The sequence below is a fragment of the Macaca fascicularis genome, chromosome 4 (assembly GCF_037993035.2).
Source record: "Macaca fascicularis isolate 582-1 chromosome 4, T2T-MFA8v1.1".
Lineage (NCBI taxonomy): Eukaryota > Metazoa > Chordata > Mammalia > Primates > Cercopithecidae > Macaca > Macaca fascicularis.
Genome location: NC_088378.1, coordinates 95,431,318 through 95,575,496, shown reverse-complemented (window position 1 = coordinate 95,575,496; position 144,179 = coordinate 95,431,318). Strand labels below are relative to the sequence as shown.

Sequence of the window (144,179 nt, the reverse complement as noted above, 5' to 3'; positions counted from 1 at the left end):
TAGGCAAGAAAATAAAATAAAAGGCATCCAGTTGGAAAAGGAAGAAGTAAACCTAGCTCTATTTGCAGATGACATAATCTTGTATTTAGAAAATCCTATGGGTTCCACTAAAAAACTATTAGAACTAATAATAAGTGAGTTCAGCTAGGTTGCAGGACATAGATCAACATACAAAAATCAACTATATTTATATATGGTAATAATAAACAAACAAAATAAAATTAAGTGAACAATTCCATTTAAAATAGCATCAAAAGAACAAAATATTTAAGATGAAAATACTTGTACATTAATAGAAGTACAAAATTTATACTCTGATATTACAAAACCTTGGGGAGTTTTTTGGTGGAAAGGTGGCCAAGATCTCGCTCTGTCACCCAGGCTAGAGTGCAGTGGTGTGATCACAGATTACTGCAGCTTCGACTTGCTGGGCTCAAACGATCCTCCCACCTCAGCACCTCCAAGTAGCTGGGACTACAGGCACGTGCCACTATGCTGATGTGTTAAAAAAATTTTTTGTAGAGATGGGTTCTCACTATATTGCCCAGGCTGGTCTTGAACCCCTGGGCTCAAGCAATCCTCCCACCTTGAACTCCCAAAGGCATGGACCATTGCAATGTGCCACAAAACCTTATTGAAAAACATTAAAGAATATCTAAATAAAAGAAAAGACATTCTGTGTTCACAGAATGGAAGACTTAATATTGTAAAGGTGGCAGACTGTATTCCCAAATTGATTTACAGATTCAGTGCAATCGTTATCAAAATTCCAGCTGGTTTCTTTACAGAAATTGACAAGCTGAACCTAAAATTCATATGGAAATTCAAAGGACCTTGGATAGTCAAAACAATCTTGAAAAAGAAGATTCCAGATGAAAATGGAAATCTGGAAAATTCATACCTCCCAATTACAAAACTTACTACAATGCTGCAGTAGTCAAAACAGTTTGGTACTGGCATAAAGAAAAACATATAGGCCAGGCGCAGTGCCTCATGTGTGTAATCCCAGAACTTTGCGAGGCCAAGGCAAGTGGATCATCTGAGGTCAGGAATTTGAGACCAGCCTAGCCAACATGGCGAAACCCCGTCTTTACTAAAAATACAAAAATTAGCCAAGTGTGGTGGTGGGTGCCTATAATCCCAGCTTCTCAGAAAGCTGAGGCACAAGAATTGCTTGAACCAGGTAAGTGGAGGTTGCAGTGAGCCAAGATCACACCACTGTGATCCAGCCTGGGCACAGAGCAAGACTCTGTGAAAAAAGAAAGAAGAGGAAGGAAGGAAGGAAGGAAGGAAGGAAGGAAGGAAGGAAGGAAGGAAGGAAGGAAGGAAGGAAGGAAGGAAGGAAGGAAGGAAGGAAGGAAAGAAAGAGGAAGGAAGGGAGGGACGGAGGGAAGGAAGGGAGGGAAGGAAGGAAGGAAAGAGGGAAGGAGGGAAGGAGGGAGGGAAGGAAGGGAAGGAAGGAGGGAGAGAAGGAAGGAAGGAAGGGAGGAAGGGAGGGAGGGAGGGAGGGAGGGAAAAGAAAGACATATAGATCAGTAGAATGGAATTGAGAGTCCAGAAATAAGTCCTCAAGTTTAGGGTCAATTGATTTTCAACAAATGTGCTAAGATAATTCAACAAGAAAAAAATAGTCTTTTCAAGAAATGGTGCTGGGACAACTGGAGATCCATATGCAGAAGAATGAAGTTCATACCTAATACTATATACAAAATTTAAGTCAAAATAAATCTAACCTGAGAGCTGAAATTATAAAATTCTAGAAAGAAAACATAAGCAAAAATCTTCATGACTTTGAAGATGGCAATGATTTCTTAGATATGACACCAAAACGACAAGCACCAGAAGAGAAGAGATAAATTGGACATCCTGGAAATTTAAAACTTTTGTCTTTCAAAGAATACCATCAAGAAAGTGTAAAGACAACCCACCAAATGGCAGAAAATGTTTGCAAATTCTGTATCTGATGAGACATGTATGTAGGACATATTACAAACTTTTACTATTTGACAATAAAGAGACAACCCAATTTAAAAATGGGCAAAGGATCTGAATAGGCATATTTCCAAAGAAGATGTATAAATGGCCCATAATCACATAAAAGGATGCTCAACATCACTAGCCATAAAGGAAATGTAAATCAAAACCAAACTGAGCTATCACTTCACATGGAATTACTATAATCAAAAGACAGATAAATTGGTAAAGATATGGAGAAACTGAAGCCCTCATATACCACTGGTGGGTATATGAAGTGGTGCAGAGACTTTGGAAAATAGTCTGGCAGTTCCCCGAAAGGTTAAACATAGAGTCATGACATGACTCAGCAATTCCATTCCTAAGTATATAGCCAGAAGGAATAAAAATATATATCCACACAAAAATATGTACATGAGTGTTCATGGCAACATTATTCATTATAGCTAAAAGAAGAAACAATCTATATGTTGTATTTCTTTACAACATTCAAATGATGAATGGATAAATAAAATGTGACATATCTGTACAATGGAAGATTATTCAGCAGTAAAGAGGAAGGAAGTAATGGTATGTGCTAAAACACGAATAAACTTTAAAAACTTTATAGTAAGTTGAAGGAGCCATTTACAAACAATCATATCTGATATGATTCCAGTTATAGGAATTGTCCACAGTAAGTAATCTATAGAGACATAAAGTCATCAGGGCAGAGGAACTTGAGGGGGACTGAGAAATAACTGCTAATGGGTACAGTGTTGCTTTTGGGCATGACAAAAATATTCTAAAATTGTTTGTGATGGTTGCACAGCTCTGCATAAACTAAAAGTCATTGAACTGTATGCTTGAAATGAGTGAATTATAAGGTAGATTAATTATATCTTAATGAAGTTATAAAAATAAAAAATAAAAAGTGCTCAACCTCATTCAATACCAGATAAATGCAAATTAAAAACAACGACGTATTATTTTACTGTAGACAGGTGGAAACAATTAAGATTTTGGAAAATACTAAGTGTTAGCATGATCACAGAACAATGAGAACTCTCATCCACTTCTTAGGGAAGTGCAAATTAGAAACACCACTATGGAAAATACTTTAGTAACAACTTGTATACTCTGTGACCCAGCAAATACCCTCTCTTGCACTAAACATGAAGAGACATGTAATAATATTTATAACAGATCTGTGGGGTTTTTTTTTTTGAGATGGAGTCTCGCTCTTGTCACCCAGGCTGGAGTGCAGTGGCGCAATATCAGCTCACTGAAACCTCCACCTCCCAGGTCAAGGGATTCTCCTGCCTCCCCAGTAGCTGGGATTACAGGCGCCTGCTGCCATGCCTGGCTAATTTTTGTATTTTTAGTAGAGATATAGTTTCACCATGTTGGCCAGGCTGGTCTCAAACTCCTGGCCTCAGGTGATCGGCCCTATAGCAGCTCTTTTAATGACAGCAAAACACTGAGTACAACCCAAATGTCTGTCAGCTGTGGAAGGGATCCAATTGGCTAGGACAGGGAAGACATCTCATTAATTGTTCCATCAAAACTGCCTACAACAGGGGAGAGGACATTCTGCAAATAGAAATTGAATGCTATTCACGCAGGGCAATGGCTGGAAAGAAACAACACCACAACAAACCAAATACTCTTTACACACCAGCTTTTGTTTTCACTTAGTTGGTTCAGAATCCGCAGGAAATATGGGTATATTATATACTTAGTATGGAGTCCTAATTAGGGAAAAGGAGTTAGGCTGGTGGGACTGAGGAGAAAGCAAAAAGAGAAAGCAGATAAGCTATGTCCGCCTTTCTTCACGGCCCAGGACACATGGCCCTCCTCAGCAAATAACTCACTGTCGTCCTGCACCCATCTTATCACCAGACACCTGCAAGTTAGCTCACTGCAACCTTGGCACTAACAGTACTGCTGAAAGCTCTCCTCAGCACAAGCACTGTTCTATAAAATCACCAGCAAGCCTTGGTTTCTTTGCAGTCTGCTCCTCTTGTGCTGATTCTGCCCATTGCAACCTTGCAACATATTTTCTTACTTTCACTAATGAATCTGCCTTTCTTTACCTACAATTGTCTTGTAATTTTTTTTTTTTTTTTTTTTTTTTTTTTTGAGATGGAGTCTCGCTCTGTCGCCCGGGCTGGAGTGCAGTGGCCAGATCTCAGCTCACTGCAAGCTCCGCCTCCCGGGTTCACACCATTCTCCTGCCTCAGCCTCCCGAGTAGCTGGGACTACAGGCGCCCGCCACCTCGCCCGGCTAGTTTTTTGTATTTTTTAGTAGAGACGGGGTTTCACCGGGTTAGTTAGGATGGTCTCGATCTCCTGACCTCGTGATCCTCCCGCCTCGGCCTCCCAAAGTGCTGGGATTACAGGCTTGAGCCACCGCGCCCGGCCTTTTTAAAATTTTTTAACTCTCTTGCCACTGGCCCAGATAATTGCCATTCACCCGCAATATTTAACTCCTGAAAAACAATGCACCCTGGCCGGGCACGGTGGCTCACGCCTGTAATCCCAGCACTTTGGGAGGCCGAGGCGGGCGGATCACGAAATCAGGAGATTGAGACCACGGTGAAACCCCGTCTCTACTAAAAATGCAAAAAATTAGCCGAGCGCCTGTAGTCCCAGCTACTCGGAGGCTGAGGCAGGAGAATGGCGTGAACCCGGGAGGCGGAGCTTGCAGTTAGCCGAGATCGCTCCACTGCACTCCAGCCTGGGCGACAGAGTGAGACTCTGTCTCAAAACAAAAACAAAAACAAAAAACCAATGCACCCTATTATTAGCTTAGCCATGAGCCCAGATTCACAGAAAGAAAGTGAAGGTAGGGCAAAATAGGGGCTTGACAGTTGAGTGTTTTCCAGGTACAGCATGTGACTCTGTGTGGTGAACACTCTGCCCCTTGCTCTGCAGAGAGGAAAACGTCACAGTAGGCAGAAGGCAGATCAGTCTCCACTTGCCCCTCACTACAGTCTCCTGCCCCACAGAACCAGGCATAGGGACAGAGGAAGCCACTGGACGCTCCATTCTCAATCTGGTTCAGAACCTGCATTATCCACATTAACCAGCCCCCACCAGCTTACCTGGAAGTTGGGAGAAAACCAAACTGATTCTTCTCATTTTCATTCCCGTCCCTTTAGGCACAGAATATAGACACTGTCTATCTTCCTTACTGCTGAGAAAAGCACTTCTTTCCTTCACCTGAAGTAGGTTCCCAGCTTCTTTTGCCACTAAATCATTTATTTTTTAAGTGTGACATTTACCCAGTTGCCCTTTCTATTAATAAATCCTCACTGTGGCACCATCTTCCCAGGTGACACTGATGTCATTGATTTGCTCCCTCACTACAGCTTCCTCTTCTAGCCGTGATACTTAAAATCGTCTCAGGCGTCCCCCCTCAAGCTCTCTCTCTTTTCTCACCATCAACTCTAAACAACTCTCACTGTCAGTTGAAGGATTTCATGTCCTCAGTCTGCAAACCAGGATCATCTGGCAGCACTGTTTACCTAAAGTGGTTAAACCCATGAATCATGATTTTTATACAAGTTTTTCTTCCTTATAAAAAGGCAGCAGGGAACGCTACAGACCACAGATGGAAGGAGTTTTTTGTTTTTGGAAACTAAATCTTATTCTGTGCCCTAGGCTGGAGGGCAGTGGCACAATCATGGCTCACTGCAGCCTTGACGTCCCCAGGCCCAGGTGATCCTCCTGCCTCAGCCTCCCAAGTAGCTGGGACTATGGGCATGCACCACCACACCCAGCTAATATTTTTTTAAAAAATGTTTTTGTAGAGACAGGGTTTCACCATGCTGCCCTGGCTGGTCTCCCACTCCTGGGCTCAAGTGATCCACCTGCCTTGGCCTCCCAAAGTGCTGGGATTATAGGCATGAGCAACCTTGCCTGGTGAGAAGGACTTTTAAGTGTGTCTGCAGAAATATGTATTTTTAATCTAGTAAAGTAATGCTTCAGCAATTCAAGTGGATTTCACTCTTTAAAACAAAGTTAAACCATTTTGTTGGTAAATGTGATCAGTTTAATGTATAATACATACTTATTCTCACTTGATACATTCTTCAGTTGGTTCAGCTAAAGAGGAAAAAACCCTTTTAATTTCCTACCACTTAAAGTTTATTTGGTCACCATTCATGTCCGTATTTAACAGAGTTAACCTCTCGTAATATACATCATTCTCTCAGGGGGAATCCCTGAAAATTCATTTTTACTATGAAGGTTATTATATTTATTTTATTTATTATGCATTGCTTGCTTTTAAGAAGTAGTTTAGATGGCTTAAAAAATGCAACTACAATAGTAAAGAAAAAAATCAAGTTCCCCACCCCCCACCAAAAAAAAACAGGAAACAAATATGCTAGCTTAGTAGCTACACTGAGCAATAGCTTTAGCTCTGAGCTTCCTAGCCTCCAAAGTAAAAAGGGAAACAGAAACCATACCAACACTTCGAATTTAAAAAACCAATTCGGTTTTATTTTGCAACAAAATTCTAAAATGAGTTTATTAAAAAGGAAACATTCATTCATTTGAAAATCTCTTTAATGCTTACAATGAGCCAAATTGTTTATAAAGTACTAGGAACACAATATTAAACATTTCAAAAATGGTCTGTGCCCTCATAGACCTTAGAGTCTACTGGATGAGACAGGGAATAAACAAGTCACCAAATAAAAAATAAATAATTTACAATTATAGGAGTGTACAGGGAGCTAAGAGAATAACCAGGGTCCAGGAAGACCTCCCTGAGGGGGTGACATTCTGAAAACAACAGATAAAATGTAGTTTCTGCCCATAGATAAGATTCAGGGAGAACAAAAGATCTGATTTTCAAGTGCAGAAATCCAAAGTGCGCTTGTGAGATAATCTGCTTAGGAATGTTACAGAGGGGCAAATTGGAATGCAGGCTCCAGATTTGTAATTACTGTGCTTAAGTAAGAGCCCACCGAGATAGAGTCAAGGAAGGCACTTAATGTGAGAGTGGCTAAAGTTAGTTTTACCTAAAGAAGTATCAGAATCTGTTCCAGGAGTCCTTAAGGATACATGCCTACCTATTTGGGCTTATGTGATCTTGTCTCAATTCAAAGGTTAAGAAAAATGGTCTCATTTTGGTAACTTTCAGCCTTATAATTGCCTCATCCTCCTATATAAGTAAAGGAGAGACATATAAGTAATGCAGTTTTATGTTGGAAACATAGTTTATTCAGAGCCATATTTAAACTTTGAATAATTTAAAGACTGAAAACCCAGAAGAAAGTTTTCTGAAATGTCTTTATTCTTTTCTAGTCTTCTGAGACAGACTGCTTAGAAGAGGAGATTGCAAGAGGAGAGGCAGAAAAGGAGGAAAAATGGGAGAGGGAGAAGGGTGAGAGACAGAGAGCTTCTGCTTAAAAGGAATATGATGTTGAAAAAAACTGACAGGCAGAAAACAAGTCTAAGTGCTGTTGCTATGGAAACACTGTACCATCTGTGTTCTTGCCTACCCTACACCAAAGGGTTATATAACCTAGTAACCAGCTAAAAATTAAAATGGACCTTACAGTGAAACCAGTTATTTTTATTATTTTTTAAAAGGGTGACTCTAAGTAAAAATAAAACACTGCACAACTGTTCTTTATATCTACTTCCAGGAGAAGCTTTCTAGGATGCAAGAACAATTTCCTTTGAGGGTATCAAGAAATATCTGAAGAACTGCAATTGCCCTGATTTTTAATCCTCGAGAGGCTATTGTTTTTATTTAATTTATAACTAGGCAGTGTCACAGCAGTTGATATATGCTTTCAATTGCAATCGATTTACAATTAAACCAAAGGTAGACTAAAACACAAGGTCTGTCCTTCACAGAGACTTTTCACTTACCAAAAATAAATCTAATTTTTCTCAAGTGTAGGCCTTTGCAATCTCCCTCGCACAGAGGTGAGAATATTCTAAACTCATATCACTCACCAGAAGTAGAGTTTTCTTGTGTAACGTCACGGGATCTGGCATAAGAATTGTGGTATCGCAACTGGCAGAAAAATCAGCCCTGAATCATCCCACCTACCTGTGGGCCACAATGATACATTAGAAATGCCAGGTCATAGATAAGCAACTTTGAACTACGACAAGCAAGAATTAGGCAGGTACTGGGTTTTGCCAGCATTTCATTCCCAAACCACTTTTGGTTTTTCTTTTTCTTTTTTTGAGACAGAGTCTTGCTCTGTTGCCCAGGCGGGAGTGCAACCTCCACCTCCTGGGTTCAAGCGATTCTCCTGCCTCACCTTCCCGAGTAGTCGGGATTACAGGTGCGCATCACCACATCTGGCCAATTTTTGTATTTTTAGTAGAGATGGATTATCGCCATGTTGGTCAGGCTGGTCTGAACTCCTGACCTCAGGTGTTCCACCTGCCTCAGCCTCCCAAAGTGCTGGGATTACAGGTGTGAGCCACCATGCCTGGCCTGACCACTTTTCAATGTTTGTAGAGAAATACTGTTAGAGTCCCCTGAATGCCAATCTAAGTCTGTATTTTCAGTTCTTCTCTGTAAATAGCCTGCAGGCACCTCAAAATCCACATGGACAAAGATTAATTCACCTTTCCCACATTCTATTACATGTTCTGCTTTCCCTACTACAGTTAAAACCCAAGCTAGGAAGTTCAAAGCCACCTTCCACTTTCTCACCTCCAAACATTTTAGCCATGTAGCTTATGTGAGTTGTCTAACTTTAGCTTGCTTTTCTGTCAATTATCAGGTAGGTACCTTTCTTTAAATTTGTGGTGAAGGTCAAATGAGAAAGCATGTGGCGAGTGTTCCAAACCAGGGCCTTGACAGGAGCAAACGCTCAGGAAATGGTGGCGATTTCATGATGATCCCTTGCCGGAAGCTTGCATGAACTCCTAATCCATCTTTCTGAGGGCGGTACCTCCCCATTCTTTCCCCATGGTTATTTTCTTCTCTCTTCAGGGCCCCAGTTGTGCACAGTATATAATCACTTGTCTGCAGAAGTTTTCCTGTCCTTGCCCCATCATTGTGTGTTGAGTGTGGGGGGGTGGGCAGATAACTTGTCTTTTTAGTTCACTGGTTTCCAGATGGAGAGAAGGCACATCTGAGCACACACAGGAACACAGGGAACCGCATCCCGCTACACTAGCAGCTGACTGAGATGACTAGACCTTGGACTTTGAGTAGACGCCATAATAGGATGTACCCGTGGAGGCAGGTGATGATTAGTACAATTTACATGTGAGAGGAATGCAAATTATTTTAGGTAGGAGGTGGAGTGTACTAGATGGTTTCCAAAAATGGCTGCATCAGTATCTCCCATCCCACAACTCTTTGCAAGGTGATTTTGCCACTTCTGTCCTTAAGAGGTGGAGTCTAATTCCTCTCCCCTTGAATTTGGGGTGACCTTGTTACTTGTTTTGACCAATAAAATATGGCAGGTCTTATAGCTTCTGCTTAAAGGTTTTAAAGTTCTGTTTTCACACTCTTGAAATGCTGCCTCTAAGAATGCTGCCTTGAGACTACCACACTGTAAGAAAGCCCAAGCTGGCTATGCGGAGTAGCCACAGGCTGTAAGACCAATGTGCTATGGTTGACAGCTCCAGGTGAACCCAGCCCGCAGCCCATCTGCTCTAGGTGTGTAGCCACTTGAGTGATGTCAGAAGAGATCACAGAAGAACCACCCAGGCAACCCACACAATTGTGAGGAAAAAAAATAAATTATTGAACTATTAATCATATAAATGAATACCTTCATAATTGGGTTTTATTGCAGTTTAGTTTCCCACTCCCTGTTCTTGAAGTTGCTTCAGGAACTATTTAGACAAAGATTAAGATCATAAGTTTCTTCAGAGTATTATCCAAAACTATCTTGAATTTTTAAAGTTGTGGTAAATTTATAGTACATTTTTAAATGTGGAGAATGAATTCAATGAATGAGTAGAATTCAAATTTTAAGTGCCAATATGAAATCTGTAGCATGGGAATTCAAGAAGTTGGACAAACATTTTTATTATCAATTGACTGCTAGTGCAGTATTCCATATGTGAGAGTCAAAATGTGAGTTTTGCAAAGAAAACTTTGAACATGTGCTGTCGCTCTAGTCAGTTTGATTAAACGCATTCAAAAGAGAAATTATCCCTGCTGAGTGTATCAGGAAACAAACACAAGCGACTGAAGGCATTATGGCAGAGTTAGATACCAGGAAGCAAATTTTGTCTGGAAAATAACAATCTTGGTAGGAATTTTTACTTTGCTCATTTCTTTCTGAGCATTCAATTGTCAACTTAATTACATTTTAATTTCCAGTGAAAATAATCCAGAGGTTTCTAACTTAAAATAATATAATGAAATTGTCATGCACGTCCGTGTGAAGAGACCATCAAATAGGCTTTGTGTGAGCAATAAAGCTTTTTAATCACCTGGGTGCAGGCGGGCTGAGTCCGAAAAGAGAGTCAGCAAAGGGAGATAAGGGTGGGGCCGTTTTATAGGATTGGGTAGGCAAAGGAAAATTACAGTCAAAGGGCGGTTGTTCTCTGGCGGGCAGGAGTAGGGGTCACAAGGTGCTCGGTGGGGGAGCTTTCTGAGCCAGAATGAGCCAGGAAAAGGAATTTCACAAGATAATATCGTCGCTTAAGGCAAGGACCGGCCATTTTCACTTCTTTTGTGGTGGAATGTCATCGGTTAAGGCGGGGCAGGGCATTTGCACTTCTTTTGTGATTCTTCAGTTACTTCAGGCCATCTGGGCGTATACGTGCAAGTCACAGGGGATGCGATGGCTTGGCTTGGGCTCAGAGGCCTGACATTCCTACCTTCTTATATTAATAAGAAAAATAAAACAAAATAGTGTGAAGTGTTGGGGCGGCGAAAATTTTCTGGGGGGTGGTGTGGAGAGAGAATGGGCGATGTTTCTCAGGGCTGCTTCAAGCGGGATTAGGGGCAGTGTGGGAACCTAGAGTGGGACAGATTAAGCTGAAGGAAGATTTTGTGGTAAGGGGTGATATTGTGGGGTTGTTAGAAGAAATGTTTGTCGTATAGAATGATTGGTGATGGCCTGGATACGGTTTTGGATGAATTGAGAAACTAAATGGAAGATACAAGGTCCGAATAAAACAGTTAAGGCGGGGCAGGGCATTTGCACTTCTTTTGTGATTCTTCAGTTTCTTCAGGCCATCTGGGCATATACGTGCAAGTCACAGGGGATGCGATGGCTTGGCTTGGGCTCAGAGGCCTGACAGAAATTTTACAGTACTAGTAGATTAGTCATCTAAACCTGGCTCTGCAAGTTGGGAAACTACACTAAGGGGCAAAAGGGCTCTTTCCAGAGGTGGGACATGGCCAGATGAAGTGACTGATTAAGGAAGCGCTCCCAAGCCACCTGGCACCCTGTTGATCTCTGGTGGGAATTGCAAGGCATCCAGCGGAAAAGGACTAGTTGGCCCTGCTTAGGCTTTGTGAATGCCTGAAGTCTTAGGGCAATACTTACATGAGATTTTTAGGTTTGGGTGGTGGGACATGCATAGGTTTGGGGTGGTGGGGCATGCATGACTAACTCTTCTTAGTCATAAACACACCTATAGCTACCTTCTTTTGTATTCTCATGCCTCTGAAAAATGTATTTTCTCCCTATTGAGAGTTAGATACCCTTCCTGGAAGAATTTAGATTATTCAACTATGCTTACATTAAATTTCTCGTACTATGGTGAACACTGCTGGGTAGTTACAACTGGGACTAACACAGGGACCTCAGAAAAACTGTTGAGCCCTTGGTGCCTGCCTGGCTGGCTGGCACACGCTTTAGAAGCCGTGTGCTTTTTGGTTAAAATGTCACAGGTTACTGTGCCAAGGAAATTTGATCTTTGGCATTTTAGAAATCAAAAACCCACATTCGTACTTGACACAGTATTTTTTGTCATGTAAATTCAGGATAATTTCCTTTTTCAGGTGAGTTTATATAAATTCACAACTTTTGTGATTTATTCATACACTAAGATCTGGATGGAAAGTCCTGCTAATAATATACATTGTATGAGTAATGCTATTACTTACCAGTGCATTCTTTTTTTTTTTTTTTTTTTTTTTTAGAAGACAATTTCAGCTTTAGACATTCATTATTTTCAAAACTAAACTTTGGGCTCCAATTTTGAGATAGGCATAAATATTTTTCTCCTGGTTGTTTAAAAGGAAAACACATTTTGCTTCTTTATTAGAATAGAAACACTCCTCCCAGTACATTTTTAGAATTCTTCAGACCTTTTAAGGGATGTTACTGCTGACTTTACTACCAGAACCCCATTCGCCTTTTCCCCCAGCAATGGTTTTATGAGAATATAAATAACCTGTTTCACAACGTACCCTTTCCCACATAAGCCTTGGTTGCTTCCCAGGTCATTGTGATTTCAGTAAATGTAGTTTGGTTCAGCTGGTCCTACAATTTTCTGCAGTTTGGAGCTTCCTATCTCCCACTGATTCCCTGTAGCTTCAAAACCGCAGCCTTGCAATAGAGAATGAACAAATAAGAAAACTAGCAGTGTAGTGGCCAGATCCAGGGATGGATAGCAGAGCCCTGGACTATTACACTCAAAACGCACAGCTGGGGAAACCACACATGCTGAGCTCCCAATGTACCAGGCAGAAGGCAGAATTCTGGGCTCTTGTTACTTCCTTTTCTTCTATTTTCATTATCACCATCTCCCTCCCTTCTTTTAACCTACAGTCCTATTGCGTACTTACCCCATAGATCTATGGCCTTCTTAGATGTTCCAGTCTTTCTTCAATTCTTCCCTTCCATGCTGCCACATCCTAATCTTATGGGGACAGCCGTACCCACTGCAGATGCACTGCGCCTGTATTAGTCTGTTCTCATGTTGCTATAACTACTTGAGACGGGGTAATTTATAAAGAAAAGAGGCCAGATGCAGTGACTCATGACTGTAATCCCAGCACTTTGGGAGGCTGAGGAGGGCAGATCACCTGAGGTCAGGAGTTCAAGACCAGCCTTGCTGACATGGGGAAACCCCATCTCTACCAAATATACAAAAATTAGTCACGCATGGTGGTGGGCATCTGTAATCCCAGCTACTCCAGAGACTGAGGTAGGAGAATTGCTTGAACCTCAGGAGATGGAGGTTGCAGTGAGCCGAGATCGTGCCATTGCACTCCAGCCTGGACGACAGAGCAAGACTCCATCTCAAAATAAGAAAAAGAAAAGAGGTTTAATCAGCTCATGGTTCCTCAGGCTGTACAGGAAGCATGGCTGGTGAGGCCTCAGGAAACACAATCATGGAGGAAGGTGAAGGGGAAGCAGGCACGTCTTACATGGCAGGAACAGGAGGAAGAGAGCTAAGGGGAAAGTGCTACACACTTTTAGACAACTAGGTCTTGTGAGAACTCACTCACTATCATGAAAACTGCAGGTGGTAGTCAGCCCCCATGATCCACTCCCCTCCTCCAACATTTAGGATTACAATTTAACATGAGACTTGGGTGGGGACACAGAGCCAAACCATATCAGCACCCTCAGGTGTTTCTTCAATTGGGAGGAAGAGAAGTAGCAGGAGAGGCCTCCCTGGCCTCCTAGAGGGACAGTCCCCAACAGCACCTGGACCAAGATGTACCAGGATCATCCCTTCAGTACATCTTGCTCCTTTAATCTAGATTCCTATCTAATTGTTCATATATGAAAGTGGTATTTTCCACAGTGTAGATTCAGCATTAGCTTTCTGTAGACAAGAAACATGTTTAACCCACTGTGTTGTACAAAGGGCTTGGCACATGGTAACTGTTCCAAGAAGTTCTGACTTAATAGGATGCAGAACTTCCTCCAAAAAGATTACAATTCAACTGAGGGCAGTAACATGGGGCATTATAGTTTTATAAAGATTCTTAGAATGCCTCAGCGATTATTATTCAGAGGCAAAAGTGACATATGAAATCTTTGTTGCATGTTTTTCAGACTTCAACCCAGGAAGCTGGCTTCTCATCCTGCCTGTAGATGAGAACCCCCTGGCATGTTTTCTGAAACTACATGTGTCCCACCTGCTTCATTCCCCTTACCACCAATTTTGATTCATTAGATACAGGACACAGTTGGAAACTATGCAATTAAGTTGCCCAAGTGACTGTCTAATGCCTAGCAAGAGTACTCTGGATACACTGCCCCCACAGAATGCTGAAATGCAGAGCTCTATACTAAGAGTGTGGCAAAACCAATCCTTCCACACCCTGCAAAATTGCTGGGGAGGCTGTGGGTGTAGCACTCCATGGTCTTAACACATTGCCTCACAGCAGAACTGGAACTAGGCAGGGTGGAGATTAAAGTTGATCATTTACACTAAACATACATTGACTGTTGGTGTTAGAGGTGCCTCCTCATTGGTAAGCAACATAATTTTCCCTTGTGTGATAAGCTCCTTTTCCATGCATGACATTGGACACTGAGATATGTATTTGAGGCTGGCGTGCTGATAGTCAAAGTAATTAGGTATCATTGGCTGCAAAATGAATTTTTCTTAAGAGGAAAATGTATGTAAAGGGAAGTAAGAATGTACTATTTGAAAGATCTATGTTTGCCTATCTATTAGACAAACATCCAGATGAATTTGACTGGAAAAGGAGGGATGATCATGCCTGATGTTGGCTTTGATGCAAGAATGTACCCTATCTTTCCAGACTCAGGGTCCTGACCTGCACCAGCCCTGCCCTCTTCCCTGCTCACGGGGGGCTCTCTCAATTAGAGAAGTGTCTTTCTTTCATTCCTCAGCTCCTTGTGTGTCTGGCCTCACTCATCCCCAGCCCCACAGCATGTGTAAGTCAATAGAACTATCTGAGTTCTGTTGAGCTCAGACAGTTTTGAGTTCAAAAGAAGTACTGCCATAGTTCTTATCCAGTAGCAATTTTTATTTATTCATACACAGTAGATACAATAGCCATACTGATCCAAGCAATACATAGCTATATTCCCATTAGTTGTCAGGATTCTAAAACACCGAATCAGTCCTGTTTCAGCCTGGTTACCTTTATTATAAAGACAGTCATATTTTTTGTTTTTTTGTTTTTTTTTGAGACGGAGTCTCGCTCTGTCGCCCAGGCTGGAGTGCAGTGGCCGGATCTCAGCTCACTGCAAGCTCCGCCTCCTGGGTTCACGCCATTCTCCTGCCTCAGCCTCCCGAGTAGCTGGGACTACAGGCGCCCGCCACCTCGCCCGGCTACTTTTTTGTATTTTTTTTAGTAGAGACGGGGTTTCACCGTGTTAGCCAGGATGGTCTCGATCTCCTGACCTCGTGATCCGCCCGTCTCGGCCTCCCAAAGTGCTGGGATTACAGGCTTGAGCCACCGCGCCCGGCCAAGACAGTCATATTTTTAACTAATGCAGAAAATAGGCTTGTGAACACAGAGTTAGATGAGGCTGGCTAAGAGCCACTGCGTTTAACTGACCAAAGAAGGCAGGCCATTCAAATCTCATTTTTCATGTATCCTAACAAATAGATTTATTATGGCATTTTTGCATATGGAAGGCATATTTCTAATGTCAAATTGAAAAATTTTAGAAATATCATTCTTCAACCTGTTATAGTTTTAGAGATATGCTGCTTGAGATAATGCCTGCTTTTCCACACACTGACTTTACATTTGCTTCTTCAAATATTACAAGACATTTTGCTGACATTCTTATCTGGAGAAAAGGAAGGCACACTATTACTATCCTATTTGATAGTGGTGAAAGATTCCAAAAAGGCAAATTGGGAGAATGAAATAGAAATTAGATGGAGGCCTCAAGTCCGTGGTTCCCACTAATTAGTCATATAACCTTGCATAGCCTCTGAACTCATTGAGCTCACTTTTTCTCAGTCATACTTTTTTTTTTGTTCAACATAATTTTTGGAATTATGTGCCAATGTTTAAAGTAGAGTCAAAAGAGTCTCCTAAACAAATTGCTTCAGGAGCTCATGCTTTCGGCTTGGAAAGACAGAGAGGTCTCATACCCTTGAAGCCAAAAGGAAGCTGCACATGTGCCTGCGTTACGCACAACATGGCCTGCTCTTATCTTCATAAATACTCATAGCAGTTCATAAGTCACTAACATGATGAATATGGCCCTTTGTTATAGAAACAGATGTTTCTCATTATTCTTATTAGCTGCATTAAAATAAATCACCCTAGGGTTCAGTGAGGATCAAATCAAAAAGCTTGGACTTCACTTCATGGAAGACAAGCCACTCCAAAAGTAATTCAAAACGGTAGTTTCAACATTCACATTTAGGATCAAGTTATACCTGACGCTCCGGCTCTGGCTCCTCCCCTCTTGCCGCAGAGCAGGTTGAACATTTTGGTCCATAACTGTGGTCAGTCCCATAACTTACGTTGAACGTCCTGGCTGCGCAGTCCCCATCCTTGTCCTTCCTGTTGCACAACCTCTGACAGAAAAAAAGCCCTGCGTTTGGTAGATAGAGACACGGTCATGTATGGCACATAGTAGGAACTCAAGACAAAATTGATTCATTGAATTGAGCCTGTATTCCAGTCTTGGATTTGGTGTGTGGTTTGGGGGAGGCAGGGGTCTAAACCTAAGTTTTGCCACATATAAAAGTAAGAAAGTTAGACTTTATCATTTTGACTATCCCTTTTGGCTCTAAAATTCTATGATTTTATTATTTTTATACACCAGCTTTACCCTAAACTTGGATCCATACTCTAATCTTCCTATGTGGGACCCAGTATACCCTGAACTGCTCCATAAAAGTGAAACTCTTGGAGTTTTGTTGTCATTTATAAACATGTATAGTATATAGGGATGTTTTGTGGCTTAAATGAAATAAGAACGTAGGTGCCTAGCAATATTTCTGACACGAGGAAGGTACCCAAAAAATGATAGTTGTTGCTATTTTCAGTGTTAATGACAGCTTTTCCTTTTAGCTAATGAAGGTTAAATCAATTGGTCTTAAGTTAACTACAGTATATAACTTTTTTTTTTTTTTTTGAGGTGGGGTCTCACTCTGTTGCCCAGGCTGGAGTGCAATGGCGCAATCTCAGCTCACTGCAGCAACCTCCGCCTCCTGGGTTCAAGCAATTCTCCCTGCCTCAGCCTCCTGAGTAGCTGGGATTACAGGAGCCCACCACCATGCACAGCTAATTTCTGTATTTTTTAGTAGAGGTGGGGTTTCGCCATGTTGGCCAGGCTGGTCTTGAACTCTTGACCTCAAGTGATCCGCCTGCCTCAGCCTCCCAAAGTGCTGGGATTACAGGCGTGAGCCACCACGCCTGACCCTACGTATATAACTGAAGTCTCTAGTTTGAAAATTTTCAGTCATAGACTCCAGTGTTGGGCAAATCCAGATTCCAGTAGCAGCTCAGCCATTAACTAGCTGTGTTACCTTGGATGGGTCACTTAATCACTTAGAACCTCAGTCTTCTTGTCTGTAAAACAGGTAACACTAAGCCTCTCTTACTGGTTTTCTATGAGGATTAATTGTATGTAAAGAGCCTGGTTTAGGAATGGCTTGATAAATACCAGCTATAATGGCAAGTCCGTGATGTTAGACAAGGCTGGACCCAGACTTTTAAAACTTCACTGCCAGGCGCAGTGGCTCACATCTGTAATCTCAGCACTTTGGGAGGCCAAGGCGGGATAATCATGAGGTCAGGAGTTCGAGACCAGCCTGGCCAACATGGTGAAACCCTGTCTCTACTAAAAATACTAAAAATTAGCTGGGTGCAGTGGGAGGTGCCTGTAATCCCAGCTACTTGGGAAGCTAAGGCAGAAGAATCGCTTGAACCCGGGAGGCGGAGGTTGCAGTGAGCTGAGACGGCACCACCGCACTCCAGCCCAGGTAACGGCGTGAGACTCCATCTCAAAACAAAAAACAAAAACCAAAAAACTTCACCATGCATGGGAGAGAACAAACATGTGCAGTCTATTAAATTCTATTATCTCAATTATAGCCTACACTGATTTCTGCCAGCATTCCCCATGATGGTTTTATTTTCCCTACCTTACCTTTATCTGGGAACTTCCAGATTATTATCACAGATCTGACAATACGTGGATAAGAAAATTTTAACGGATTCCAAAGATAAGAATAGTTAAGGCTACCTACTTTCTGATACAGTGCTGCTAAAATACAAACCTGGAGCATCTATGCAATCCGAACTAGTGACTAATACAAAAATCATTTTGATTTGACTTTGAAATGAAGCTTGGGGTGTTTTGGCAACAATCTTCCTCTCTAATTAAGTTCTGCCTAGGATTAAAATCAATTCCCATTTCCTGAGCTCACATCAACTGAAAGCAGAAAGAGGCAGCTCAAAAACCTACTTGGTTTCAGAGAAGCCCACTTTGCTCAATGTTTAGTATTTGCCACAAAAATCCTTCAGCTATCCACAAAATGCACAGAACCAGACTATGTCTACTGATTAAGTGGGATGTGCACAGAATATTGATTTAATGAATTCAGCAGGCACTGCCCAATCTCATTCACATGCATCTGCATCCTTCCTGGCCGCATAAAGGTCAGGGAGCAGCCCTCAGAGACACTCGACTGCTGACCCTGCCTCCAGCAGCTTGTGGAAGGAGGCTTTCCCCAGGGCTCCTCGGGTTGTCCACTGTGGAAGGCTAGTCTTCCTAGGACTTTCATTCCCTGAGGGCGGGTGTGGGGACACCTCTATAGGCTGGTTAGACCCAAAGACAAGCAACATTCTGTTTAGATCACAGCTGATAAACAACTTTACCAGGCTGTCCTTTTTAGAATCAGAAATGAAAAGAATCTGCAGCTCAAAAGGAGAGAAATTTTGAAGGGCATCTCTTCATTCTTATTCAAGCATCAAAACCTGCATCAAAATCCAACTGTTCAAGTGCCTGAAGCAGGCCTTTGTGCCTCAAATGTCTGAAATAGGGAGGTCATGACCAAGTGAAGAAAGAGCTACATTTATTTTAGTGAAACGGACTCACTTTTCAATATTATAGGTTAGAGTATGTACTATCTTATAGTCCATAGTTTCTGGGGACATTTTAGGGAAATGAGTAGAGTTATACCCTTTCTCAACACCTGATAGTGTTCATACTCTAGAGATAAGGCTTTTGTATAAACTTCAGAAACAATGTTTGTGTGAACTTTGAAAACCCCACCTGTCAGATAATTCGACTTCAGTTACTCCTGAAAAGGAACTTTTTTCTTTTTCTTTTTTTTTTTTTTTGAGACAGAGTCTCACTTTGTCACCAAGGCTGGAGTGCAATGGCGCCATTCGGCTCACTGCAACCTCCATCTCCTGCATCAAAGCAATTCTCCCTGCCTCAGCCTCCCAAGTAGCTGGGATTACAGGTGCCCACCACCATGCCTGGCTAATTTTTGTATTTTTTAGTAGAGATGGGGTTTCACCATGTTAGCCAGGCTGGTCTTGAACTCTTAAACTCAGGAGATCCACCTGCCTAGGCCTCCCAAAGGGCTGGGATTACAGGCGTTAGTCACCATGCCCGGCCTGAAAAGCAACATTTTTTGACCTGATTCTTTTAAAGACATTCCGTATTTTCCCTGAAGGAAGGTGAGTTTGGGGTATTAAGTGGTGTGCAGCAGGGGCGACTTTGACCTGAGTTTCTGGCCCCAGTCCCAGTGCCCCTGCCATGGGGCAGTGAGAGAGGAGGAGCCCCCTGCTGTACTGTGTATTGAGCAGATATTCTTTGCATAATGTTGTGGCTGAGTGATAGTCTGAACCATCCGCTTATGTTTTTTTCCAAAACGTTTTCTGTTCTCTATCCCTGCCCACTTCTCATTCTTGTTTCACTGCCTCAGGAGAGGTCCAGGGCATGATGGGTAGCAGAAGAGTTTTTAGATTCTCCTGGGTTTGGTTGTCCAAGAACCAAACCCAAGGAAGAGGACACAGTTTGAGGAAGAGGCAGAGGCCTGGGGGAGAGGAGAAGGAGAGCAAGCCTCCCTCTGGATTACAAAAGGGATTTCCCCAGGGCAGTGTCCAGGAGGAGAGAGTACACTGTGGACCCTGCTGGGATCTCTACAAGACTGGGCCCTGCTCTGAGGAGGGACTAGACTTCAGACTTTAGCTTCAGGGTGCTCCTAAGGAGGACACCCTTGGGCCTTGAGTACACAGCTTGGGAGGCAGATATGGCAGATGCAGAATCATTAGACTTCCCCGATGTGGTGCCGGCACAGTATTATAGACTAAAGGTGTCCTCCCAAATTCCTATGTTGAAGCCCTCACTCCTAATTGCTAGTATTAGGAGCCTCTGATTCAAGCTGAGACAAACTCTGAGTCAGGCTTATTGGTGGAAAAAAGTGTATGTTTTGTGGGTCATGGAGGCCAGTGGCCACAGCAGAGGAAAGGGGTAGTTTCAGAAAGGACTGAGACTGAAACCCAGGACAGACAGAAGCCAGGTACACAGAGAAGAGGAGGGCCAAAAGCCACTTTCTGATTTGGTGAGACCCGGGGAGTAGAAACAGAAAGAGCTGTGGAATTGGCCCAAGGTGACCTAGAAGTTTACTCCCTTGGAGGGGGTTCTGCTGCAGATAAGCACATCTGAGTTCCTTCTCAGGACTCAGCCCAAAGGTTGCTTGAGTAAGTGACTGATACAGGCACTAAGCAGAGGCAGCCGGAGGACTCACGGTCAACATCCTGCAATGGACAATAACCTTGACACCAGCACTCACGCAGTCTTGGATTGATTGGTTGGAAGCATCCCACTGCTTGGGAGGCCATAAGGTCCCTTGGTTATTTTAAGTTTGGGAGACTCACAACAGATCACACTTCTGAGGGTGGGAGTGATCAAAAGGAGATTCTGTTTCAGCCAATCAGTGAGTGGGGCCGGACTACACCATAAGTTTACAGCCTTGACTGAACTTCCAGGCTGATATTGTTTGAAAAAAATAACAAGAGTTCAGCTGGACCATTGTCACCACAGTGATTTCTGTGAAGCCTCTTCTGCTCAGGGTAACTCTATAGCTTGATGCACCTTACTGGTTAATAAACATGCAAGCTTTGGAGGGGCACCCAGATGCAAATGTGGTTCTACACCGTACAAGATAAAGCACTTACTAGACAAACCTCTCTAAGCTTCAGTGTTCTCATGTATAAAAGGGGAATACCTCCCTCACAGATTTGCTATAAGGATTGATTTCAGCACACCTATGAAGTGCCTAGTGTACTACTTCATAGGTATTAAATACTCCACAAATTATTGCTTTTACTTTAAGGGTCTTTGGTTCTTTCTGTATATGAGTTGTAGCACACAGTACACTATACCCATCTAAATGACAAATAGTTTCTAGTTTTATATATTTTTTCTAACATTGTGTATTTGTTTATTTTAAAAATCTGCTTTTAAACCACTCCTGTTTTTTTTTTTTTTTTTTTTTTTAGACAGAGTTTTGCTATTGTTGCCCAGGCTGTAGTGCAATGGCGCAACCTCCGCCTCCCACCAGGTTCAAGCGATTCTCCTGCTTCAGCCTCCCGAGTGGCTGGGATTACAGGCATGTGCCATCATGCCCAGCTAATTTTCTACTTTTAGTGGAGACAGTGTTTCTCCATGTTGGTCAGGCTTGGTCTCAAACTCCCAACCTCAGGTGATCCGCCCACCTTGACCTCCCAAAGTGCTGGGATTACAGGCGTGAGCCACCGCGCCCGGCCTAAACCACTCCTGCTTTCTTAAGGGTCTTATTTTGTAATAATGTGGGCTGAAGTCACCTTCTTCTGTTGTGTTCAGGAGGCAGTGAGGCCTTGAACAGCTATTAATGACACTTCCTCAGCAGAGTGGCACAGCATGACTCACATCAGATGGCAGGGCAAGAACACCCACAAGGAGAAACAGGAACCCATTTGCATTATAATCCTGCATGTGGCATTTTAAATACATGCCCATATGAAGTGGATGCTGAAAGGGGTGACTGTAGGAAAGGCAGAAAAATAAAGGGAGGCGAGGATCTGGAGGCAGGAGTAATAAGAATCAGTATTCATTGAGATTCTTGGTTATGTGGCGGCTCTGTTCCCGGCCCTTTGTACACATTTTTCTCACTTCATCCTAATAATGACTATGTGAGAGGTGGCTTATTATCCTTGTTCACTGATTAGGAAGATACATTTCAGAGATGTCAAGTGACTTGCCTGAGGTCACACAGGCAGGCTCTGCATCCAGATTTTTCTGACTTCAGAGCTCATTCTCTTACTGGGAAGAATAACAATGCCTCAAGGAGGCTGGTCCGGAGTCAGCACTCACCAAGTTAGGACCATACCTCTTGTTCTTTATGGTTCCATTCAGGGGTAGGACAAGATGACCTCCACGGTCCCTCAACCTGTCACATACTGCCCTTTTTGTTTTGGGAAGCTCTGCTCAGGGGTTCAGGGAAGCAAAAAGAAAGTGCATGGAGTGGTTAGTAATTCATATACAAATTTCCACTCAACTTTTGATTATGAAAAAAACAGGGCTGGTCACGGTGGCTCACGCCTGTAATCCCAGCACTTTGGGAGGCCGAGGCAGGCAGATCACCTGAGGTTGGCAGTTCGAGACCAGCCACGACAATGGAGAAACCCTATCTCTACTAAAAATACAAAATTAGCCAGGTGTGGTGGCGCATGCCCGTAATCCCAGCTACTCAGGAGGCTGAGGGAGGAGAATCGCTTGAACCCAGGAGGCAGAGGTTGCAGTGAGCTGAGATCGCATCACTGCACTCCAGCCTGGGCAACAAGAGCAAAACTCCATCTCAAAAAAAAAAAAAAAAAAAAAGAAAAGAAAAGAAAAAAGAAAACACTTTCATTCAACGATTATTAACATTTTATCATATTTGATTACTCTGCATTTATCTATATGTACTTCTATCTGGATTTTTGAAATTAAGTAGTAGATACCTTGAAACTTTATCCCTAAATATTTTATTCTGCATCTCCTAAGAATATGGACATTTTCTTACATAATCACAATATTATTATCACACCTAAGAGAATGAACAATCGCTCCCTATTTATATTGAAGTTTAATATCCTGTTCAGGTTAGCATTTTCTTCTCTTCAAAAGGTCCTTTATACTTTTGTTTTTTGAATCAAAACCCAATCAAGTTTTACCTGTTGTGTTTGGTGAAGCAAGTTAAACAAGATCGGTCCCTCAAACTTTGGTGTGTTTGTTTTGTTTCATGACATTGACTTTTAGAAGAGTCCAAACCAAAGTTTGGTAGATTAAGCCATATTCTGGATTTGTCTGATTGTTTTCTTGTAATGTTAGTTCTCCCCACTCTCTCCCAATTTCTCCTGTAAACTGGAAGCTCAATCTAGAGGCTGAATTGGAATTAGGTTAGCTATTTTGGCAGGGATACTTCATAGGTGATTTGTACTTCAAATTGCAACAATCAGGAGGCACTTAACACCAGACTGTCCCACAGTGGTGACATGAAATATGATCACTTGGCTACAGTGATGACACACAGGTCCTTCCATTGTAAAAGTATGGAATTTCCTGGAAAGCAGCCAGCAATTGGTAAATAATCGGTTCCATAGGAACCTTATATTTGATGGTATTAGCACTCATTGATATTTATGTAATTATGTAGATTATTTAATTAATAAATGTAACATGCTAATTTTCTAAATTATTATTTCTCCTTTATTTATCTGCAAGCATATCTGTGTAAAGAAGAGCTTCTTACCTATTGGGGATGAATTATATTTCCTTTTAAAAAGGCAGGCTAAGTGCTTAATTCTTTCTCTTTGCTAATTTTCAGAATAAGGACTTGCTGCAACAGTCACTTTCAATGGTTGCAAATTAGTTTTTTTGTCTCTCTTTCAACAGTTCTATGAACTATGTCGATTTTTACTTATTCAATTTTTATAATCAGTTGCAGTCACTGATCTTGGTATTCAAATTGACCCAAATTTGGCCAGAGGGAGCTCTTCAAACTGGCTTCCTCCTATGTCCTTTTGAGATATCCCCATCATTCTCTGGGCTTTTCTTGGCACAAGAAAATGGCCAGGCTGGGCCAGGCGCGGTGGCTCACGTCTGTAATTCCTGCACTTTGGGAGGCCAAGGCGGGCGGATCACGAGGTCAGGAGTTTGAGACCAGCCTGGCCAACATGGTGAAACCCCATCTCTACTAAAAGTACAAAAATTAGTCGGGCATAATGGCATGCGCCAGTAGTCCCAGCTACTCAGGAGGCTGAGGAGAATCGTTTGAACCTCCTTCAGGGAGGCAGAGCTTGCAGTGAGCCGAGATCACGCCATTGCACTGCAGCCTGGGCAACAGGGAGAGACTCCGACTCAAAAAAAAAAAAAAAAAAAAGGATAAATAGTAAGACCAGGCACCATGGTTCACGCCTGTAATTCCACCACTTTGGGAGGCTGAGGCGGGTGCATCACTTGAAGTCAAGAGTTTGAGACCAGCCTGACCAACATGGAGAAACCCTGTCTCTACTACAAATACAAAAATGAGCCATGCATGGTGGTATGTGCCTATAGTCCCAGCTACCTGGGAGGCTGAGGCAGGAGAATTGCGTGAACCTGGAAGACAGGTTGCAGTGATCTGAGAATGCCCCACTGGACTCCAGCCTGGGTGACAGAGTGAGACTCTGTCTCAAAAAAAAAAAAAAAAAAGATAAACAGTAAAAGTGCTGTGTTGCAAAGTCACTTGAAAGTCACCCATGTGTAATGCAGTTAAGATAACTTGCTTCAGTTTGATTTCAAATTTAGTTTGCTTTAATTTTTCCCTGTAATAACTTTTAATTTTTAACAGGTAAAACATGTTTGAGCCATTATATGAATTTGGGCTATATAGCTCAAATTCGAAACTATATAAAAAACATGAGGCCGGGCGCGGTGGCTCAAGCCTGTAATCCCAGCACTTTGGGAGGCCGAGACGGGCGGATCACGAGGTCAGGAGATCGAGACCATCCTGGCTAACACGGTGAAACCCCGTCTCTACTAAAAATACAAAAAAAATTAGCCGGGCGAGGTGGCGGGCGCCTGTACTCCCAGCTACTCGGGAGGCTGAGGCAGGAGAATGGCGTGAACCCGGGAGGCGGGGCTTGCAGTGAGCTGAGATCCGGCCACTGCACTCCAGCCTGGGCAACAGAGCCAGACTCTGTCTCAAAAAAAAAAAAAAAAAAAAAAAAAAAAAAACATGATTAGGAAAATCTACCATATCCATTCATATCCCCTCCACCTTGTCTCCCTACCTCTCCACCTCCTGACCCCTCTAGGTAACCACTTATTTTGTCTTTTTGTTTGATGTTTTATTACATATCTGTGTGTATAATTTCCTTCCCTTCTTACACAAAAGACATCAAACTGTCTTCCCTGCTCTGTGCTTTGTTATTTTCCTCCCTAACAATATTAGCAATCTATCCTGGAAAATCCATGTAGTACACACATACCTTCCTTATTCTTTATTGTCACTGTATACTTCAGTCAGCAGTCCTATGCTGCTGTTGTTGCTATTTAGCCTCAAAACAAGTGGTTTAGTTTATATTTTCTTACTTGCCTTTGTTGCCTTTGTTTATACCCTCCTGGTCCTCATCAGCATTTGAGGTTTCTGCTAAGGCTTTCCAGATGGGCAGAGGCAGAGAATGCCAGGTACAGCTGACTCCTAGAGAATTCATCGCATTAACTCCACTTGTCTTTGGAGGAGATGAGGATAAGCAGGACCCTCATTGCTGCTGTTTCCCCCATTTCCAGTCCCATCACTCTGAGCTTTTTCAACTTTAGGTGAAAAGATGGAGAGGGATGAATGAGGGGAGGTGTGTGGCTTTAATACACCTTGGTTTTAGCTTCCACATCTATTCCTTTTCCTTTCTATAGTAGACATAAGTGGGAATCACTTCCCTCTTGTGCTAATTTAAAGGCAATTTTAAAAAAGAGACCTGAGATTTTACTAACACTTAGAAGTCACACCATTTGTTTTTAATGGGAAGCAAAGAAAAATATTGCACAATGAAGCTAGAGCCTCCCTTTTCAAAAACAAATGTGTCTGATCTCTCAGAATAGCTTTAAATGTGTGTATGCGAATTCTCTTTACATTGATTTTTCTCCTTGCTCATCTCCAAAGGTCATACCACACATATTCTCCAGTTGTTGTTGTTTTTCTTTCCTGCTGTGTTCCATTTACCATTCTCATAGAAGCCTGGTTCTGCCCTTTTTCCCCCCTGGAATAATAAACTAATGTTCTTTCTTGCTGGATAATTATTTTGCAAATCTCTTTTACAAAGCTCATTTTTAGGTTGGTTGTCCTATTTCTGTCTTACTCTTTTAAAAAATGGTGGATAGGCCGGGCGCGGTGGCTCAAGCCTGTAATCCCAGCACTTTGGGAGGCCGAGACGGATCACGAGGTCAGGAGATCGAGACCATCCTGGCTAACACGGTGAAACCCCGTCTCTACTCAAAAATACAAAAAAAAACTAGCCGGGCGAGGTGGCAGGCGCCTGTAGTCCCAGCTACTCGGGAGGCTGAGGCAGGAGAACGGCGTAAACCCGGGAGGCGGAGCTTGCAGTGAGCTGAGATCTGGCCACTGCACTCCAGCTCGGGTGACAGAGCGAGACTCCGTCTCAAAAAAAAAAAAAAAAAAAAAAAATTAAAAATGGTGGATAAATTCATTGGGCTAAATTTAAAGATTTTTTTTTTTTTTGGCCTGATTTCCTTCCGACCTTTATGGGTGAAATGGCAAAAAGAAAATAATGCAATGAGGCGTGTGTATCAGACAATTGATGCATGTTAGGTGCATTATTATTGCCTGGCTTGTGAATTACTTATGCTTTAGCACATGCGGAATAAATTAACCATGCTCTCAATATATCACCCATTGGTCCTCGGAGGATAACTGTTTCATGGGACTTTGGAGAGTCCTGTGTGAGGGTTGGCATCCTTTTTAGCCTTTAAGTCAAGCAGAAGGTGAAGCAATGATAATTTCCCAGCCTGAAAAAACGGGGAAGGGGTCCTTAGAGAGAAAAAGAACCTGTATGGGGAAAGGAGATAAAAGAGTAGTTGTGAAAGAAAAGTGGGGAAGAGGGAAAGAAGAGAATGGGAGAAAGGGAGAGGATTGGGGGATAGCACAGAGGAGAATAAAAAGGATCTAAACTATGTTAGAGACACAAGTCTGATGAAAAGAATTATCTGCTGAGAGTTGGAAGTCACGTTTTCCAATTTTGTTTCTGCACATCTTGCTATCCAGGGAATCTAAGGAATTTGGTGTAAATCAAGCACTTTGGGAAATATAGTGACTTTTAAAACTTTTTAAAAATTTTTAGAGTTGGAGTCTCGCTACGTTGGCCAGGCTGGTCTTGAACTTCTGGTCTCAAATGATTCTCCCATCTTAGCCTCCCAAAATGCTGGGATTACAGGTGTGAGCTACTGAGCCCAGCCATGTCTCTTTTTATTAGTAACTAATAGTTGTGAGTGTTGACCTTGTACCTGGCACTTACTCAAACACTTGGCATGGATTATGTCATTTAATTCTCATCCCAAGCCTAGGAGTTAGGTGTCATCACTATCTCAATTTTGCTGATATGGAAATCAAGGCACAGATACTGCTATGGTCTGAATGTTTGTGTCTTCCCCACCCCAAAATTATATATTGACACCTAATCACTAATGTGATAGTGTTAAGAGGTGGGGGCTTCTGGATGATTAGGTCATGAAGGTATAGCTCTCATGAATGAGATTAGTGCCCATATAAAAGAGACCTGGAGAGCTAGCTAGCCCCTTCTACCATGTGAGGACACAGCAAGAAGGTGCCATCTATGAACCAGGAAAGAAGCCCTCACTAGACACTGAATCTGCCTTGATCTTGGACTTCCCAGCTTTCAGCACTGTTAGAAATAAGCTCATGTTGTTTGTAAGTTACCCAACTTATGGTATTTCATTATACCAGCCCAAGCTGACCAAGACAGATGCTGAGTAATTCACCCAAGACTGCACCAAGCAAATAATTGTGGCAGTCACCATTCGTTGCCACTCATCCCCTGTTGTCTTTCTTGCTAGCAGAACCCCAGTAGTTTCAGTCCCAGGGGATGAATGATAACAGACCTTAACCCGTCCTGGCTCTCTCATTCTCCTTTTTGATATGCACTTTCCCAGCCTCAACTTGCAGATGGCCATGTGACCCAGATCTGACCAGTGAGGTATAAGAAGTCTGCTGGAGTACTTCTGGGGAAGCTCTTCCTCCCTAATAAAAGGAAATCATATTTTCTGCTTGTCGTCTTCTTTCTTCCTATTTGGGATGATGGTATGAAGATGCCATATTTGAGGTTGTGGCAATCACCTTGCAACCATGAGGTGGTAAGAAGCCCAAGGAAGAGCATCATGCTGAAGATGGCAGAATGGAAAGTGGAGTGTTGTGGGCTTTGAGGACATTGTTAGACTGATGTAATAAACCTGGTTTAACCTCCCTGTACACATCTTGTTATGTGAAAGAATCAAATGTCACTATTGCTGTTGGAAATTTGTCAGATTTGACCAAACTGGCAGCTGCATATATATCAATTAATGTGGGAACTGAAGCAGATTTTGGAAACAGGAAGCCTGTCTTCATTTTAGGTTGATAGGCTGCTATTTAGTGCTGCAGAATTCATTTCCTCCAGCACCTCCCCCACCCACAACCTTGACTACAAAGACAATTGTTACTCTTAACTGAGGAACAGTGGCAAAATGTAGCAAATTATAAGAAAATAGGCACTGATGAGATTTTAATTTCCTAAACTATTACTTATTCTACTTTACTATCTAAAACTAGAACAATAATGATACGTATTGCAAGTAAACTTTAGATCATACCTCAAAGATTCCTTTCAAAGGCCCCGGATTCTGTGTCTCTTTGCATGGTTCTCACACAACCACTCACTCATGACCTTTGTGCTTCTACCCAGGATTCCAGTTTGTGCTAGCTAAAACTGTTTCACTCCATCCCCCAACACACACCTCTCTGCTTTATTAATCTTCATATTTCCAGCACCTAATACAGTGTCTAGATATATTAGCAACTTGGTGAATGAAATTAAAATTGTCTGATACCTTCTGTATTGAATAGCTACTTGAGTCATTGGGTTTTTAGGAATTACCAGGGCATATTAACATTTTTTCTGGTTTTGAGAGATGATTTTTTAAAACTAATTATTTCCAATTTAAAGAATTGCAAATTGCTGAAGAGAGGAAGTTTGATAAGTTACCGATAAAGAGCAAGTGTTCAACAAATAAACTGAATTGAGCAGCATGCTCTTTTAAAAAGCTATGTGTTCTGGGCAAATGTAAACTGGTTAAAGTAAGGCATTTCACTACATTGTTCTTTGGGCATAAAAAACTTAATGAGCTTTAAAAATATGCCTGATTGCCGGACATGGTGGCTCACGCCTGTAATCCCAGCACTTTGGGAGGCTGAGGCGGGCGGATCACTTGAGGTCAGGAGTTCAAGATCAGCCTGGCCAACATAATGAAACCTCATTTCTACTAAAAATACAAAAATTAGGCGGGCATGGTAGTGCGCACCTGTAATCCCAGCTACTCAAAAACCTGAGGTGGGAAAACTGTTTGAACCTGAGGGGCGGAGGTTGCAGTGAGCCGAGATCGTGCCACTGCACTCTGGCCTGGGCAATACAGTGAGACTCCGCCTCAAAAAAAAAGTCTGATTTACAATCGGGGGCAATTAACATGGGAAAGACTAAATGCTGTCATTGAGTGCTTCGTTTTGTCCCAAACTTCATGATACCTGGGTCGGATAAGGGCTTCTGAGTAGGCTGAATTTATAGGAAAGTGTTCCCTGACATCAGTGTTAAATCTATTTCCATTTAATGCAAAAATGCTTTCCCCTTGAAAGCTGCTATTTAAACACAAAGACTCTCATTGCAGTACAGACCAGAGTGATATCTGCAGTTTGAGTTGCCTTAGAATATATTAGATGGAGATGGACACAAAGAACTGAGGAAAAGAAGTGGTAAGCTAATGTTAAAGTGTCTGGTTTTTCTCATCTCTGATTTTACTTTCAGGAAAAATTAGAGAAATTTGAAGGTGAAGACTTAATTGTTCTTTTTAAACTTTTTATGGCTTAAGGTGTTAAAAAGCACTAAAGGCAAATGTTCTTAATTTCCATTCAGTAGGCCCTTCAAAATCACAGGAAAAAGAATAATAAAAATATGTATGCTACACAAACAATAACACTTTATGTTTGTTTAACCTGACTTTTCTATTTTCTCTAATTGTATCTATATGTAAACATTTTCTTACACTTCTTCTATTGCAATTATTTTAAATGGCCTTTATGCCTAGCATAATGAGAAATTATAATGAATTATAAAAACTCATTAGCAGTGTATTTATGAGAAATCAAAATAGTTTCTGAATTCAACAATAACCTAAATGCAAATTTTATGTTTATTATAACATGGTAATCATTTAAAAGTGGTGAACTAATAAAACCAAATACAGAGTATTGGAAATCCCTGTAACTTGTGTTGCCTAGAACTATTTCAGCAATAATCAACATTGAACCTTTATTTTGTTATAGTGTTGTCATCTCCTGACCTGGAATGCAATCTGGGAAAAACATAAATATATCGTCTATACTATATATAGTATATCATATATATATCATCTATACTATATATAATATCATATATATCATCTATATATTATTATAATGGTTAATATATAACATCTATATATTAATCAAAAACATAAAAATATCTATAGTTAATATTTTTGATTAACATATAGATGATATATTAACCAGAAAAAGATGACTAGGAGAGTCCTACAAGATTAAAAAATGAAATAAAAACAAAGAACACAAAACAGTATCTGATCTTTTCCTTTAAGCACAAAGCATACTTGTAATATGTTCAGTATCATCTTCCCCAATTAGGCCATAATTTCCATGAAGGTAGGGACTGTGTTTAATTTACTGCTGAATCCCCAGCATCTAGTATAGCATCTGGCAGAAACTGAGTGAATATAGCTGCAAGAAATGAACTGCACACAAGGGCTTCCGTTTATCCAGCGGTTACCCTACCAGCAGATCTCAAAGCTTCCTTGTTATTGCTGCAGGATGGCAGCTGTACAAGTCATCACCCTTCCATCTCTTCTCTTTTTCAGTTTGCTGAGTTTTCAGTAGGAATAAGGTGCTAAGGGAATGAAAGTGCTTTTTGGTTTTTGGGTATTTTTTCCTGTCAGATAGGATAAAGAACCCTATTGGTTGAGGGGAATGTGAACTGATTCAAGAATATGTCCTGGGTGGGCTCCATGGCTCATGCCTGTAATCCCAGCACTTTGGGAAGCCAAGACGGGAGGACTGCTTAAGCCCAGGGTTCCAAACCAGCCTGGGCAACGCAGACTCTGTCTACAAGAAAATTAAATGAATAAACTAGCCAGGTGTGCTGGCGCATGCTTGTATTTCCAGCCACTCAGGGAGCTGAGGTGGGAGGATCTCTTGAGCCCTGAAGGTCAAGGCTGTAGTGATCTGTGTTCGCACCGCTACACTCCAAACTGAGCAACAGAGCAAGACCCTGTCTCTATTAAAATACATATATGCGCACACACACACACGCACATATATACACACACACATATACACACATATACATACACACACCCACGCACACACACACATAATTTACCTCCATTCCTTAATCATGAATGTTGAAAGTTCCATTTAATTCAGGAATTGGTTAGTATGGTTCCTGATAATTAAAATTTTATTTGATCAAGAATAGACAGAATTGGCCTGATGAAACAACATAAAACAGTAGATAAGTTCTCTTTTTATGAAATTCAAGCTGCATTATTTGACTTTATTGCTGCTTCATTTCACAAATATTCTTTTTATCTTAATTATGGCCTCTAAACTTCAATAACATCAAAAAGACTTTGTTAAGTACTTTAATTGAACATAGCACTGTATAAAGAGGCTTATACAAAACCAGATACTTGTTATTTAGAAAGTTAAAATCACACACATGAAACGAATATTTATAGGATTTATATGCTTTGTGCAAATGCAGGCCCTTTCCTGATTTACTTTGCATGATTAATAATAGATAACATTTATGGAGTCCTAACTATGTGCCAGGCATGGTGTCAAAAAGCACTGTACATACATCATCTCTATTAAGCCCTGCAACAACCAGGAAGGTAAGGAAGATGAGGTATTGGCAAGTTAAACCAGCTGCCTAATGTCATATAGCTGTGACATTAACGCAGGTATAGCTTCCCATTCTTTAACCCCTCTGGCCTACCCCTTCCCTTAACCTCCTCTCCCACAAATCTGTCACCCACTGACAGCCAAAGGTGCTGACTCAGTTTTTGTAGGAACAACCACGTTGAATTGGAAAGTGATTGTGACAAGCATGGTGTGGGCACTGTGAAGTCCCTTAAAAAGTTAAATCCTTGGGGAGCCAGGTAATATTAGTTTAAGAGCTGTTAAGAACGGGGCAGCCCTAACAGAACAAAATTATTGGTCAGATTCAATTCTATTCTAAAATTAAAATCTGGGCCAGATGTGCTGGCTGACACCTGTAATCCTAGCACTTTGGGAGGCTGAGGCAGGAGGATTGCTTGAGGCCAGGAGTTCAAGAACAGCCTGGGCAACATAGCAACACTCTGTCTCTAAATAAGTAAATAAATAAAAATAGAATTGGGATGGTTGAGACTTCAAACTGTTTAAAAGAACTCTTTATTTAATTTGTAGATAAACCTTAATGAAGGATACTTATGTTACCTGATTTCCTTTATAGCTTCTGCCCTTGCTCTCTCCCTCTACCATCAAATTTCCAAAGAGGAGAGATGAAAGATGTATCATTGCCTCTATTACCTCATCAGGTTCCAGTCCTCAGGACACTGCAATCTGGCTTCTGTCTCCACTTCTCTAATGGAAGTGCTCTCACAAAGGTCAGCAATGATAATAAACTATTACCATGATAACAGCTAGTGCTTCTTGTGGATTTATTGGGTGCCAAACTCTGGGCTCAGTGCTTTACAATGGAGAGAGAAACCTGGAGGACCACAGGGCTGTGCCTGTAGATGGTGAGTTTAGTGAGCAAACCTGAGTTTACTGGGCTCAGTTTTTAAAAATCAAGCCAGCATTCAAAAACCAGAATACTTCAGCTCATGGTGCCCACCCTTTGCATGAAGTGAATATATTTGCACTTGGATCTTCCTCACCTCCCTAATCAGTGTCACCTGCCTGACCCCTAAAGAAGCATGATTTACTACCCATGCTTTACATAGGTATTCTGGTCAGGATTTAATAGTTGAAAGAAAATAGACCCACTTAAAGTAGCTCAAGATAAAGGAGGGGGATTATGAAACAGCAACTCAAGGGCAGGAACCACGGCGGACTTGAATTCATGAAAACTAAGACTGGAAGCAAGACAACTGTGATCCTCCTTGTTAGTGTCTCAGCTTCTCACCACATAATGACTCCATTTCCCTGGGCCACAGACTAGCTTCCTCTTTTTACTCATTCCAGTCCCTTAATTGCCTTAACTTGCTCAAAGCTTCTCATCCCAACCCTATCCCAGCCTCACACCATCTCCCTTTGTTCTATTGCTAACTGCCTTAGTCTTTAAATTTTCTAACTATAAATTCCTAAAAGAGGAATTTGAAGGACCTGCATGTATTTTCCAACCTGGTCACATATGTTGCAAATTACAAGCTGCAATAGGTCATGCCGGGGGAAGTACACAAATATGGTCCAAATATTCCAAATATCTGTGACCAGGTAGCCTGAGACTTCCCTCTAGAAGGGCTGTGGGTTGACAGGCACTATACAGCATAACTTAAATAATATCCCAAGGGTAGTTAATTCTCATTAGAATATTGATTGATAGCCATTATTTATACCCAGTTTATAGACAAGAAACTTGAGGCTTATGGAGGTGATGAAATTTGCCCAAGGAAAGTCTCTATTTTCAATATAATCTTTCTTGACTTTCAGGCTAACATTCTTAGATAGTCTCTACATTTTGAAACTTAAAATTCTTCTCTTGGTTTCTGTGACAGTATACTCTTTCAGTTTTGTACTGTTCTGGTTGCTCCTCTACTATTTTTAATTCCTTGTTCTTCTTCCAATTCTTAAATGTAGGAGATCTCCAAGGGACTCTTCATGGCTCCTTCTTGTCTCTTTCCATATTTTCTTCTTAGGCAAAATAATAGGCTTCTGTACATTTAGATATAGTCAGACATCATGATTTCTTTTTTTTTTTTTTTTTTTTGAGACGGAGTCTTGCTCTGTCGCCCAGGCTGGAGTGCAGTGGCCAGATCTCAGCTCACTGCAAGCTCCGCCTCCCGGGTTCACGCCATTCTCCTGCCTCAGCCTCCGGAGTAGCTGGGACTACAGGCGCCCGCCACCTCGCCCGGCTAGTTTTTTGTATTTTTTTAGTAGAGACGGGGTTTCACCATGTTAGCTAGGATGGTCTTGATCTTGTGACCTCGTGATCCGCCCGTCTCGGCCTCCCAAAGTGCTGGGATTACAGGCTTGAGCCACCGTGCCCGGCCGACATCATGATTTCTTTTTTTTTTTTTTTTTTTTTGAGACGGAGTCTCGCTCTGTCGCCCAGGCTAGAGTGCAGTGGCCTGATCTCAGCTCACTGCAAGCTCCGCCTCCCGGGTTTACGCCATTCTCCTGCCTCGGCCTCCCGAGTAGCTGGGACTACAGGCGTCCGCCAGCTCGCCCGGCTAGTTTTTTGTATTTTTTAGTAGAGATGGGGTTTCACCGTGTTAGCCAGGCTGGTCTCAATCTCCTGACCTCGTGATCCGCCCGTCTCGGCCTCCCAAAGTGCTGGGATTACAGGCTTGAGCCATCGCGCCCGGCCTCATGATTTCTTAACTTGGGGTTCTTGGATCTCCCCTCACCCCCAGCCTAAAGGGACTTGATAGAATTTAGGGGGTTCATGGACTTGAATGAGAAAAAAAATTCACATCTTTATCTTTTCACTAAACTCTAACTGAAATTTACCAATTCCTTCAATTATGAATGTAGTTAATAAGCCTTTGTAAGAGCAGTAACACTGTGACTTTGCTACCAATAGAAATCATAGGCATTTTCATATTTTCCAATTATTGCAAATATCTCAAAATTTTATCTTTTCCCTTTACTACTTCAAAATCACGACGGCCATTTGATCCACCACTCAATCTTAATATTTAATACATTAATAAAGAATCATACACATTATCATGTCAAAATTTTAACATTTTGGTAATTGTTTTGCAATACAGTTCCTTTGTAATCTTATACTTTCAAATTTTCTATATTTAGAAACTTTTTTTTTGAGAAACCACCGATAGATTTCATCAGACTACTAAAGGGTCCTTGGCACTCCTCTTACTCCCACACAAAAAAATGGTCAAGAACCCCTACTTTAAAACATTCTAGCCATGTGGTCTATCAGGACTTGGAAAGGCGATAAAGTCCTAGGCAACGTAGGAGCCACTTTCTTCAAGCCTAATGACCTGCTCGATTTTCTTAGTCTTATCTTTCAGTTTTGACTAACCGCTTCTATCTGTAGACCTTATGTGTAAGATTGGCATCTGATACTCTCTGTGGTCTGATAACCTGGTGTTGATCTTGGACCTCTAGCCTACATCCTAGATTGCGTTCTGCTCTCAGTTACTCTTCCACTTTGTTTACTGACTCTGGGTCTCACCTCCATAATGGCCTTGCTGTTTTACTGGATTGCTAACACATTTTCTCCTGCATACAAGGTCGAAAGGTGAACCTTTTCATTCAGGGTGGAAAAAATAGAGGATTCTTCTTGAAGTATAGTTCCGACAATATCCTTCTGTTCCTCAGAATACATTTGGACACAGACTGCTTATGAACTTCTCAGGGCACTTTTCGTTCCATGAAACAAAACCTATTTCAGGTGGCTTAAGCAAGATGAGGAACTTACAGATACAGAGATATTACACAGCCCTCAAGAGCAGGGATATAGGAACAGGTTGAACAGGATCAGAGATTGGCAAACTTTTTCTGTAAAGGCCAGATGTAAATGTATTAGGCTTTGTGGGCCATATGACCTCTGTCAGTCTACCATAGACAATACCAAGAGGAACGTGTTTCAGTAAAACTTTATTTACAAAACAGGCAGCCATGTGCATTTGATACGCAGGTCATAGTTTGCGGACCCTTAGATGACAGTATTGTCAGGACTCTTTCTAAAACTTAGAGCTATTATCTCCAACTCTTTTTTACAAATTTTCTGTTGTTCTCTTTCTACCGACTAGCTTCTTCAGCTTCTCTGATTCTCATGTTGGAAGCTCTGAGCTTCCATGTCACAAATTCAAGCTCTCTTGTTTTCCCAGTTCCAATTCTGAATCTTTAGGGTAGAAATGTTGCTTGGCCTTGCTTGGCTCAGGTGCTCACTCCCAGATCAATAAGCTGTGGTCAGAGGGTTAGGTCCTGCTGTATGTCCAGGGCTTTGGGGACCCTTACAACTTCTAGGATCAGAGGAAAGGAGCAGAAATCCCAAGGAGCTGAGCAGATAACCCAGTGAAAGTCCTTTGTTGGTATTCATTCAAACCTACTTTTTCACATTGTCCTCTACTAGTCCCCTCATATTCCTTTCTGAAGTAAAACCAACTCCTTGCTGTTCTCCTCACACACCCTGAATAGTCTCACCCTGCATCCTCACAATCTGCAGACAGAAATTCCATTCATCTTTAAAGTACCTTCTACAATGGCCACCTTTTTCCTTTACATCCACACAACACTGTATTGGTGCAGTGTGTCTTGTTCTGTCCCTATTTCTGTATCTGCCTTTTTCTTTCCCAGACAATAGGTGCTCTGCTGACAGAGAAATGACTTGTTCAACTTTTATCCATTCTTGTACCTTTCACGGAGTAGGTTCTGAGTTCCAATTATTTGAGTTTAACAATATCTTCATAGCTGAATAATTCCAAACTGAAGAAAATGTTGACTTTTATAAAGACTTGCATTTATACAGGAATTATGGTATCTACTTTTAAGAAGATTACTTTCTATTTTATAAACACGCATTTCCACATTTATGGTAGCAAAATCAAAGTACATTTGCCAAGAGATACTAAAGACAGCAAAGCTTCTATTTAAAATTTTAAACACGAAGAAGAAATAAAGTCCCATTAGGATTGTCTCTTCTATTATTGAAGGAAATTTAAAAAGATTCCTACTACAGAAATGGCTTTAAGAAAAGCAACAGAAAAGGTTACAAACTTGAAATATTCATAACTGCTCTAAAAAGTACTTCATAATGATTGCTCTTTGTGCAAGAAATTTATCAAAGAGCCACAGACCTCATCATCTAATTTCTTACTTTTTCTTAATTAACATTGTTCCCAGACCTCTGCTAAACTCCCGTGTTGAAAGGAAAGAAGTAAATACAGTACAGCAGGGAAAACTGGTTCCTTTCAACAAAACTGTGAGAGAGGCTTTAGCTTTTGTCAAACAGAAAGCACTTGATAAAAAACTATTCCTAAACTATTAGCAACTATCTAAAAGCTTTTTATTTAACAGCATCCTCCTGGGAAACTGCGCTGGAATGTGCAGCAGTTCTGAAAAAGGCACAGATTTGGCTGAACTGTAAATATTAGGTGCACAGAGGCGAAGCCATTGTGTAGGGTAGGGGTGGGGCGGGTGAGGTCCTGATTTCCAATGTTGATAGAAGGATTCCAATTTCGTTTGGTATTTTTTTTTCTACTACAATTACAGTTTTGCTAAGAAAAATAAAATATTGGTTGTGCTCCCATGTGGGTTTCTAATTTTCAGTGTGTACAGACAAGAGAACACCTCTCATTTACCCCAAATAATCACCTTTCTGCAATCTCCAGTGCTACTGGACAAACAAGCGAGCCCTACCGTCCACACCTCCCGAGCACCCGGCTCGCTGATCCCGCCTGCTTCAGGTAGCTGGGGTTAGCCTGGTACTCCAGCGGCCCTCAGACGATGTGTGCCCGCAGCACGATCGTGTCTGTTGGCATTTCTGGGTGTGGATGCTCCAAACCAGTAAACCACAATACAGAACCCAAGCTTGGACTTTGAACCAAGCCCTTTTGCCTAGTTTGCTTTTTCCTCGTCAAGCTAGGATCCTTGCCAACCCAACTCACAGCTTCTCCCCAGGTTGCAGCTCCCCTCCAGCCACCTGCGCGTGTTCGGGATCGAAGCGCAGTCAGGAGGGGAGCTCAGTCCACCAGCCACTCCAGGGAGAGACGGAAACTACAACTCCCATCACGCCCCGCAGCCGGCTCCCTCCTCCTCCCTCTCCTTCCCCTTCAGCCTGCGGCCGGGCGGCGCTGGGCTTTTATCTGCGGACCCGGTGGGAGGGAGCCAGATCCCAGCGATCTTCCCCGACGGCAGTTCTTTAACCGGAGGCGACCGGCGGCTCGTAGCAGAGTTCAGCTCTGCGTCCACGCCAGCCCGGAGCCCGGGGGCAAGGGGTCTATCCCGGGCGCACCGAGAGGATGGTCATCCGCGTGTTCATCGCCTCTTCTTCGGGCTTCGTGGCGGTGAGCACGGTGGGGGCGGGCAGCAGGTTGGGGTCGCGGGGCGCGGGTCCTGCGGGAGGCGCGCGGCGCTAGTCACTGCGCGTCCTTGCGCTCTGCGCGTCCGCCCGCGGGAGCCCGCGCCCGGCAGGTGATCCATCACGCTCCGGCAACAATGAAGAGGGCGGGGAGGAAAGGTGGGTGGGGGACCCCGGCCTCACCCAAATGCCCACCCTGCGTGGCCTGAAAGGCAGACAACGCGGCCTGAAAATGGAGTCCGAGGGAAGCCCCCAGCTCCTGTTGTGTGGCGTGGAAATTTGGGGAACGGGTTGTTCAAGAGCTTCGGGGGTCCCCCCTTCCTCTAGTTTAGTTCTTCCCGATTTGGGACCTTCAACTGGTTATGTTTTGCACGGGAGCCTTTTTGGCTGCTTTGGTTTGTTAACCTGGCTCCTGAATGAAACAAGTTTAAGTGGGGATTGCTCTCTGCCCTCCCTTCCTCCGCCAGCAAATGCATTTGTTTAGTTTTATACCTGCCCCAAGAGAATGGTACACCAGGTTTGTCCTGTTGTGCTAGGATTGTTTGCTTTCACTGTCATGTTTTTCTTAGGGTGCCATAAATATTTTTGCATCTTTATGTAAATGTGTGTGTATGCACGCATTTTCTTTCCACCTGTAATGCTTTGGAAATTTTATCCTGGGGATCTATGAATTGTGGTTTTTTTATTTAATTATTTTTAACTATTCTGTTTGGTGGATGTTCTTGAATTTTTTTAGAAAGAATTTTTTTTTTTTTTTTTTTTTTTTTTTTTTTTTTTAAAGGGAGGAAAATTAAATAGCTAGAGATGTCAGACTTTAAGGAAAAATTCAGTAGTTAGTATATTTGACAGCCCACTGAGGGACATAGCACATGTGTTTTACATGATTATTGAGACTTGTTTTCCTTAACCAAGAGTTCAACTATAGATTTAAGAACCTCCTTGGTGACATATATAATCAAGTAACATCAAAAAGTGCATTGTAGATTGCTTAAATTTGGTCTGGCCAATTGTCTGCCCAGTAGCTTAGTCAGATTGTTCCAAAATTTGTTTCTTAAGCGGGTGGAGTGGAGGATGGAATAAAATATTGTTTAAAAATCCTTGTAAACTAACTGAAGTTTTTTATTTAAAAAGAAACCAACACGATCATACAAAGTCCCTCCACCCCCATTTGCACTAGAAACAATAGATGGGAAAATGCAACTTATCCTTATGTGCAGGCATGTTGGAGTCATCAGACTTCTGACAGTTTCTGGTGTTTCTAGCTATTTGGGTTGGTTAGTCATCCCTGCCTTTTGTAGGTTTCCCTACTGAAGCCACACTTCATGTGTTTACAAACTGGCACCGTTTCAAGGGTAGATTTGTTCAAATGCACTCCTTACTAAGAATGCTACAAAGCTCTTGGTTTCACCACCGACTTGCATGCTTCTATAATTGTCCCAATAGCATTGTATTGACTATGGAAGAAATGGTTTTTATCCCTTCCACAAGAGATAAAGCCTAGGCTACTTTGAGCAAGTCAGACAAAGTCAAGGTAATGACTTGGCTTATTCTATTAGTAGGTAGTATATTGAGATAGTTTTGGTACTCCACATCTTTGTTTCTTCAGTTCCATTAGCAAATATTTATTGCCTGCCTGCTGTGTGCCTTTTTAACTTTTAAATTTAATGTTTTGTGTTTTGCACATGGAGCTAAAATTAAGAGACTAAAGTTTTAGTGTGGGCCCTGACTAGTGCAGTATAAGCTTGGATAAGGTGCCTCATCTCTGCCTGAGTTTCTCTTCTGTAAAATGAAGGATTTTCATGAATAACTCAGAATTGCACGCTAGCTTTAAAGTCTTTTGACTTCACCAGGTGAGTAAATGTGGATGAATCATTATAACAGCTTCTTTTGCTTGAACAATATACCTGCCTATTAGTCTCAAGGTGAATTTCTTTCCTTGGGCATTTTACTGTGAAGGCTCAGATCCCCTCAATGCCCTGCCTGATAGCATGTGTTCTGACATGGTTTCGTTTGAGCTAGAAGACATACGCAGTTACCACATGCTTACAGACCATAAACACTAATTATCTATTTTAATGTTCTGCTGTTTGACGACGCAGTCTTTTCAGGTTTTAGAAAATACTTGTTCATTGAGTCTCCTCAATGATATCTTGTATCAATACACAGTTATTCATTGAGGCTCCCCAATTGGACTTTTATTTCCTATATCAGTACACAGTTTATCTGTAATATCTATACTTTTAGTGATGTTAAGGTTATGTTAATATGTAAGAATAATAATTTCTAAGAACTAATGAGGATATTTAGGTCAATTCTTGGGCTGGCGAGGCTAATGGGGCCAGTAGCATTAAGCTGTATTAAGCTTTAGTGGCATAGCCATGATGTGTTCCCTCCAGCAGTGTTGGGTTGACTGCTGTTAGTGTTTCATTTGGTGCCTAGCTGTGGCCAGCAAGTGCATAGGAGAACAAATAATTTGATTCTTTAGTCAGTTTGGTTTTAGCTGAAGTTTATTAAACCACAAGGAAGGGATGTGACCAGAATTCGACTTAGCCAAGTAAGTCCCAGGATTTCTAAAAAGATGCTCTGCTTCAATCATCAATAGATTTAAACCATCTATTTAGAGAAAATCATCCTATTTTCTTCTGATTCCCCTAAGCTCTCCACTTTAGCAGTTGGAATAACTAACACCAAGGGATGATTCCTCTTTTGTCTTACCTGGCTCTAGGAGAAGTCAGCTTTTACTAGGAAACAAAAGCAATGCCACATTATTATGCTATAGATACCTGAAAATCAGATTTCTTACTCAACTGACCATGTTGCTATTCATTCACATTATATTGTAGGGAAATTTTTTGTTCTCAGTTCTAAGAAAATAGTATATTCATAGAAATGTCATTTTAAAATTTAATTTATTCTTGATGTATTACTGAAAGAGGAAGTCTTAGTAACTTTGTCCAGGAAATATGTGAATATGACTTTTTACTTTAAAAACATCGAAATCGGTCAATTATTTCATTTACTCATTCAACAAGTATTTTCTAAGAGTCTGCTGCTTGCCCAGCTCTGTCCTTGGTCTTGTGGGAAGCCAGAGAATAGAAGGTGTGGTCTGTGTCTCCAAGGAATTCACAGATGGGAGATGAGTTAGGAAAGGTAGTAAAGTACAACCTAAGGACACATGCTTCTTGCAGGAACATTCTTACCAGAGCTAGAAATAATATAGGAGGCAGAGAGATGCATTGCAGGATGTCAGATAAAGAGGAAATGTGCCAGAAATCATAAAATATGCATGTGGGAGCCTTAGGCAGATGGCAGGGAGAGGAATTGAGTTAGATTTGGAGCCTGGGAGAGAGTTCTTGAGCCCATCCTGCTCAAGCTGGAAAGGGGGAGCTTTGGGTGGGACAGGGTAGACTCCTGAAAGAAGGCTGAAAGAAACCGACGATGACAAACTCTGTAGTGCTTAGCATCTCAGAGATGTCTTTAGTTTCTGCAGCTTGTCTGCTGCCTGGAGCCTTTTGTTTCTCAGGGAACATGGAGCTGCTTGGCAGTGGGGGAGCCCTGGTTGTGTGATTTTGGAAGAATCTTTACCTTCCTACTTGCCTTGACTAACATTTCTCAAAAAGTAAATAAAATCTTTTACTCCTCATTAAAGTTCCTGGGCTCTGTTAGAGTTGGAGGGAAACCTAAAGATATTTTTAGTGAAGCCCAACCACCTCATTTTTTAGAAAAGGAAATTTAGGCATAGAGATTAAGTGGCTTTCAGGCCGGGCGCGGTGGCTCAAGCCTGTAATCCCAGCACTTTGGGAGGCCGAGATGGGCGGATCACAAGGTCAGGAGATCGAGACCATCCTGGCTAAAACGGTGAAACCCCGTCTCTACTAAAAAATACAAAAAACTAGCCGGGTGAGGCGGCGGGCGCCTGTAGTCCCAGCTACTCGGGAGGCTGAGGCAGGAGAATGGCCTGAACCCGGGAGGCAGAGCTTGCAGTGAGCTGAGATCCGGCCACTGCACTCCAGCCTGGGCAACAGAGCAAGACACCGTCTCAAAAAAAAAAAAAAAAGAGATTAAGTGGCTTTCCCGGAAGCCATTTATGTCCAGTCAGTGCAGAGCTGAGATTTCATAGGAAGCCAGATTCTTGATGCCTGAATGCATTCATTCATGCATTGAATGATTCATGTATTCATCAGACAATCACTGAAAACTTACTTACCCAGGCTCTGTATTAGGTGATGTTAGGTACTAGGCATATGCGATGGTCAGAATAGACATAGATTCTGCCCTCATGGCATAAATCAGTTCTCTCTCTCTCCCCGGTTCAGAGACTTGGGATGCAAACTGTTTAATGAAGGAAGAGTGAAGGACTGATGCTGGCTTGGGAGATGTTTCCATGGGGCGGGGTGAAATGAGCTAGACATCAGTATATCCCTGGATGTTGGAGAGCCACCATCACTGGGAGCAAAAGATACAAAGGTATTGGAAGCAAAGTAGGAAATCACAGATAGAACCTCAAGTGAGGGTGGGTGTGGAAGGGGAACACATGGAAACTATGCTCAGAGTTGTCTTGCTGTTTGCAACTTGAAAAAGTGCATACCTACTGCTTTGGGTGATTTATAACTTTTTTATACACACAATTACCAGGTAAGGTGTTACATCCCCATGAATGTATTCAGTGAGGCCTCCCTGTGTAAGGACACCTCAGAAAAGAGTTCTAAGGCAGTTAGTCAGGATGTGATCATGTAGAATAGAGTGGGTATTAATTCCTGAGTTACTCTAATAACGCAAATGAGAGTATAACTGGCCACTTTAGGATCTTTAGTTCATTGGATCCTCACTGACACACGGCAGGGTAATTATTAATATTTATTTCCATTTTCCAGAGGAAGAGACTGAAGCAAGCTGACCAGACTGAGATCCTACTCAGTAGGTGGGGAAACCTTTAATCAAACCCTGGTGGGCAGGAGGCTTTAGAGCTGCTAGAGTAGATGTTCTCCTTGTGGGCTCTGTAGCATCCTGGGGGAATGAGAGTCTCAGGGGTACTTGACATCCTACAGTGTGTGGGACAGCCCCATACAGAGAACTGCCCTATCCAAAATGCAAGTGGTACCCAGTGAACAGAAACAGGGCTGGAGGACATAGGCAGAGGAGGGTGTGGAGTGAGGTTAGGGAAGAGTTGGGAGCATACAAGTGATCAGAAGAAGCAGGAGTAAGTTGGGGTCCCAAGGAGTGGATGTGGTGGTGATGGAAGGTCAGGGTGAGCAAGTTTGTATATTAGTTCTCTAGGGCTGTCATTAACACAATACCAAAAACTGGGGTGCTTAAATAACAGAAATTTGTCTCAACATTCTGGAAGCTAGAAGCCTGAGATCAGAGAGTTGGTGGGGTTGCTTCCTTCTGAGGGGTGTGAGGGAGAGTCCTTTCTGTGTCTTTCTCGTAGTTTCTGATGGTTTGCTGGCGATCTTTGGCATCCCTTTGTTTGTAGATGTATCACCCTCATCTCTGCCTTCACATTCGTATGGCATTCTTCCTCTGTGCATGTATCTTTGTGCCCAAATGTTGTGTTTTTATAAGGACACAGCCATACTGAGTAGAGCCTACCCTAATGATGTCATCTTACCTTGATAATCTGCAAGCATCCTATTTCCAAATAAGGTCACATTCATAGGTACTGGGGGTTAGGACCTCAGTATATTCTGGGGAAGACACAACTCAACCCATAATAGCGTGCAACATGAGGATTGAAATAAAAAGACCAATATATGGAGTTTTTCTCATTTGGTTGGAAAGACTGGGCCACATTTCTTGATACTTAAAGGCAGCAGCGGGATATTGAAGTATATGGAACTATAGTCTATGTGTGAGGTCTTTTGCTAGAAAATGGGATTTTTTAATATCCCAAGTGAAGATCTAACCTCAGTTTTTCTAGTACATTTTAGTATTTCCCAGATTTGATGTGCTTTTAATCCATTCTTCAGTAACATTTAAACTTAAAAATATAACAAAGGGTATGGATTCCTTTATGAAATTAGGAGCTGTTTACCCATTTGTATATTAATATTTTAAGCATTTCAATCTACTTGAAGAAACTAATTGTTTTTTAGCAAGATAAAATAATTTATTTGAAAATCAAAATGTGGCTGGGCACAGTGGCTCATGCCTGTAATCCCAGCACTTTGGGAGGCTGAGGCAGGTGGATTGCGAGGTCAGGAGTTCGAGTCAGCCTGGCCAACAGCGTGAAAACCCGTCTCTACTAAAAATACAAAAATTAGCCTGGTGTGATGGCGGGTGCCTATAATTCCAACTTCTTGGGAGGCTGAAGCAGGAGAATTACTTGAACCCAGGAGGTGGAGATTGCAGTGAGCTGAGATTGTGCCATTGCACTCCAGCCTGAGTGACAAGAGTGAAACTCCCATCTAAAAAAACAAAAAGAAAAGAAAAGAAAATCGAAAATCAAAATGTATTTCACTTACAATTACAGAAGAAAACAAATCGAGTTGATCAAGAACTATGTCTTTGAGTGCAGAGAAATTGATAGTATTTTATTTCCCTGAAATTCTCATTGACCCAGTTATTCAAAGAAAAACATATATGATAATGTGTCAAAATTATATACTATTAGAAGGAAACTTTAAGATAAGCTTTAGATTCTGGAATGCAACTTCAAATTCTGCAGATGTTCTTTTGCCCGTTATAAGTAGCATACAAACTATTTTTATTAAGAAAATAGAAGAATTGGCCGGGCGCGGTGGCTCAAGCCTGTAATCCCAGCACTTTGGGAGGCCGAGACGGGCGGATCACGAGGTCAGGAGATCGAGACCATCCTGGGTAACACAGTGAAACCCCGTCTCTACTAAAAATACAAAAACTTAGCCGGGCGAGGTGGCAGGCACCTGTAGTCCCAGCTACTCGGGAGGCTGAGGCAGGAGAATGGCGTGAACCCGGGAGGCGGAGCTTGCAGTGAGCTGAGATCCGGCCACTGCACTCCAGCCTGGGTGACAGAGCGAGACTCCGTCTCAAAAAAAAAAAAAAAAAAAAAAAAAGAAAATAGAAGAATTAGAAGTTTTTTTAATTGATACATAATTATACACATTTATGGGATATCTAGTGATATTTTTGTATGTATAATGTATAGTGGTCAAATCAGGGTAATTGACTTATCAGTCCCCTGAAATATTATTTCTTTGTGTTGGGAACATTCAAAATCTCTCCTAGCTATCTGGAAATATCTTACAATTCTATAGAATGCTAGAACTTACTCCTCCTATCTAGTTGAGAACATGTATTTATTTTTCTGTCTCTGGCTTATTTCCCTTAATGTAATGTCCTCGGGTGCATTCATGTTGCTATAAGTACAGGATTTTATTCTTTTTATGGTTGAATAATATTCCACTGTGTATATATACCATATTATCCGTTCGTACGTTCAATACTTAGATTGATTCCATGTCTTGGCTATTGTGAATAGTGCTGCAGCAAACATGGGACTGCAGATACCTTTTTAATACACTGATTTCCTTTCTTTTGGATAAATTCCCAGTAGTGGGATTGCAGAATCAAATTGTAGTTCCATTTGTAGTTTTTTGAGAAACTTCCATACTGTTCACTAGAATGGCTGTACTCATATACTGCTTCCCACCAGCAGTATATGAGTTCCCCTTTCTCTGCATCCTCATCAGCATTTGTTACTTTTTGTCTTTTTGATAGTAGTCTTTCTAACTGGGGTGAGATGCAATCTCATTATGGTTTTGATTTGCATTTACCTGATGATTACTGATGTTAAGAATTTTTAAAATGTATTTGTTGGCCATTTGTGTGTCTTCTTTTGAGAGCTATCTATTTAGATCACTTATCCAATTTTAATTGGATTTTTTTTTTTTTCTGTTGTTTGGGTTCCTTGTATATTCTCAATATTAGTCTCCTGTTGACGCATAGTTTTCACCTTTTCTCCCATTCTGTAGGTTGTCTTTTCACTCTGTTGATTGTTGAGGAAACTAAATTTTGACATATATTTATAATATGAAAAACAAGGTGGTTTGCACATTGCAGGAAGTCTCATGTAAGATGGTGTGAGTGTTGTTTTTTTTCTGTTTTTTGACTTTTAAAAATCAAAAATTGAAAAGGAAAAGAGCTATTGATGGTGAAAAACTCAGCAGGCAACAGGAAGCAGTGTGAGATGTTAACTAAACAATATTTCTTCCTTAGTTATTTTTCATCTTTGATTTATAAAAAGTTCTTAAATGAATTGTTTTTTTCTATCAAATTAGAAATGGGTGACAGAATAGAAAAAAGTCTAGATTCATAGTGAATGTTTCACTTTCTAAAGTAGAAATTAGCGTGACTTACTGATCATTATATATGAAAGTTTAAAATATTTTGTGTCAGATGCCTATAATCTTTGCACTTTGCTCATGCCTATAATCTTTGCACTTTGGGAGACTGAGGCAGGCAGATCTCTTGAACTCAGGAACTCGAGACCAGCCTGGGCATCATGGCAAAACCCATCTCTACAAAAAATATAAAAAATTAGCGGGGCATGGTGGCATGCACCTGTAGTCCCAGTTACTTGGGGGGCTCAGGCAGGAGGAGTGCTTGAACCTCGGGAGGTCAAACCTGCAGTGAGCCGAGATTGTGCTACTGCACTCCAGCCTGGGTGAGAAAATGAGACCCTGTCTCAAACAAATAAAACCCCCAAACCATCACCACCAACAACAAAAATACTTTAGTTTGAAATGCATATTTAAGAATGGGGTCTAGAAATTATTATTTCACCTGCTAAATGTCAGTTTTTTAAAAAAGTCACCCTCGAAGCTCCAAACTCAGGAGACCCTTTTAGGCTTCAGGAGTTTTTCAGCAGGAATTGCTTTAAATGGGTATTATTTTAGCTGGAGAGTTAGTTAGACGTTTAAGTTCTGATTTAAACCACACTCCTGTATTCATTTTTTTCTGTGATTAATTTTATTTTATACTGTTTATCCATGATGCAAAAAAAGAGGTTAGCCTTAAAAATTTAGTGAACATTTTCTTTCTTCTGTGAAATGGCAAATGCTTGTTAACTTTTGTGGGGACTGTTCTACCTCAGGTTATATACAGTCTTTTGAGGGTCCTCGTTCTAGTTTTAGCTTAAGAACATATCAACAAGCCTTCTGTTTAGTGTTTTTTAGACAGTGATAAGTATGTGCCATGGCTTAGATTTTGGGGGGCACTGGGGTGGCTGGGAGGAGTAGGGCAGGAGGGGAGGAACTGGAGATCTGGAGATTGGAAACCTGTACCAGCTAGAAACTGCACAACCCAATTTAAGGCAGTGCAGTTTCACTTCTGTCTCTCTCTCTCTTTTTTTTTTTTTTTTTTTTTGAGACGGAGTCTTGCTCTGTCACCCAGGCTGGAGGGCAGTGGCCGGATCTCAGCTCACTGCAAGCTCCGCCTCCCGGGTTTACGCCGTTCTCCTGCCTCAGCCTCCCGAGTAGCTGGGACTACAGGCGCCCGCCACCTCGCCCGGCTAGTTTTTTTGTATTTTTTAGTAGAGACGGGGTTTCACCGTGTTAGCCGGGATCGTCTCTCGATCTCCTGGCCTCGTGATCCGCTCGTCTCGGCCTCCCAAAGTGCTGGGATTACAGGCTTGAGCCACCGCGCCCGGCCTCTGTCTCTCTCTCTTAATAGGCTTATCTGACTTCATCTGTCAGCACTGGCTAGTTTCTCAGGAACTGGACTGTGGTAATTTAAAGGGTTAGTATTGCTATCTCTTTTATATTTGATTGGTTTTATTTTCTAACTCTAAAAAAGAAATAAAGCTCGGAGAAGCACTTAATTGAATGTTTCCCTTCTGGCTCATGACAGCTTTGCGGTGGGATGCTGAACTCAGGTGCCAGCATGTAGGTGGTTGGGGCCCCACCTCCCTACAAACTTAGGCACTTTTAGGCTGGCACAGCCCCTGGGACAATTTGGGAACAATTTTGTTGGTCACCTTTGTTACTATTGACAGCTTATTCCCAAGGGGATCTGACTCTTTTTGAGCTGGTGCAGTATTTGGCAGCACTCCAAGGGGTTGTTTCTTGGAGCTGACTCCCGAAGTGGAAGGTAACCTAGCAGGTTGTGCCTGCTTTGCTGTGGGGTCCTGGTGGGCCCTCTACCAGCATTGCTTCTCAGCTCCTTTAGCAGACAGAGAACACTGGGTGTGACTGAGGGCAGGGGGTTCTAACTACTTCAGGATGTGTTTTCCAATTCCTACTGGGTCATGGCTCACATCTGAAATGGCTTTTGTCATCTTCAGTCTAGTGGCTTTGAGAGTGGAGGACTGAGAGTAAGAGACACACAATTAGGTGACTTGATTGACAGGTCAGTTCAGTGGTATTTGGTAAATGCAAATATAGTTAAAGTCAGCAGCTATTGCTACATACCGATCTAATATTAAAAGCAAAACAAAGCAAAACAAAAAACCCAAAGAGCAACAAGCATAGCTTTTGAGTTAACTTGTTTTCCTTCTGCATGTTCCACAAGGCGTGGGAGTGTGGTCTTCTTTATTCATGACATTCCCATGTGAATTAAAGCTCAGTGGTTCTCTCTCTTGCTCTTTTTTTTTTTTTTTTTGTGGTTTGTTTTAAATCACAGTCTCTGCTTATCTGTCACTGGTTCTCTTTTAATAATTATGTTCATTGGCGCAGTTTCTTCGAATGGGAATTGGCCACCTTTATAGACCTGAGCGCTCCATTGATGGGAGTTTAGATTTCACTGTTCTTTTATGATAAACAAACTGCTTACTAGCCAAAATAAATGTTTGGGTTGAATATGTGCTGATTTCTTTAATTTTGGAGTCAGTTTATATTCAACCCATGCACCTACCTCTCTGTCCTGGCTATGGGAATCCATCATTAGAGAACAGTGTTATGGTTAAGGCAGGGGCTGAGTCCAAATCCTAGCTGTGCCACTGATGAAACGCATGACATTGGACAAGTAACCTTAGCCTCTTCATTTGTAAAGGTGGGATAGGAATGGTATTTTATGCATAGAAAAGCTCTTAAGAGCTTTGAATGAATGAATGATTCTGCATTCGGCATTTAACTGAGTGCCATGACATAGTGAGTACTCAGTGCATGTTACCTACTTTTTCTATGTCATAATCATCTTCAGTAGTAGTAGTGATAACAGTATAACGATAAAAAAAATCACGATGACCTTGAACTGTGTAAGTTCTTTAATCATCCAAAAATTATAAATAGTACAAGCTACTTACTGGGCTGGGGATGCATGCAGGTATAATTTTAGGAGAGATTTTAGTAAGTTTAGGTGTAAAGGGTTTTCTACTTAAATATGTGAAAACATTATGATTTGAGCAAGCCATTCCCCAAACATACCATTTAGTTAGAGTTCTGCTGTAATGTTTGGATGTTTTATAGGTACATGGCATGTTGTACATGAGTCATTCAGATCATATTTTCACTCCCCAAAAAGTGCTTACTACTATGCACATGGTCACTATTCTTTGCTATACATAATACAGTCAGCCCTTGGTATCTGTGGGTTCCATATTTGTGGATTCACCCACGTGTGGATCAAAAATAATGAGAAAAAAAGTGGACAGTTGCATCTGTACTGAACATGTACAGACTTTTTCTAGTCCTGATTCCCTAAATAATACAGTATTACAACTATTTACATAGCATTTACATTATATTAGATATTATAAATAATCTATAGATGATTTAAATTATACCATGCTTTACATAGGTTATATGTAAATACTATATGACTTGATATAAGGGACTTGAGCATCCAAAGATTTTGGTGTCTAAGGGACACTGTTTTCCTGCTGATCCCAGTCAAGGCTCTCCAGAGAGCCGGGTTTTGGAGCCTTGACTGGGATCAGCAGGAAAACAGTGTGATTGATTGTCGATGCCTGCCTTGGTACCAGAGGGAGGATTAGGGCTTATGCCATGTGTTTGCCATCCCTGCCTTAGACCTCATGTGTTTAGACTCTGTCTTTCAGATTCTTGTAACTGATAAAGAATATGTTGAGTCTGTGAGTAACAGGGAGAAGGAATATGAAACACCAAGTTGAATTGATGGATATCCTCTGCAAACATCATGCCTTGTCTGTCACCCCAAATTTGGTGGGGGTTGGGGGCAGTGAGGGGCCAGGATTTCTGTGTTTAATGAAGATGAATGGAATTTCCTAGAATCCTGACTGTGAATCTGAACACTGTGAATTTTGAATACCTGTGAAACATAAGTTGGGCACTTTCAGATCTGGCAGATGGGCAGGTTGATGATGGTAAAAGCAGTAAGGGGGCTTTGTGGAAAATTGTGGGAGACAGGAGAAGGAAAAAGACAGCTGGAAGAGGGGACCCATTGTACTGAGCCTTGGAACACTGAAAGGGCAGCTAACAGTTACTCTTTACCTGTGTCCAGCAATGTGGTACAATATTTACTTTATGTTATTTCATCTTTACAATTGTCCTACAAACTATGATTTTTTTTTTTTTTTTTTTGAGACGGAGTCTCGCTCTGTCGACCAGACTGGAGTGCAGTGGCGCAATCTCAACTCACTGCAAGCTCCGCCTCCCGGGTTCATGCCATTCTCCTGCCTCAGCCTCCCAAGTAGCTGGGACTACAGGTGCCTGCCACCACGCCCGGCTAATTTTTTGTATTTTTAGTAGAGACGGGGTTTCACCGTGTTAGCCAGGATGGTCTCGATCTCCTGACCTTGTGATCCACTCGCCTCGGCCTCCCAAAGTGCTGGGATTACAGGCGTGAGCCACCGCGCCTGGCCAAACTATGATTTATTATACTCATTTTACAGATGAGAGTGTTGAGACACAGGGTAATTAAGTAGCATGTCTAGGATTATTCAGCTCAGTGATAAAGCCTAGATTCAAACCCTTTTCTTCTGATTTTGTGCCTGGTACTTTTTATATTGCACCACATTGCCCACCAGAAGAGCCCCTGACCAAGAGACTGATGAGAACCTGGGTTGTGCTATCGCAGCAAGCATGCTAGAATAACAGTGTCTGAACTCAAGCTGTAATAAACAGAGGGAATTGTGCAGGACTCCTGAGGAGTGGTTCCGGGGTCTCCACTCAGCTGCTGAGCTGATAATTGTAGGCATGTTGTCCTTAGAGCATGTGAAAGTAATAGTTTTGCTTCTTCAGAGACTGATGGAAGCTAAAAGGAGTATGATTTAAAATTGAAAACGAGTATTTTGTGATAATAACAATGAGTACCATTCACATGTGCAGGCAGTACTAGGGGGCTTGTGTATGTTATTTGTATTCCTTAAAGTAACTTGGTATAGTAGCTGTTTATAATTACCCTGCCCCCTCTCAGAAGAGTAAGAAGCCCAAACTTTAAATAACTTGTCTTGTCATAGAACCCAGAAGGTTCAGATAACCAGATCGGTACCATCTTCTTCCTATAGGCCATGTCTCAGAGGAAGACTTCAGAAGTTAAAGGAAATGAGAACAGGCACTGCTCCGAAGAGACTGTTTAATGTTTTGTTGGATGTCCTGAAACTAAATATATGATTTCCTTCGAATGTGGTTCTTTTGCTGTGTGTGATAAAGTTGAATAGAACCAACTTGATGGGTTGAACTGGAGGGAGCAGGATTGGATGGGAGGGCAATAGGTAATATGGGGAAAGAAAGGTTGGCCAGGATGGCTGTAACCCAGAGATGGGGTCATAGGCAGAGATATTTAATATATTGGGGCCTTTTGGGCAACAGATCCATGGGGACAAATGGTTGCTGTGGAGGTGTGTGCCCTCATCCTTTACATCTTGAATCCTAGGTTACTAGGAGAAATGTTCTCTATGGGCTGATTATTCCCCGTTGTATGCTCTGCACAAAAGTGTTCTTGTTAGTGGAAGGAGTTTATCAATGTATTGCAGCCTACTGAGGGAGATGAATGCAAGAGAGGGAGTAGAAAGTAGGAGGCCAGAGTTGGGGCTGTTGGTGGCAGGGAGGGAATTGAGGGTCTGGGGGAGTGTAGACAGCCTTCATCTGTAAAGGGAAAGATTCAGTCAGCACACATGGGTAGGGAGGAGGCCTGCAGGAGTGGTCAGTGAAGCTGCTGTTTACACACTTCATCTGTCCAGTTTAATTGCTCCGAGATCATTATGCTTTGTTTATTGTCAGCCATCTCTCTAATATTAGATTATTTATACGCAAGTTATTGAGAGAGCCTCATAAGCTTGGTAGATAGAGTAAATTTGTGTGATACAAGGGCAGTGATGAGTAAAAAAAATGTAGACTCTAGGGGCAGAAAGACCTGGGTTTGAATTATGGATCTGATACTCTAATGGGCAAGGTGGCGGAGCGTGCCTTTTTACTTCTCTGGATCTCGGAAAATCTACTTGTAAAGTTGTTGAAGCTTAATGAAATAGCAGCCATTATTATTATTGAGTGTCATTTAAATTTAAGTTGACAATAATTTTCTGATTTTTTTCAACTTTAAATGAGCTATATAGATTTAATTAAGAAAAAATAATGTTCAAATAATCAGATAATAGGTCCTGAGTTGGCCGGGCGCGGTGGCTCACACCTGTAATCCCAGAAGTTTGGGAGCAGAGGCGGGTGGATCACCTGAGGTCAGGAGTTGGAGACCAGCCTGGCCAAAGTGGTGAAACCCCGTCTCTACTAAAAATGCAAAAATTAGCTGGGTGTGCTGGTGGGTGCCTGTAATCCCAGCTCCTTGGGAGGCTGAGGTAGGAGAATTGCTTGAACCCAGGCTCGGAGTAGGTTACAGTGAGATGAGATCGCGCCCTTTCACTCCAGCCTGGGCGACAGAGTGAGACTCCATCTCAAAAAAAAAAAAAAAAAGGTCCTGAGTTAGATGGAACATAGCCTTAGGAACACCCCAAACTGTCATTGTTTATTAATGTTAGTGTAGGCTGGAAGTCACAATCTGGTTTCAAGTCTGAAACACCCTCTTGGCCGGGCGCGGTGGCTCAAGCCTGTAATCCCAGCACTTTGGGAGGCCGAGGCGGGTGGATCACGAGGTCAGGAGATCGAGACCATCCTGGCTAACATGGTGAAACCCCGTCTCTACTAAAAATACAAAAAACTAGCCGGGCGTGGTGGCGGGCGCCTGTAGTTCCAGCTACTCGGAGGCTGAGGCAGGAGAATGGCGTGAACCTGGGAGGCGGAGCTTGCAGTGAGCCGAGATCGCGCCACTGCACTCCAGCCTGGGTGACACAGCGCGAGACTCCGTCTCAAAAAAAAAAAAAAAAAAAAAAAAAAAAAGAAGCACCCTCTTTTGAGTTAACACATCATTTTAAATTCTTTTGAGCAAATATTTTACATACTGGGAGATATCTTTCTTAGACACAAACATAACCTGGATTTCCCATTCTTCTGAAGACATCTGAAGATTACTTGATCCTGGCACCTCACTCCATCATGGCATCATGGCATCTTGGCATGGATCCACTGGAACTGAGTAGTGATACCCCCTTGCCTTGGGGCCTGTATCCTTGGTGTCTACACAGCCCCTCATCATTCTTTCCATTTTCCCAACTCTGAGCCATTTGTTGCTGAGCTTGTATATTCTTTTGTCTTATAATAGAAAGTACTTCTTGGCATCTATGTCTATCAAAAGTGGGAAACCATAAGATTATATTGAGAAGGCTATATATATGTTTCAAGAAGAATGGGAGCCAGCAAAAGTTTGTGCGTGTGTGTGAAAGGAAGGAAATACTAGTTTTAAATGGTTATTAGTTGTTTGCTGTCTTCATTATTTTACATTATTAACTGTCTGACTTCTGTTGGCATTTGAATATTTGACTCTTTAGGGAGGTTGACTGCAGTGGGGTTAAAAAGTTCCTGTCTGTTTGCTATATGCTTGGTGCTAGCATGGTGTCAGCCTCTAGTCACTGTAATCTCAAAATTGCCACTCTGAAGTTATTAACTCTAGGGTGGAACTGCCTTGAAAAGCTTGAAAATAGTTGGTCATACCCTAAACCAGGGTTTGTCAACAGTGGCATTATTGACATTTTGGGCTGGACAACTCTTTGTTGTGGGGGATTGTCTTGTGTATCGTAGATATAGAGCAATTTGCCTGATTTCTACCCACTGGGTGCTAGTAGCACCCTTCCTCCTGGTTGTGACAACCAAAAATGTCTCCAGACATTCTCCAATGCCCCCTAGGGGGCAAAATCGCCCCTGTTTGAGAACCACCACTCTATAGCATCAGAGAGGAAATGGTTTCAACCTGAGAGGACTCCAATAGCTTTAAAACTGGAAGGAACTGAAGAGATCATTTAATTCCATTTCCTCTTTTTTTTTTTTTTTTTTTTTTTTGAGACGGAGTCTTGCTGTGCCCCAGGCTGGAGTGCAGTGGCGCGATCTCGGCTCACTGCAAGCTCCGCCCCGCCGGTTTCACGCCATTCTCCTGCCTCAGCCTCCCAAGTAGCTGGGACTACAGGCGCCCGCCACCTCACCCGGCTAATTTTCTTGTATTTTTAGTAGAGACGGGGTTTCACCGGGTTAGCCAGGATGGTCTCGATCTCCTGACCTCGTGATCCGCCCATCTCGGCCTCCCAAAGTGCTGGGATTACAGGCTTGAGCCACCGCGCCCGGCCCATTTCCTCTTTTGATAAGGTATGACTGTTAAATGACTAGTTCAAGTCTACATTGCTTCCAAGCTCAGGATCCATTGTCTAATACTTCTAGAGCAGTGTATTCTGGAGCTAGAATACTGCATTGGAAGTTGGGAGGCTTGGAATCTGGATCTGGCGGTGCTGTTTAATCAACTTTTTGTCTTTGGACAAGAAACTTGGCTTCTCTGGGCTTCAGGTTTTTTGTTATGTTGTTATTGTTGTTTCCTAATTGAGATATAATTCACATGCCATAAAATTAACTTTTAAAAATTGTATGTCCCAGTGTTTTTTTTTTGTTGTTTTTTGGTGTGTGTGTGTGTTTACTATGTTGTGCAATAATCTAATTCCAGAATATTTTATCACCCCTATTCATGCCCATTAGTAGTCACTCCCCATTCTCACCTCCCTCTAGCTCCTGGCAAGCACTAATCTGCTTTCTGGCTCAATGGATTTGCCTCTTCTGGACATTTCATGTAAATAGAATCATAAATGAAACCCTTGATGTCTGGCTTCTTTCACTTGGCGTAATGTTTTTAAGGTTCATTCATGTTGTAGAATGTATTAGCACTTCATTTCTTTTTATGGCTGAATAATATTCTGTGGTATGAATATACCAGAGTTTGTTTATCCATTTATCAGTTGATGGATATTTGAGTTGCTTCCACTTTTTGGCTGTGATTAATAATGCTGCTCTGAACGTTTGTGTATAAGTTTTTGTATGAACATATGTTTTCAGTTCTCTTGGGTATATACCTAGGAGTGGAATTGGTGGTTTGTGTGATAATGCGATATTTTGCATTTTTGAGGAACTGCCAAACTGTTTTCCACAGTGGCCATTTCATTTTACATTCCCACTAGCAGTGTATGAGGGTTCCAGTCTCTCTGCATCCTCTCCTACATTTGTGATTATTTGTCTTTTTCATTATAGCACTTTTAGAGAATGCAGTGGTACCTCAGTGTGGTTTTGATTTGCATTTTCCTAATGACTAATAATGTTGATTTTTTTTTTTTTTAAGAAGTGGTTGTGGTTATCTTTTTTTAAAGATTTCTTCTAGCTCTGAATTTCAAATTTTTCTTCTATTCCTTGCACAGACCATATGAATAACAGAATTGAGTCTTTAGGGAATATATATTTTGGAAATTAATTGGGTTAATCAACTCCTATGTATTTATGAATATCTTCTGTTGTCCAGTGTTCAGCCATGTTCAGGATTCAGAATGAGTATATGGCATGATCCTTCCCCCCAAACAACTCTTAATCTTGGGGAGCAAAGATGAACATAGAAAATTGGGACAACACAGGCTCATATGGAATATAATCCTAAATGTACTCATCCTGTAGCTAAGTCAGGAGGGCAGGTATATCTATTTGGATGAGGGCAAAGAAAGTCATCAGAACTAGATAGAAAAATAGCAAATCTCGAGTTGGGAAGGTGGCTGTTTTCAAGATTCTAAAAAATTTTACTTATTTAAAAGAGGCCAGTGGAAAGTTAAAAGACCTAAATATTTTGTATTTATTGTGAATTGGAACAGATGTCGCTTTCCCTGTTCTTTTTTGTCAAATAAATGAATTTGATTTGTATATCCATGCTGCCCTTTGTTTTAGACTTAATGACCCCTTTTTTCCTTTTGTATGTATTTCCTGTAGCATGAGAGCAGGACAAGTGGCCACCCTGTAGTTAATTCCACAGCAATGTTTTAATAGCGAGCTTGGTTCTAAGAGATAATTAACACGGATGAAATGATTAATAATTCACCTTTGAATTCTTTTTCCATTAAAGGAAAAAAAAATCATCCTGTTAACAAGATTAAATCTTGTGTGTTAGATTCAGAAAAACTTCACTGACCTTTCAGAGCTTACAGCTTCAAGGCCTAACTTTTTGGTCTGGCATTTTGGGCCCTATGTGATCGGATTCTGACCTACCTTTGCAGCATTTTCTCTCTCTAGTCTTTTGACTAATATATATATATATATATTACATATATATATATTACACATATGTAATATATATATTTTGACTAATATATATTTTATATATGTATAATATATATATATCAGACTTCTTTTTGCTTTTTCTCTAAACTTCCTATCCCTTTCTCATGCTATTTGCCTTATTGTGCTCACTTTGCATTGCGTCTGGTAAGATTGCCTCATTTCTTCAAAGCCAGTGGCATTCCTATTTCCTGATGAAGGTTATCCTCTCCCCTTCCTTCCACCTTTGCCCTCCAAACTGAGAGCCTTTTTCTTCCACCTCCCTCCATGCTGTAGATTGTGGAATGTTTTCTCCTGGCCTCAATGCAGTCAAGGTTCTTTGAGTTCTTAGTTCTTCAGGGTCAGGGACCTGTTCTGTTTATCTTTTAATTTCCCCACGTTTCCTTTTAGAGCACTTATCACATAGTATTTTATTAAATGAATGTTTCTGTGTTTTCCACATCAGAGTAAAGCTAATCAAGAGTTTATGACCATGCCAAAGAGGAACGGGATTAGAGTGTAGCTAGAAGTCTACTTTGGAAAACATAAAGGCTGTGAAGGACACGATTTATTTTATTGCTGTTAAATAAGTGGCAGGAAGAATCTTTTGTTATTAAAGATAATTTTATTGTAGAATTCTATTTCGATATCAGAATTCTAGAACCATGTAGAATGAAGCAAGAGACCTGGAAGGAAGCAGAAAAGCCACTGAGAGGTGATTGGCTCTTCATTCTACATTCTTCATGGCAGAGGGCCACCCTGTAGGACCACCTCACCCAGAGGACTGTTAATGAAACAGGCAGAAGTCGTCAAAGCCCAAGTGATGGAAGTCATAATGGGAAGCTCTGAGAAGTGACACTCCCTTCTTAAGGCAGAATTGGAGAATTCCAGAAGCATAGTTTTAGACTGTGTTTGGCATAGAGTGAAACAGCAGACTTTTACATTTGAATGGACTCTGGGAATGTCAGTACACCACATCAAAGTACAAAAATGGACCATCATGAAGATTCTGACTAGAACAGGTTAAATCAGGTTTGGCATATTTTGGTTTGATGTCTCTGCTTTACAATGCAGACACATATTTGGTATATTTTAGAAAGATTTCTAAACAGAAGTAGTTTAAAATAAAATATAATAACAAATTTATGTTTGGCAGGGTGAGCTTCAAGTATACAGAAAACCTTAATTTCCAATTCCAGGAGAAAGTAGGTTATTTGCTCCTAACTCTGGCCCCCACATTTGCAACTCCTTTTTTGCCTTTCATCATCTCTTCTTTCTACCTTTTGTTATAATACTTACAGACTTTCTGTTCCCATCATCCTAGGAGCTGTGCTTTTTGTGTTTCTCCTTTTTATGTTTCTGGTGCTGTGCTTCTCTTCTTTGTCTACACATAGGTGTAGCATTTTAGCCCTCCCCATGCACTTTCCCCTTTGATTGCCCTGGCTCTGTAGGCATGCCTCTGTTAATGCCAATTTCAAATCGAAGTTACTTGTAAGCAAGCTCTGTCTCTTCCCTTTAGACTTTGCACTGCATCAAATTAGAGGCTTTGTTTTGTCACCTGTGTTTCTCTAGTTCCTCAGGAAGTGTCTAGCACATTGAAAGTTCTTGTAAACGTCTGAGTGAACCTCTTGACCTTTTTAAAGGGTTTTGGTTTGTTATTTTTAATGCTAATTCTTATGTACTCTCTCTCATACAGACACACAAACACACAAACACACACACACGCACATGCACACACACACAGAGTTACCCTAATTCTCCTTTGTTAATTTCTTTACTTTTTCTTTGGAGTCAAGATGGAATGGAGAATTATATGGCTGAACATATAGAGAAATTTGAGGTAGAGAGACCAGAATTTGGAGGCACACTCCAAGTTGGACATTCTTCTATCTGGAATGCAGGAATTAGTATCATCTGAGGGAAGGGCAAGTGCCTGTAGAGATTTCAGAAAGATACGAAAGTTCCCAGTGGCAGTTATGTAGGACAGAAATAGCATTGAGTCTTCAGCCAAAGTTAGATAGTTGGAGTTTTCAGTAGACAAGGAAGCTAACGTTACTCAGTAACCCAAGGAGGGAGGAAAGTGCCAATGAGATGACCAACTCAAGACAATAGTTGAGTCCATAGAATGCAGGTGTCTTAGTCCATTTGGTTGCCATAAAGGAATACCTGAGGCTGGGTAATTTATAAAGAAAAGAGGTTTATTTGTCTCACAGTTCTGCAGGTTGTACAAGAAACATGGCACCAGCATCTGCTTCTGGTGAGGGCTTCAGAAAGCATCTATTCATGCCAGGCATCACAAGGAGAGAGGAAGACATGAGAGAGAGAAGGGAAGAAGGTGTCAGGCTCCTTTTAACAGTCAGTTCTCAATGGGGAGACAAGAGTGAGAGCTCATGCACTCTGGTCAGAATGGCATCAAGACATCCTAGAGGTATCTGCCCCCATGACCCAAAAACTCCCTGCCAGACCCCACCTCCAACATTGGCAATCAGATTTCAATGTGGGATTTGAAAGACTAGTATCCAGATTATCAGCAGGTGAGGGCATCCAGACTTTCCCTTAAGTATATCAATTTATGCCTACTATGGAAATGTGAACTGATTATATAAGTATAAATAATTATATAAATATATATAAATGTATAAATATATAAATAATTATGTAAATATATAATTATAATTATGGAAATCATCCTGTTCTTTATTATTTTTCAAATGTAAATAGATGTAGTTTATAGATAATCTGTTAGGATAACTTTTCACACAATTGAGGACTGACTGATACAGAAATTAGAACAACGTATTACAATACAGAGTGTGTTGCAGAGTGGCGTCTACGCACATTGATAAAGGCATGGCCTTTGGCTGGAGTCCTGCAATTCTTGTCTATAGAAAATACTATCCTCAGCAGGATTTCCTTCTTACTGCAGAGGGTTTTGACTATTACAGCAATTTTTGCTGTAGCTGCTCTTCTACAGAGTATCCTCTAATTAACAGGAAGCACGTGTATGAAGAGTTGTTTATAATTTTCAGAGAGAATCTCATCAAATAGTGGCATTGTAAATTCATATTTTATGCTTCGCTGACTTTTTTCTTTAGATAATAAACATACAATCTTGACAGGAAATGTAAAAACAGTAAAATCCAACCACCTGCATCTTTTATTCCATGGTTCTGCTAATGTTTTAAGGCTTTACATCACTAAGTACTACACTTTTTTTTTTTTTTTAATGCAGACTAAAAGTAGTTTGTTATACACATGTTGATGGAGAAAGTAGTTAGAGCCACTTTCATCACATCAAACGGGAATAAATCAGCTGCTGGGTATAAGCAGCCCCTCTGAAGCTACCCGACTGAGACCCATGGGGGTGCAGATGTGATGTGCACATTGTCTTCATCCTCCAGAGGGGTTGATGGTTAAGTCAGGGAAAGAGGCACAGACACATGCAGCTGTTATTAAACAGTGCCAGGCTGTATGTTATTAAATGCTAGATTGTGGTGAGCGTGGGCATAAATGGGAGTTTGGTGAAGGAGATGATTTCGGAGGGCAGTGGTTAGCGTAAATCAGGGTTTCCCAGCCTTGGCACTGCTGGCATTTTGGGCTAGATAATTCATTACTGTGAGGGCTGTTCTGTGCATTTTAGGATATTTTAGCAGCATCCCTGGCTTCTACTCATAGGTGCCAATAGTATCCTTCCCCCAAATTCCCTCAGCTGTGACCACCAAAAATGTCTTCAGATATTGCCAAATGTCCTCTAGGAGGTCAAAATAACCCCCAGTTAAGAACCACAGGGTAGGCTTAGTTGAGTGCAGTGTGGATTTGAGGCTGAGCTGTGAAGAATAAATAGAACTTGGATAGGAAGTATGGACAATATGGAGGGGATTTTAGTGGAGAAGAACCTTTCAAGTGAAGGCTCAGAAGTTTGTCTGCAGCAGGGCTACTCAAAGTCTGGTCCGTGAACTTAACTGTTACCAGTGTAAGTACTGCAAATGAGGGTAATCATTTAGAAACTTGTATAGCGACTTTACTGAATAATATTATCAACTATAGTAATGAAAACTTCAGGTTTATAGCTTGTCTTTGTTGTTTAATTTTTCTAGAAATTAGTTTCTTGTTTTATAAAAGTATCATTCTGCAACAGATTAGAACATTAATATAAGAATGACAGCAAACTGGTCCTTGGCCACGAGACTTTGAGAGAGGCTGTGACCAGATTGGGTTTCAGGTGCACAGTAGGACATAAGGTAGGCTAGGTATGGCCCAGATGGAGCATGGAGTCAGAGTGGTTTCTGAGATCTCTCACGGTGCCTGACATCTTAGGCCTGGTACTCAATAAATGTTTTTCAGGATGAATCAATGCTTAGAAAACCTCCAAGCAGAGGAGAATGGACCTAGCAGTAAGGAGGGGGGACCCAGTGGATATTTTGGGCTGGGGGTGACTTTTAGAAATGTATTTTTTTTTAACAGCAGGAACTATAATTTAATCACATCATATAACACTATGTAACATTCTACATTTTTGCCTGCTGATATGTAACATAGTTAAGTTTATTACAAACATTATTTCCTAAGGCTTATGGTATAAGTGTTCCTTTTCAAGTATTACCACTTAATATTTAGTGTTTAATCTACAATGTAACATTAGGTAAGTCAATGATAAATGTATATAATACAATACACTGTGCCACATCTCCCTACCCTGTGTTAAGGTATTATTAACAAAATCAACTGAGAAAAAAACAAGACAACTATTATAACTGAAACAAGGCTATGAACATCGCAGATGCATGTCTGAGGAGATAAACAGCATTTCCCCTTAACATGAAGGTCATTTTGTCAAAGAGACTCCTATATTTTTAGGCTAGCTTTGGTTTAGCAGCAGCTAGTCTTCAGGACAAGATAAAAATTTCAAGCGAGAAAGACAATGAGTTACTCTGAGAAAACATCAATCCACATTACTAATAAAAGAAGCAATCTGCTGGTTTCACCTTAGCATACAATTGGGTGTGTTCCCTTTCACTTGTGATTCATATTAATATCATTTTGTCTGTCTCTGTGGTTTCAGTCTTTCAGTCATCTGATTATCTCCATTTAGGAACCTTTCTAATTGCTTACCCTGGAACCATCATAATTCAAAGCTGTAACTTACATATTTTAGAACTTACTGTCAAATTATGTGTGTCCTGGCTATTGGACAGTCTAATGTCTGGCATAAAGTAACTTTTGTGATTATTTGGCAATATTTATAGCTGTCCCTTAAAGAAATAAAGGAGAGTACATTTTGGTTCATTAACGTTTTCTGTGAGTAGAAAAAGGTCTGTGCCCTTGGCACTGTTTTCATAGTGAAGTTAGTGGGTCTGTGCCTGAATTAGCAGTGAAGTGAGGAAAGAGATGGCATATGGAAAAGAGTAATTGAAAGGAGCTTAAGAAAGAGTGAGCATAAACACATGAAACCGACAAAGATTTGGAAAGCGCCCCAGAGGTGGCGGCAGCAGGTTTTGGGGTGGAGAATGGTCTGGGTGTTGGCCAGGATGACTGAGCCATGTATGTCACATTGTCCTGCTGGCTAGCTCAAGCTTCTTCACTTGGTGGTGATTTCAGGATTCTAATAGCGGTAAGAAGGAAAGCCCCAAGTACTTTTCAGGATTCTGTTTGTATCAGTCTTGCTAATCCATCAAGGTTCAAGGGATGGAGAAGTAAACTCCATCTCTTGGTGAGAATAGTTGCATTGTCACAGTGTCAGGGTATTTATGAACCCTTTTATAAGTTGCCGTAGTGTGTGAAAGAAGAAATAATTTTTTCATTAATACTCCAAATCTTAAAAAAAATTCTCCAAATCAATTGCTACTTATTTTTAACATAGCTGATGTGAAGTACTGTGGCTTACAGTCCTATTTTATTCATTTATTTATGAGATATGATTGTATTCACTGAAGTTTTGAGAAGGAAAGGTAAGACTATTTGGTGTGGCATTACCACACTGTGATTTATTTTTGCTAAAGATCAAGTGAATTTTCCAGTGAGCAAATGGATGGAATTTGTGTGGGATTTTGTTTGACAATATGTGCATTGTAGCTCAGAGTTCAGAATCTTTGTTTTGATTTTTACAAATGCTATTTTAGTCCCTGTTCTGTTTTCTTTTCTCATAGTTTCTACTCCTTTACGGATAAACACCGATGGTGAACCCCCTAACTTGATATGCTTTTGTTGTTCCATCTTGGTCATGATTTTGTTGGGTTTGTTAAGCCAAAGTTGAGCTGAATTAGACCCACCGAATAAATTTATGCTTCATCTTGGTTGTTCTTCTTGGCTGTATTATTGTTTTACTCTCCCTACAAGCTTCAAGAGGTCAAGGAGAAATGTTTTGATAGATGTTTCTTTGTCTTCCTCTTAGAGAACTTGATGCACACCTGGTCAAAGGACGAAAGAGCAGGCGGGATTGGAAGTGTCATGTACCTGCTTGAGGGGGGTGGTGTTAAGATTTGATCCCTTTTACTTTTATTCCTCTCCAGTGCAGATATCTGATTCTATTATGGCTTGCCTCGAGGATCTATCTGAGAACACTGTTTCAGTTCTTCCTTGTCTTACATGGTTTACATCCTAGCAGGAAGGTACACTTTAAGTAACCTATTACTTAATTCATTAAAACTGTAATTAATCTTACAAAGGAGGAATTATTGACACAGTGAAAATGTTTACAAGCCAAGATCTTACCTAACCTGGGTGTTTTTTTTTTTGGCGGGGGGGTCGGGGATGTGGTCTCACTTTGCCACCCAGTCTAGAATGCAGTAGTATAATACCTGGGTGCTTTTGTCAGGGAAGATTTACTTGAGAGGGTGACCTTAAAGCTGAGGGCATAAGAGGGAGCATATGAGTCAGCTAGGTGAAGCTGGAAAGAGGTTTCATGGGCTGCTGACTACCTCATGGGAAGTTTTGATTTAGGAAGGATGGTACAATTGAGCAGATGAAGGGAGACTGCATAGGGTTAGTGTAGAGCAGTGGCCCCTTAAGCTTGATCCATGCATTACTTGGGAACTTGTTATATTTGTAAATTCATTTTTTTAAAAATAGTACTATTGAGAAATGATTAGCATACCATTTAAACTATTTAAACTATACAATTATGTGGCTTTCAGGATATTTGCAGAATTATCAGCTATTACCACAATTTAAGAACATTTTTATTACCCCATAAAGAAATCTCACACCCCTTTAGCCATGGGTCCCCAAGCCCCCCACCTTTCTCACTCCAGCCCTAGGCTACTACTAATCTGCTTTCTGTCTACAGGGTCACCTATTCTAGACATCGCATACAAATGGAATCATATGATATGTGATCCTTTATGACTGACTTCTTTCTCTTAGCATGATCTCAAAGTTCATCCATGTTGTACATGTATCAGTACTTCATTTTTATGACTGGATAATGTTCCATTGTTTAAAGGTATGAAATGCAGATTCTTGAGCCCCATTCCAATCTTCCTGAATCTGAAACTCTGGGGGCTATTCATCCTTCCATAATGTGTGCTTTAACAAGCCCTCCAGGTGACCCAGATTCACCCAAAGGTAGAGAGCCACCCGCAGAGGGAGTGGGAGAGGGCAAGGAGTTGGAGAGTTGGGCACTTCTTATCACTGCCTGGGCCTGGTTATAGACTTTTTCCTTCATCTTAAGGATACCGAGAAGTTACTGAAAGGTTTTTAAAGCAGAGGCGTGAAACCATCTAATTATGTTTTTTAAAGAAATTCATTTTAGCTTTTCAGTGTATAGTGGTTTAGGGGAAATCTAGCTAGAAGAAAATGTAGGAAGCTCTAGAGGAGACATGAGGGTTTGGGATGGGCCAGTGGCAGTGAAAATGGAGAAATGTGGATGGGTTCAGGAAAAAATTTGAAAGCAGGGAGGTCATGACTTGGTGGTTAATTGCATCATCAAGGTGAGTCAATGATGATGTCCAGGTTTCTAGATTAAGCTAGAATGGATGGTGGTGCTATCACTAAGATCTTCTAAATTTCCTAGTTTTCTGATACATAAGTAATTCTTAGTCACCCATTCTTCCTTCTAGAATCCACTCTTCCAGGCAATTCCTAGAGGAAACAATGGATAGCATTTGAATATATACATGTGAAAAATACTGTTGGGAAGATGTATCACAACACATCAAGGACCATAAGTACAGTTGGCCCTTCTGTATTTGCAGGTTCCACATCCTTGGATTCAACCAGCCATGGATGAAAAATATTCAGAAAAAAAAAGAACAGTTCAACAATAAAAAAAATACACATTTAAAAAACAATACAGTGTAACCACTATTTACATAGCATTCACATTGTATAAGGTATTATAAATAACCTAGAGGTGATTTAAAGTAGAAGGGAGGATGTGTGTAGGCTATATGCAAATACTACACCATTTTATATCAAGGACTTGAGCATCCTTGGATTTTTGTATGGGGGTGGGGGAAAGCTGAAACTAATTCCCTTCAGATACTGAGGGACAACTGTAACATAAATATGAATGTGTGTGTACACACACTGAACCTGCAGTAACTATATATTAAAATAAAGAATATACATGAGAAGGTGGGAAATAAAGGTGTCACCAAATTGTTTAGACTTAGGGGTGTGTGTACAAGGCTTTTGAAGCCTGATGAATTTGCATACTTTAGAAAAAAGGGATGGAGTGTTTTGATGAAAGGAGCGAGAGGTTTGAGGTTGTAGTCAATTCTGAAAGGAATGCACAGCAAGATTAGATTCCACGGTTCTGAAGATGAGATAAACATGGAAATGGCTGATGAGAGTAGGACCAGGAGACTGTGGAACTTTTTCTTTTTTTTTAATCAAGAGCCAAGGAGCAATATAAAATTCTGAAAAGGCAGTGATAAGCACTTGAGAAGAACACGCTTGTCTGCTTTTAGATGGGAGAGAGTAGGACAGTAAAGAAATTCTTGGAGGTGTTGGCATCAGTGGGATAGGAAAGGGACTGAAGCAATGGGGGAAATAGGCAAGATAAAAGGAATAGTAGAATTTCCAGTATTTGATAGCTGAAGGGAGACAGTGAAGAAGAAAGAAAAGGGAGATGACTTTGTGGTTACTAGGAAACCAGAAGAGGACATGGCTCTTGTAGCTGGTGGTGGAGGAGTTGTAGGGAGAGATGGCTGTGGAAGACACTGATTTTAGTTTTTTAACATGAACAGGTAATTACATGGAATTAAAACTGAAACATAGTTTTGAGAAATGAAGTTATTAAATTTGAGGGACTTGCTAATTTTTTAAAATTTTCTTTTCTTTTTTTTTTTTTTTTGAGGTAGAGTTTCGCTCTTGTTGCCCAGACTGGAGTAGGATGGCACGATCTCCACTCACTGCAGCCTCCACCTCCCGGGTTCAAGCCATTCTCCTGCCTCAGCCTGCTGAGTAGCTGGGATTACAGGCACCCGCCACCGTGCCTGGCTAATTAATTTTTTAAATTTTAATTCAGTTCTAGTATTATCCTACTTAGTGATTTTAAAATTATACAAATAGTTAAAAGCAAACTTTGTTTCATTAATATATGATCTGGAATGTGAAGGAAATTGAGTAACCTATTCTGAAAATACAGTTGCCAGTTGGAAAATATGTACAGATAATAATTTGTTAGTGGTGGATTAGATTTGATTCAAGTTAATAGGAAGAAGCATCCAGCTACGGGCAGGGCAGTAGTAAACTCTCTTTGATCTGTTCTAAAATATTCCTTTATACTCAAGAACAGTAGACTGTAAATTCTGACACCTGCCCAAGTTTCAGTTAAGGAACTAAATGAAATGATTGGATTTATTTAATTAAATTGTATTTATTTCTTTATTTTTTATTATACTTTAAGTTCTAGGGTACATGTACGCAATGTGCAGGTTTGTTACATAGGTATACATGTGCAATGTTGGTTTGCTGCACCACCAACTCATCATTTACATTACATATTCCTCCTAATGCTATTCCTCCCCCAGTGCCCCCACCCCCCGACAGGCCCCGGTGTGTGATGTTCCCCTTCCTGTGTCCAAGTGTTCTCATTGTTCAATTCCCACCTATGAGTGAGAATGTACGGTGTTTGGTTTTCTGTCCTTGTGATAGTTTGCTGAGAATGATGGTTTCCAGCTTCATCCATGTCCCTGCAAAGGACATGAACTCATCCTTGTTTTGGCTGCATAGTATTCCATGGTGTATATGTGCCACATATTCTTAATCCAGTCTATCATTGATGGACATTTGGGTTGGTTCCAAGTCTTTGCTATTGTGAATAGTGCTGCAATAAACATATGCGTGCATATGTCTTTATAGTAGCATGATTTATACTCTTTTGGGTATATACCCAGTAATGAGATCACTGGGTCAAATGGTATTTCTAGTTCTAGATTCTTGAGGAGTCGCCACACTGTCTTCCACAATGGTTGAACTAATTTACACTCCCACCAACAGTGTAAAAGCATTCCTATTTCTCCACATCCTCTCCAGCATCTGTTGTTTCCTGACTTTTTAATGATTGCCATTCTAACTGGTGTGAGATGGTGTCTCATTGTGGTTTTGATTTGCATTTCTCTGATGACCAGTGATGATGAGCATTTTTTCACGTGTCTGTTGGCTGCATAAATGTCTTCTTTTGAGAAGACATATCCTTTGCTTACTTTTTGATGGGTTTTTTTTTCTTGTAAATTTGTTTGAGTTCTTTGTAGATTCTGGATATTAGCCCTTTGTCAGATGAATAGATTGCAAAACTTTTCTCCCATTCTGTAAGTTGCCTGTTCACTCTGATGGTAGTTTCTTTTGCTGTGCAGAAGCTCTTTAGTTTAATGAGATCCCATTTGTCAATTTTGGCTTTTGTTGCCATTGCTTTTGGTGTTTTAGTCATGAAGTCCTTGCCTATACCTATGTCCTGAATGGTATTGCCTAGATTTTCTTCTAGAGTTTCTATGGTTTTAGATCTAACATTTAAATCTTTAATCCATCTTGAATTAATTTTTGTATAAGGTGTAAGGAAGGGGTCCAGTTTCAGCTTTCTGCATATGGTTAGCCAGTTGTCCCAGCACCATTTATTAAATAGGGAATCCTTTCCCCATTTCTTGTTTTTGTCAAGTTTGTCAAAGATCAGATGGTTGTAGCTGTGTGCTGTTATTTCTGAGGCCTCTGTTCTGTTTCATTGGTCTATATATCTGTTTTGGTACCAGTACCATGCTGTTTTGGTTACTGTAGCTTTGTAGTGTACTTTGAAATCAGGTAGCGTGATTCCTCTGGATTCATTCTTTTTGCTTAGGATTGTCTTGGCTATGTGGGCTCTTTTTTGGTTCCATATGAACTTTAAAGTGTTTTTTTTCCAATTCTGTGAAGAAAGTCCTTGGTAGCTTGATGGGAATGGCATTGAATCTATAAATTACCTCAGTCAGTATGGCCATTTTCACGATATTGATTCTTCCTATCCATGAGCATGGAATGTTTTTCCATTTGTTTGTGTCCTCTCTTATTTCCTTGATCAGTGGTTTGTAGTTCTCCTTGAAGAGGTCCTTCACATCCCTTGTAAGTTGGATTCCTAGGTATTTTATTATCATAGTAGCAGTTGTGAATGGGAGTTCACTCATGATTTGGATCTCTGTTTGTTATTGGTGTATAGGAATGCTTGTGATTTTTGCACATTGATTTTGTGTCCTGAGACTTTGCTGAAGTTGCTTATCAGCTTAAGGAGATTTTGGGCTGAGACGATGGGGTTTTCTAAATTTACAATCATGTCATCTGCAAACAGGGATAATTTGAGTTCCTCTTTTCCTAAGTGAATGCCCTTTATTTCTTTCTCTTGCTTGATTGCCCTGGCCAGAACTTCCAACACTATGTTGAATAGGAGTGGTGAAAGAGGGCACCCTTGTTTTGTGCCAGCTTTCAAAGGGAATGCTTCCAGTTTTTGCCCATTCAGTATGATATTGGCTGTGGGTTTGTCATAAATAGCTCTTACTATTTTGAGATACGTTCCATTAATACCTAGTTTATTGAGAGTTTTTAGCATGAAGGGCTGTTGAATTTTGTAGAAGACCTTTTCTGCATCTATTGAGATAATCATGTGGTTTTTGTCATTGGTTCTGTTTATGTGATGGATTACGTTTATTGACTTGCATATGTGGAACCAGCCTTTGATCCCAGGGATTAAGGCGACTTGATCGTGGTGGATAAGCTTTTTAATGTGCTGCTGGATTTGGTTTTCTAGTATGTTATTGAGGATTGTTGCATCGATGTTCATCAGGGATATTGGTCTAAAATTCTCTTATTTTGTTGTGTCTCTTCCAGGCTTTGGTATCAGGATGATGCTGGCCTCATAAAATGAGTTAGGGAGTATTCCCTCTTTTTCTATTGATTGGAATGATTTCAGAAGGAATGGTACCAGCTCCTCTTTGTACCTCTGGTAGAATTCAGCTAATCAGTCTGGTCCTGGACTTTTTTTGGTTGGTAGGCTATTAATTCCTCAGTTCAGAACCTGTAATTGGTCTATTCAGAGATTCAGCTTCTTCCTGGTTTAGTCTTGGGAGGGCATATGTGTCCAGGAATTTATCCATTTCTTCTAGATTTTCTAGTTTATTTTGCGTAGAAGTGTTTATAGTATTCTCTGATGGTGGTTTGTATTTCTGTGGGATCAGTAGTGACATCCCCTTTATCATTTTTTATTGAGTCTATTTGATTCTTCTCTCTTTTCTTGTTTGTTAGTCTTGCTAGCGGTCTATCAATTTTGTTGATCATTTCAAAAATCTAGCTCCTGGATTCGTTGATTTTTTGAAGGATTTTTTATGTCTCTATCTCCTTCAGTTCTTCTCTGATCTTAGTTATTTCTTGCCTTCTGCTAACTTTTGAATGTGTTTGCTCTTGCTTCTCTAGTTCTTTTAATTGTGATGTTAGGGTGTCTATTTTAGATCTTTCCTGTTTTCTCCTGTGGGCATTTAGTACTATAAATTTCCCTCTAGAAACTGCTTTAAATGTGTCCCAGAGAGTCTGGTATATTGTATCTTTGTTCTCGTCGGTTTCAAAGAACATCTTTATTTCTGCCTTCATTTTGTTATTTACCCAGTAGTCATTCGGGAGCAGGTTCTTCAGTTTCCATGTCTTTGTGTGGTTTTGAATGAGTTTCTTAATCCTGAGTTCTAATTGGATTGCACTGTGGTCTGAGAGACTGTTTGTTGTGATTTCAATTCTTTTATATTGGCTGAGGAGTGCTTTACTTCTAATTATGTGGTCAGTTTTAGAATAAGTGCGATGTGGTGCTCAGAAGAATGTATATTCTGTTGATTTGAGGTGGAGAGTTCTGTAGATGTCTATTAGTCCACTTGGTGCAGAGCTGAGTTGAAGTCTTGGATATCCTTGTTAACCTTCTGTCTCATTGATCTGTCTAATATTGACAGTGGGTTGTTAAAGTCTCCCATTATTATTGTGTGGAAGTCTAAGTCTCTTTGTAGGTCTCTAAGGACTTGCTTTATGAATCTGGGTACTCCTGTATTGGGTGCATATATATTTAGGATAGTTAGCTCTTCTTGTTGAATTGATGCCTTTACCATTATGTAATGGCCTTCTTTGTCTCTTTTGATCTTTGTTGGTTTAAAGTCTGTTTTATCAGAGACTAGGGTTGCAACCCAGCTTGTTTTTGTTTTCAATTTGCTTGGTAGATCTTCCTCCATCCCTTTATTTTGAGCCTATGTGTGTCTCTGCACGTGAGATGGGTCTCTTGAATATAGCACACTGATGGGTCTTGACTCTATCCAATTTGGCAGTCTGTGTCTTTTAATTGGGGCATTTAGCCCATTTACATTTAAGGTTAATACTGTTTTGTGTGAATTTGATCCTGTCGTTATGATGTTAGCTGGTTATTTTGCCCGTTAATTGTTGCACTTTCTTCATAGCATGGATGGTCTTTACAATTTGGTATGTTTTTGTAGTGGCTGGTACTGGTTGTGCCTTTCCATGTTTAGTGCTTCCTTTAGGAGCTCTTATAAGGCAGACCTGGTGGTGACAAAATCTCTCAGCATTTGCTTGTCTGTAAAGGATTTAATTTCTCCGTCGCTTATGAAGCTTAGTTTGGCTGGATAGGAAATTCTGAGTTGAAAATTATTTTCTTTAAGAATGTTGAGTATTGGCCCCCACTCTTATCTGACTTGTAAGGTTTCTGCCAAGAGATTCGCTATTAGTCTGATGGGCTTTCCTTTGCTGGTAACCCAACTTTTCTCTCTGGCTGCCCTTAACATTTTTTCCTTCATTTCAACTTTGGTGAATCTGACAATTATGTGTCTTGGGGTTGTTCTTCTCGAGTAGTATCTTTGTGGTGTTCTCTGTATTTCCTGAATTTGAATGTTGGCCTGCCTTGCTAGGTTGGGGAAGTTCTCCTGGATAGTATCCTGAAGAGTGTTTTCCAACTTGGTTCAATTCTCCCCATCACTTTCAGGCACACCAATCAAATGTAGATTTGGTCTTTTCACATAGTCTCATATTTCTTGGAGGCTTTGTTCTTTTCTTCTTACTCTTTTTTCTCTATACTTGTTTTCTCACTTTATTTCATTAATTTGATCTTCAATCACTGATATCCTTTCTTCCACTTGATCAGATTGTCTATTGAAGCTTGTGCATGCATCACAAAGTTCTTTTGCCATGGTTTTCAGCTCCATCAGATCATTTAACGTCTTCTCTACACTGTTTATTCTAGTTAGCTACTTGTATAATCTTTTTTCAAGGTTTTTAGCTTCCTTGTGATGGGTTGTAACATCCTCCTTTAGCTCGGAGAAGTTTGTTATTACCGACCTTCTAAAGCCTATTTCTGTCTACTCGTCAAAGTCATTCTGTGTCCAGCTTTGTTCCGTTGCTGGTAAGGGACTACAATCCTTTGGAGAGGTGCTCTGGTTTTTAGAATTTTCAGCTTTTCTGTTCCAGCTTCTCCCCATCTTTGTGGTTTTATCTAACTTTGGTCTTTGATGTTGGTGACCTACAGATGGTATTTTTTTGTGGACCCCCTTTTTGTTGTTGTTGTTGCTACTCCTTTCTGTTTGTTGGTTTTCCTTTTAACAGTCAGGTCCCTCAACTGCAGGTCTGTTGGAGTTTGCTGGAGGTCCACTCCAGACCTGCTGGCCTGGGTATCACCAATGGAGGCTGCAGAATAGCAAATATTGCAGAACAGCAAATATCACTCCCTGATCCTTCCTCTGGAAGCTTCGTCCCAGAGGGGCACCCACCCGTATGAGGTGTCTGTCAGTCCCTACTGGGAGGTGTCTCCCAGTTAGGCTACACAAGGATCAGGGACCCACTTGACGAGGTAGTCTGTCCGTTCTCAGAGCTCAAACACCATGCTTGGAGAACCACTGCTCTCTTCAGAGCTGTCAGACAGGGACGCTTAAGTCTGCAGAAGTTTCTGCTGCCTTTTGTTCAGCTATGCCCCACCCACAGAGGTAGAGTCTGTAGAGGCTGTAGGCCTTGCTGAGCTGTGTTGGGCTCTGCCCAGTTTGAGCTTCCCGCTGCTTTGTTTACCTACTCAAGCCTCAGCAATGGTGGCCGCCCCTCCCCCTGCCAGGCTGCTGCTGCCGCCTTGCAGGTCAATCCCCCTGCCAGACTGCTGCGCTAGCAACGAGCAAGACATGGGGCCCACCACACAGGAGAGAATCTCCTAGTCTGCCAGTTGTTAAGACCGTAGGAAGAGTGCAGTATTTGTGTGGGAGTGCCCTGTTTTTCCAGGCAGAGTCTGTCATGGCTTCCCTTGAGTAGGAAAGGGAAATCCCCCGACCCCTTGTGCTTACCGAGTGAGGTGAAGCCCCACTCTGCTTCGGCTCGCCCTCTATGGGCTGCACCCACGGTCCAACCAGTCCGCATGAGATGAATCAGGTACCTCAGTTGGAAATGCAGAAACCACCCATCTTCTGCGTCGAACACACTGGGAGCTGCAGACTGGAGCTGTTCCTATTCACCCACCTTGGAACGGACTTGTGATTGGATTTAATGTTTAGCTCTTTTAGCATGCCAGGCACTGCACTAAGAACTTTATGAACATTATGACATTTAAATTTCATAGCAGTCCTCTATGCTGAATTATCTGTATTTTACAGATGAGGAAACCAAGGCTTGGTAGAATAAGTAACTTGACCAAGGTGACACAGACCCACCCCTTTTTGACTGTTCAGGAGTAGAACATTAATAAAGCCAATTGGCCCCATTGAAGATCAGGCTGCTGCCTTTGGCATCACTGTCACCATGTTCAGTCCAGCAGAGCTACATGTTCACAGACCAACCAGAGTCCCACACAGACCTCAGTGTTCTGCTTGCAGCAGCCAGACCTACTTCCCATTCATTAGTCATATAAAGGTTTTTGTTAACAGTTTGGTAGTTGAAATCATGTTATGTTCCGTGATATCAATTAGCTATTCCAGGAAACCAATGGAAAGATGTTACATTAAAATAACTCGCTGAAATATTTCATTTGAAAGACTTTAGGAGACAAGATTTAGAAAAATCTGTGTAAAGTCCCTGTGTTTTAGTACTGCTAGGTAGCCTACTACTAGTAACCATTTTTTATCATTTAAAAAGTCGCCCAGGCACAGTCGCTCACGCCTGTAATCCCAACACTTTGGGAGGCTGAGGAGGGCGGATCATGAGGTCAGGAGCTTGAGACCAGCCTGACCAACATGGTGAAACCTCATCTCTACTAAAAATACAAAAATTAGCAAGGCGTGGTGGCGGGTGCCTGTAGTCCCAACAACTCAGGAGGCTGAGGCAGGAAAATCGCATGAACCCAGAAGGAGGAGTTTGCAGTGAGCTGAGATTGAGCCACTGCACTCCAGCCTGGGCAACAGAGTGAGACTCCATCTCGAAATAAATAAATAAATAAATAGTCAGCAAATTTGAAACACTTACATATTTTATTTTGAAACACTTACATCTTTAGAACACACCTAAATCTCCAATGTTAGAATATATGTTTTAATACATTAGCATAAGTACTCAATATAATTCATACATGCAATAAGATAACCATGGAGATTTTAGAAACAAAAAACATTCATAATACAACAGAAACATCCTTCCCCAAAACATTTGTTATTATGGCAACTATATAAAGTATACTTCTAAATGTTTACTCCCTGGAAGGTTCTATGAAAAATAAAAGTCTCAGTGTGATGAGATTATGGGTTTTTTAAAATTAAAAAATTTCAAATGGGAAAGATGATTTACCATATTATAAACATGTGAAAAAAGAAATCAATGCAAATTGATCAAGAAAACAGGACCAAAAATATTGACTGGTTAAAAGAAAACTAAAGTTAAAAGTATGAATTCAAGCTTAATAATATTTATTTGTTTAATACAAATATATGCCTATGTAGTAAGTGCCAGGGACTGTGCTAGTGATACATAGATGGAAAATCACAGCCTTTTCTATCATTAAAATTATATTGTTTTATAACATGTACTGACAGTTTTTCAAAAATTGACCTTTATTTTGTAATCTGTTTTTCTGAGAGTGATTCTATAAAACTCAAGCTTCAGTCTTTTGTAAGTCAGCCTCTTTGTCCTTGGCTTGGTAATTTGGTATTTACTTTCTAGTAAGATAAACTGAAACAGAAACTGGAGACACTGTACTTTATGTATAATCTCTCATTTAGTTAAGCAGCATTAGAACATTGCCAGTTAGCAAATGGCATCTTGGGGGTTACTCTACACCCCTGCTCTACTCCCCAACAATGAGGCATACTGCTGAGGGTTTCAGTTAGGAATGTATTCATTTGCAAGTAACAGAGAACCTGTCTAACTTGAGCTTGAACAGAAGTGTTTCAGTCTCTCCTGGTAAGTCTGGAGGCTGAACTTATTCAAGGCCTGCCTTGATGGGATTCTCTTGGCTTTTTCTGATGCCTGTCACCTCAAGGTGGAAAGGCTGCTCCGCACCACTAGCCCTCACATCTGGATGCCACGCTGGAAGAATGAGGAAGGGCAGGGAAAAGAGGCTTTAGCATTGTAATCTGTCGGCTTCAGCAGGAAAGCCAAGCTCTGTCTAGAAGCTCCACCTAGCACACTTAGGTGCACACCTCACTGGCCAGATCTGGGTCATGTGGCTGCTTCAGCTATAAGTGTGACTGGGAAAACTGCAGCTTTAGTTTTTTAGGCTTCACAGGGGAGATCATGAATGGCTTTGGTGTTTAACTAGGCTAATGTCTGCCACAGTACTTTCTGCCATTTGCATCCTCTTTTATGACAGCATAATGCCTAGTAAAGCCAAGAATGGGGTTTTATTTAAAGAATTTGCCATGAAATTAGGTATATTTTTGGTGCCCTACTCAATCACTGGAAAGTTCCTGAGGTCTTTGACAAAGGAAAGAGACTCAGTCCTTTCCTCCCTTTTTAGTTGAAAGGAAGAATCATCTTAGGGCCTTCTACCTTCCTTAATCCAGTCCAGGCCCTCCTTTGTACATTTTGTCAAGCTATTTAAAAAAACCTCATCTTTTCCCTTCTATTTTCTCTCACTGTCTTTGACTTTTTTCCATTTGAGATACATAAGAGGTCCTAATCAGTCTTACGTCTACCCCAGGTCGGAATAAAGAAAGCCGTGTGTTTGAAGTGTGAAAGCAGGTGAAATAAAGAACCATTGTGTTGAATATCTAAGGCCTTTGAAAGCATTCAGAAGTTGCTATATTTTTGATGGAGGCCACTTCTAGGGCGAAGATAGAAAAGCTAGTATGTTTGAGTAAATGAAACAATTGAGCAGGTGCCCATTACTGCTTAGGCCTTTTCTTAATTTTCCAGTGAACCTATGGAAAAAAGATAGTTGAGTTCTGTTAAAAGAAAAGCTTTACGCAGATTATATTTAACAGGGTTTCGTTGAGCCAAGAATATTTTGAGAATTGGGCAGCCCCCGAACCAGCATAGGTTCAGAAGGACTCTGACGCTGCTTCAGGTCACAAAGAATTTATGTACAGAAAAAGGAAGTTAGGTACAAAAATGGGAATAATCTAATGGAAGTAAGATTGGTTGCATCTTGGCGTTTGCCTTGTTTGGACACAGTTTGAACAGTTGCCTGCCTTAATTGGCTGAAATGCTGTGATTGGTCCAAGAGTAGGTTACAGTCTGTTTACGTATCTGGTTAGGTTACAATTCACTATGGATGGAGAAACCTTTAGGCTGAACTCAAAATATGTAAGGAGGTAGCTTTAGGCTAAGTTTTCTTTCTTTCTTTTTTTTTTAAATTGAGACAGAGTCTTACTCTGTTGCCCAGGCTGGAGTGCAGTGGAGTGCAGTGATCTCAGCTCACTGTAACCTCTGTCTCCTGGGTTCCAGGGATTCTCCCGCCCCAGCCTCCTGAGTAGCTAGGATTATAGCTACTCAGCCACGACAGCCAGTTAATTTTTGTATTTTTAGTAGAGACGAGGTTTCACCATGTTGGCTAGGCTAGTCTCAAACTCCTGACCTCAGGTGATCTGTCCACCTGGGCCTCCCAAAGTACTGGGATTACAGGCATGAGCCACCACTCCTGGCCTTCGGCTAAACTTAATTTAGCAGTTTATTGCACAGGTTTGGAAACGGAAGTTAAGAGAGAAGCCAAGTAATATCTCCAAGGCTACCCGTCTGTCAGGGTCAAGATTAAAACCAGGACAATCTGGCTCTAAAATACATACTTTCCGTCCCCCAGTTTTCCTCGTTGTCCTCTGTGGCTCATTTGTCTTCAGTTAAACTTGCTTTCCCATTAGCTTTCGTATTCAGTCTCAATGTTAAAAAACACTCCTATTCAAATTGATTATGTCTCTTTATTTCCTAGTGAGTCCCAAGGTCCCAGGGTGCAGCATTAGCTATGTATACCCTGGAATTCAAACATGACTAGACGTGTCCGGAAGCCTATGGAAGGAATCTGGCAGGGGCTGCTTAATTATATAAGTTAACTGGCATCTTCCTGGGAAAGAAGTAATCCTACAAGAAGAGAGTAGAGGCATGCAAGTTTACTTAGCAGTCAGTGTCACAGAGTAGGGGGTTAAGGCTGAGTCACAAGCAAGGTAATTATTTAACCTGTTTTCTGATCCAATCCCTAGGGACTCTTGGGGCCAGGAGGTTGCCAGTGAAGGTTCCAAGTGTCTTCACTAAGATTTCCACAGGTCATCGGGTGTTCACGCAGAGTCAGGAGACTCCGCAGCTTACTGCCCAGGGCCCTGTGGGGGTGAGTCACCAGGGCTTGGGTGCAGGCATTGGGATCCTCAGGAGATTCATGGATCTGGAGTCAAAGGGTAAAGGCTTATACATTGAGTGGCCAAGAAGGCTGCTTCAAAGTACATTTGAGGGAGCAGTTTGCTTCAGAGTTCCTGAAGTTAGTGGGGGGACGTGCTTGAGGGTGATAGAGTACTAAGTTAGTAATGGGAAGTAGATTCAGGGAAATACCAACACATCTGCATAATTCTCAGTTGCCATATTTGCAAATGTATCAACAATGTAATAAAACCGTTTGAGCAATACAAAACACTTTTTGTTTCATTATGCACTTGCAACTATTAAAATTAACTGACAGTAGAATTTATGTAAACATGCAACCACGTACTACTTTCTTTTTAAGTCATTGTCAAAGTTAGAAGCAAAGTTTTTTTCGCATTAGGGTCTAGAGACTCTTCTGAATTATTTCGGCTATGTACAGTTAGATGTAGCCTCCTAAGCACAATGCTTTTCAAAATTGTGCCACTTTGGGATTGAGAAATACTGTCATTTGGTCCACATTCCCATTGGGCTAATTATAAGTTACATGTGTTCCTAAATTACATTACTCACTTAGTTTGAATAGTTTCTCTTGAACATCACCGGGAAATCTTTGATGTTCAGGACTGGAATAATTCTTGAATCATCCATTCAGTTAATATTTATTGAGGGCCTCCTGCACGCTGGTCCTTCTGCTTCCAGAATTGACGTTGTAGAGAGAGAGGTGAGAACAAAAACAAAGGGCATATAAATAAATAAAATTTTAATAAATTTAGGCAATAAAACTTCACCAAGGTGGTTCGAGAGGGCTCTTTGAAGAGGTGATACATTTGGTGAGCCCTCAAGGGTAAAAAGAATCAGCCTTGTTGTTGGTTGGGAGGAAAGTTCCCCATCTCACAGGCCCTTCTACCTGTGAACATCTTGTCTAGTCATTAACAAATGTTTAATAAAACCGACAAAATCTCCTGGCCTTGGGGAATTTATATTCTTTTTTTTTTTTTTGAGACAGAGTTTCGCTCTTGTTGCCCAGGCCAGAGTGCAATGGCGCAATCTCCGCTTACTGCAACCAGGTTCAAGTGATTCTCCTGCCTCAGCCTCACAAGTAGCTGGGATTACAAGCATGCGGCACCACGCCTGGCTAATTTTTGTATTTTTAGTAGAGATAGGGTTTCACCATGTTGGTCAGGCTGGTCTCAAACTCCTGACCTCAGGTGATTCACCTGCTTCAGCCTTCCAAAGTGCTGAGATTACAGGAGTGACCCACTGCACCCAGCCAGGGAATTTATATTCTAGTGGGGGAGATGGACAAACAAACACATAATCTATACAGTCTGTCAGATGCCGAATGCTGTGGTGAAAAATACAGCAGTGAAGGGGGAGTAGAGAGTTCTGGGGTAGCTGGTAAAAGTGTAAAATCAGGTGGTCAAAGGAAGGCTCACTGAGAAAGGGAACTTTGACCCAGAAATGAAGATTTGTGATCTAGCTCAAAGGTTGGCAAGCCTTTTCTATAAAGGGCAGCTAGTCAATATTTTAGGCACTGGGGGACCACACAGTCTCTGTTGCAACTTCTCAACTCTGCCATCGTAGGGAGAAAGCAGACATAGACAATATGTGAGTGAATGGGTGTTGCTGTGTTCCCATAGAGCTTTGTTTATGGACACTGGTGTTTATATTTCATATAACTTTTACATGTCATGGAATACTATGATTCTTTTGATTTTTTCCCCCAGCTGTTTAAAAATATAAAGACAATTTTTGGCTGCTGGCCATACAAAAACGGTCAGTGGGCTGGATTTGGGCCTTAGGCCATATTTTGCCTACTCCCAATCTAATGCAAGAGATTCTGTGTTCCCTTTAATTGCTTTGTATGGTGTATAGTAGTGTTTGAATGTTAAGGTGAAATGCACTCTTCATCCTTTTGGATAACCTGCCTGTTCTAGTTCCAACATGTTGGCTGTTGCTCTGTGGAGTAGATTAAGAAAATTCCTGTGTTTATCCAGTGATAAATATTCACTCACATATATTAAGTTTATGTCTTACAGCTTTTATTGCCAGGCTCTACTGTGCAGTAATAGCTTTTATTTTCAATCCTTCATCATAATACAGTATTTCTGAAGTCATTTTAAGTAGCAATTAAGAATTGCATTTGGGTGCAGGCTATAGAAAACTGGATGAAGAGTGGCTTAACTTATTAAAGGTTTATTTGTCTAATACAGAAAGGTATAGATAGGTTGTGCAGGAAGAGACTGGGGTGGCAGCTACAAAATGTCATTAAGGACCCAGGCTACTGTCTTTCTGCTTGGCCATCCTTAGCATATAGTATTTTCACATACTTACGGCGTTTGTTTTCACATTTGTGAAATGATTTCTGCACCTCCAGGCACCATATCTGCATTTCTGCAAGTAAGGAGACTAGAGAAGGGTAAAAGTCTGCTTTATGTTTTCTTTCATTTAAGTGAAGCCTTCCCAAGGACTGTCTGACTCACATCTCATTGGTCAGAACTGTATCATGTGATTCCCTCTAACACTAGAGGTGTTTGGGTAAACATGATTTTGTAGCCAAGCACATTGCTTTTCTTTTTTTTTTTTTTTTTTTTTTTTTTTTTTTGAGACGGAGTCTCGCTGTGTCGCCCAGGCTGGAGTGCAGTGGCCGGATCTCAGCTCACTGCAAGCTCCGCCTCCCGGGTTTGCGCCATTCTCCTGCCTCAGCCTCTCGAGTAGCTGGGACTACAGGCGCCCGCCACCTCGCCCGGCTAGTTTTTTTATATTTTTAGTAGAGACGGGGTTTCACCATGTTAGCCAGGATGGTCTCGATCTGCTGACCTTGTGATCCGCCCGTCTCGGCCTCCCAAAGTGCTGGGATTACAGGCTTGAGCCACCGCGCCCGGCCGCACATTGCTTTTCTAAGTAAAACCAGGCTTCTGTGTTTAGAAAAAGAGGGAGATTGGTTACTGGGTAAATAACTACCATTGTTTTGCTTTTAAGGGTGTTTAAGTAAATTAAAAAAAAAAAAAACAGGTGAGTTGAAGGTACCTTCCACCCATGGATAAAATGATGTAAGATGAAGCCAGGCACAGTGGCTTATGCCTATAATCCCAGCACTTTGGGAGGCCGAGGCAGGCAGATCACCTCAGGTCGGGAGTTCAAGATCAACCTGACCAACATGGAGAAACCCCATCTCTACTGAAAATACAAAAATTAGCCATGTGTGGTGGCACATACTGAAGACTGAGGCAGGAGAATCACTTGAATCCGGGAGGAGGAGGTTGCGGTAAGCCGAGATTGTGCCTTTGCATTCCAGTCTGTGCAACAAGAGCGAAACTCTGTCTCAAAACAAAACAAAACAAACAAACAAACAAAATGACATAGATGAAAGCAGTGACTGTTGGCTCACAATTTACTTCTCTTCTATTTGCTCAGGAAATTCCTTTTGATATTGATTGTAAGATGCATTTCATTTCAGAAGAGTTGAAGTGTGGGGAGAATAAAAAATTCATTGTGTGAAGGAAATGATTGTGTATGTTATGGTTATTTGGACTCTGGAATTAAGCCCAGCACATGAAGTGCCCTTGATGGCTTCCTGTTGCCTCATGGGAAGCCTCTCTGTTACCTGGGCCCCACCTAGTAGGCTGGCTGGTGTCTTCCTCTAAGTTCCTGCTTCCTGAACAGCCTGCCCCCGCCACCCTAGGTTGAGTGCTCCCAGTTCCAGGTTATGTTCACCTCTGCAGACCTGACAAACAGGCTGTGGTAGTGTGACACATCTTCCTTCCTGATGCTAATGTCACAAACATCCACTTGAAAACTTCCTTCTCTGGGTTAAGTTTCTCCTACCTTGTTATTTGGGTGATTTGCTATAGTACTAGCTAATTTTCTAAGGTTTTAACTGTTTTGTTTTTTTCATTTCTTCTTTTTAAGCAATCTGCCCTTTCTTATAAGTGAATTATGGAAGCCAGTGACTCAACAAAATGCTTTGAGTTCTGCTTCATGTCACACTGGGAAAACGTGATTTGTATAAAACAGGGCATCTCCGTGGTATGTACTGCCATCCTCCAAGCTGTTCTGTGGAAGCTAGGGTGCCACCTCTCTCTCATTGCAATACATTTCTTCTGTTTACTCTTTTGAATATTAATACATTTATTATAATATTCAAAACATTTTAAAGTAAAACTCTTGCTCCCACGTTGTGTCCTTACCCAATTCCTGCTCCCCCAGCCCTTGGTTAACCGCTTCTGTTAGTTTCTTATATGACCTTCAGGAATTTTTTAAAACAATATAAAAACAAGCAAATATGACTGTGTTCTTATTTTTCTCCATTTTTTTTTTAAAGTGACCTTAGTCTACATATAGTTCGGCTCCTTGTTTTTCTTTTTAACCTACTAATATGTCTTGGAGAGCTTTTCATAACAGCATTAACAGTACATACAGAGCTTCTCTTTTTTTTCTTTATAAGCTGCATAGTGTTAAGGTGATCTCTTTAAAGCACAAACCTGGACATGCCTCCTGGTCATCAGATTAAAAAAATAGAGCATATATATATTGGTTTGGCACTATCTGCCATTTCAGGTGTCTTCTGGGGGTCTTGGAATGTGTCCCCCATGGATAAGGAGAGACTACTGTGTTTTCATTCCATTTCAATTAGTTAATAGGTACTCTTAAGAAGGTAGGCAACATTTTGAAAACTGCAGATGGATTTGCAGCTCCTCAAGAGCACATCTGACCCCTAGTGACTGAAGAAGGAAAAGTGAAAGATCAGAGGAATGAAAAGGGTTAAGAAACAGAGTTCAAAGTAAGATGATATTCGTTGTTTACTCTCACGTTAGAAGTGAAGAATATTTTTCTCCTGTGAATTGATGAAAGGATGCTTTCATGGTAGTGGCTACAGCTGTGGAATTTCTGAAGAAGGCTGCTGAGGAGAATAAAAATGTTGCTGCTGTCATGAATCAATGAAATGTCGACATCTCAGATGGGCTATACATGGTTTTCAGATGGTTTTGGGCAAAGGGAGCTTTTATGACTATAAATGTCAACTTCTTGCAAGGGTGCGGGTGGGGTTGGGGATGGGATGGGGAGTGGTTATGGCCCACTGAGAACTAAGTCACTCTCTCATCTCATAGTCCATTCTTTCCAAGCCACCTGGATTGTGCTCTGGAGTTCTGGGCAGTCTAGGTTGAAGAAATGACTGTGTTAGTGACCAGGTGCGGTGGCTCATACCTGCAATCCCAGCACTTTGGGAGGCTGAGGTGGGTAGATTACTGGAGCCTAGGAGTTTGAGACCAGCTTGGGCAACATAGAAACTCCATCTCAAAACAGAACGACATCATCAAAGAAACAACTGTGTTGGGACTGGCTTAGTCCTCCACTGGGTATCTAGTGAGTGGACAGTGTGTGACACCTACATAAATCACCTCTTTTTATGTATCAATGACATAAATCTAGTTCAGTTTGGAAGTATATACCTACTGTTTCAGATAAGGATTTCTACTTATTTGTTTGTCTTCTCTCTTTAGATAAAGAAGAAGCAGCAAGATGTGGTTAGATTTCTGGAAGCCAACAAGATAGAGTTTGAGGAGGTGGATATCACAATGTCAGAAGAACAGAGGCAGTGGATGTACAAAAACGTCCCCCCGGAAAAGAAACCCACTCAGGGCAACCCCCTGCCCCCTCAGATATTTAATGGCGACCGATACTGTGGAGTAAGTGGCTAGACTGTTATCATGCTGTTTCTTTTTATTATTCAAAACACATGTCACTTAGAGTTCAGGTGGGTTTTTCCAGTGAAGACTGTGACTTCACCCAATGCCCATTCAGGTCCGCAAGTCTAACAGAGGGTGAAGTTGAGAAGGGATGTGAGTCCGAGGTTGTGGACTGTGTGTGTATGTGCAAGGGCTGTGTGGTATGTGAATGTGAGTGCACATGTGTCTGTCGGTCTGAGCTCTGTCTTTGCTTTGGGAACAGCAGTAGGAAGGGAAGCTCTGTGTGTGTGTGTGTTTGTATGCATGTATGTATGTGTGTATTCTGTTCTAAATTTTGAAGCATTAAAAATAATCATTTTATTATTAAATTATTAATCAAATTATTTTTTGATTAATACATTTTAGGGGGCAGAGTAGTAGAGGGGAATAATTATCTTTGAATATCCCTTTATGGTATAAATAACTGCTAATAGCTGATTGTAAACCAGAGTCCATTTCTTATGATGATGAGCCAGAGGGATGATTAAGAATATCAGTGCACCTCATATATGAACATATATTGAGTGCTTTCCTGCTGCATGTAGCATAGGAGAAGATGAAGAAGTCACTTTCATCTATTTATCTACCTACTTTCTTACTCCTTAGGTTAAGAAAAATAGTTGAGAAACTTCTGTCTAAAGAGTAAGTTAGGATTTGCCTTTTTCCATATCTCTGAGTATCTAAGTCAGTGTTTATTTTTGGACCTGTACTATAGTTATTTAAGGACGGTCTAAAGAAGAAGGAGCCACAGAGCTGAGGTGCTTGAGATGAAATAAATACTAGGCTGTAATTGGCATGGAGGAAAGGAATAACAGAGAGCCTTTGGTGGCTTCAAGGAAAACAATCCCTTCCCCCACGTGCATAATGGAGAATGAGGAGTTGCAACATAAAGCCGTGTGTAGATTATACAGAGAATTCTTACCTGTAGCATCCTGAGGAGAATCCTGAACATGGCGTTAGACATAACTGAGTTCTAGTTCTGCCTTATGTCGTCTGGGACAGCTTTGGAAAGTTACTTATCTTTTTAAAAGCCCAAGTTTTCTTATCTTTAAGCAAGGGATAGTATCTGTCTTACTTTGTGATAGTTTCGAAAGCATTTCTTAAGCATATTATTATATAAAAATGAAGGCTGTTATTTTATGGGATTTCTAATATCATTATTTTATATTTTATTGAGAGAAGTGTGTGGTAACCAAGGGTGTATTTTATTCATGATTAGCAAGGATATAAAATGTACTCTTGTGCCTGCAGACCTAAATGATGTAATAGCTGAAAATGTTTGCAAAGTATACAGTTCAAAATAAAATAAAGCTGTAAGTCAAATAGTGCTAGAAGGCTTAAAACAAAAATCTAGCAGTTTTCTGTCCTTCAGACTTCGAGGCGATAAAAATGCTTTTCTAGTCTTAGGGTTTAATGGTAGTTTCTGGGTACAGAATTCTAGGTTGGAAAGGATTTTGATGATATTGATTCAGTGTCCCCTAGTTTTCAGTGCTACAATTGAGATGTCTAATGCCGTTTTCCTTGATTGTTTATATGTTTTTGTCAGTTTTTTCTATGAAAAATTTTAATCTCTTATTCATATATGTATTCACCACATCTTTTGGTGAATTACTATGGTATGAGCTATTTTTCATTCATTGTGCTGAGTGCTTGGTATGCCTTTTAAGAAATTCTGTGATTGCTGATTACATGTGTTCTTATATTATTTTTTCTGAAAATTGTCTCCCTACTTTTTTCCTTGTTCCCTTTCTCTTGAGTGCCTATTAATTTGGATATTGGATTTCTTACATTGATTTTCTAATACTTTAATCTTTTTTTTCTAATGTCCACCTATTTGATTTTTGATCTTTCTGAGAAAGTACAAAATCCTTTCAATGAATTTTTGTCCTTTTCTCCCCATTTCCTGCTCTGTGATTCTTTTTAATAATGTTGTATTTCTATTAAATAAATACAAGATCTTAACTAAAGATATTAAATATGATTTATTTGAAGTTTTCTTCTGTTACTGTGTTGTTCCTGTTTTCACTGATTTTTTTTTTCCACTTTGTTTTGGTTATTTTTCTCAGGTGGGGTGGGCTTTCCTTAGATGTATGTCGATCCTTGTCTTTTGTTCATGTAAGAGGTGAGACTAGGAAGCTCACTAGAAGCTGCGTATGTGTCTTATATGAATGCAGGCTTGTTTCCCTGTGGGATGCCTCAGTAGCCTGTTAGCATTCTCATTGCAAATATTGATAGTAGTATCTTTTCTCAGTAGGTCCTTTCTCAGATGATGGTTTAATTTTTCCAGAGAATGGCCTTTGAGTCTCCTACTTTGGGAATCTCTACCTGGCTATTGGAGTTCTGGACCTGTAGGGTGAGGGAAATGGAAGGTCTCACTCTCTAGCATGCAGATTTTCACTTCCTATCCCTGTTTTCAGTCTCTCTTCAGTGCCCATGTGTATACGTTTTTTTGCTTCCCTCAAGCCATGTTTATTATTAATGTATTTATATCTTCTAGCTCCTTCAAGGAGCGTGAGGCATCCTGGGATCTAACTGCTGCTTATACAGACTTTCAAACAATTTTTCTGTTTTCTGCTTTTGTCCACTCACCGTACCTTCACAATAGATGATGCCTCCAGTTCCTGACCTTTTCTGGAGCCCTACAGCTTGCTTCTTGTTGATAGTACTTCTGCAGACATTGAGTTTTGACCATTCTCTTTTTTCTAAGATCTCTCACCATTTCTCTTCCCACTTACTGCTTATTTTGTGGTTCAGGCCTTTAGATCGAATCTCCTGGCTCTATTTTGAAAATCTTTGTTGTTTTGTTGACTTACGGAGAAAAAGGAAGTAGAGACATCTTTGTTCTATCATCATAAAAGCAGATAGTGCTGTTTGAATAGAGGAATATATTGAATGAATAAAATAATATAATGTAAAATACAGTTAATCTTACTCACCTTATTTTTATCTTTTTATGACTTCTAGCTCTCTATGTATCTTTGCCCTTTGGAGTCTGTGGAAATTTTTTCAAGTAGACTCTCTGGGAGCTGGTTAGAGGTTTATATTGTATATTGATTAGACTGTGCCAGGTAAATGGCATCTTCTCTGCTTGAACGGTGTTAGTCCCGTGGTGGTGGTCACGACAGTTGTTGGCGTACGCACCGTCATCATAGTCTGTTCTGGTGAGAGTTTTGAGACAGTGTCGGCTCTTATCAAGGTTAGGCAAATTTGACTTCGACACAAGCATTAGAGGGCAACTAACCACAGGCCTTGTTCATCTCACCTGCTTCTGTACACCTTGCTTTACCTAGTGATAGTTTCTGACTGGTCTCATCTGGTTGGTTAACCTGTGGAAACCTACTACATTGCGAATGACATGATCTAGAAAGCTTGTACATTCTTATTCTGTTTCCTGGAATTAGAAATTTATTACTTTATTTTAACCTGGATGAGCTAGGCATGTGAGACATAGAGTAAACAGCTGCTAAGCTACTTGGTAACCAGTGTGGACAATTGCCCTCTCTTTCATTTAGCAGTTGAATATCTTGCCTTTTGGTAAGAGTTCCCCACTGAATGGAATCTCCCTGGCATGACCAATCAGTTTTTTCTACCCCAGAATTTGAACATTGAGGGGATGATGTAGAAATACAGGGTCAGTTGGAGGTTGTTTGTGGCAGTGAGTGTCCGGGGGGATGGGGCCAACCAAAGCTGTGGCTGGTGTCCTTATGGAGCTGATCTGGGGTGTGACATGAGTGTATTCTTGGCTACCCAGACAGGGAAATTCCTTCTGTTTTCTGAACTGGTCCTCTAGTTTTGACATAGAGTCTTGCCAACTCCCTGTGATACCTCCATAATTCCTTTCCCTCAAAGTTGCTAGTGTCTTTCTCAGTTATTTGCATCAAGAACCCAAACTGGCACAACTTATTCCTGTTGATTCCATGGAGTGGAATCAATTCTTACTGTGAGCAGGATTCTTCCTTCTCTGAGAATGTGGGTGACGAGATTCTAAAGGTAAAGGATTCAACACTTTGGCTTTTATGATGAATTGTAGTGTCTGATTTGGATTTTAGAAAGCTCTGGGCCTCATGTCCAAGGTTTTAACCCTTTGTTCTCTCTCTGTGGAACTGGCATTTGTGCAATTCATCAGAAATGAAAACTTACCCACTTACACTAAAGGAAAGTACCTACTCCCCTTTCATTTCTTTTCTCTCTCTATTCAGCAAACAGGTGATTTGGATTTCTTTATATATTTTTATGAATTTAAAAATTTTCTTTTTTTTTTTTGAGACGGAGTCTTGCTCTGCCCCAGGCTGGAGTGCAGTGGCGCAATCTCGGCTCACTGCAACCTCCACCTCCTGGGTTCACGCCATTCTCCTGCCTCAGCCTCCCAAGTAGCTGGGACTATAGGCGCTCGCCACTACGCCTGACTAATCTTTTGTATTCTTTAGTAGAGATGGGGTTTCACTGTGTTAGCCAGGATGGTCTCCATCTCCTGACCTCATAATCCGCCCGCCTCGGCCTCCTAAAGTGCTGGGATTACAGGCGTGAGCCACCGCGCCCAGCCTAAAAATTTTCTTTATTGTGATAAAAACATATAACACCTACTATCTTAAGCACTTTTAAGTGTACAGTTCAGTAGTATTAAATATATTTACATTGTTGTGAAGCAGATCCCTAGAACTTTTTCATCTTGCAGATCTGAAACTCTATATCCATTAAACAACTCCCCTTTGCCCCCTTCCTCAGCTCCTGGTAACCACTATTCCACTTTCTCTCTATAAAGTATCTACTTTAGATAGTTCAACTAAGTGGAATCACACACTACTTGTCTTTTTGCAACTGGCTTCTTTCACTTGGCATAATATCTTCGAGGTTCATCCATGTTCTAGCATGTGACAAGATTTCCTTCCTTATCAAGACAGCATAGTATTCCATTGTATGTATTTGCCACATTTTGTTTATTTATTCATCCATTGATGGACATTTGGATTACATTCACCTCTTGGCTATTGTGAATAGTGCTGCTATGAACATGGGAGTGCAGATATCTCTTTGAAACCCTGTTTTCAGTTCTTTTAATTTTTAAAATTATTTTATATTTCTTTTATTTTAGATACAGGGAGTACATGTACAGGTGTGTTACATGGGTATATTTCACTAAGATAGTGAGCATAGTACCCAATAGGTAGTTTTTTGACCCATATCCACTTCCCTTCCCACTCTAGTAGTTTGCAGTGTTAATTGTTCACATTTTATGTCCGTGGGTCCTCGATGTTCAGCTCCCATATGTATGTGAGAACATGCAGTATTTGGTTTTCTGTTGGCCATTCTCACTGATGTGAGATGGTATCTCATTGTGATTTTGATTTGCATTTCTCTAATGATTAGTGATGATGAACATTTTTTCGTGTTTTTTTTTGGCTGCTTTTATGTATTCTTTTGAGAAGTGTCTGTTCATGTCCTTTTAATGGGATTATTTGTTTTTTGCTTGTTGATTTAAGTTCCTTATAAATTCTGGATATTAGACCTTTGTCAGAAGCATAGTTTGTGAATATTTTCTCCCATTTGTAGGCTGTTTACTCTATTGATAGTTTCTTTTAAATATATATCTAGAAGTGAGATTGCTAGATTGTATGGTAGTTCTATTTTTAATTTTGGGAGGAATAGCCAAATTATTTTCTATAGCAATTGTACCATTTTGCCTACCAAGATTACCTACCAACATTGCAGAGAGGTTCTAACTTCTACACATCCTCACCAACACTTGTTATTTTTTGTTATTTTTTAGATGGTATCTACTCTAATGAGCGTGAGGTGATAACTCATTGTGGTTTTGATTTGCATATCTCTGATGATTAGCGATGTTGAGCATCTTTTGAATGTATTTGTTAGCCATTTGTATATTATCTTTGAAAAAGTATCTGTTCAGGTTCTTTGCTCATTTTAAAATTAGGTTATTTGATTTTTTTGTTTTTGAGCTGTTGGTGTCCTTTATATATTTGGATATTAATCCCTTATCTGATTGGCAAATATTTTCCCCCACTCCATAAGTTGCCTTTTCACTCTGTTGATTGTGTCCTTTGATGAACAAAAGGTTTTAAGCTTAATGTAGTCCCGTTTGTCTGTTTTTGCTCTTGTTACTTGTGCTTTTGGTATCATATCTGGGAAATCATTGTTTGCCAAATCCAATGTCATGGAGCTTTTCCCCTGTGTTTTCTTCTAGAAGTTTTATAGTTTTGGGCCTTGGGTTTATGTCTTTAATCTGTTTCAAGTTAGCTTTTGTACCTAGTGTAACATTAGGTTCTAACTTCATTCTTTTGCATGTAGATACCCAGTTTTCCCAATACTGTTGAAGAGACCATCTTTTTTTTTTTTTTTTGAGACGGAGTCTGGCTCCGTCGCCCAGGCTGGAGTGCAGTGGCTGGATCTCAGCTCACTGCAAGCTCCGCCTCCCGGGTTTGCGCCATTCTCCTGCCTTAGCCTCCCGAGTAGCTGGGACTACAGGCGCCCGCCTCCTCGCCCGGCTATTTTTTTGTATTTTTTAGTAGAGACGGGGTTTCACTGTGTTAGCCAGGATGGTCTCGATCTCCTGACCTCGTGATCCGCCCGTCTCGGCCTCCCAAAGTGCTGGGATTACAGGCTTGAGCCACCGCGCCCGGCCAAGACCATCTTTTTTCTCAATGAATGGTCTTGGTATGCTTGTCTGTTATTTGACCATATATAGAAGGGTTTATTTTGGACTCTCTGTTCTGTGCCATTAGTCTATATGTATGTCTCTATGTAGTATCACACTGTTTGATGACTATAGCTTTGTAATATGTTTTGAAATCAGAAAGTGTAAGTCCTTTAACTTTGTTCTTTTTCAAAATTGTTTTGGCTCTTCAGGGTCCGTTGATTTGCCATATGAATTTTAGGATGAGTGTTTTTTCTATTTCTGCAAAAACTGCTGTTGAAATTTTAATAGGGATCATGTTGAATCTATAGATTGCTTGGGTATTATTGACATCTATAATATTATCTTCTAATCCATGAACATGGGATATCCATTTATTTGAATCTCCTTTACATTTTTTCAGCATGTTTTGTAGTTTTCAGTGTACAAATCTTTTGCCACTTAGTTAGGTTTATTCCTATTTTATTATTTTTGATGCTGTTGTAAATAAAATTGTTTTCTTAATTTTCTTTTTCAGTTATTTATTTGCTTTATATATTGCCTCTTTGTAATTATTATTTTTTTTTTCGAGATGGAGTCTCGCTCTGTAGCCCACGCTGGAGTCCCAATAATGGGATTAGGTTCTTCATGCTTCAGAAAAGATCCCAAATGCACTTAAAACATATGATCCCAAGACATTGTTCCCAAAAGTCTTACATAAACACTGCACTTGAGAACAATTGCAACTGTATACACTTAGTTGTGCTTGGGCTGTGCTTCTGAGCCTCCACAAATGGTAAGAAAATGCTAACACATCTCCTTGTCTCCTTCCATGACAAGATGATTATTTTATGTGTTGCTGATAAAACCAGAGTTGGGTTTCTCAGTACCTGGGGGTGCCCAAAGTCAGAGAATAAAGACTGCCCATCTGCCCAGAACATCCACTTGACTTGAAGATTTTCACCATGTTGCAAAACTTAATATTTTTAATAGCAAAACAAACACTGGTACTATAAAGACACATGCACATGTATGTTTATTGCAGCACTATTCACAATAGCAGAGACTTGGAACCAACCCAAATGTCCATCAATGATAGACTGGATTAAGAAAATGTGGCACATATACACCATGGAATACCATGCAGCCATAAGAAAGGATGAGTTCATGTCCTTTGCAGGGACATGGATGAAGCTGGAAACCATCATTCTCAGCAAACTATCACAAGGACAGAAAATTAAACACCGCATGTACTCACTCATAGGTGGGAACTGAACAATGAGATCACTTGGACACAGGGCGGAGAACATCACATACCAGAGCCTGTCGGGGGGGTAGGGAGCTAGGGGAGGGATAGCAGTAGGAGAAATACCTAATGTAAATGATGAGTTGATGGGTGCAGCAAACCAATATGGTACATGTATACCTATGTAACAAACCTGCACATGTGCCCTAGAACTTAGAGTATAATAACAATAAAAAGAAAACTGGCATATTATAAGTCAAGATGTCTCATTTCCATTAAGTTTTAAGATTAAACAAAGGTTCAAAGGAATTTCACATCTGTGGGGCCTGCTTCAAAATCCGTGCTTCAATCCTCTAGATCAGGGATCAAGCCACCTAGTAAATATTTTAGACTTTGAGGGCCATGTAGTTCTCTATTGCATATTCATTTCTGTTTTGGTTTTTATTAGTTGTTTTTATTTTGTTTTTCAACCTTTACAAATACAAACATCTTTCCTTTTTTTTTTGAGATGGAGTATCGTTTTGTTGCCCAGGCTGGAGTGCAGTGGCACAATCACCACTCACTGCAGCCAGGTTCAAGCAATTTTCCTGCCTCAGCCTCTCGAGTAGCTGGGACTGCAGGCACACGCCACCATGCCTGGCTAATTTTTGTATATTTGGTAGAGGTGGGGTTTCACCATGTTGACCAGGTCTTTATATCCTGACCTTGTGATCCACCCGCCTCAGCCTCCCAAAGTGCTGGGATTACGGGCATGAGCCACCGCTGCTGGCCGTAAACATCCTTCTTAGCTCACAGTCCCTTCCACCGTCTGCCCCTGCTCTGGACATTCCATTCACATTTCCCTCTGCCTTTTGGAGTTCCTTAGTGGATATATTTGAGAAACACTGGATTGGCTGTTTCCCAGGTCTCTGTCCTGACAATTGAGTGTGTCATCTGGTAGAATGGAGTAGAACAAAACAATGGACAGAAATTTTGACCTACCTCATAGCCTGTCTGCAGTAATAACGTGTTACTAGAGTTCTGTTTAGAGTCAGTGAGAAGAAAAAAAAGCAAAAGTCCAAAATTGTAACTATTATCCACAGGAGATTGTGCTCTAGTTTGAAGATATAGATGTTATTTATTTAGGGCTAATGGCTACATCTACTATATGATACTTAAGGGAAAGCCCTAAAAAATCACCCTACACTGATCTTCCTTACCTCATATACCCAGTTGATTACCAAATCCTATAATTTTTACATCCTCCATAATTCTGCCCTGTTTTTCTCTCAAAGCTCAATCCAAAGCTGTGTTGTTATTACACTTTCTCTAATTAACTAGGACTCTGGTTATTAGTTCCTCTCCCCCATGCCCAGCAAACTTGTGCCTTATTATTGCTATTATGATAGTTACAGGTTTTTTTCATGTCTTTGCCTTCAGTTGGTTTCCAAGCACCGTGTGCTCACCTTTACCCTATTTATCTTAGTATGTGGTATCCATTAGGTTGCTAGGAACACAGAACATAACCTAACAAACATGGTTGTATGAATGAGTAAATACCTACACAGGTGTTTTCAGCTCAGGAGGTAGCCAGCCCATTCTGTTGGGACATGCCTTGTCAAGGTTCTGAGCATTTGCAGTATATAGTTTGAAGTCCGTTAAGCCAGACTGCTGCATTCCCATTTTATTAATAAAGTTCAAAGCCAGATTGTTAAAAGCAATCTTATTGAATCTACTTTTAAAATTTTACGATGAAATCCGTTTAGAAAACTAACTCTGTTAGAAGCTCACCTATCCCACAGGTAGCATTTTCTTAGGAACATTTATCTGCATTTGAAAATCTGTATTCAGGCCGGGCGCGGTGGCTCAAGCCTGTAATCCCAGCACTTTGGGAGGCCGAGGTGGGCGGATCACGAGGTCAGGAGATCGAGACCATCCTGGCTAACACAGTGAAACCCCGTCTCTACTAAAAAATACAAAAAACTAGCCGGGCGCGGTGGCGGGCGCCTGTAGTCCCAACTACTCGGGAGGCTGAGGCAGGAGAATGGCGTGAACCCGGGAGGCGGAGCTTGCAGTGAGCTGAGATCCAGCCACTGCACTCCAGCCTGGGCGGCAGAGCGAGACTCCGTCTCAAAAAAAAAAAAAAAAAAAAAAGAAAATCTGTATTCCAAGGCCTTGTGTCTAAAAGATCAGTTATCTAATCAAGGAGAATCTTCTCCATCAGATATTTTCCTGTAAATATTCCTATGTGGCATCTTTCCAGATACCAAGAGGGGAAAGTTGAGTAGTAGAGAGGGTGTGATACAAATTCCCCTTTATGGTTGATTGCTGGTCAGCTGCGTGCCCGGAAGCACAGCGATGTAATTAGATATTCTCTGCTGTTTTATCTTTTCGGTATAACTCTAGCTTTTATTCTTCCGTCTATAAATGTTTAATCTCCCATTTTCACCTTCCTGAGTTGTTTGCCTTAATATTCTACAGTGATGAATTCCTGGGATGTGACTTTCATAAAAATGATGACTTGTGCTGTGAATACTGAAAGCTTTCATCCAGACAGTTTGAGGCCTCCCCAGTTGCATGACTAGCAGTATATCTTAACTAATATCCAAACTGGTGGTTTTCTTTCTGTTTCAAATTCTCTCTCTTTCTGAGCCTTATGCAATTGGAGTTAATGAAGAGAGAACAAAACTGTTAAGACAATCAGGACTTGTTAATATCAATGTCAAGAGAAAGGGTCGAAAGTGAAAAGTTGGTTTTCCTCTGCTCTTCTTTAATGCAGCTTCCCTCATTTCCCCAACATGTAGCCTTTTCATGAGGCTCTGCTTTGTCATTTTTCTAAGTTATTGCCATTCATGCATTAATATCTATATCCCTTGATTTTAAATATTGGATAGTATTTACTTTTTCCTTTGAAAGTTGAAGAGAAATTGACATTCTTATAGCTTCTCTCATTTCTCCCCCATTTTGATATATGAATACGCATACACACATGAATTGCTTAAGTATGTCACACTGTCTTCTGTAACTATAATTATATAAATGTATATGTATATTGTTATAATTATATAAATACTATTCACTACAGAACTGCTTAGTGTGAGCAGCCATAGATAGAGGGTATGTAATCTTATGTTACTAAATCCCTGTGGCTTAAGGGAGAATGACACAAATGTCAATATCCAAGGGAATCTCTTAATACATTTTAACCTTTTCATTTCTTCCACTTCACATTTGTCTGGCAAACCTATGAGAGAAATAACTTTTCCTTCTTGTATTTTTGTTTTTAATTTGCGTGGACTATGTCCTGAAAATAATTTTGTTAACATAGTGTGCCTACCTAGTAAACCTTCTGAATGCTTTAATTTTTTGTAAGTCTTTCATTCTTAATTGATCATTTTGTTTAATATGAAAGACTAGATTTAAAACCAAGTTCCCCCAGGAAGCATTATTCCATTTTCCATATTCTTTGTATTGATTGGAAGACTTCATGCTTGCTAAATTAGATTCTTAAAGGTAGGTTGTTTTGCTTCTCTTTTAGAGAAGGTTTTAGGGTTTTCTTGGAGCTCTAGAATTTCATCAGTATGTGCCTTTAAAAAAAAATTCTGCTCAGCAATTAATAGGACTGCTCAATCTGAAAACTAATGTCTTTTTTTCACTGGAGAGCAAGTTCTGTTATTTCTTTGCCCCCTTTTTCCCCCCTCACTTCCATTGTCTTTCCTTTTCATCTTCAGGATCTTTTTCCTTTTGGATGAAGTTTTACCCTTATGTTCTGACTTTCAATACTCATGACTTACCTAATAATTTCCATCTCTTGGTCTTGATATTCTACATTCTGAGAGGCATTTGTAACTTTTATCTTCTAGATCTCTAGCCTGGTTTTTAGCTCTATGCTATCCTGCTTTTTATTCTTTTTATCTGCTTTCTAATTTGGCAATCAAACTTAATTTTCAGGAGCTCTTTTGTTTCTTACTCCTTTAAAAATAGTGGCTTGTTCTTGTTTTGTGGATGCAGCATTTTCTTTAATCTCTCCAAGGATATTAGAAAGCATTTTTTTTTTTAAGTTTTGTATATTCTGTAAGTTATCTCTGTGTTCTCCAGCACTAGTTCTAGTTGTTGGTTTTTTGTCTTTCTTAGGAGCCTTTTGTTTTTCTTAGGCTTGGCTTCCGCCAGTAACTCACAGGCCTGCTTTCCTTTGAGTAGGAAGGTTAAATAAGACTGTGAAAGAGAGTGGGGGCAGCACGAAGCAGACTGGAACTCCTCAGGTGCCCATGAAAGAGCCACACCCAGGCAGCAATGGACTTCAGTGCGTGTCCGTCCAGCGTGAACTTCCTTTCCATTTTTCCCTTTTTGTGTCTGATGTGGGGTCCAGGGTAACCACAGACTCTGCTGGCCTCTCTCAGGTCCCTGAAGCCTCACCAGGAGTTTTCAGCATATAGGCAGTGAGTGTTCTTTGGAGAGCACTTCTCTGGAGCTCTGGCCACACTGGGAAAACAAACTGTCTAAGCCGTTACAAATGTACTTCTTTTTACATTGATTGCCCCACCATAGTCTGCTCCAGATTGTTGTGTTCATTGTCTCAGGCTCGTGATTGCTGTGCAGGCTCCTTGGGAAGGACTGTTCTTCTATTGGTTTGGGCTGTGGTTCCCCCTGCTGTGTTTTCTCTGTTTGGTTGCATTTTATATATTCTGGGTATTTATTAAAATTGTATGGCTGGTTCCTGTTCCTAGGTTTTTCCCCCTCCAGTTTAAATTGGCTCTTGGGTAAGAGGGGAAGTAGATGTATTTGCTTGCTTTGTTGTCTTGAACCTGTATGGTCAGAACTATTAAACATGAATTAGGAATTTGAGATTCTCACCTTTGGGTTTGCTCATATTTTGGTATTTGGCAATAAAAATTGCCAAAATGAAGCTGTTTTAGATAACTGCATCTTATCTATCCTGCCAGAATTGGACTTGTCTACTGTTTTTTGATTTCTATAGCAAGATTTCATAAAGTATAGCACTAACAACCTTTATCCACTAAATCAAGAAATTCTGCTTAGAGGCTACCCTCCGGCTTGAAAGAAAATTTGAGAAGCAGCCGCTGTTCATTTTAAGCAGCTGTAGCAACTCCCGTAGTCTTAAAAAATTGCTTTTTAAAAAATATTCTTCTTTTGGGTAAAACAAATTTACTTTGGCTCATTTAGAACTGATTGCTGCTACACCATTTCCTTGTTTTTGTTCCCTCCAGCCTTCTGTTTGGTTATGTCCTTGGCATGAAGAAATAATGTGGGCCAGTCACTTAATTGTGATTGTCTTAGCTGTGGGAAGCAATACAACCTCTCAGAGTGGCTGCTGTGGGCTTTCCTAACTGTTCTCTCCAGAGACACTGAAAGGGCAAAGAACATTAAGGTGTTTGTCTCAGATGCTTGCTTAGTCTATAATGGTCTAATCGGAGTGCACAGATAATGTCCTTAGGTAAGCTTTGTGGAGGAATGAAACTGTTGTTAACTCTACCTCTTGTAGATTTTATCATGAGCTTAGAAATGTCTCTAACAGTGGTTTTCGCTTGAACATAAACAGAAGTATAGGTGATGAGAGATTTCAAAAAAACAAAAACAAAAAACCACAACAGTTTAGGTTGCTATATTCTTAAAATTACAGCATTTAGATAAATGTTCCCTTAGTGAGTTTGAGTAGCTTGGTTATGCTATTATCTATACAGTTCAGAGATTTTTCTTTTTGTCAGCAGTTGGCATTAGAAACAAAGTGAATTTTTTGTCCTTTGTCTTAAGTGGAATGAAAATGCACCAGCTTCTGAAATGGGCAATTTTACCTTGAATATGATTTATGTGGTTATATCTTTCTGCAAAGTAAATATTTACTAATCATCATATTCTGTAATTACAAAAGGTTGATTGTCCTGAAATGTGCAATCTCAAGATGTAGATTTACACAACACTTTAGGGAGAATGCCTTAGACTATAAGGAATTCAGTGAGCCTATTTGGAAACTTTATGTGAGTTTTAAAAATACAATGCTTTCAACCTTTGTAGCAGGAATCCTAATGTATTTTTTAAATATGTATAAGCCTGACAAGTAAAACAAATTTGATAAGACAACAGATTTTTTTCTTTTATTTAGGAATGCTTAAGAATTTGTATCTTAATAGGAAGTAGTTTTAAATGTTTTAATACTGTATTAATCTTAAATTATTTCACATGCAGTTTAACTTATCTCTGTCATATCTACTTTTTGCTTAAACATGACAAAGAAAATATTAATAGTTTCACTTTATATTTACATACTTTAGGATTCATCAGGCCACTCAAAAGCTTCTGAATGTTAGAAAGTAAATTTTTCACACAATTCTTTTTTTTTTTTTTTTTTTTTTTTTTTGAGACGGAGTCTGGCCCTGTCGCCCAGGCTGGAGTGCAGTGGCCCGATCTCAGCTCACTGCAAGCTCCGCCTCCCGGGTTTACGCCATTCTCCTGCCTCAGCCTCCCAAGTAGCTGGGACTACAGGCACCCGCCACCTCGCCTGGCTAGTTTTTTGTATTTTTCAGTAGCGACAGGGTTTCACCGTGTTAGCCAGGATGGTCTCGATCTCCTGACCTCGTGATTCACCAGTCTCGGCCTCCCAAAGTGCTGGGATTACGGGCTTGAGCCACCGCACCCGACCCACACAATTCTTTAAAACCGGTAAATAACAGAATAGAAATAGGATTTACTTAATTGTTACTAACATGATATACCTAAAACATGGCATGTCATTAATTAACAAATGCAATTCATCTATCTACATGACAGAAATTATTGGTAACGTGGTGTCTGTTGGGTACTAGTGTAACACTGACTTTTAAAAATTATTGTCTTTAAATCATTCTCTTTTTTAAGCTAATTACCAAATTTTATATTTGTCATTCGGAAGGAGTTAATTACCTTAAGTAAAAATTTCTGCTCTTTTGGGTGGATCCCATTCAATTTCTAGGTAAGAAGCACCCTGCTGGTACTGATAGGGCACTGAGTTAAAGGTTCATAACATAAAAATAACACTTATAATTATTATGGGAGAAATACAGCTTAAGAGAAATTTTTCTTTTCTAAAAGTAAAAAATGTTGCCATTCTGAGATTTCTAAACATCTGACATTTCTAAATACCTTTCTTGGTGACTGAAACTTCAAGAATGGTTTCAGTTTAATATGGACAAATGGAGTATTGATAATGTTACATATTTTCTCTACATGAGAGAAAATGTTATATATACACTTTTTTTTTTTTTTTTTTAATTGAGACAGGGTCTTGCCCTGTTGCTCAGGCTGGAGTGCAGTGGTGCAATTCTAGCTCACTGCAGCCTCAAAATCTGTCTATTTTATGGGTGTTGTTTTATATATATGAAACTTGCATGTGAGAATTTACCTTATTTCCAATTTTGTGATTTGGGGCATTGGGATCATTTTAAGATTAAGGTTTTTAATTATAAACACTGAAACCTGAAATATAAACGTTAAGTCTCATTGTACCTTGCCTTTTGCTCTTTTACATGCACAATATTTTCGTGTTACCACTTAAATCTTTTGAAAGTAGAATTCATACTACATTTATAGAGATTGAGTGAGGCATTGCTTCTTATATTTTCTTTTTTAAATTTCATTAACTTTTCATTTCTGCATTTCACACTGACATTAGAGTTGTTTGTTTCTGTTTTTGTTTTGACACAGGCCCTCCCTCACTCTGTCACCCATGCAGGCTGGAGTGCACTGGTGTGATCATTGCTCACTGCATGTAGCCTTGAACTCCAGGGCTCAGTTGGTCCTCTCACCTCAGCCTCCCAAGTAGCTGGGGCTGCAGGCACATGCTGCCATCCCTGGCTAATTTTTTAATTTTTTGTAGTGGCGGGGTCTCGCTGTGTTGCCCAGGCTGGTCTCAAACCCCTGGCCTCAAACAATCCTCACACCTCAGCCTCCTAAAGCTCTGGGATTACAGGTGTGAGCCACCCCAAATGACCATGTAAAAGATTTTTAATCACATAGAGACAGATGGTAGCCTTTTAAAACAAGAACAGGGACAGCATTTTGATGACCAAGTTACTAGCCCTCAATTTTTTCTTCTCATTAATATCTCTTCCCTTACCTATTCAGTTAAACAAGATGGGGCAATTTCCAAATAAATATCTCTAGGAACAGGAATACCTAGGCTGGGCTTTACACCTGGACACAGCTAACAGTCCATTTAGGAGCAACTCTACTGGATTCTCCTTTGTTTTGTAGAATTCTGGAGTACCAAGGGATTTCACTAGTATTCTGATACAGAAAGAAAGAAAGTCTGAGAAGGTTAAAGGAGTTGATCAAGGTCATAGATAATTCATAGTGGTTTGCTGGACATCACATCCACGGTTGACTAAACATATACACCACTCAGTTTTCCAGAAATGAATCTGTGGTTGCATAGACAGTGGTTGGTGCAAGTAGAAGTATAAGACCCCTCTTGACTGGGTGTGGTGGCTCATGCCCGTCATCTGAGCACTTTGGGAGGCCGAGGCAGGAAGATTGCTTGAGCCCTGGAGTTCAAGATCAGCCTGGGCAACATAATGATACCTCATCTCTACAGAGAGGTGGTCTTTTTGTAGAGGGGGTTTTCTCTAAAAAGAGGGATTATCTTTACAATAATTTTTCTCATGTACATAGATGAATTTTTTGATTTTTTTCTACAGAAAATGAAAAAATAGCTGGGTATGGTGGTGCACACCTGTGGTCCCAACTACTTGGCTGAGATGGCAAGATTACCTGAGCCCAGGAGGTGGAGGCTGTGGTGAGCTGTGAACACACCATTGCACTCCAGTCTGGGTGACAGACTGAGACCTTATCTCAACAACAACAAAAAAGATCCTTCTACTCCCCAAACCTGATGAATTAGAGCCAGGCCATATAGGGCCTTTCACATTATATTAAGGATTTTAGTCTGTATCTTACAAGGAGTGAGAAGTCTCAAAGGAAAGGATTTAAGCAGAGGGTGAGATCAAATCTGTTTTTATAAAAATCGGTCAGTCCTCACTTTCAGAGAATGATGGGGTGGAAATAGTGAGATTAGACAAAGGTCGATAAGTTGGGGTGCTGTTGCAGAAGTCTAGCTTAGATCAGGTTGGTGGAGACCAATGTGGAAAAATTGAGAGGCTTAAGGGACATATAAACTAGTGGTTGAGGGAAGAAAGGAGTCCTGTGATGTGTTGATATCTAAGTTACAGGGCCCTGTAAATAGTGGTGCCATTTTCTGAGACGTCCAGTTTGTGGAGTGGAAGATCATGAATTGTGGTTTAGCCTGTTGTGTTTAAGAGTCTGTGAACAGTTAGTGGCTTTTATGGAACCAGAGCTCAGAAGAGAGGTCAGGGCAAGAGATGTTAATTTAATCAGGGCTATGGCTATGAATGAGCTTCCCCAGGGAAAGACTTTCAGCTGAATAGAGGCTGAATATGGTTTAGAGAGAACAGGTATACTAAGTTACATACAGTGGATATCTTAAAGGATGGAACAAATCTAGCTGTAATTTAGCCCTCTTCCTCATCTTACCACATTCAGTATAGTCAACAAATTGTCAGGTAGAGAAAGTATGTTTTGAACAGAATTATTTCTTGAACTCCCATGAGGGAATTATTACTTAACTCTTTGGAAATAGCTTCATTACAAAGAATGTAAAATTTTCAGTCCATGAGATTTTGCCTGTATTTTATGTCAAACTTTGACCTGTTTTTGTGGCATAGTTAGGATCATATTTTGTCTTATAAGAAATTACAAATTTTCTTACAAATTCCATGAAATCTCTACATCCTAGAGCCGTTAGGAATCTCCAATTGCTCAGTGTCTCATGTAGTTTCTCAAATATTACATGTTGAAATTGAACTCCAGCCTTCCCTTCAGATTTTTTTTTCTCGTCTTTTTCATCAAGCCAGAAAGTTCAGAGCCATTTTAATTCTTATTTCTCCCTAATCATCCCCATCAAATCCACAACCAAGGATGATCATTTCTACCCCCAAAACGTATCTGCAGCCCATCTGCTGCCCTCTGCCATCACCCCGGCTGCCACCATTGCTTACTGCGATTGCCAAAGTATTCCCTTTTTTCCCCTGCTTTCCTTTTTGCTGCCCTTTTTCTGAGCCATTCTCCACACAGTTATTTAGGTATTTTCTTAAGAGAAACTAGATCATTTGCTCCCTTGCTCAGCACCCTTATATGATTTCTTTTGGTACTTAAGATAAAATTCAAGATCATTTTCTTGGTTTACAAAGCCCAGCGTATGTTGATCCCTGTCCACCCTGCCAGCTTTGTGCTTCACTAGTGCTGTTCCCTGCCTAAGAATGCCCCCGTCCCCGTCCTTCACTTGGCTAACTCTATTCATCCTTCAGATGTAAACTTAAATGCCAGTTTTCAAAGAAGACTGGGCCAAATCTCTCTTTTCAGACATGTTGCTCCTTCTTGGCTTGGTCAAGGAAGGCCTTTCTTTAGAGCTGATCCTAAATGACAGAAGGAGCAGCCCGTGAAAAGCCTGAGGCTCCTGCCTTCCAAACCAGGAGACTCAATTACTAAGGCTTTTGGAGAAGAGGATGTGTACACACAACCAAATAATTCAAAGATTTTTTAATCAGACAAGGCGTGCATTGCAGGAAGTGAATCTCTACAAGTTTAGATGCCGTTGGCTTGGCTTAACAATGGATTCATTAGCGCTCAGTGACTCCAGCACACGTGGTGCCCCATACTTGGTTTCCTTTTGGGCAGGATGCATCCTAGAGTACAAAAAGTATGAATTTCAAGGTCAGTGAAACATGAACCCAAATATCAGTTCTCTCACTTATTAGCTGTCAAACTTGGACAACATATTTCTTTGCCTTGAGCCAGTCTCTAACTTGGCAGGCTGTGGTGAAGATTAAATAACATAACATTTATAAGGCACTTAGCACAAAGCAAATGCCTAAATGGCTGTGCTCATCATTTGCTTACATTATTTATCCTTAGGATAAAGTTACCAAATTACCAAATTTTAAGACTGCTTTACATATGATAAATGCAAACTTTTGAAAAGAAACAGTTGAACACATTGACCAGAATTCCTTGATGCCTTCTTGTGAAGGTAGGAAGAGAAAGATGATTCTATGTTTGAGGCAAAGGTAAATATTATAGAGAATATGGTTTCCTTTAGTTTTTATTTGATCTTTTTATTCCCTCTAAGGAGATGGTCTCAAAGAATGTGGAAAACTTCAGAAGCAGAATAAGACACACTTTCATTGACACATGGAGACCTTTACAGCTTTGTTTACCCAGTGATTTTTTTCAAAGCCCTAGATAACAAAATATCAAGAGTGGAATTGGGAGGCAGTCTTCCATACTGAAGACCTAGAGTAAAATCTTAGGTCAGAGTGATTCCACACAGACAAATGTTAGTTTGGCCCACAAAGGAAAAGGAGTGTGTTCCTATTTCATTTCTGTCATCAAATGTTTTACATTTTAATCTGTCATAGGTTTTGGATTAAAAACTTGTTACATTCTTCATCATACTAAAATAAATTTTTATGCGCAAGCAGACTAATTCAGCAGATTTATTTAGCTTTTCCCTGATCTGGACGGAACAATGGTACGTTTTTTACTTCCATAAAGAATTTGTCCAAAGCACCAAATAGAAAGATAATTGTTTGCTTTCGTTGGTTTATTTTCTCCTTCCCTTTTTTTTCTAGGATTATGACAGTTTTTTTGAATCCAAGGAAAGCAACACAGTCTTTTCATTTTTAGGCCTGAAACCACGGTTGGCATCAAAGGTAGGTAAATCTTTTCTTATTCTTGTTTTAGAATTAATCTCTTTTGAGTTGTTCTTAGAGATGTGGAGTGACAGTGTTAGAGGAATGCATATTTAGTTTCTTAGTTTTGGGGGTTTTGCTTCCTCTCATGTGTAATTCGAGACTACCCAGTGTTAAAACATACAACAGAGGCTAGTTTTGGGTTTTTTTCCCCCCAATTTTTCAGTCGTTGCTATAAATAAGAATATTACCTATTTCTAATTTATACCCCATTACTCCAAGAATTTAAGGTAGCAAAAACTAGTAGGTGCTTTCTGTTTAAAATTGCAATTTTTTTACTGTACATTTTTTGGAATAGCAGACTCAGAGTCTATTTAAAGGTGTTCTAAATTTACTCTCATTAGAGAAGAGATGGTCTATAATAATAAATGGTCAACCTTGAAAAAATCTTCAATTCCTTAATCAAAATATTTTGAAGCCACTTTATTAAGTCATATGTCTTAGAAAACATAAAGGAGCCGGGCGCAGTGGCTCAAGCCTGTAATCCCAGCACTTTGGGAGGCCGAGACGGGCGGATCACGAGGCCAGGAGATCGAGACCATCCTGGCTAACACGGTGAAACCCCGTCTCTACTAAACAATATAAAAAATTAGCCGGGCGAGGTGGCGGGCGACTGTAGTCCCAGCTACTCGGGAGGCTGAGGCAGGAGAATGGCATAAACCCGGGAGGCGGAGCTTGCAGTGAGCTGAGATCAGGCCACAGCACTCCAGCCTGGGTAACAGAGCGAGACTCCGTCTCAAAAAAAAAAAAAAAAAAGAAAACATAAAGGAGCCAGTATTTTCTCATGTTTAGAACCAGAAATAATGTGTGTTATCACAACTTTATTAAGCTTGTAGATTCACTTTCAAAATAAGAAAAAACATTTCTTTATTAAGTAAGGTACTATTTTGATATTATTTCTTCTTTTAAAACACACATTTTAAAATTCTTTCTGATTATGAAAGTAGCCTAGACTCATTTTTTTAAATTGGGAAAATATTAAAAAAGGGTAAAATAAAGAATTAAAATCATCTCCCAGAGCTAACCACATTGACATTTTTGTGTATTTCCTTGCAGTCTTTATATACATAGTAATTGAGGTTTTGAGTGTTTCAAATTGAGACTGACTTCTAATATGTCTATTTTTAACACAACTGAAATAAAAGTACCTTCCCTAGAACTTCCATGTCTGAAAGTAGTAGGTCTTTTGAGGCTACCCAGGATTTGTACCATCTCTGGCATACCTGTAGGAGGAAGGCAGGGACCCTCAATAACATAAATTATACACCAGCATCTGCAGTGCATAGCCAATGTGAAATCTTGCTTTGTTTTTATACCAGTAAGTCCACAGATGGTTGTGGGTGGTTTCCATGCACATGTTTTAAGCAGAGGCAAAACCCACACATACCATATTTAAAGGTTCTTAAAACTATTTTTATAAAGATGAAACATTTGAATACTTGTTAGGAAAATTAGAGTATTTTTATAACATATTTCATCCAAAGATATTAAAAGTCCAGATTTATCTTCAAAGAACTGTAAAAAACTAGGATGGGGTAGTCTAATGGATACATAAATCCAGTGGGCATCATTGTCTATGCAAAACCTTTTAAAAAATATTGTTTGTTCCCATTTTCCCCAAATATGGAAATTCTTTAGAGACTGTGGGCTGACTTTTTTATTTTTCAAAGAAATGTATTTTCTCACTAGTTTCTCAGGAAACCTATGGTCTATGAAATATACATTCTCACATGGTTTGTGGCCATAGTATTAAAGTTGATCTTGGTGTCACTGAAGTTAACTTGATTTCAGGGGACCATCCCAAAGGTAGTGAGGACCCTGGACACCACCCCCATTCAGCCCACCGTTTTCAGGGACCTAAATCAGTTGTACCTGGGCAGGAGTATCTGGGACCAGAGTAGATGTTCATAGCACAACGTCTGTGCCACTCTCCATGAACCATTTAGGGCTTTAAAGGCTAATAGCAATTCATACTTCATCGTTGTATGAGAGAAGTGAAAATATCTTCAAGAACAATTTAGCATTTTCTCTCTTCTGATCTTTTATTTTTCACCTTGGTAGTGATTCATCATATAGTCTACAGTCTAAACCTTTGAAAGAGTGTTCACAGGTTTAATGTACTAAAAGATGAAAGCCCTCTTTTCTCTTTTCCTTTCCTACTCCCTGTGTAGTATACACACATAAAAAACACGGCAAGAAAGCCTATCAGGAAACATAAAGACATCATTGGCACCTATAATTGCTCTTACATGATAGGAGAGGACATTCACGGGCCCAACAGGCACAGGTGCAGTGTAGGCTCTGACTGGGCTGCCCTCCATAGTGGGAGGGGCAAAGGCAGGCTGGAGGTCTCTAGATGGTGGCCTACAGGCCACATTTGTGCTGGATATGTTATTTGTCCTGTGAAGAGTTTTTAAAAGTATGTAAATGTTAGATGGTATGGAATCCCTGGTGGGGGTGGTGCAGTGATCTCAGTTTCCCTTGTGGTTAGCTGGAGCCCACAGTGGCTGGCCCATCATGATATCCAACTAATTCTGAGAAGGGGAGGCTGTTTCACCAATAATTTTTAGGTAGAAAACCGTCAAAGTTAAAATTTAGTAGACCCCAAGAAGGGCCTGTCGTAGAAGATTGTATTTTCAGATCCCTAGCTTTCAGGGGTGATATCCAAAGTAGGTAACAACTGGTCCACATTGGATGCTGACCAGCCAGAGCTTGAACAGCCACAGAGGCCCCCTGTGCCAGGTGTCAGCTCTTTATCCATTGGCTCGAGGGGGAGGGTGTGCAGGGGCGGCAGCTGGGAGATTGGGCAGCGACTCTTGACTAACAGGTATGGTCATACTAGAGTGGTTCTTCATCTTGGGTTGCTATTAACGAGCATCTCTGCAGGCCCTCTGAGCAAGGTAGCCCCCACCCAGCCATCCACAGGTGGAACAGTACCTCTGAGAGGAATCTCAGTAGGTCATTGAAAACATGCAGTTTTCTTTCCACTTCTATATTTGGCAGGTCAGGTGGTGTGATTTAAATCTGGGCTCTGATGCTGAAACCCAGGATTAGCTCTTATCAGTCACATGGAGGTGATTTGTTATGATTTCCAGCATCTCTCTTCCTGACATTTAAAAAACCCCTGCCAAGGGTGAATTTTCTTGTCGATGTAATGCAATAACTGACCTTTTTTTTTTTTTTTTTTTTTTAAAAATAGGCAGAACCTTAGAGAAGAGTGGAAGATGACGGAGATGCATTTTGAAGCACCCCCTGGTACTCAGCGCACACATGCTTACCTAATGCATCACTGTGACAAAAGCCACACACATTATCAGTAACTTTGCTTGCCACGGAAAAGGTGTTTTTGAAAGATGTGGATATAATGAGAATTGCATGATTGCTTTAAGCCAAATCAGGTGGTGGATTTTTTTTTCTTATTTTATTTGCCTGCAGTTGCCTCACTCACTGGAAATACTGTCACCTGTTACAGGTGTACTTTCTTAATGACTGAAAGATAAGTGGGTGGCACCATCAGAGAGAAAATGTTGGATCTGCCCTAGGTTATAGTAGATGCCGGAATTGCGTAAACCCACTTATCTTTAAGCTGCCTGGATTGCATCTTTGAAATTTGTCTGCCAAGTTGTTAGAATCTTTGAATCAGAAGGAAAAAAAGCAGCGCTGTTTGACAAAGGGTGTTGAAGATTTTTGCTGCAGAATCACTTACAAACATCACAGTTCCTGTGCTTTGTAATAACACCTGGTGAAAAAGTTAGCTATACTAGATTTGTTTTAGTAATGGAAACTCTTACCCCTGTATATTATCCAAGCTCCTACAGATGTTTCCAGAAATCACTGTTGTAACATCAAGTGATCAGAACCAAGTTACTGGGATGACAATAATTGCTATTTGAAATACATGCTTCTTTATTTCTTGCAAGGGGCAAGTTTCATCCAAATGCCTAAGACTGCTTGAAAGATATATTTTAAGTGGTGCACTAATTAGATAGTAAATTTATAGGAAAATTTGACAAGTATCTGAAGGCATTTTCAGCTCTAGCAATTTATTTATAATACATAAGTATTCATATATTTTTTAATGCAGCTCCCCTAACAGGCAGCTGCTGCTTCTATTTTGTGAAGGGACTATATTTTTTGAGAAAGGAAAATCTCAGTTAGATATATTTTGTGAACCCTTGATTAGACATATTAAAATATACCAATATTGTAGTAAAATTTAATTTTTCCTTATGTTACTTTTCATTTGCCTCTAACTTTGCTTGCTCATATTTCTGGCCAATGTACAGCCTCATATTTTTCAGAGTAATGCAGATACTTGTTCTCATTCCGTATGTGAGCACAAGTAAGTTTTCAGAGCAACACATATGAGAAAGAGAGTAACCCGGAATTGTACTTGTCAAGAAAAATCTATACTCCTGTTGGAGTGGATGCTGATAAACATCGAACATATCTACTTCATTAGAGCAGAGGCTATTTTTCTGCATTATTGTCCTTATAACAGGGATGCTTAATTTTTTTTTAAACTAAAAGAGTTTTAAATTGCCAAACATGGGAACAGCCTTGAATAGGATAAATTTTCAGAGGACTGCCTAAAATATTTTATTCCTAGCATCCTGATTCTGGACTTTTCATTATAATCTGAGCAGGAAATTTATAAGAAATTGAAAGAGCAGAAGAATTACAGTCCTGTCACATGTGCCCAGCACTCCGCCTCATGCCTTGCTACATGTAGACTAGTCTAAAGAACTTGTTGAATGCTAAGGCTGAAATCCCAACCTGAGATTTGTAGTCCAGGATTACAACCAGAAGGAAAGTATGACAAATTTTTACTTAACTGGAGCGGACACGTGATCCACAATTTTCTCTTCAAGGGAAGCTGTTGTCAAATTATGGATATTACTTGTTAGTTGTCATTAAGATCCAGGTCAGATTCCATTTGGCAAATCCCAGGGACTATCCAGGAATTTTTTTTTTAACTGGATATTGTGTCTGAGTATGTGAGTCTTCTGATAAAACTTAGAATTTCTTTTTAAGCAGTTGTAAAAATTGTCATGTTGTAATTCATTACTCAGCTAACATTTAGTCTACTCTTGCTAGTGCATGCCAAGAACCAACTTGGGAAGGTTGAGGCTTTGCAAGTTAACTGTTGGGGTTATAGGATCAATACCATACTTGCTAGACAAAGCTACCCAGATTTGTCTTATATTATAATTTTTGAGTTAACCACAGTATACCTATTGTGATTATAGTAAACAGACTAGTGGGTAGTAATGCTAAATTACCATCACAGTTATGTACCATCTCCCCATCCCATTTTTTTTTTTTTTTTTGATCAGCAAAGAAATACAGGAGACCAGCCTTGAGTGGTGCTGTACTTGTTATGAGAGAGGCAGCAGCCCAGTGTGTGGCATTTACATGGTACCCGGGCTCCACAGAGTACCGAGATGTTGCTCTCTGGGACCACATTTAGTTCAGAGAATATGGGGTCCTTACTTGTATTCTTTTATCAGCTGATTTCAAAACATATAATAATAATTTTCTTGTTCCCTTCTTTAACTAGCTGCCTTTAGATTTTGATAATCACAGTCTTAAAATACTAGGAACAAGTGGATGGGAATTGTAGGCATAGATTTCGTATCAAGGGCATTTCAAGACAGAATTTTTATTTCCTGTAGTAGGCTTGTTGGAGCAAAGGAAATGTGCTGCTAAAAATCAACTTATGCCATTTTGAAATTAGATAAAATACGGAGTGCCATCCTGCTAGGTGTGTACAGACCAGAAGAAAATTTAGTTGGGAAAATACTTGTTTTTCCAAATTCTGGCGTTTTATTACAATCAAAGAAGAGAAAAAAGCAAGGTATTTTTTCCCCTCAGACTCTAATATATTTTAGATTTGTTTCTGTTTTATAGATTTAATTCAACACTTCCACATAGATGTTTTTATATTACATGAATTTAATAATAAACTAAACTTATTTTTTGTCTCCTGTTATTGAAAAGTACCAAAGCTTCCTTCTGTTTTGTTTGTTTGATTTTACTATAGGGTTTTGCCTTTTCTAGAGATACTTTTCATTTAACAGCTCTTGTTAAGTGTCAGGCTACACTTTGCTCTGTATAATTATTGTTTTCAGATTTCAGTTTTTATGTGTTTGTCTCTTAAGGCATTGGTGAAATCTCAGATTTTATATTCAGCATAAAGGAGAATAAATTCCAGAAAGCACATATTCTGAAAATGGAGTGTTTGTTCCCTACCATTTTTCACACTTCTCTTAATTTTAGTTCTGTTTAGTTGAGAGGCTGTGATTTTACTCTTGCCTGTGAACCTCATGCATGAAAGTGGCATATTAAATTGTAAAAATACAAACAGATCGTTTGATCATTCAAGGAGCCAGGCATGAGGTCCTGCACGAGAGTATTGGGAGGACACCATAGATTCATCTCAGACAGTAATCAGGACCGAGGATGGAATTAAATCACTCAGCCCCTGGGTTGGGTGGGGTGGTTCAAATGGATGACTGTGTGATCTCCTGAGTACACTGAAGCCACAGGCTGGTGGCTGTGTTCCCCGAATTGGGTACAGAGGACAAGGGCAGAGTGGCCGTGGCCCCTATTACCTTTGTAGCAGCCACATCAGAAAGCAGAAGAACACAGTATTTCTGAAGGCATTGTCTGAGGTTGATCTCATCACTGAACAATTTCAAGCCCTAAGCACCAGAACAGAAGGAGGGCAGAAGAAGGGATCAGAGGGAACAAGCTGTAGGTTTGCAGAAATGTGTGAAACCAAAATGATCACTGCCTACTTGTGACTCAAATCTTCAGAGTTTTCTTAGTTCTTCTAGAAATACAAGTCAGGTTTGTTTTCATCCTTTCTGTCAGCATGGATCAAGCACCTAAAATGTGGTAAGTATTGTCAGAGCAGGACAATATCTCTACTCTCAAGTATGAGGGGAACAGAAACAAAGCAGCAGTTTTAGCCGGGTTTCAATGATAGAGTGGAGGTAAATTAAGAGCCTACAGGCTGTGATTCACCATTTGAAACATTATACGTATTTTTTTTGTTATAAGCCATTTGAATTTTTAAAAAATTTCATACATGCAATGGAATATAGATATGTATATACACATATTATATATGCTAAAGTATAAAGAGTAATAATAATGATAATCAGCAAACCCCTGTGTGCCTACCACCCACCTTATTGCCTTTCCTTTGAGGTACCGTGTGCTCTTTCCTGAACCTCTCTCTATCCCTGTCTGATAGAGGGAGCCCTATACTGAACTTTGTGTTGACCATAGCCTTCTTGTCCTTCATCGCCTTATCTCCATGTGTGTATCCTTAAAGAATAATAAATGGAATTAAACTGAATGTATTCTTCTGTCACCTCCTTTTTATGTTCATTGCCATCGGAGTTTTTTCACTGCTAAATATTATTCCATTATGAATATATTACACGTGTTCTCTTCTCCAGCTGGTGCTTATTGAACTGCATCTTTGTTTGAAATAGAAAAAGGTAATGTTGCTGTGAACATTCTTTTATGTGACTTCTGGTGTACATACTCAAGAATGGATGTATACTTGAATAGAATCGCTGGTTTGTACAATAAAAGCACATCATCAGTTTTAATAGATAAGGCCAAATTGCTTTCCAAAGTGCTAATTTATGCTCCCCACCAGTATACTAGAATTTGCAGCACTCTAGATCTTTTCCAATGTTTAAGATAATCAGAGTTGCATTTTTGCCAAGCTGGGGAGTATAAAATGTTACCTCATTGTGGTTTTATTTTGTAAATTTTTGATTATTAGTAAGTTGAACATGTTTTATTATGGGAATTCTTATTTCTTTTTCTTGGCAATCACTCTTCATGTCTTTTGCCTCCCTTCCTATTGAGTTTTGTTTTAATGATTAATTTTTAAAGTTTCTTTATATTTAATCTTTGATTGGTCAACATTTATTTAATCATTAAAGTGAAGAGAAACCAGAGTTAAAAGAAAACTTTTCTGAGGCCATTTCCAGAAATATGCTAAGCATGTGAATCTTTATTCTATTTAAGGAAAATAAAGTTAAATACATACATTTTTTCTTGTGTGCTGTTTTTTACCTTGTCAGCATCAGTCAAGAGTTGACTTCGGGAACTCCTCTGTGCTCTGGAAGGGCTTGTTCTTTGAAGCCATTTTAAAGCTCATCAGTTCCAGTTATTTCATAATAAATTAATGCTATTAATGTTATAATTTAGTTTTCTGCTACAGAATTTTACCAACAAGAAACCTTTATATAGACTGTTTAAATATGCACATCTCCTTAGTATGTCACCATATAATGGGCCTATGGCAATAGGCCAAAATGATGTTACACTTAAATGAACATTAAAAATGACTTATTTAAGTAATAGGAGATTGTATTGAACCCATACCCAGTTAAATAATCCTTAAGCTGAGTGAGGTAGATCGGCAACATGCTGAATATGACCCAGTATATTGTGGTGGCGGCATGTTCCCATGGGTAAGCCAACTGGCAGGTAGAAGAACAAGAAACTTGAATGCAGTCTTACTTGCTGGGCCCCTGCTAATTGAAAGCATGACATTTTTGATAGACTGAGGACCCTGGCTGGCATTTGAAAGCATATTAACTGAAAAGTTGGTGTTGCTTATAATGAATAGGACAAAGATTTAGACCTTTTTGTAAAATAGCACTCCACACTGTTGTAATATACATCATTTGTGGCCCTATAATAAAATCCATTATAATGAAACTTTCCACTAAAAAAGCTCTAGCACAAGAATCTACCATACTAATGTTATAGAAACGACAGCTCTATAGTTTAGAACAGTGCTATCCAGTGTGGTACCAACAAACCATATATAGCTATTGAGCACTTGAATTGTGCCTAGTTGACTCTGTGATATGAATGAAAATATATTCCAGATTTTGAAGACTTAGTGTGAAGAATGTAAAAAACGCATTAATAATTATTATATTGGTTATGTATTGAAATAATATTTTAGATATATTGGGTTAAATTAAATATTAAAATTTCTCTTTCCTTTTTGTTAAGGTGGACACTAGAAAATTTAAAATTACATATATGGCTCATATTTTTACTGGACAATAGTGTTCTGTACAAACCTCTTTACCTGAATTTACAATAGAGAAATTAATACCTTTAAGAGGCTTTTTGGGTTTTGGCAAAATGTTACCTTCTTTCCTTTGTGATACTGAAAGGAAATGTGAACATCTTCAGGAACATAATTTTCTAATACTGCTGCCAAGATAAATATTTTTCTCATTTTGCTTTTTTGTCCCTCTAGGTTGAAGCACTTTTTGTAGTGAAAGAGAAGGTTTTTTTTTTTTTTTTCGTAGAAAAACAGAATAATGTTTGTGTTTCTCATAATATGTGACATCTCTTTATGTGTCCAGTCTCTTGTTACTACATCATCGTATAAACTCAGTCTCTTGTTGAATTGGTTTCTGTGAACTAACTCATGTGGCATGTTTGTATTTTTAAAAATACATTTTATTGTATATATTTAAGGCGTACCACATGATGTTATAAGAAACATATTTGTAGTAAAATGGTTACTATCATGGAACAAATTAATGTATTCATCATCTCACATAGTTACCCATTTTCCCTCCTTGTGACAAGAGCAGCTATAATCTATACCTTTAGCAAAAATCCTGAATAGAACATGCTGTTAACTACAGGCCTAATGTTGTGCCTTTGGATCTTTAGGCTTGTTTATCCCACATATTTGCTACTTTATATCCTCTGACCTACATTTTTCCACCTTGCCCCCCCAACCCAGACTTAATAACCACTGTTTTATTCTCTCTATATTTGACCTTTTTTTTTTTTTTTCCAGTTTATCCATGTTGTGGCAACATTATCTCCTTTTTTAAGGCTGAATACTATTTCTGTCTGTGTGTGTGTGTGTGTGTATGTGTACACACATACACTATAGCTTATCTATAATAATGCAACTGCAACATCTCTGTCCAGTTTCTTGTTACTCTATCATCTTATAAAGTTGATATTTCCTGTTGAATTGGTCTATGTCTGTGAATTAAATCATAGTGGCACTTGTGTATTTTTTTCCTTGTTTTAAGAAAGGGAACTTAATGAACCACACGGATACCATCTACAATCTGCAGAACAGTGATGAATATTAATAGAGTTTAGTCCTAAATTTTCTAAAATGTTAATTCTTTGTATCTATAAAACTCAGTTGAGCCTGTAACAATATATGAATAATCTGGCCACGTGCAGTGACTCATACCTGTTAATCCTAGTATTTTAGGAGGCCGAGGTGGGAGGGTTGCTTAAGGCCAGGAATCCCAAGACCAGCCTGGACAACACAGCGAGATACCTTCTCTACAGACAATAAAAATGTTAGCCAGGGATGGCAGCACACACCCATAGTCAGGAGGCTACTAGGGAGGCTGAGGCAGAAAGATTCCTTTAGCCCAGATGTTTGAGGCTGTAGTGAGCCATGATCACGCTGTGGTACTCTAGCAGGGACAATGGAGCAAGACCCTGTCTTACAAGAAAAAAAAAGAATATATGGATAATTTACCTTTTAAATGTTTCATTCTGGGCTGGGTGTGGTGGCTTATGCCTTTAATCCCAGCACTTTGGGATCGGGCGGATCACCTGAGGTCAGGAGTTGGAGATCAGCCTGGTCAACGTCGTGAAATCCCATCTTTACTAAAAATATAAAACATAGCTGGGCATGGTGGTACACACCTCTAATTCCAGCTACTCTGGAGGCTAAGACAGGAGAATCGCTTGAACCCAGGAAGCAGAGGTTGCAGTGAGCCGAGATCGTGCCACTGTACTCCAGCCTGGGCAACAGAGCGAGACTGTCTCAAAAAAAAAAAAAAAAAAAAAAAAAAAAAAGTTTCCTTCGGGCATTATTGCCAAAAATTAAAAACAGAATGTGTGATTATTAAGGGAAAATTCTTCCTTTCCCTGCCCAAGGTCTTTTCTCTTTTCTTTTTTTATTTTTTTTTAATACCGTCACACTCTGTTGCCCAGGCTGGAGTGTGGTGGCACAATCTTGGCTTACTGCAGCCTCTGTCTCCCAGGTCCAAGCAATTCTCATGTCTCAGCCTTCCAAGTAACTGGGATTACAGGTGTGCCCCACCACGCCCGCCTTATTTATTTATTTATTTATTTATTTATTTATTTATTTATTTTTAGTGGAGACAGGGTTTTGTCATGTTGGTCAGGCTGGTCTCGAACTCTGGACCTCAAGTGATCTGCCCACCTCAGCCTCCCAAGTGCTAGGATTACAGGTGTGAGCCACTGCACCTGTCCTGCCCAGGCTTTTTAACCATTTCTTTTTGCTATTCGCTTAGCAAAGTAATTTTGGGAGAAAAACCAGTATTATTTTTGTCATTATAATTGATGGTAATAGCACTCATTAAGTGGAAGAAGTTTTTTTGCATAATTGTGTTTGGGATCCTTTCCTGAAATAAGAGTGATTGTGTTATACCCTTGCAAGCCCAGGCGATGCCAACCATCTCTTGTGTGGTGTAGTTACTTCACATGTTGCTTTGGATCTCATCCTTTGTCATTCTAATGAATTGCTATACACACCTGTGTGAGATTTAGCTTTTGGAGATTTAGCTTTTGGGTTTGCCTGTATTTATTTATCTTGTCCCAGATAAATACAGACAAACATTGTTCATGATAATTTGATTTAGTTTTTGATATTATCATCCCATTTGTGTACATTCTCTTTTATTTTCTTCCCTGCCAGTCTATTTCATGTCATGTACTAATAACATCACTAGGTTGAAATACGGATTCTGGGCCCTGACAGCCCACAGCTTGGCTCCAAGACTGACTCTGAGATCAATAGCTGGGCTAAAATACCAGAATTTGGCATCGACTTTGTGACCCTAGCCCAGAGGAATCCTTTTCTCCCTCCCTTCCTGTCTTTAGTGGTGAACCACTCTTAAATAATCTGCTCCTAGCCATGTCCTAACCAACTAGTATGGCTAACAAAAGTGATGACAACAGCACTATTTTCACTTCCCAGACTAGGAACCAGAAGGAATAACTCCAACTGCTGCCTCCCTTACTGTACTGTTTTACATACCTAGTAAATGTTTATTATTAAGCTGTATCCTAATCATAGATGAGGAGCTGAACACTGACAGTTTTTCCATCCTAGTCATAAGGGGGCTGTGCAAACAGAATTTTAGCAGTTACATATTTAGCAGGTTAAATGACTCCAGCATTTGGACTTGTGGACGGCTTCTGAACAACAGCATCAGGAAAGCCCTGCCCTATCATTGACCCATTGAGGGCACCAGACTGCCTCTAAGTGAAAACATTCCAGAGTGACCCAGTTCTCTAGTGGCAACTTTACCCAAACTCCAAAACATGTAACCAGCTACATCTGCAGTGAGGTTGGGCATGATACTGCTGGAATCAGAGATGCAGGCAAAATGACAAGTGGATGCTAAAGGAATTTAGGTGGTGGTGGTGTCTACCTGAAAAGACAGCTGTCTGCCTGAAATACCACATTTTAGAAAGTGGATTTTAAGTGCTGATGAAGATCTGATTTCTACAATGTTTTCATCATTACTGAAAACTGTTTATTGGTCTCCCTGACGCAAATGGCCCTTTTATTGGTAATATTTTCAATACCTTATAATTTAATTCGAATATTTTTCTGATTGAAATAGCATCCTTTGCATCAACAAATAAGCTATCCAGCCAAAGCCTGAGAATTTTGTGCTAACAAGTCATTTTTCTTCTTTGTACTTTGGTTTGTGTCTTTTACATGATGAACATCTGAGAAAGGAGAAAATAAGCCTTCTTTTATTTCAGTAAGGGCATAATCACCAGTCACCAGTTTAAACCCAAATATATTGTTATAAAAAACAAATCCATGATCTCTTGTATTAAGACAATTTTATGGAGTATGTTGATACTGAGTATTATACTTGCTTGCATTACATTGTTGAAGAAAGTGTAGCACTCGGTAACTTATCTGTGAGCATAAATGTTCACTGTTGAGTGTCTCAGGAGCTGCTTTTTTGGGTATTTTTTATTTTGTGCTATTTAATTTGGGTCAGCTTTTGTATTAGTTCGTTTTCACCCTGCTATGAAGAAATACCCAAGACGGGGCAATTTATAAAGGAAAGACTCAAAGTTCTGCATGGCTAGGGTGGCCTCAGGAATCTTACGATGATGGCAGAAGGGGAAGCAAACATGTCCTTCACATGGTGGCAGGAGAGAGAAGTGCCAGCGGGGAAATGCCAGACACGTATAAAACCATCAGATCTTGTGAGACTCACTCTAACAGGAGAATAGCATGGGGAACCACCCCCATGATGTAATCACCTCCCACAAGCTCCCTCCCACAGCACATGGGATTATAATTCAAGATGAGATTTGGCTGGGGACATAGAGCCAGACCATATCAGTTATGTAACCCAAAGACAGCAATTACTTGTATGTCCTTTTTAAAAACTTATATACAATAAATTTGCATATAAAAACTGACTCTACAGTCAAATGAAATACCTGGTTTATTAGTATGTGTTTAGTCTATCTGATAAATATATGGCCATGTACTGAAAAGTCTAGTTTTTTTCTTACGTTATCATTAGAACTTTGATTCCCGTCATCTTTTCTGCTGACAATTACCAGTTAGAAAGTTTGAAATATTTTTTGTCAGTCTAAGACCGATTAGGAGATAAACATCACACCATGATTTAAACAGGGGAAGTTAAATATAAAGAAATGCTGAACTCTGATAAAAGAGTGACTACTAGGTATAAGAAAACTCTATAATTTTTCTTAGGGGTAAGGGAGACTATCCAAAGAAGGACAGACTTGGAAGGGATGCTGGGCTTCAGACTCCTTGTAAAGTTATATTTGCAGTCCACTGGATGGTAGAAAAGTTCACTGGGCAAGCAGGAAGCAACCCTCTAGAGTGCAGGCTGGGGCCAGGTGAGCCTCAGGGAGTGGCCGGGCTTGCAGAGAGAAGGGGCGTCAGTGCAGACAGGAGGTCTGGAGCACATGGTATTCACATCAAGAGGGCTGTGTGAGGTTATCATCAGGCCAGACGGGAGCTGCAAGGTTCCCAAGAGGCCACGTGTTCTGGGCCCCTGAGCTGGGGCAGAGCTACCTACACTGCTGACATACCATGCAGCAACCAGACACCGCAAGACAGTCTCCTCGCTCCTGCAATATCCCTTCAGCACGCTCCACCACGAAGGCTTCACATTGTGCTCAATGTGAAGAAGAAAATTTTAAAAGATTTCTGTCCATGATCACAGACAGGTATTGAAGCATCAATTTGGAGCTAAGATGCAATAAACTGGAAACAGGTACATGTCATAAAAGGATTCCGTAAAAGGATTCTCTTAGGGACTTTTCGTCTGGAATTAGTCATGTTCATTAACAGCAGAAGGTTATCAGTGTTTTGTGAAGTGTAGGTAATTTAAGTGAAAATTTGCATTACAGGAAATACTGATGCCTTGCTATCAAGTATCCAAAACTTCATTGCGGGAAGCCAGCAAATCAGTTATTAACCAAGCTAATGAGTGGCTTATACGAGATATAACTGACAGGAGGATGCAAGGTTGGGAATATAACATGGGCTTCTGGCCAGCCTTACTTTGTGGGTCTATACTCAGTTCCATAAAGCTGTTGAAATTTAATTTCAAGGGAAAAGCATGGTGCTGAAGTGCATACTTAATGCTTATAAAAATGACTCTTCATGTAATCAGTTATTCTGGTGACATACACTAATCTATTTTTAGAGCTTTGGTCTTAGCCCAACCCTAGAATTTCTCTTTAATTTCAAAACAATAAATACAAACAGCCCAATGATTCTATAAAGGACATAGCTATTGGCTGTCTTTTTGTTTTTAAGTTACTCCTGTGGCAAATAGGAAATTGAAAAAAATTGTCTGTAGCTTCCAACCTATTCATTCCTCCTAAAAGGTCTTACTTATAATGGAAGACAAAGAAGGTGCTTAGGAAATAGGAGGTGCCAGATCCAATTAAATCCAGTGATTCTGTGCATTCCCAGACTCACGGTCCATGGTGCCTAGTGATTAAGTGGGTGGTGATAGATGGGTAGATGATCCTGCCAGACATTTTCCCTTTATTAACTTTAAGCAAGGCTGAAGTAAAAGAAAAATTAATTTTACTGAGAAAGTAATTCGTTTCAAAAGTGGCTTGTCTAGGACATGATTTCTTACCAGTGTCTCTCCAGCTTGATGCTTGAGCCCTTGGTAGGTGCCTCTTTTCTGTTTATTTTCTCATTGATATTTGGGGTTTTTCCTACCATCAAGACATGTTTATCAAGTCAAGAGTAGCAAATAGGTATTCACAGTAGTCCTGCTATTCTGGACTTCGTTGGGAATGAATATGAAAGTTACTTCCAGTGTGGCTCTGTCATATTAGGAGCTTATTATGCAGTGTTTACATCATTGTGATGTGGCCAAACCCACAGTAGCAAAGAATCTGTGCTGGCAAGGAGGCTGCACTAGAGGCCTCTGGACCCATTTAATTCATAGGCTCTATGCTATGGATATTGCAGATGTCTACAAATCAGCGCTTAGCATTGGTGTTAGTTCCAAGAGCTAGTTAACCTCACCCCATAACCTCAGAATTTGTCAGGCATTAATATGGAGGCTAGGGGCAGATAGGGAGATCTGGGACTATTACTTTACAGATGTATTAGTTAACTGAACATTCTGGTTTCTCCAACAGCCAAAAGGAAGTGTTAGTGCTGGCTTACAATGAAAGCAGACCAAATCATGAGACTATTTATTTTTATTTTATTATTTAACTGCCCACTTATTTCCATTTGACTGATGTTCTCTGATATTCATACACATTTTTTAACCCTTAACCAGCACAGTCAGTTCAGTCACTAATAGCACCTCTGGGTTGTTTCCCTGAGAAAAACTCTGGCCTGCATGGGCTCGTTATTAATTTCAGCTCTGAAGTCAGAAATCAACATGAATTGCTTGCCTGACAGAAGTCTGACAGTTTAGCAGTTACTAGATATAGCCCTTAATATGAGCTAACTGCTGTTCAGTATTTTTCTTGGGTAGAGCAAGTGGGTGGATGATAAAAACAGCATGTTCTCTCATCTTACAATAACCTTGATTATAGTCAAAGTTCTTTGCCTAACAATAACTTTGGTTATATTCAAAGCTGTCAGAAAATGACTGCATAAATATTAAACGTAAGATTTGGAAAACACTCATTTTTAGATACGTGTGTGTGTATGTGTTAGTACATATGTACATATATAAGGGGACATTAGCCTTAATTTTTAGTTCTACTAAGTCTCAGTTTAAAAAAGTGAGAGGCGGGTGTGGTGGCTCACACCTGTAATCACAGCACTTTGGGAGGCCAAGGCGGGTGGATTGCTTGAGTCCAGGAGATCGAGACCAGCGTGGGCATTGAGGAGAAATCCCATCTCTGTAAAAAACAGAAAAATTAGTCATGTGTGGTGGTCCATGCCTGTAGTGCCAGCTACTTGGGAGGCTGAGTGGAAGGATCACTTGAGCCCGGGAGGACAAGGCTGCAGTGAGCCATGATTGCATCACTGCACTCCAGCCTGGCGAGAGTGAGACTGTTGAGAGAGAGAGAGAGAGAGAGAGAGAAAGAGAGAAAGAGAGAGAGATGCAAGGACTATCTTTAAATAAAACATTACTTCCAGTTATTCAGGTCTCAGCCTAGGCTATGAAATGTGACTTACAGCATCCATCAGAAGTAAAATGCAATAATTACAAATCAGTGTAACAGGAAGAATATCATGCAATACCATGGCATAAATAAGGACATATAAACAAAGGAAATAATTCTAGCATAAAGAGGAAAAATGGGACTGACGTTTTTGTAAAAGCTTGTTGCATGTTTTCAAATCAAGACAGGGAAGTCTTCCAAATTTAGCAATGTGTAGAAACATTCTCATGAAATCAGAAAAGGGGGTACTGGAGGGCAGGTTTTCATCCTTTCCAAACTCTTCTAAATTCTCCCACCCAATGCTCATTTCAGATTCAAAATACCATACATTTACATTTATAAATTGAAATTTTAGAATGGGAAAGGACAAAGTGTTAGTGACTAGTGAAGTTTCAGGGTATTTCCAGAACTCTAAATGCATCTGCCCTTTAATGTTTGCTGCCACTTGCTTTCAAAAACCCAAATCAACTCATAGTTTTTTCCAAAAAATGCATGCAAATCTAGTAGAAGGGAAAATACCACACACACAAAAATAGTGCTGTATAAAAAAACCAATTATTTGTGTGATTATGGAACTGGGTGCACCTTTAACAAATACTCCTGATAGTCAAGCAAATCCAAGATGTTCTAGTGCTGACATGGGAAACAGAACTAAAGAATAAAATGTGAAGTAATCAGGTATATCATTTACTCTCATTTAGTTAGAATTTTGCTCAAAAAAGTTGAGCTAGAATGGAACAGAGGAAAATGGCGAGGTTCTGTGATTAAATGTATATTTGCTGTATAATCTTGAAAAAATACTAAATGTGTGGCACATATGTAGACAGCCGAGTGCCCTTTGATAACAGCACTTGGGTCGTAGCGACATCTAGAGGCCGCATCTCTGAGTACAGTTACAGGGTGGGCTTTGTGTTGCATTTTAACCCTCACTGTGGTAAATAAAAAGACCTGTGAAGATAGCTGTGAAAATAAAATCTACCCTTTAAAAAAGTCGATTATAGTATATGAGATTTATTTATGTTAAATTAGAAATGAAGGTCTGGGGAAGGAGAAGCTGCAGTATTTCAGAAAGTTACTTAAGCAAGTCAGGAAACCTGGGTTCTGGAAGGAGGTGGGCGTTCCTCTCCTTTTGTTGGGGAGAACAAGGAGGGAGAGACCTGATAGGGGGAGGAGCCCATGGCCAGAGGCATCATGCTCCAATTCACATGATTGCAGTGCTCATTCTCAAGGAGTTCCAGAGAATTTTAAAGTAAATCATAGACCACGTAAGATTCCCTATAGCATCAATCACAGGATTTTGCATTGGTTAGCTATAGAAAATATGCACATAAACATGACTTTGCGTTTTGGTGGAGTGCTGTAGTGCGGAGCACACTGCTGTGCTAGCTGGGCCAGCAGAATGCTGGGGACAGAAGCCCTGGGGGTATGAAAGGTGCCTTTCTTGTCAGGTCTGAGAGCCATCACCTGGGCTTCCCTTCACCTGGGCTTTCCATGCTGCTCAGAGAGATAGAACATAACGACAGAGAAGATGAACCCAGAGGCACTTTTCTATTCATGCGTTTTGCAAAAGAACAATCATCTAGCACCATATTGGTTTCCTATACCCAAACTTAGTGGCTTAACACAATGAACATATGTCTTGGAATTCAGGAGGTCGGAAGTCTAAAATGAGTCTCACAGACTAAACTCAAAGTGTCTGTAGGGATGCTTTCCTTTCTGTTGACTCCAGCAGAAAATCCATTTCCTTTCCTTTTCTAGCTTCTAGAGGCTGCCTACAAGCCTTGGCTCAAGGCTGCATCACTCTGACTCTGACACTCCTACCTGCCTCTTAAAGGGACCCCTGTGATTATACTTAGCCCACCCACATAATAATCCAGAATAAACATCCCATCTCAAGATCCTTAATTCCATCTGCAAGGTCACTTTTGCGCATGTAAGGCAAGGCATTCACAAGTGCCCGAAATTGGGATGTGATCTCTCTGGGGATGGGGTTGGGGGTCAGGGGAGGAGGGCACCGGCATTATATTCCACTTACCACAAGCGTTATATAAGCCAACACTTAACCAGGCACAGGAGATATAAAGTCCCTGCCTCTGACGGGGGATGGGACTGGGGATCATGCAAATAAATCAGATTTTCCAGCAGTGCAAAAGACTATAGATAACTCAGGAAGAGGCTAGCTCTGCTGAGGCAATCAGTTCACATACCCCAAGCAAGTGACATTTGACTGAAGTCTGACAAATCAGGAAGAGTTAGACAGATGGGTGGAAAGGGAGTTTTAAGCAGAGCAAAAAGCATATGCAAAAGTATAGAAATGTATAAAACAGCTCAGCGGTTTCCATGATTAACGATATACTGGATTGTGTTGTTGAAAGTGGCAGAAGATGAAACTGTACCTAATGGCTCAACTGTGTTAAGAGAGATTCTTCTTCCTCTGATAACAGCTGTTCTGGCTCAGAAAAGAGGAGGTTCGTCTTCTCTTACATAAACATTGCTTCCCAGTGTTCATGGTGTTGGAAATTCTGTTCAAACCTGGTCAAACAGCCAAATGTATTTTAATCTACCTTTTTATTAGCCACTTCTAATGATAAAAGAAAAAGGAACTATAAAGCTAGAAAGAAGATAAGCAATTGATGATCCAATGAAATTATTAAAAGACAATTTCTAGAGAAAGATGTATAATATATTTTTCATAAGACTCTTAATATAGTTCTGTTCTCTCACCATTGGCCTCATGAAAATTTTAGTGAGATTTTTATTAAGAAAAAAAGATCACCATGATAAAGACCCAAAGGTGAATTGTTAAGAAATGTGAAACAAATGTGATATTATTATTGAACCATTTCATACCAACAGCTTGTAAAACATCTATTTCTCTGTTATTAGGGAAATTTTATTTGATTTTTATCTTTTGAATACGGACAGATCTACAGCTGGTGCCTATTTTCCTGAATGACAAAAGATATAAGAAATGTGGCTAGGAAACTGTGAAGGTCAATGAATTCAATCTCCTGACCTACTCAGACCCCTTGCCTGCAAAGTTGGTGAGAGGCGTTTCATAAGGAAAGCACAAAGTTTAATAAATATCCGAAAGCTCACTTTGTGCCAGGCATTGTGCTGGGCCTGCAGGAAACAAAGAGTGTAAGATAGAGTTTGCCCTCAAGGAATCACAGACTAGGGGCAGGGTAAGGGTGGGGAACAAATACATGTAAGCAGCTCCGTTATTGTCTATGTCAGATGATACAATTGAAAAATGTCCAGGATGAAAGTGCTACTAAAACAGTGGAAGGACACTTACCTGATTCTATCTTGGAGAGTCTGCCAGAAAGGTCTTGTTAGAGGAGGTCACTCTTTTTTTTTTTTTTTTTTTTTTTTTTTTTTTTTTTTGAGACGGAGTCTTGCTCTGTTAGCCCAGGCTGGAGCGCAGTGGCGCGATCTGGGCTCGCTGCAAGCTCCGCCTCCCGGGTTCACGCCAATCTAGAGGAGGTCACTCTTAAGATCAATCAGGGTGAATGAATGAATGATCAACCAACTAATTAATCAATAGAAGGAAATTTCCTGGGGAAGCAGGCTGGGAGGAGAGCACATTGGTCAGAGGCAATAGCATGTGCAAGGGATGGAGGTGGAATAAAGGTTACACATGATAGAGTCATCACAGATGCATTCTGGGCAATGGACTAGATTGTAATGAGCCTGGTATTCTATACTATAAGATTTGAAAATTAAGTTATAAACCCCCACTACTCAAAGTGTGGTCCAAGGACCAGCAGCATCACATGAACCTTGCTAGACTCCACTCCAGGCTAGAAGCACATTTTAACAAGATCCCCAGGTGATTCAGGGTCACATTAATGTGTGAGAAGCGCTCCTGCAGATATTGAAAAGCATTGATGGATTTAAAGTAAGAGTATTAAACAATCATATTTGTGTTTTCAGGAAATCACAGAGTTTGGCAGTGAGAAGGGAAGATGAGCTATGGGAGAAGGTGATGTGAGGAAGAATAAAGGCTCAGAGACCATTTAGAAAGTTAATTTATGGATGATAAGAGTTTGAACTAGGGTCATGGCCATGGATATGTCTTACTAACTCTGGAAGAAATGGAGAGTAAAGGACTCAAGTGTTCTAGCTTGGTTGATAGATGCAATTATCCAAAACAAGGAGCTTAATGAGGCTCCTTTTGGACACCCTGAGATTGTTTGAAGCACAGGTGAAACAGTCAGGTGGATAATTTCACCACCGAACAGCACCGTGACTGACAATTCAGGAAGCTCTGGAGAACAGAAAAGGAAGTAAAATCTGAAGAATTAGGAAAACCAGTAGAAAGCATTGTATGGAAAGCCAAGGGGAAGAAAGTCTTTGAGAAAGATCAGGTCAAATGAACACTAGAGCATATCCTTTAGATTTGACATTCTGGGAATTGTGGTAGAATTCCTTAATTATTAATGTACCAAAAAGTCAGAAATAATTACTGAAATTGAGCAATAGTGAATAGAAATGGAGTAGGGCCAGTGGTAGCCAGAGAAAGTTAACTAAAAACAATGTAAGTTGGGACATGTATAATTCTAGTAGCAGGTGTTATTTTTAAGGACTCTCATGGAAGCAGGTTAGCCACTTAAACATGAGGATGCTTTGGCTGAAATCTTATAAAAGCCCACTGAAACATGGGGAGCCCAGAAATAAGGTAAAAATTGACAAAATTGAGATCAGAGATGCTTGAGGCTCTATAAAGATTTTCAGAGAAGGAAAACAGATGAAAGAAAGGAGTGAATCTTCTTTTTAAACTGGTCATTTAGAACGACATAAGTTTTGTACTGGCTCATTAAGAACAGGTATGTGGAGTTAAGCCTTCTTACTGTCTTATACAACTAACGTCTTCTCAGTCAGCTGTTCATGCTACAGTGTATTGGAAGCTCTCTGCATTTCACTCCTAGGTGTAATTCTTTAGTGTATTAGAAACTGGGTAGGCTTCATTAGGTTCTTAATTAAGTATTAATTTATCATATTCTGTGAGCTACATTGAGCTGTTTTTTAAATCACAGTAATTTACTTTTTAGTATCTTCAAAAAAATGTGTGCTTCCAGGGATCTTCTACCCAGGAAACAAAGCCCACGGGAAGACCATCACCTAGAAACGTTAAAACATCACAGACACTTGGGTAACTAGCTGTATCTAATTTTACCTTCTGCCATTCTAGAATAACTCATTCAAACTTAATTTGAAAATATTCTTTCTGTTCCCATAATTTTTGTGTTTCTTGTCTTTTTAAAGTAATTAAAATGAAAAACAAGAGACTAATTGCTATACTTGTAGGAGTCTTTATTTTTATGCAGTCATTGTATACAATAATTTCCTCCTCTAAACAAAGCACGCTGAATCTGAAAGATTTTTTAATTGCCTGCTAATTGAATTAGTTCAATTGTTGGCCCTACAGGGAGACCTCCCATACATGGTCTTTATTCGTTTAACTCTATTTGTTTCCTGTCATCATTCCCAGTTTACACGCTTCCTTCCCACTTGCATAGTGTACATAATTAGATTCAACTGGTACTGAATCGAGCTTCTAGCCTCTTTAAGCCTACCCCACTTTCCGTATCAGTCCTTCTCATTGGGCAGCCTGGTGTCCACTAAGAGCTCCCATCACCAGCACCTGTTGCCAAAGATCACTTTGGTTATGAGATAAATGGGACCAACCCCTTTTCTTAAATTCAAGCAATGATAACAGAATGCTGATTTGAGAACTGAAGTCAACACAGCAGGCATGGCTGGAACTTGATGCTCCCCCTATGTTGCCAGAATCGTTGCTCTCCAGCTGCCTGCCTGCATCTGGGTCTAGCTTTATTCCAAAAGAAGGTCTTACATGCAGAAGGAAAAATCACTCCAGGTTCTCAAGGTTTTTAAAACTAAGGGCCACATGCTGAGTATCATGGAAAACTTTAGACAGCCTGGGTCACACGCCCACTTTACAGGACAGCCTACCAGAACCACACAGAGTAGAAAAGGATAGCTCCCCAAAAGAAAAGTTAGGGGACTATTGCCAGATGACAGAACTAATGCTGGTCAGGTGAAAATCGCAGGTGTCTTTCACATTCCAAATAATGAGTGAAACTAGCCACTTGGAGATTCTCTGAAAATGATCAAGGAAAAAAAAAAAAAAAAAGCAAAGTAAGAAGTGATAAAACCTTGTGAAAAGCTGAACTTTATTTAAGACAATCAGGGACATGAATGACAATGTAAAAGAAGATGATAGCATAATTGATCACAATATGATACCAGAAGTAATGTGAACAGAAGGAGAGTAGTCCCCATAGAAAAGGGGAGACAAAGAGCAGAAATCTGTCGGTGAGTCCCAGAAGGGATCCTAACAGGATGATGGAAATATTGTGTTTAACACACTAATTGGGCACCTGCTATGTTCTACGCAAGTGGCTTTCAAACTTTTTGACTATGAGCCACAGTGAGAAATATATCACATATCAAAATCACATAAACACAGACACAACACACTCCATATAATAAAACTGTATTAAATGACGTTTACTCTTTTATTGTGCAGTGCTCTTGACACCTCTCATTCAGTTTCGAGGCCTGCACTGCTGAAGGCTAGACTGTGGAACATGATTGCCGTGGTGGCTCCACCCTGGCTGGCCCAGTCGAAGAGAGCAGATGGCATCCCTTTTCCCAGCACTCTCAATTTTCTACAAGGGCAAGTGATTGAGTGCCTGGAGGGAGAGGAAGGGGAGTCTGACAGATACAGACTGGAGTTCTTGGTGCCAAAAGGACAAAAACCTGGATTCCACTTTATTACTACTTTTTTGTCCTCGTAGCAATCATTTTACTTCTCTAGGCATGTAGACTCTCTACGAAGACAGCTGCCAATACATTTTTCCACCCCGTACCTACAGACCACTTCCCCCATCAAGAGGGAATGTCTCTTTTCCCTCCCTTAGAATCTGGCTGGCCTGGTGACTTACTTTGACCTGTCCAATGTGATGGAAGTTCTAATTTTAGGCCTGGGCTTTATGAGACTTGGCAGCCTTTTCTTTCACTGTCTTGGGCTCCAACTACCATGTAAAGGAACTCAGGCTAGACTACTGCATAGTGACAGACCACGTGGAGAGACCCAGCCAGCCTCCCCACACAGGAAATCCCAGCTGACACCATGTGGAACTGACCTGCCCAGCCGAGCTGATATATCCTGCAGAATCATGAAAAATTATAATAAACTGTGGTTGTTTTAATCCACTAAATTTTTAGGGTGGTATGTTTCACTGCACCAAGTAGTGTTTCTCTTCTTACTCCTCTTCTCCGGCGGCAGGCCTCAGGACTCTACCCCTCCATGTGTTGGAGGACGGCAGAATGGAGGAGGAGATAATTCAGCAAAGCTTCCCAGGTAATCCTGATACTGCCTCTTGCAGTTAAGTTTACTTTGGGCTGCAAATAATAGACAAAGCCCAGTTACAGTGGCTTAAACAACATGGAAGTTTATTTCTCTGTTGTGCCAAAGCCTTGAAGTACTTTGTAAAGGAACTAGTTAGAAACAGCATAGAGTGCCAGGATTTCTTCCACTTTGGTCAAGAACATGCCTTTCCAACATAGTAATTACATAACTTTATCTGCTCCCAAATTGGAATTTGCTGTTTCAGATTACTAAAGTGACGCTTACTGTTTTAAAATTGCCCCCACTAATTCTGAATACAGGTATTTGAGTTTAGCTTAGAGCACCTTCAGGGAAGCTCTTCAAGTTTAGCTATGACATTCTAGTCTCAGTTTCACTGACCAAGCTTTAAGAGATTAACTTATGATAAGTAATGTTTTTTGGAGAAACCAAGAAGTCTGTGATGGGTTAATAACTAGCAGAGATGAACTTAATCGTGATTGTTAAGTTTCAGGTCTCCTCATTTGCAATCTTCTTTCAAGGCTAGGGAGGAAGCCCTAGCAATATACTTACACTATCAGATGTTTGTGTAGAATTAACCTTAAGACCGGCTAAGACTGTTGTCTCTTTCCCTTCTGTTGTAATCTGTCACCATTTCTCATGTGTCACTATGCTGGATTGGCCATAGGTCAAAATTTGACTAAGGGGAAGTTGAATTGGGAATACTCTGAGTTTGAGAAGTATTTGTGTGGTTCGCAGTCCCTTCTCTGTGTAGGGAAGTGGTTGCTAGGTGTGGAAGAACTTCAGGAATACGCCCACTGCCCTCTGTGCTGACTCACAGCGTCATGGCACAATGATGCAGGGCCAGAAGTGGAATCGTGCCATGAACACAATCAGCAGCAGCTGCCAGTGAAGTGTACAGACATAGAAGAAAAAAGAAAAGTTTGTAATGTGCAGAGCCATGAGCTAGATTGTAGAAAATTCTTCTAATAATCAGTGTGTGAAGTTGTAGACAGAAAAATCAGTCTTCATTGATATTCTTTTGTCAAAACATAAGTTCTCTCTGGTCAGGAGTATAGACAATAAGTGGCATATATAATTACAAAAGCACTACACACTTTTTTCCATTTTTATTGGAATTTTGCTAATAAAATTTACTGGAATTCCTGTATTTGGAAGAGCAAACCTGTAGCAAATCAGTGAGCATATCTGTATGTGACATGACATGTTTTATGCATCCCAATATATTGGGTTGCATCTTAGCAATTCGAAGGCTGTCCTGACATAGTCTGGTGGTTCCCACCAGAATGACCCACAAAATTAAGTTCTGAGAATGCTATGAATTGGTCACTGTGTATGAAAACTTGACATGCCCTGAAATCTTACAACACATGTATAAAAGAAATTTGATAGAAGTTTCCTACAAATATACAGGCCATTCCCAATAATGAGTTGTGAAGTTAGAAAAAAACTTTTCTAAACTATAAATAATTTTTAAAAGTTTAATAAACTATGCTAAAAGAAAGAATAAATTATTTCTATTTTCTCTCCAAATTGGATTACAAAGTAATTTTCATATGAAGAGATGATCAAAGGACATACTATCAACACTGTAGAAAAAGATATTACATAGATGTGTTAGACCTTTAATTACAAGAGCCATGTGAATTTTTAGATTTGGCAATGCTGTTTTTAAAAATTTATAATTTGTTGTGATATATTTTCTCATTCTTACAAAAATTTATTTTCATACCTAACTTTGTATTCTGAATTTTCTGTAAGTTCCAGCACTGATAAAATTTAAATCCACCCACGAAAACTAGAAGAAAATCCGGATCAGTTCAGTTAAATAAGAATAACTTGTTTTTCCTAAAAGAGTGAGGCTTTATGTTGTGATGAACCACTGTGATGCTAGCATTCAATGATAGTGTTCTCTGGACCTGCAGATATATTTCTCCCAGTGCCATAGGACACAGGCTCCCAAGTGGTGTAGCAAGTGTATATCTTGGCATTGTCTGTCTACTGGAAGCATCATTTTGTAATATTCTATGAATGGTTCTAGTCTCTGATAGAGGCAGTTTTATTCTCTGTTGAATTCCACATTGTGTCAGTGAGCAGAGACTCCCTACACCAGGTCCACAGTCAGCCATCTCAGTGGCCTACACTTGCTAGCTAGAGGGCCACAATGCCTTCATTGATGTGGGTTGTGTTGGGCACTTCTGCCATATGCCATGGTTTCTACTTCTGGACTTATTTGTGTCGAAAACACATGTTCCTTGAATAGGAAGATGGTGCTTCTTTTTTTTCCTAGCCAAAAAACAAATGTTAATTAAATTATGTTTAACTTTAAATTCCAACTACAGCATTTCTTTACCCCATAAACTGTAGACTTTGCTGTGTCTACCTTCATTTTCCTGATTTCCTGCTTTAAAATAAACATTTCCCTCAGAGCAATCCAACTTTAAGCAGAAAAGAGAGAGACCTTTAATAATCAAGTACAACGATTACCCAAATAAGTTCTCCTCTTCATTTGCATCTATATTCCCTGGATAGTATCCCAACTCCAAATATGTTAGGTTGTTTAACAAGAAAATGTTTTATGTGCTGTCCTTTAATTAGAGTTCAGGAAGTGGTACTCCCAACAGATGAGTAAATATATTCCTTTATTTTCACATTGTACAAGTGTTAATTTATGGCATTGAAGAATGTACCAAAATTATTCACTACTTATTAGTATTCACTGTAGAAACTGACCTGAACTTCATGATTTAAAAAATAACCTTCTTAAGCACCTGAACATTTAAATGTGTTTTATTTTCATCTGAAAGGTAAACAAATAATTTTTCCACGCTAGCAATTTGTCTTTTCTCTTGACATTTTTTTAAAATTTACTTTTGGAAGAGTTTCTTAGAATTTCTATAATCTAACTCTGATTGCCTAAAGAGCCACATTAAAACGTAATAGGAAGAATTTAATGCAGAAGTTTTTTTTTTTTTTTAAATGAACAATGAGAAAGCTTTTAGATTCACTTTCTGAAATAAAGCAGTTACCTTTTATTTTTAAGTTTAACCATTATCCTTCCCTCTCTGCTGGCAGAAATATACCATGTGATATTATATAACTATGTCTCTATTCTTCATAGAATTTAGTTCATTTAGTAGTATAATCCCTCCATTCTACAGAAGTTAGCCTAGAACCATGTTTCAATTTCATTGCTTTCAATACCTGTCCATTCTAGTTACTCAAGTGGTTGTGGATTGATTAGCAAAAGGTTTAGATGTTTTGGACATCTCCTTAAATATAAAACTGAATAGTTCACATCTTCTCACCATCCATACTAAATTTACTTGTACATGGAGGCGATGCATTATAATGCATCATGAAGTAGTAAAGATTTTGTTTACTTTTTTCCTAACAAGACCATTTTATCAAGCATGCAAGATCAATTTGATAATTGGTTATTTTCTATTTCATACCTGTAAAGCCATCTTAATCATGGAATAGTTTTCATTTATTATTACTTTTCTCCAGTCATGTTATTCTTGTACAAGCATAAGTGAATTTATGTCAGTGTTGACAAGCATCCCCATGTAAGATGAAACTGGCGTTTGGGTGATTCATTTCTAGCCAGTCTGATTTACTCAAACTGGAGGGGTCATTGACATGGCAGTAAAAGTCTTCTTTAAAGCATCACCTTAAAGATTCATGACTTCTAGTAAAAACTATACCCAATGCTAAATCTGTTGGAAAAACTAACAAAAATATTCTTCTTTAATTGATTTAAAACATTTTTTGCTGTATTATATGAGCCAGAATTTTTAGGGTTGGTCACCAACTTGAATGGTTAAAATCTGGGTCATAAAGACAGTGTAAAAACAGTAGCATCTGGCCAGTATGAAGGCTCATGCCTGTACTTCCAGGACTTTGGGAGGCTGAGGCGGGAGGATCCCTTGACTTCTGGAGTTGAAGGTTGCAGTGAGTTATGATCGCACTACAGCACTCCAGCCTAAGCGACAGAGCAAGACCCTGTCTCAAACCAACAACAACAACATCACAACAGTAGCATCTGCCATTAGCCATTTTCAGTGAAACAGGAGTCTTTACACTCCTCGTATAATCTTCATGGGCAGGTGGTCATGGACCTTCATGTGTGTGTCCTTCTGATGGTCTTCTCCCACCCTCAGAGCTTCGATTACCGTTTCTCAACATACCAATGAGGATGTGGTCACCTATGGGCCACTGAGATTGGTGTAGCCACTATGTTGCCCTAATTATTACCACACTAAAATGGAAAATGCTACCTTAGGTCAAAAAAGAAGGTGAAAAAAAAATTTTTTTTAAGAGGGTGACTGTGCTGTCTGTTTTCTGAAACTTCCCTAATAGTAAAGATAATGGGTTTGATTCACTGTTAAGTATTACACTTCTTCCACATTTTCCTCAAAAATTCAGAGAGAAGCTCTGGAAAGCTGTGTCAAGAGAGAATATCCTGAGCTCCACTTAGAATGCCTCTCCCTGTTTCAGTCAGGGTTGATGGTTTACTTAATTTGTTTGGGCTGCTGTAACATAAACTGGGTGGCTTAAAAACCACAGAAATTTGTTTCTCACAGTTCTGGAAGATGGGAAATTAAATATCCAGGGGCTGGCAGATTCAGTGTCTGCTGAGGGCCTGCTCCCTACTTTATAGATGGTGTCTTCTTGTTGTGTCCTCATATGGGGAAAGACAATGCAGCTCTCTCTGGGGCCTCTTATAATTTTATAAGGGCTTGAATCCCATCTTTGAGGACTCCACCCTCATGACCTAATCATCTTTCAAAGGCCCTACCTTATAATAACATCGTCCTGGGGATTAGGATTTCCACATCTGAATTTTGGGGAATGCATTTTTAGACCATAACAATGTCTTTAGCAAGTGTCCTCTAAATCTCTCTCTTCTGGAGCCACTTTCCCTTTTATTCTAATCCTTTCTTTGTCCAGTAGATTAGGGAACATCTGTGGTTCCCCAGTTGTATAGGACACTTTTTCTGGTGAGCAAGTAACCTGGGCTAGTGCTTGTACCCATCATCTTTTCAAAGATGTTCATCAGATTCTTTTGTAAGTAAAGTACTGTGATGCGTCTAAATTTACAGCACTAGCTGCACAATTTCCACCTTTATTGTTCCTAGACCCTTGCTATACCTTACTCTCAGGAGCTCTATTTGATGTTTTCTCTCCTCTCTTATAAGGGCTAAGTTGTATATTCTGTTTCTTACTGCTCATCTCTCTCCTACTAGAATATCATCAGAATTTTGTTTCCTTCGTGCCTCCATAACTCTTTCCTGTGCTATTGCTTTGATGAATGCCAATTTCTTACTCCTTTTCTTTGTATAAATATGCTAAGTTTCCCCATTGTCGATTGGACAAATCCTTCATCCTGGCTTTCAGAAATCTTCCAAAACCCCCATCCTTCCCTATCCTTCTCTGCTCTATCTCCAGACTCTCCCCACCATACCCATCTGCTTCAGCCTGGCTGACTGCTCCTTTTTTGGAGTGTTTCTCTCTCCCATCCTATGCAGACCCATAGCTTTTCCATTTCCTCACCTGTGACGCCTTTTTCCCCACCCCTTGTTCCAATCAGTCTTTAAGCTTCAATCCGATTCCTCCTTCCTTCTTTAGGAGGCTTTTATTGACTACTTCTGCTGACTTTTTACCTCACTCTTTTTCGAACAGTTCTATAACTTGTTTCCAGAATTTCTCATTTGTCACTTGATAGTCATCAATAATCTAATATGTTTTCTTATTGCTCCAAGGAGATTATACATTTTGAAAAACAGGGTCCACCATTTCAGCTTCTCCTCCTTCTGTCCTGCTGACTTTAGCAAAGGGCCTTCCCATGAGGGGCACTAACTAGGTGTCCGTTGAGCAAATGGCCTGCAGCATCTGGAGGTGGACTGCTCTGTATCAAAGATGGGCATTTGTTGTCTGCTGCCCAGTGGACAGCTTGTCCTCTTCCCCAGGCTGGAGGGGGTGTGACAGCATGTGAGTGGCAGTTGCTGGTTCAGTTGGACTGCTTGGCATACTTGGAATTTTCCTGCTATGGGGAGATCACTTGGCCCCGGCTGCAGCTCAGTGATAGTCATGTTAGTTATTTTGGAACACTTGGTCCACTAACTCCCATGTGAAGTATTGTTTATCTGTCTCTAATATGTATTCAACTTCTTTATCCTACTTATTACCAGTAGGAATTATACCTCACACTTGTATAACAAAGTGCTTTCATGTATATTTTTGCATTCGAACTTCAAAATAGCCAGATGAGGAGTGAAGACCATGTGATGTTGAACTGATCCTCAGAAAGCTGAGATGATTAATCGGCATAGTTCACAAAGTTTTCTGTTTATCTGTCCAATTTCATACTATCATCAATAAAAAAAAAATTTAACAGTTTGGGCGAGGCATGGTGGCTCACGCCTGTAATCCCAGCAATTTGGGAGGCCGAGGCAGGTGGGTCACTTAAGGCTAGGAGATTGAGACCACACTGGCCAACATGGCAAAACCCCTTCTCTACTACACACACACACACACACACACACACAAGCGGGTGTGGTGGCAGATGCCTGTAATCCCAGCTACTTGGGAGGCTGAGGCATGAGAATCATTTGAACTTGGGAGGCGGAGGTTGCAGTGAGCTGAGATCGTGCCACTACACTCCAGCCTGGGCTACAGAGCGAGACTCCATCTCATTAAAAAAAAGAATTAGCGGTTTGCATTTGATGTAGAGTTTGTTGTTTTTTGTTTGTTTGCTTTGTTTTTCCTTCTAGTTCTCTACTCCTCCTCATCTCTTATCTTTTGAAAGCTTCCATTGTGTTCTGGTTTCACATGAAGCAGGAATACCATAGTGCAGCCCATTCCTTGACCCAGTGTTTTGTGACACAGGCAGAGTATCCCTAATCCAAAAATTTGAAATCCGAAATACTCCAAAATCTGATATTTTTTGAGCACTGACTTGATGCTCAAAGGAAATGTTCACTGGAGCATTTTGGATTTCAGATTTTCAAATTAGGGATGCTGAATACAATGTAAATATTCCAAAATCTGAAAACATCCAAAATCTAAAACACTTCTGGTCCCAGGCATTTCGAATAAAGGATACTCAACCCCCGTATCTAGTATGCACATCCCTGCTCTCACTATTGATGATATCGTATAGAGGTTGAAAAATTATTTCTATAAAGGGCTAGAGTATAAATATTTTAAGCTTTGGAGGCCATGGGGTCTTTGTCATACCTGCTCAACTCCTCTACTGTCGCATAAAGTCAGCAATAGATAATATGTAAACAAATGAGGTGACTGTTCTAACAAAAGTTTTATAAACAGTGAAATTTGAATTACCTGTAAGTGTTATGAGTCATCAAACATTCTTTTTATTTTACTTTTTAGAATAATTTAAAAGTGTAAAAGTCATTCTTAGACTGTAGGCTTTGTAAACACAGCTGGTAGGCCAGATTTGGCCTGCAGACTGTATTTGCCAACCCTTGAAACAGTGTATAAAGTAGAGCCTAGACGTCAGCCAGGGTACTTTAATTAGAGACAAAACAGGCTTGAGCCCAGTTCCACGACCTGTGGAATTTCAAAGCTGTCCCTAAGTTTCCTGTCTGTCTTTGGTGGACAAATGCTCTTATGGCCTCCTGCATCTCCTGGCTCCTTCCCCCTTAGGTCAACCCTCTTTTCTACATCTTGCTAACCCTCCTAGGAAACACACGCTCTCCACTGAGCTCCTCGATGAAGTCTCCACCCACACACATCTTCTTAAAACAAACTACTGAAGATTTCAAAGGATGAGTTTGTCACCGAAATCCAGGCAATGTCTAATGGAACTGTGACATTATACTTCTTACAATGTCATTCTATCACTTCACCTCTTTCTTTTCCCCCCACAAATAAAATTTTGTGCTCTTTAAAAGGACTGGCTCAATTTCTTGCAAAAGCATTATCTTTTCTCCCCTTTCGAATGTTAGACAGTCATTTATTCATTCACTCAACATGTGTTTATCCAATATCTAGCACAATGCTGTCCGAGAAAACTTTCTGCAATGATGGAACTGTGTTCCATCAACATGTGTTTATTGAACATCTAATACAGGGCTGTCCAAGAAAACTTTCTGCAATCATGGAACTGTTCTTGATCTATGCTGTCCAAGACAGTAGCCACTAGCCACATGTCACTCTTGAGCACCTGAAATGTAGATATAGTTTAGTATTCCTTATGTAAAATGCTTGGGACCAGAAGCGTTTTGGATTTTGGATTTTTTTTTTTTTAGATTTTGGAGTACTTGCATCATACATACTTATCAGTTCAGCATGTTTAATCTAAAAATTAAAACTGAAATTCTCCATAAGCATTTCCTTTGAGCATCGTGTTGGTACTTAAAGTTGCACGTTTGGTGCCATTACAGATACTAGATTTTTGAATTAGGAATACTCAGCCTGTAGTGAGACTGAAGAGCTAAATTTTAAACTATGCTTAATTTTAATCAACTTAAATTTAAATAGCTACACATGGCCAGTGCTACCACTTTGGGCAGCATAGATCTACTAGGGGCAGGCCACTTAGATGCCCGAACAGGCTCTGTAAATGCTTAATTCCTAAAACATAAGACAATATTGGGTCTGGGCCCTCATTGACACTGTGTAGGATTTAATTAAAACTCCACAGTTTATCATGGCTGCCTTGTAATCAATAACTTTCAAAGCTTTCACTTTTTACTCCTGTCAAGTAGCTGAAGATAGTACTTGGCTTTTTTTGTTATTTGTTTTTTTGTTTTGAGATGGAGTTTCACTCTAGTCACCCAGGCTGGGGTGCAATGGCGTGATCTCGGCTGCTTCAACCTCCACTTCCCGGGTTCAAGCAATTCTCCTGCCTCAGCCTTCTGAGTAGCTAGGATTACAGGTGCATGCCACCATGCCTGGCTAATTTTTGTATTTTTAGTAGAGACGGGATTTCACCATATTGGCCAGGCTGAACTGACCTCAAGTGATCTCCTGACCTCAAACTCCTGACCTCAAGTGATCCGCCCACTGCGGCCTCTCAGAGTGCTGGGATTATAGTCATGAGCCACTGTACCTGGCCAGTACCTGGCTTTTAAGTTTCTCTCTTTTTTTCACATTAGCCATATGCAAATGCAAAGCTTCTTTTCCCTCAAGAGCATATTCCTCACACAGAGTACATCTTCAGCCATGTGTCCAAATGCAATACTGATTCTAGTTGTTTAATCACTAAGTGCATAGACACAACAGCTGGTCTTCGTTCTTAAAGCCTCTCCATTTAGGCTTAATATTTCATCTTAAATGCTTTAATAGTTAACATGGGATGATCCATATGGAAACTATCCTATGGAAATACTGGTAGTTTGCCTATAAGATTATTGATCAAGTTGGATTAGGAAGGCTGTGAAATAGTACTGGACATTTCTCAGAAATGTCGATAGATACTTAATCACTGTCAACAAACATAATCTTTCTTTGGCTATAAAGACAAAAGAACTGTCACAAGAATATAATTAAACTGTATATTATTGCAAAGCTGGAATCATTGTTGCCTGGCCACTTGGTATATGCTGCCAGAGGATGCGATATTCAAATACATATGCATCTTGGGGAAACCTGGATCTACAACCCAAGAGGCTAAATTAGTGTTGGGATTCACTACAAAACTGTGAGTCAAGACCAAGATGATGTCTGAAAGGGCCAGTATATTTGGGAGACCAGTTCATTCTAGGCTTCCCTAGTTGTTTGAGTCCCTTAGCAAGTTATGTGGATGTAAGGTTGTCAGCATCTTCAAGGTAAGAGATATCAAGAAGAACTTTCCAAATTAAAAAAAATAGATTGGATATAAAACTACTTTGGACCTTGTAATGTAATAACCACTTAACAAATGTTAGTTCCCTTTTTTCCCCTTTGCTTCCTGGCTTTTGGGACTTCAGTCCTTAAGGAGGTACCACCTCTGTAGGAGTCCTTCATCAGGGATGTCATGACCAGACCACCTACTTCCAGGGAATAGAGGTACTCTAGAGGAATTTGGGAGCAGGATGGAGGGAAAATCTAATTCTGTACAAGCTGCTCCAAGCAGTGTCACAGCATAGCAAATGCAGTTCCTCTCTACTGTAAGTACTGTAAACCCAGAACACAAAAAATTCTTATATAGAGTGTTCCAGGAAACATGAGCTCAAACTAAAAACCACTAAATGCCAGAATATGTAAGCCACCATAACCAAGAGTTCGCAGAAACAATGAACTGAAGAATTAGAATATGGATTTGGGAAACATTTGATACCAGAATATGAAATGTTAATGTACTTTAAAAGTACTGAAAATATGAATGGGACCAAGAGAATTATAATATGGCCAAGCAAGTTAAAAAAATAAAACTTACAGAGATAAAAATATATAATGATTAAAATGAGAAACTCTGTTAATAAGTGAAATAGCAGTTAGACCTAGCTGAAAGGAAATTTGTAAACTGTAAACTAAATCTGAAGAAGTTACTCAAAATGAATGATAGAGATAAACAAGATAAAAAGAAAGGTCTATAGTAAGGAAGCTTAACCATATTCAGTTAAGAGTTTCAGAAAAAGACAATGGAATAAAGAAAGGTAATATCCAAGAAAATACTGGAAATTTTCCAGAATTGTAGAAAGGTTCAAATTCTCAGGTCCAGGAAACCCAAACAAATCCCAAACCAGATAAATAAAGTAATTGTTTACTTAGACACATTGATGTAAAGTGACACAGAAAAGTTTATAAATGTTTCTAGGAAAAAAGGACAAATTATGCTAAATTAGACTAACATGTTAACTTTTCAACAAAAATCAATGAAAGCTAGAAAACAGTGAAATAATATCTTCAAAATACTGCAAGAAAATAACTACCAACTTTTAGAATTTTGTGCTTACAGAAACTATTTTTTCAAACAAATGAAAGCAAAGAATATTCATTATAAGTGCTGTACATACAAAATAAAATGCAATGTCTAAGTTAAAGGATAATTTACAAATTGTTCTCTATAACCACATGTTACTTCTATAATCAGAAATCAAAACTTCACTCATATGTGTAACACTGTCAGTAAATAATGTTGTAGATTAAGATAAAAACTATTCTTTCATTTCAAATTTCTATGACCAGTGCCTAGCATAGGACCTGGTACAGGATAGATGATCAACAAATATTTGTTGACTGACTGAACATTTAACATCATTAACTATTTTCCATCTATTTGACTCTTCCCATTTAAGCATGTCATTTTCTGCTTATATCAGGGCTATGATGTATCAGGGCTATGATGTATCAGGGCTCTGATGTTCATCTACTAATGGCTAAATTGATTTGTCTCAGGTAGGAGAACTAATAAGAGCTATTTTAAATAAATCTAATGTCAGTTCACACTGAAACATAGTTGCTGGTAATGCAAAAGGGATTTCAAGTCCCATCACATAGTTAACAGGTCATGTTCAGTTCCATGAGCGTCAATAATATCTATGGCAGTGTAGAACTGGAGAATACTGCTTTCCTGAGGGAACAAAAGATTTTAAACTACATTTTGGCATAAGCTCAAATAAAACTTGAAGAGCAATAGGTAGTATGGTGAAGAAGACACTTACTGGTGATCAAGAGAACTGAGTTCAAGCTCTGCCTCTCTCTGACTCAAAGCTGATCACCTTGACAATGAATCTAATTTACATCAGTGAACTATGGCTCTTAAATTCTATGGTCTCAAGAGGGTTTCACACTGTTTTCACTCTATGATATTTTACTACAAGAATGATTTTGGTAGTAGCTCCATTGTTCCCATCAACAAAAGAGCTACAGCAATATCTTTAGTGTGTCTTCACTGGGACTTTTTGAATCTCATTGTGGTCTGAGTCCTCCATTAGGGCTGACTTCACTTTTAGGCATGGGAGGCACCAGGGCCCATGATACTTTTAGGGCTTCATGAAAATGTTTTCATTTTAATGTCTCTTAAAATTAAAAAAGGACATAACAATAATGAATATAATAATAAATGCAGGCTGGATTATATTTGTCTTTATACCAACTCACTCACAAATTATAAATTTTTATTATTTTTTATGGAGGAAAGCACAGAAGTCATAATACAGCCCTACCTACTTTAGGTTTAGATGTACAGGAATTTATAAAACTTCAGATTAAATAAAATCTGGGAGACACTACAAGAATCTCTGCATTCTAGGTCCAGAAGTTAGTAGTTAAACTTAGAGAGTTACATGTTGAGACTTAAATTAGTAAAATGAACGTAATGAATGAGGCCAATAATTTGCAAAAAATGACCTCAAAATATAGGAAGCCTCTCAAGAAAAACAAAGTTGGGATATCTGCGGTAGTAACTGTAATCATTATTGAGCATTTATTATGCACCAGGTGCTGCACTAAGTGTGTTATGTGCATTATCTCATTTAATTTTCACAATAACCTTATAAGTGAGTATTATTATTACGAAGTTCATTTATAGAGGATGAAACTAAGGCTTATAAAGATTAAGTTAACTTGCTGAATATCATGCATTTGTTAAGTGGCAGAAAGAGGATATGAACATAGAGTTTGATTTGGGAGAACACAATAAGCCCCCAACAAAAGCCCCTCACCTTGTGAAAGCACACTAAAGCCTCCATGGGATTAGCAGAGCTCCGCAAAGGCAGAGTGAGTCTGCCTGAAGCATAGGGAAGAACAGCAGGGACAAGGTGGACTCCAAGTGGATTAAAGCTAAGCTGAAAGGTAAAACTCTAAGGCTAATAGAAGAGAATGTAATTTGTTTCATGACCAAGTATTAGATAAAAAATTCTTAAGCAAGACACAAATCAGTGGAATTCTGTAACCCTGCCAATCAGCATGATTCCCAGGTTAAGTAATTGTCAATGGGCCTTTCATGAGGAACTTCTGAACAAATTTTAAAGTTAATAATAGACTGACAAAGTTGCAGAAATGCCCTTGGGGAAGATTTTGCTTTTCTAAAATCGAAGTTTTCAGTGGTTGGTGAACAAGAGCATGAAACATTTTGAAATTAGTTGTAATGAATATAAAGATGTGACCATTCCAACAAACTCGAAGAGGGGAGCAGCAGATAATGGAATATAGGGACTGAAGTAGAGAAGAAAAAAAACACACACATTTCTTTAGCCATGCTGTTAAGGGTTCCGAGGATTTCTAGTGCATTGGAAGTCATAAATACCAATGTGTGTAATGGTTGTAACTTATAGGAAATAACTATGCACAAGCTAATTTAGAGTAATTTGTTTATAGCTCTTATTCCATATGGTCTCCATTAAGTTATTCTCTTCATTAAGTTATGAATGTAACTTAGCAAAGATTTTTTATAATATTTATTAAGGGTTGAATTAATGAGATTCTCTAGTATTCATGTCTATATCAGATTGCCCACATTGTTGTAGTCACCGTGTCTTTTATTCTTTGATGCTTTGACATCTTCACCTTTGATGATCCTGAAGAGACTTCTCCTTTCAGGGTTAGCTAATTTCTAGAGATAAACAACTCACCTGTAATTGTGCCTATTCTATGCACACCAACCAATTCAGACCCTATACCCTCTCAACTACCTAACTTTATTGAGCTCTTACACGTGGGACCACTATCCACCTGCCCTAACCACCCAGGGTCAGGTACCAGACAACTGGGGATATCCCTATGCCCTAGAGCCCACTGAAATTATTCAAACCAGTCAATTCTAAGCATGGTTACCCTGCCTCACCAGATTCTTCCCACAGAAACCACAATAAAGGCTCTTGTCCACATTTCCCCCATAGCTCCTTCTGCCTCCTGACCAACCCAGGTGCCTCTCCACGTGCCCCCCATGGAGTGGTGTGCCTCCTTCTCTCTGAATCTCTGAGTATGACAAATTATCTTTTCAATGGCAATTGTTTCCTGAGCTCTCAGCCTTGCCATACCTAGATTATAACCTGCCTTTCAAAATAAATGGTCATTATTTTTAAGATTCTGGTAATCCAGGTAGGAAGAACAGGTTAGAAGCTTTCTTCACTGCATTAGTCAGCTTGGGTTACCATAACAAAACATCATAAACTGGGTGGATTTAAACAGCAGAATGCATTTTCTCACTGTTCTGGAGGTGGCAGTCTGAGGTCATGGCCCCAGCATGGTCAGGTTCTGGTGCGGGCTCTCTTTCTGGCTTACAGATGGCCGCTTTCCCACTGTGTCCCACATGGCAGAGACAGAGAGAGCATGCTTTCTGGTGTCTCTTTTTATAAAGACACTAATTCCATCCTGAGAGCTCCACTTCATGACCTAATCTAACCCTAATTATCTCCCAAAGGCCCCATCTCCAAATACCATCACATGGGGTAGGGGGTAGGGCTTCAACGTCAGAATTTTGAGGGCACAAAACTATTTGGTCCACAGCACCTCCTCAGCCGGGTTTATTCTCATCTGGGTGTGTGATACACATTATGAAAGAGCTTCGGAGTGTTTTTTCCATGATGGTTAGAGAAGAAAGACATATGATCTAGCAAATGTTCATGTTTTGGCCACTAGATGATGAATTTCTGTGGCTGGGTGAAAACGGTGAAATACAATTATATCAAGGGTATGGGAGAAAGCAAGGGAGAAGGGGCCAAGCTTTGGCGTGACTCCTTTCCTGCTAGTCTGAGGAGAAGCTGAAGAATGCACTGTGGGGAAGTGAAGGTGGGAATGCACTTGAGAAACTAAAGTCAGGATTACCAATTGACACAAAATAAGGGTAAAAATATTTTTAAAAGAATATGAATTATTTTCATGGACTAGTTGGAAATTTGGAGAATGAAAGAGGGAATAAAATTATATCTTAGGCCATGATGTGTATTCGATTTTAGATATTTTAGGAGACAAGAAGCCCTCAGACCCCACTGGTCCTCCCCTCAGCACCACAGAACCAGAGTTCATGCCCTTCCAGACCCCCTAAAAGTCAATTGCAGAGAGAAGTTGACTCACTTCCAGGAGAAATCTGGAGAAAGTAATGCCTGCTACCATGAAATGGGACATTTATAATTCATCGCAGAAGAGATTAGCCCTCATCATTTCTGTAGGAACTGGAAGTGCCTGTTTCCTCATCTACAAAACTGGGATAATAATAGCATTTGCCTCTAAAGGTTGTTGTCATTGACATATATATATATATATATATATATATATATATATAGAGAGAGAGAGAGAGAGAGAGAGAGAGAGAGAGAGAGAGAGCGAAAGCACCAGACATTTAGTCTAGTTGGTTCATTGTAGCTGCTGTAAGTGTCAGCTATTACTACTACTCACATAACATTTTACAAATGAGGGAACTGAGACTTTAAGAGAGACCAAATATCTATCCCAGGGGTTATATAGTTGCTATGTGGCTGGGCTGTGCTCAAATTTTGAACCCCAAATCTACCCACTCAATATGATTCTGCTTCCTCTAATGCAACAGAGGTCATTCGCTTTTGTATCACTGCACTGAGACCTGTATGATTTATCCATCAAACTCCCATCTTCCTTTGTTCCAATTCCATGCTTTGTCAAGCAACGTTTTGTGTCTTCCCAAGATCCTGTGTCAGAGGTGTGCTCTGAATGGCAGTGGATGATCAGTCATTAGAAAGGAATATTCCTGGCTGGATGCAGTGGCTCACGCCTATAACTCCAGCACCTTGGGAGGCCAAGACGGGCAGCTCACTTGAGGTCAGGAGTTTGAGACTAGCCTGGCCAACATAGCAAAACCCCATCTCTACTAAAACAACTACAGAAATTAGCCGGGTGTGGTGGTGTGCACCTGTAATCCCAGCTATATGGGAGGCTGAGGCAGAAGAATCACTTGAACCCAGGAGGCAGAGGTTGGAGTGAGCAGAGATCGCACCACTGCACTCCAGCCTGGGGAGGCTGGGAGCCTGGGGGACAGAGTGAGACTCGGTCTCAAAGAAAAAAAAAAAAAAAAGAAAGGAATATTCTGACATTTCTGTCTATTTTTTGTCAAGTGTGGAGGCATTTTTTTGCCAGTTTGTTTCAGCTTTCTGCCTGGTAATTGTAGACATTACCATTACACAAATTTACCATTTACCATTACGTACATATTTGTGGGATAAGCAAACAAAATACCTCTGTGGGCAATTGAAGGAAAAATTGCCCACTGAATCTATCATACAATCTATCATGTGTTTGTGCCCCAATCTAAAGCAATTTAAAAATCCAATCTTTTTTTTACAGATAAGTGGGAAAGTCATTTTCATTTTACAAAGTCAGTTATTCACTAGAAGATTTCTTTAAAAACTGGACATTGGTTTGTCTCAAACAACACAATAAATATATACATAAACATGACTTTTGATAAGTCTTCCTCCCAGTGCCCTACCTTATATTGCAACCACACTGACATGGCTTGATAAATCTGTCATCTTGGTTCATGCCTCTGTGCCTTTGCATAGGCTGACCCCTCCACCTGGAAAGCCCTTCCACACACTCTACCTGTTGAAGCTCTACTTTAATTTCTAGGCCCTTTTCAGGTACCAACACTCACGTGGTAGTTCTGTTGATCAGAACTGATCTTTCCCTGGTATGTTTCTGCAGTTTTTGTGTGTGTTCATGGTAAACACATCTTCTACTTCCTAATTATAAGCTCCATGAGTAAAAAAGACCCTGGCTAACCTCTTTTTACTTCCCAGTGCTCCATGCCTAATAACTTGTCTCGCACAGAATGTTCTCACAGTTCCTCCCTAGGTACCACTCACAGCAGAGGAGTATAGGCCTTCAGACTGCTTCAGGATGGCATTTCTTTGGAGCTGTGCTTTATCTTAAAAATTCGTGTGAATTTTATGTTCAGTTCTATCATGTAGTATTAGTAATTCTAATATAAAATTGGTTAAATGGACTCCTACATAAAATTTAGACTCCAGAAACTTACCACTGTTTATGCTCCCGTTAGTTAGACTTTCTAACACATGACTCTGGAGAAGGGAGTGAACTCTGGTTCTGTGGTGCAGAGGGGAGGTCCAGTGGGGTCTTACGGCTCCTTGTTTCCTAAGAAATGTTCGCATTTCTCAGTTGAACAGTGTAAGCAGAAGCTTTATAATGTTTGTTGAATTAAACAGTGTAATGTAATGTAAAAAGTATTTGTTCCAAATGCCAAATAATGGAGAAAATATAGTTAAAACAGAGAGAGGCAGTTTATCCCTCAGAAGCTTGGAATAACATATCAGAGTATTATTTGAAATAAGGTAAGGCCTCCAAAATGCAATGCACTCACATTTCCTGATGTTTCCCCTACCTTCTCCAATTCTCATGTTCAACTTGTGATGATTGATTGCATTAACATGCTTGTAGCCAGTTGCTCTGAAAGCCCACAAACAGAATCGCACACAAGGAAAAGTGCCTCCTGATTTCCATTTTGGCAGATATTTTAGCCTATGAGATTTTGGGTCTGTGCTCATTCTCATGACTGTGTTAGTAAAAAAGATACAGGACTTTATAAGTAACT

The 144,179-nt window shown here is 40.1% G+C and overlaps 1 protein-coding gene across 1 annotated transcript; it reads left to right on the top strand.

The window, feature by feature from the left end:
* The first annotated feature begins 38,179 nt into the window (after positions 1-38,179).
* Positions 38,180-109,942, top strand: SH3BGRL2 (SH3 domain binding glutamate rich protein like 2). The gene is made up of 4 exons (XM_005552498.5): positions 38,180-38,411; positions 82,677-82,862; positions 102,457-102,537; positions 105,776-109,942. The coding sequence occupies exons 1-4, from the start codon at positions 38,367-38,369 to the stop codon at positions 105,785-105,787; spliced, it is 324 nt and encodes a 107-aa protein (XP_005552555.1). The 5' UTR covers positions 38,180-38,366; the 3' UTR covers positions 105,788-109,942.
* The last annotated feature ends 34,237 nt before the right edge of the window (positions 109,943-144,179 follow it).

Bases quoted from the DNA above. Each gene is read 5' to 3' on its own strand.
- SH3BGRL2 (XM_005552498.5), top strand. From the start codon at position 38,367: ATGGTCATCCGCGTGTTCATCGCCTCTTCTTCGGGCTTCGTGGCG. The intron at 38,412-82,676 runs GTGAGCACGGTG...TTCTCTCTTTAG, and splicing joins CTTCTTCGGGCTTCGTGGCG to ATAAAGAAGAAGCAGCAAGA. The intron at 82,863-102,456 runs GTAAGTGGCTAG...TTTTTTTTCTAG, and splicing joins ATGGCGACCGATACTGTGGA to GATTATGACAGTTTTTTTGA.